Below are 144,179 nucleotides of genomic sequence, written 5' to 3' on the forward strand. Positions count from 1 at the left end.
CAGCGTGTCCGGTTGTTTGGTGAAATAGGAGGTTACGTGCTTGATTCTTGTTTTGTTGTTTAGGTTTGGTTTTGTTTGTGTGTTTTATTATTATTTTAATCTGCCAGCTACTAGCTGTGTGCTTATCTTGTGAACACAGTCTGTTTGCTTTACTTTCTGCTTGTGGATTGTACAGAAGTCTGGTCTCGAGTTTGTAATCAGAAGGTCGTGTTATTTCTGTGAGCCACCACTAAATTGGTGGCTTATGTATAAGAAGCCCTACACTTTAACAATGTGTATGCCCATAAAACGGCATACTTTCCTAATCCCCTAATGGTGACGGAGTCAACAAAGTTGTGTGTGTCGTGCACTGCAATTACTTTAACCCCAGCTGCCCCTTCCAAAATAACAACACCAATCGTTCCTAGCAAAATCCAAAAGCCGTTTCAATGGAGGGGGTGTACTATAAATGATGCGGTTAAAACTGCTTCCTTCTTTACACGCCGTGGCGTAGGAAGCGGCATTGCCAAGTGTCCAGCAGCGTTAGCTGTATCATCAATGCCGCAATCACTGTCCGATGCTACGATACTACACCCTGGTGCGAATATGATTGGGGCACCCAGATGTGCAGGTCTGTCAGACAGTGTTGTGAGCTCCACACATCACAATCTGAATAGCTCAGTAATTGATAGCCTTGAAGCAGGCAACATATCACTGTACGCTAGCCAATGTGAATCGCCTATTACCATATGTAGTAATCATTCACCTGGGGCAGATTCACACGTTGCAGAGAGGTCTAGGTTAGGAGAATCTTCAATATATATTCAACCCACGCCGAGGCAACTTCCCAAGAATCCATTGTTCAATGGTGGCTCTCCACAAATAGGCATGCCACAATCGGTTATGCTAGAAGTAACTCTATCTGCAATAAACACCACAATAATAACTTTATTCAAGTTAATAGAGAAATTAGATCCGAAACGTACAGCTCAGGCTGATCAAATCAATGCTATCTATCTTTGGATGCAACATACCCAACAATAGACACAAATTGCATCGACAAGTGCCTCTAAAGGAGGATGCTTACCCTTGATTCAAGAGATTATTCACCTTGTCAAACCCCTGGTTGTTGCTGCACATACAGTTACAGCAGAGGCGTTGTGGGTGAGCATTGACAATCATGACAACCAGGAAGCTGGAATAGCCGATTTCCAATTTACTTCAGCGAAAGAAAAAAGAAAACCTAAATCTCAGCAAATAACAAAAAAAGCACCAAAACAGACTTTGATATGCCATCAATGAAAATGCCCAAAAACAAAATGACATCATTCTTCAACACACTGGCGGTGGCTACTAAAGGGAATAGGAAACAAGAGCGCCTTGAATTGAATATGGCAGGGAGGGTAGACTTGGAGTCGATACAAGATAAAACAAGCGCTATGAACCATCAGTTGCCCTCTAGTGGGCTCCTAAGTGATGCAACTCCAAAAGTAAGCAGCGCTCCTATGCAACACTCCCCCTTAAATGAACTAGTTCAGGCACTTGAAAATAGTAATTGGAGGGCCTTGGAAAGTGAAGGAGCAAAAAAGGTTTCAGATGCGACACCGGTGAATGTTGAAATTCCGCCACCCATCAATTCAATGGAAGTGATGAAAAAAATGATTGACTCATATCTAGCAGAGAAAGATAAAGCTTCAAAAACGCCCAACAGAGATGGAGAAACAACGTCAAGTGTTGGACCTCATCCACCTATGCTAGATAATGTGAGACAGGGCTCTCAAGGCACATATGGGGCACCAGGTAAAAAGGTGCTGCAGATACAAGATGCAGTAGCAGAGAGAGCCCGGTCAATTCAACTAACAAATGATGTGGTGACAAGCAATATTCCACAACAGGGGTATAACCACCATACTCAAAGTTTACATGAGGCTGTGAACTTGCAATATCCACCTCAACAGCAAGGTAGGGACCATGCTTATTCACATGCTCGACCTTCACCATACCCATATAAGCAAGCTCTGTTAACATCTACTGATCGCTTAAGATCTATGAATAACCGAATTCAATCACCCCAGCATCTTGTCAAACAGTCTAGTCAGCCTAAGATCAGTTTAAACTGTCACTCCTTAATAATGAAATGCAGTGGAGGACAATTTAATATGTTTGATTTAAATCGAGAAAGTGTATTTAATATTTTTGCTGATGTTGCAGAGTTGGAGTCGATTACAACTAGAGATATTTAATTAATTGAATTTATTGCTGGAAAGAACCTCACAGCAGTAAGACTTTGGATACCATCAGAACTGGTTTTCAATGTGTTATGGATGGCAAAAATGCAACTCTTTGAGATGGGTTTTTTGTTAGCACAAGATCTGGTGCAAATACATAATCAAAACACAAATGCCATATATTCATCCACCAAACCGAGCCACAGAGTAGGATAACAATCCAACTCCTCAGCTTTTTCTAGAACATAACTAAGTAATGTGCAGGAGACGCCATCAATTACTTTGGAATGTTGGAATACCAGAGGTCATACTCACCTTGAATCCTCCATAAAAATGTTTGTCATCAGTTTTGATGTATTAGCCTTTCAAGAAACTTGGTTACTTGTGAGACCTGAATGGGATAACTATGCTGTTTCTCTAGTCCCTGCAATTAGAGGACTTAAGGGCAGACCATTCTCGGGTCTACTTGTTGTGGTTCGTTTAACATATGGCCTTAGTTTAGAACCTTGGCTATATCACAGTAGCTTCTTACAACTAGTGAAATTGATTAGTCCAGCAGGAACAGTTGGACTGATAAATATATATCGGAATCGTATGGTATATCAGACGATATATTTTATCAGAAATTATCAAGCATGCTAGAAATGATTGCACTAGCAAATTATGTAATTTCCACTTTTGTAGTAGGTGACTCTAATATAGATTATAATAGCAAAGAAAAAGGCCAGCAACCCAAGGAGGCTTAAAGGTGGTTTGCGTTTATGTCAAAGAGATCCTTTACCTTGGTCAATGGTCCGGTTAAAGGTGATGTGCCAGCTCAACCGACATGGCATAGAAATAATAGTTTCAGCATAATTTATTCGTTGACACCAGGCATTTTTCAAGAATAACCTCTCTAAATATAACAACCTTGCATGTAAGTGACCACAATTTATTAACAACTTGATTTATGTGGGAAAGAACAACAGAAATACCTTCAACAATCCCTGGCAATTAATAATGCGAGAACAAGATAAATTTGGTTAATATCAAATGTGCAGGCGCTTAACAATTGCATACAGGTTCATGCAAATGGTCATACTTCACACCCATAACTCGAATTTTAGAGCGGTTTAAAGATAACATATTGATAAAAATAACCAAAAAGTGAAACACATTCATAGATATAATCCTGAAGTGCGAGAAAGGAAAGCTCCATATCGGAGAGAACGCAAGAACATCTTGAAAGCGGCTTCACCTTTGATGCTAGAGAGTCTAAGATCAGCAAAATGTAGATACACCAACTGGATTCGAGCTCATAAATCCAGTCTATTTAATCACGATAGTGAAGTTTTCTTTAAGTCCATAGCAACAAAAAACTCTGCTGCCACATGGATCCTATTGAATGAGTGCAGTTGATCCCACCAAATAGAAGCTCAAGCAAATGGTGTATCAGAGCAACAATGGTCTACATATTGCAGGGACCTATGCTCAGATCCAGCATTTGATAGCTTTCACTATAATAGGCAAATGATTAGGCAGTGGGAACTAGAGTGCTCCCCAGATACTATCTGTGAGTATATTAAGCAGGCAAGCAATTCTAGAGCAGCAGGCCCTGATTGGCTCCATAATAAAATGCTCAAAGATAATGCCCATATTTTACACTCTATGGGCCTCATTACAAGAATTGCGGAATGGGTTAACGGGTGCCGCTAATGGTGGCGGTGCCCGTTAACCCATTCCGCAATATTAGGAGGTTCCCTCGCGGGACCCGCTCTGGACGTCTGGTCTTACCAGACATCCAGAGCGGGTCCCGCGAGGGGACCTGGTAGCTAACAACGGGCAGGTCGTAATCGGCCCGTTGTTAGCTCCCTCACCCATTCCCATTGAGCCCTACGGGGGCTCAAATGGGAATAGGGAAGGTCCAGGCCTGGGTTCCCTGTAGGAGGAATTACCGGGCCCTCCAAACTTGGAATGGCCCGGTAATTCCCCATTCAGGGAACTCGGACTCGGACCCGATTTTGGAGGCAGCCATGCCCTTATTATTAAGGGCATGGCTACCTCCAAAGTCATAATGAGGCCCTATGTTTCAACAAATCCTTAAGCATAGATCGCTACCAAGCTCTTGGAAGTCTTCTATCATCGTTCCGGTATTCAAGAAGGGCGACTACTCCAAACCTATGCACTATAGGCCTTTAGCCCTTCTTGATATACCGAGAATTTTTTACGCAAAGTGTGTATTGAGAGATTTCAATTCTTGGACGCTAACATGTCAACTACGTGATCCCCAACTAACAGGATTTGTAAAAGGCCTAGGTACAGGTATTAATTTATTATGCATCAACGTGTTAAAATATCAATGTCATTAAATAAAGCAACAAGTATTTTTTGCATTCGTGGTACTGCGGGCCACATTTGATTCGGTCTCTAGAGTTCTGCTAATGTCTAAGTTACCACGTGATCAATGTCCATCTTCTTTGTGTGATATGATACATGAATTTCATACCAACGCATCCATTCGTAATAGGTTGAATTTTCAAGGCTTATTCTCAGCAGAAATACTGACATCCGCTTCCGCGATCTTTAATTATTTCATACAGGATGTGAAACATGTGTTTGAGACAATAAACTCTGATTCGCCAAAAATGAAGGGGTATTCGATCAAAGCACTCATGTATGCAGACGATTTGGTGGTCATAGCAAAGATGCCAGTGGGATTACAAAAGTTATTGACAGCCTTCAAACAACACATTAGCCACAATGAATTGAGTATTAACAGAGCGAAAACTGAAATAGCTGTGTATAAACCAACGATCTGTGGAGGCAGACTGACCAGATGATCTATTAATAATATGCAACTAGAAATTGCACCTAATTACATGTACCTTGGAATGTGTTTTGAGGGGTTGGAAAAAGCAAACACCCAACATAGATCAATTGAACACAAAATTCTGACTGCGGTGTCTCAGACAAAAATTATGTTACACCGTTATGGTAAATTTACTGTGCTCCCGGCCCTAACATACTGGATTGCATAAGTAGTACAATCATTCTTTATGGTCTTGAAACAGATATCATCTAACACTTGTGACAAATGGGAAAAACTTTTTTTGGCAACAAATACTGCAATTACCACACTATATTCCCATTTCCTGGATACGGTATGAATTGGATCTTGTCTCGTTATATGCAAACTACTGTTGGAAAACATGTGCATTATTTCGGAAATGTATAATATCAACATCTAGGCCAAGCATATTGAAAACACTGTCGGAGTATATTGTTTCCAGCTCTCATCGATTTGTACAAAGGTGGTTGTTAGCAATATAACAGGTCCTGATGCATGCGGATATCTCTATTGAGTTGTTAATAGCCAACCCAGACAAAGCAAAAAGGCAACTTTATAGAATGGATTGGATTGATAATCATGCAATATGTTTGCGTTATCATACTATCTCCCCGGAAATATTTTCGCCGAAACACATGCGTATACACGAAAAATATCTTGATCAAATATTAACTGTGTTTTATAGACATGCAATCCTTCGGTTTCGTTTCAATTTATAGCCTACAAGAGCTTTACTTTACAAAGGCAAACTCATAACAAAACAAGAGAATATCTGTAGATTCTGTCAAAGGGGTGGTATAGGAGAAACTGTTGAACATCTGATTGTGAATTGTCCTAAATTAACATTGTTGAGAGTAATACACTTTAAGAATTTTCATAGACATTTGGGACTGCTGGAAGAGCAAACATTGCAGGCTCCTATTACAGAATGTTACAGATAGCAGCAATCAATTTTCTGACGTCTTTAAAACTCGAATCAAAGTGAGTGTTGTTGGTTTTGATTATGTATAGAAGAAAAAAATGTCATTTTAGGCTCTTCTTCTTTTCTTGTTTTGATGTTTCTCTTTTTCGTTTGTTTTATGATACTTGCTTTCTAACCTTTATATGCTAGGTTTGTATATAGATGAAAGAAAACTTTTAAACTTTTAATGTAATCTTTTTTTATTAATGATAATGGAAAATGAATGAATTGACATATTTTGTAATGTAAAAGTGAATTGAAAAGTTGATTCATTTCAGCTATATCAATAAAAAAATTAAAAAAAATACCCCAGCCTCCTCAGGAAATAGAGGCAATCGCTCATTCCCAAGTTTTTCTTACCAGGTCCAATTCCATCCAGCATTTTCGCTATGCACTAGAACAAAAATTGCATTTTTTCTCTATGGGAAAATGAATGGTGACTAGGCCGAAACAGTGTTTTCTTTACTTTCTTAATAATTTGATTCTTTTTTAACAGATTTTTCCCAAAATGCCTGTTCTGCGGAATTGCAGCCAAATCCGTCTTTTGAGTCAAAAGTTTGAGCAGTTAATTTTTCGCATTTCCTATGGAACTTGATGCACAACTTAACTATAGTGCATATATAGTTCTAAGTTTGGGTCTTAATTTCTGCCTTGCATCCAAATATGATTATCCCCAAACCAGGATTGATTTTGACCAATATATACGAAAAATCAGACTACGGAAATTCTTTGTGAATAATCCCATCAAAGATAAGAAAATAATCGCCCAAGACGGGCGGACTGAATTAACCAAATCAGATTTGGATACTCTATCGACTCTCATGTTTCTCCAGGAAGGTGGTGATCCAGCTTCTGAACCCACTGAATTAGATCTTGGCGAATTGAACATCAATACGGATTGGTACAAAACCAGTAAATTGAAAACCAAATCGAAGTTTGTACCACCAGTTACAATGGGTGGCACCACAGAGACATTCCAAAATCTGGTGATTGAAGATCTGAAAAAAATGAGACATAAGGAGACTAAGAATCATAAACCGAATATAGGGTATGAATACAGCAAAGCCCTGAAAGAATTGAACCTCTAACCCAATTGCATCATTAAGGCGTCAGATAAGGGTCGTAATATCGTACTCATGACCAGAGACCAATATGTGCATGAGGCCAACAGGCAACTTAATGATAAAACTTTCCATGAACAACTAAGTGAAAGTCCTATGAAGGATTTGAATATCGAGGTACAGAACTTTCTCAGCAAGTGGTCTGAAGAAGGAATGCTGGAATATAATGATATCAAATTTCTCTATAAACCCCACTCTACAATACCAACGATATACTTTCTTCCCAAAATACATAAAAGCATCTCTAAGCCCCCAGGGAGACCTATTGTTACACTTACAGTGTCACCGCTAGAAAACATGTCAAAGTACATTGATGAGTCGCTGTTTCCTTTTGTTTTAACATTACCCTCTTATTTGAGGGATATGAAGGACTTTTTGTCTAAGATCAATGAAGTACCCTGTGAATCATATTTTGTGCTGGCCAGGATGGACGTGGTTTCCCTATACACGTCCATCACACATGAACAAGGAATGAAGGCCTGCACCTACTATCTGAACACCAGATCTTTGAATTATTCCAAACATTCAGAAATGATCATGGCCATGATTCATCTTTGCCTGACCAATAATGTTTTCTTATTCAACCAGAGGTACTTTAAACAAAAACAAGGTACCGCGATGGGCACGACCTTCGCTCCCCCATACGCAAACCTCACAATGGGGTACTGTGAGAAATATGAGGCCTGGAAGGAAAGTAATGAGAGGTTCACCAACAAGGTGATCATGTGGCAACGCTACATTGATGATTTGTTCATCATATGGAAGGGCACCCCTAAAGACTGGACAGATTTTGTGGGACATCTCAACATCAATGAATTTAATTTGAAATTTACTGAAACCCACAGCCACAAGGAAGTAGTGTTCTTGGATGTCAGGGTTCAACTAGAAGATGGGAGAATCAAAACGAAACTATTTCGTAAACCCACAGGAGCTAATGTTCCACTGCATGCCAAAAGTTCCCACTGCCAAAATTGGATTTGGAGTATTCCTTATGGCTAGTTTATTCGACTTCAAAGAAATTGTTCGGAACTCAGTTCCTGTGATGAAGAAAGTAAAATTACAGCATGGGTTTTTAAGCAACAATGCTACCCCGAACAAATCATTCAGAGAGCCTATCTCAAGGCATGTCAATTTGTGAGATCTGCTTTATTATTGGATCATACGAATAGGAATCTGAACACGGACCATAAAGCCGCTACTCGTCTGGTTCTGACATATGGACAATCTGCCAAATACATCAAAGGCGTAATACATAAACACTGGAACACCTTGGTAGTGGATACAGATCTCAAACAGTCACTGGGTGAGCATCCAAACTTCACCTTCCTCAAATGTCAATCTATAAAAGATAAACTAGTGAGTAGCTTTATGCCGCCGGACGCCATCTCCCATCAGCAAACCTGGTTAAGCAGTAGAAAAGATGGTTTCTACAAATGCAGAAAATGCAAGATATGCCAATATGCGGAGGAGTGCAGCATGTTCTTACATCCGGTACTCAAGAGAACTGTCTCCATCATGGACAGAATAACCTGTGACTCAGAGTACATTGTTTATGCACTCAAATGCACTTGCAACAAATGGTACATAGGAAGTACCAAGTGCAAACTAAAGACACGCATACAGCAACATATCAGAGCAATCAAAAATCAGGACTACACATACCCAATAGCAAAACATTTCTGGGAGAAACATGAAGGGAAAGTTGGTGACCTCACGTTTATAGGGTTACAACAAGTCAGGATCAGACCCAGGGGAGGAGACAGAGAAAAGCTGTTAAGACAAAGAGAAATGAGATACATCATTGACTTCGAGATCAAGTTTCCATTGGGGCACAATATTGATGAGGAACCTTATACTTTCCTAGGTGATTAACATATTGGGTTATCCCACAGCCTCTAAAAATCATTGTTCAAAGCAGAATACTGACTATTCACTGAAAATGTGTTTACTTTTTTCCTTAGAACTCTCTTACTTTGAGAGGTTTTCTCCCATCCATGGATCCTGGTTGGGAGATTGTTTTTAATGTTATTTTTAGACACAGGTTATCTAACCCATAACAGAATTATCTGTTCCCAACAAAATCTTTTTAGGGCTAGCCCATCTGAAATGAATGGAGTGATAGAAATTTGTGCACAGTACCACTCTGGTTTTGACTTTACAAAATCGTGCGTAGTTCCTTAAGTTGTAATGCACTGTGCATCGAAAGAAAGGTCCATTAAATAAACATACAGGTCCCTGTATTGGGTTACCAGTGAGACAAGATACTCTAACCCGGGCTCTTTGCCTCAGGTTGTCTACAAGCACTAGTCATTGCAAGACATTTTGGTAAATATTGTGGGTTATGTGAATTGAAAGACCCTTTTCATTCATGGGGAGAATCAGCACTAGTCACGTTATGGCAATTCACAACTACCATAGCTGCAACGTACTTGATTGTAGCGATATCGGTAACAATCATGCATTTTATACTGCAAACTCAATGCAACATCCATGTATGCTAAAGTTTCGCACTATGCAAACTGGGGCATTGTATATTAAATGCACTATGCACTTTACATCGTGGACCGAAAACATATACTATTCATATCTGTCGAAATATTGAAATAAGGCCAGCTTATCATAGAAAAATAATGCAATATCCATGTATGCCAAAGTTTTGCACTATGCAAATTTAAAACATACAATTATCTCCTATGCAACTAAATGCAATGGGCCTCATTACGACCCAGGCATTAAGGGTTAACGCCGTCGTTAACCCTTAACGCCTATTCTGATTTTAACGGCTGCTTTTAGCAGCCGTTAAAATCCATGGCGCTAACCTGCCATGATGCTAATTACGCCACCGTAATTTACTGTGGCGTAATTAACGCCGTCCCCACTCCCATTATGCCCTATGGGGCAAAAATGGGAATGGGGAAGGGAAAATGGGAAATGGGGATTTACCGCCCCACTCACCTTGGAATGTGGCGTTAAATCCGCCATCCACCATGGTGTAAACGCAGTTTACACCATGGTGGTAATGTTGGCGCAATAAGCGCCTGGGTCGTAATGACCCCCAATGACATGGGGTATTGTATATTAAATGCACTATGCACTTTATATTGTGGACCTAATACATATACCATCCATATGTGCTGAAGTATTGGAATTAAGTCAGTCTATATCATCTCAGAAAAATAACTGATAAGACTGGGACAAATAGTATCTTTCAAACCTAAACATCAATGATATGCACACTCACTCTAATTGGAGAAAATTAAATTTTGTCATTGCACAACTTAATACAACGTTTTATAACAAAATCACTCCAAGATGGCGGGCGGGCTGTACAGGCATTGTGTATTGCACATATGGTCGTAGTCCTATGTTGGTTTTAACTGCCTCTCAGTGCGAAAAGATTCAAAAGCTGTGTCTAATCGAGCAGAATTCATGTGATCAAGCTACAAGCCGTAGCGAAACGTGTCATCGCCGGGGTTTTCCTTTGTGCTGCTGGGTGAGGGCTGGAGGTTTCCACATGGAATTTTAACTTTTTGTAACTAATAAAGAAAAAAAATGTTAATCGCAAGATGTTGCAGCCAGTTTTGTGAGAACACGAACATTTACTCGAATTTTGGCACACAACTCCAGGAGTGCGGCTCAGGACTGCACCGTGCACATGGTGCCAAGAACGGGGATATATAAATATATATATAAATACATATATATATATATTCAGTAAAAAAACGTTGTTAAAGGGACGTTATCGTTAAGTTACGCTACTAAAAACCTATGATATTCAGTAAAAAAACTTGGTTAAAAGGACGTTATGGTTCCAAGTAAAACCGGAAAACCCCTGAAACTCACCAGTTATGGTAAGCTAAGCAACCATAACTAGCGCCACCACCGTGAATTGCTAAGACTAACACCCAGGACATCAAATATGACATCACAAATGTCATTGATGACATCACTGATGATATCACATGTCTGGCTCCCTCTTTTTTCCTTTAGTGATATATCTTAGCCAGTAGACGTATACTTCAAATATGTTCTTACAGCAATTCATTTGGGGTTCACTCACAGCATATGAAACATATAAATAGGGAGAATACACACTTGAAAGACAGCAATGCTTTCTGTGTATGAAGACAAGGTTATCAACACTTTCTTATTGTTCTGCTGTTTTTTTATTACTGTACCTTCTCTGGATATGCTCATATTTGTATTTACATTACTTTCTTTAGGGTGCAGTCACATCATGTGATAGTTATACATAGAGAAGTAGTAGGTTTAAACAGAACAATAATTTCTGTGCATAAAGTTAGGTTATGAACACTTTCTGGTTCTACTGCTTCTTTTTTTGTGTACTTCACTTTCCCTGTATATACTCATATTTGTATGTGTTGTTGTGTGTTTGTGTTTTGTATGTAATAATGAAATTATATAGTAAGTGGGTTTCATTAGCTACTTATTACATGTTGCACAGTAAACAAAACTCTAATATGAAAGCATTTATCATTTCACTATTCAACATGGGAAGATTATGAATAGTGCACCTCCTTAATGTATGCTGCGCACAATGCTTATGTTTACACATGAGTAGCTTATTATACTGTAAAGAACTTCATAATATGCTTAATGCAATACATAGCTCATGACATCTATTCCAATGATATTTGACAGTTTTTTGTCAACATTATAATAAGAATCCCTTGTACAGACTTTTCATGAAAAGTAAATGCACATGTGATGTCATCATTGATGTCATCAATGACATTTGTGACGTCATCTTTGATGTCCTGGGTGTTAGTCTTAGCAAGGCACGATTTATGGTTGCTTAGCTTACCATAACTGGCGAATTTCAGTTTTTTTTTCGGTTTTACTTGGAACCATAATGTCCCTTTAACAATGTTTTTTTACTGAATTTCGTAAGTTTTTAGTAGCGCAACTTAACCATAACGTCGCTTTAGCAAAGTTTTTTTACTGCATTTCATGGGTTTTAGTAGCGCAACTTAACCATAGCGTCCCTTTAAAAAAGTTTTTTTACTGAATTTCATAGGTTTTTAATAGCGCAACTTAACCATAACCTCCCTTTATCAAAGTTTTATTTTTACTGAATGTACATATACATAGTGTGAATTTGATAGATGTTTACTAGGATTCCCTTACTTTATATACATGTAACATAGAGTATACTGAACCCCCTGCTAGTGATTTTGATGTACGCGGACTGTGCGTATGTCCGCGGACGGACACGGACAACATCAACACTACCCAAAAACTCAGGGGGTATCTTAGATTGTTCTATCATGCCATATAAACACCAACAAGTTCAAAAAGCAGTACATGAACACATTATATGTAATAATAAATAAGAAGTGGAACCTATATATGTAACACATCAACCGTCCATTTAAATAGCATATGTAATAAAATGGAATAGACCAAAACAAAAAAGATATGCCTCCAACCTAATTACCTCACAGAAACTGCACAGCAAGAAGCAACAGCAGACCTACACAACAGTAACAACAAAAATTACCAGAAACTAGTAAGTAAACTTCATTTTTCTTATATATTGCTAAACTTTCTGTATTAGGTACACTGAAAGTAATATATTTTTTTTTACACAGAAATGTCCAGTACTTTGGAATGGCTTGGAGAAAATTTCCCACGTGATGAAATGAGTGAAGACAGTGATATTAATGGTAGATACTTTATGTGTACTTAACACATTTTTTTCATAACAGACAATAAAAACTGTGAAAATAATATAGCAAAAGAGAAATTAGAAAATGCTCTGCAGTGCATGGAACAAAAAATGGATATGCTTATGGAAAATGTCAATCTTTTAAAACATTATGTGGAGGACCACATAAAAGAAACAATTAAATACCATTGTCCCACATGCACCTGTTCCCCCTCTCAATGTCCCAGTCAACTATCCCCAAACCCGCAGTTCCATAAAAACGTTATAATGAGACTTCCATCCCTTCATCCCCTCCCATCCATCCTCTCCAAACCCCTAATTCCCCTGTATTTGCATCAGTTTCTGCTTCCCCCTCTCTTTCATAAATTTTATATTTGTATATAATTAAAAAAATTATTATGTTTGTTGTGTCTTATTTTTTTTTAAAAGGCAGTTGGGGTGTCCGCCGACAGCGCGGGTGTCCGCAATGTCTGCAATTAACCAAAATGGGGGTGTCCTAAGGACACTATACCTGTCCCTACTGTCCGCAATAAAAATGGAACTGTTCTTAGAACACACCCGGTGTCTGTGATGTCCGCAAGTAACCAAAATGGCGGTGTCCTAAGGACACTATACCTGTTCGTACTGTCCGCAATCAAGATGAAACTGTTCTTAGAACACAATCAGTGTCCGGAATGTCTACAATTAACCAAAATGGAGGTGTCCTATGGACACTATACCTGTCCGTACTGTCTGCAAGCAAAATGGAATTGTTCTTAGAACACACTTGGTGTCTGGAATGTACGCAATTAACCAAAATGGAGGTGTCCTAAGGACACTATACCTGTCCGTACTGTCCGCAATCAAGATGGAACTGTTCTTAGAACACACTCGAAGTCCGGGAGGTCCGTAATTAACCAAAATGGAGGTGTCCTACGGACTCAATACCTGTTTGTACTGTTCGTAATTAAAATGGGAGTGTCTGTGCTGTCTGTGGAACATCTACGCACATGTGCACCACACCCATAGGCCCTACGAATATCACGCCGGTCTGTAACTGTCCGTCGCATGTGTGTCGCACTTTTAATTAGTTTGATGACCCGAACACTGTCTGTAGAACACCCGTGCGCATGCGCACAACCATTCCTGCACATTTGGTGTCCTGCGGACAGTCGTCCCATTCACGAACATGTCCGCGATGTCATCATGTGACCGCACCCACGCTGATCGTGTGTCCTGATTTGCGGACACTGTCCGGGTCCCCGAACATTTTAAAAGTACTTTTTTGGACAATCCAAAGTATTTTACAGTAAATGTTCATGATTGCACATGTCCCAGACAATGTACCTGGCGATCTACATACTTCTTTGATCTTTTTGAGCCTTTTTTGGATGTTTGTTGTGTCCGCGGACATCCTGGCTGTCAGCGAAGCGCGCACCAGCACCCCTATAAAAGGCCACACCCCAGAGTTGATCCTTATTCTGTCCTTCTACTATTGAAGATTGACCTGCTTTTGCTGCCTTTGCTGCTCTTGCTGCGATTGCTTCATCAAACCTGATGGCATCCATGGCTGCTGCTGCTCTTGTTGGTGCTACTTCTGCCTCAGCACCACCCCCAAAATCCCCCCAGCACCACTTCCCCAAGGGCCTGCAGAGGGGAACAGGCGTGAGGATCTAGAGGAGACGGATGAAGAGGATGAGGTAGTGGAATTCCCTACTACAAGCACTTGCCGTGAGTCTCGGGTGTGGCGGTTGTTTACCACTATTGGTGGAGTGCCAAATGCACGTGCAAATAAGGGCACCTGCAATCGGTGCCATATGATGCTGAGTCGTGGGAGGCCTGGTTCGTACAGCTTTGGTACGACATCAATGAAGCGACACCTAAAGTCGTTCCACTTTGGGGCTATTCACAAGGTTGTACCTTGTGATAAACATAGTAGGTTGAGTTCCTCTATAACATCCTCCATTTCCACTCCTGTCAACACAAGAGAAACTCCTGTGGGACAGCGCATTCCTCCAGCTGCCTCACAGGCCATTCATGATGCTTTGGACCCTTATCTTTCGAGGGTCACAATATTACAGCCACAGTCACAGTTTAAAAATACAAGTGGCAAATAAATGGAGCAGGGCCCTGTGAATTTTTAGAAGTCTGCGGACAGTTCACGGACATATAACATTTTGGGGTGCTGCCCTATAAAAACCATTTAACTTTTCTCTGGGAGGAAGTGGTGGCTCTGAAAATAACCTTTTGGTGGTGTTTTTTGTGTTTGAAAAACCTCAAATGGTCAACACCTACTGCAAAATGGATTGCTGTAATTCCAAAAAAGGTTGCAATGCATTTTGTACATTTCTCAGAAAAATCTGATTGCCAGCATAAGTAAGATGGACTCCATCTCTGCGAAAAATGTATGTGCTACGAAACATAATATTTTCATTGTTTAAAGAGGCCATGCCAACATCTCTTAAAAAGGCACAAACAGCCTTATTGACATTGCGCCTCGCTTTCTCCATTTGTGGACCAAATGAAGAAGAACGCAGCCACATTTGTCTCTCTGCATTACAAGAAAAAATTACTTGGCAATTTGGAAACATGTCCATGACCTTCCCAAGTCCTTCTTTCATTGCAAATTGCAAAGAAATTCCAGACACATGTCCTAAACTGTTCCCTCCATAATGAATTATAATTATGTCTGGATGATGCTTTGTCTCCAAAGTAGCACAGAGAGGTACCAAGTCCAGCCACTTTATTCCAAACACTCCATGCCAGAGCACTTCCGCATGAGGGAATCCACGATGTGCAGCTACTCCACAGCGTTCTGCATGCACCTCCAACCAATGTATCCATTAGTCACCCAAAATCCAGATAATCTGTTTTCTGGAACACACAGCCATACCTATCTGTTCTTCTCTCAGGAAAAAGAGTTTCTGACAAACTCTTTCCTTACACAACATACCCAGTAAACTTTATTGACCAATCCCTTGCTCTACTCATTCTCATTTGCATGCCTCTCCACCCCAAAATCCCTGTATGTAATATGCGGTTGTCTGCGGACAACCGCCATGTCCACGGACATATCAATAATCTGAGTGTGATGAATTTAAATTTAAATAATGTACCACATAATGTACCACCTTTGAGGTTGGCTCTGAAAAGAACCTTTTTTTCTGTTTTTTTCTTACTTTACTACTAAAATCTTCACATATGCTTCTCCAAAGCAACCCTTATGTTCCAAAACGGCATGGCATTTCCCATAAAAGATAAAGAAATGTCATCTTCTTTAAAATAAACAGCAGTACTGGAATCAATATTCTCATTATTACAGAACACACCAGCTCTAAGCATGAAAGCAAACATGCCGCGGTTGATTGCACACCTAGCAATGTTTTGCTGAGGACAAAAAACAGAACTATTGTCCCATATTGCCCTAGGTACTAAACCAGAAAAAATAACTTTGGCATTTGGAAGGACATTCATTACTGCTTGAACCAAGTGTTCCAAATCTGCTAACTAAGTAGGGGCACTGACATAGCCCAAATGCAAAGCACCACAGTGCAAAACTACCACATGGGGACTGTTCATCCTACCCATATCTTCACAAACCTGCACAATTCCCTGTACATTGCAATCAGGCACAGTGCTCCACACCACCTCCACTCCTTTAACATCAAAATTGTTTGCCACATTCCTGCATTGAGCATACTGCTGTAAACCATGCACAAACATGTCTCCAACCACCAACACCCTGACTTTCTCCACCTCTGCCATCTTCACTACACACAGCCTCTTTCAACACAAATCCACAACCTCAACACCTGATTGGCTAATCCCTAAAGTCCCCTTTCCATGCTGGATTTGCTGGAAAACCCCGGATGTGGCACGCCCTGTCCATCGACAGCCGTGGTATCCGCGGAGTGCGTAACTCTTAGACAGCCCTTCTACCATTTCCACTTCACTCTCTATGCCATTCCCACATTGGATACAGCTAAGCAGTCATACAACCATCTACCAATCACAGACACGACCTCTACATCTAACTCCATCATCATAGTTCAGCACTTCAAATGTACTGTTGATCACTCTGAGTACAAGTCTCATATCATTGGAAAGCACCTACTACAAAAACTACTGTACAAGTCTCCAAGATTTCTACTTGCAACTGCATGCATATCCACATGCATGAATACAAACTACAGGTATGCATATTTTATGCACAGTTCATGTAAAACTCTTATAAATGCATATAAACAGAGTAACTGCCACTTAACCTGTATAACCTATAAAATGAACGTACTGTTATTTTTCCCATCTGCTATAATCAACTGTCACTTCCAAACCTGTCTCCTATCTAAATTCTTTTTTTAAACACAAAACTATATAAAAAAGTTTAATTTAATATTAAAAGATTGGAGAAATAACTGTATAATTGTAGAACAACAATTAGTAGTGTATTATAAAATTACACACAGCCAGGATAAGTTCATGCATCTTTATACACTCATACAGATAGACACTATCATTGAAAAGCTCCCAGCTGAAATAACACCACTGCCTGTACATCACATCCTTCTGATTTATTACCCACACCTTCACAAATGCATACATTCCATGCTTTTCTATACAGTTTCTGCCATTTACCCTATAAAAATAGCAAAACATCCAATAACAGAGCCTTAAGAAACCAAGTGAGTTTCATACGCATAGTATTATACTCATTTGCAAAGCATGTTGACCTAAAAGATTGTAATAAAATATAAAGGCTGCACATAGTCAAAGGAAACTGCATGCACACACTATGTTCAATACTACTACAAAAACATAAAAATCAACGTCTAAATTCACAACAGTGCTATAAACACACAACATTACTAACTTCTTTCTTTTACAATTGCAGTGAAGACCACTCTCCCGAAAAGCAGCATCCTCTGAAGTACAAACAACAACTCAGAAGAAACAAAAAAAAGTAAGTACAATGCTACCATATGTTCTAACTGTTACTCAAACACACTGTGGGGTTGATTCATGGAATGTGTGCGCCAAAAACGGGGATTTATGCATCATTCTGCCCACAAATCCCCATATGTTAAACAGGGATTTGCGGGCATAATGGCACACAAATCCCTGTTTTCCGGCACACAAATTCCATAAATCAGCCACTAGAATGTTAGTAATTACTTTGTACTGTCATCTGAACCCCAGTATACTAACCCACAAATACAAGATTAGCCTTCCCAACTAGTTGTAGCTGCCCATTACACAATCACACACCCCCACATACATCCTTACCATCATACTCAGACACCCATGCACCCAGCACATATACATTGCAGAACAGCCCAACCCATACCTTCTTTTTTTTTCAACAGACCCCAAAGAATGCCTACCAAAAAGCAAGTCTGTAGAAAGCAATGCAGAAGTAGAGCAAATGAAAATACAAGTGTCAAAATTAAGCATCCACCTCTAGCAGAATTTGTACAAAAAGTTAAAACAAAAGATCTAATAGATTCATTAAGCAAAACAAAACAAGCTTCCAGTACAAAAACGTTGCCTCCTCTTTCAAAATGTAAAACGAAACAGAAAGTGATTAACAAGAATTCAGCTACCACTGCAGCTAAAACTGCTCCTATAAATCTTGATGTAGTGGCAAGTAACCATACCAAAAAAAGTATTTCACAAAAAATGTTCTGCCACGGAGTCCTTCAGAATCTTATAAAAACAGAAGAAAAATCATGCACAACCCTTAAAACCTACCGTAGAAAATTAATCTTAGAAGCTCTCATAGACAGTGCAATCTTCTGTCATGACCCTTGCCCCTGGCCCTCACTGGCAAGTCAGCCTTCCAGTTAGGGCCAGGTCAAAGGCCTTAAAACCTCATCCAAGACTGTCTTGGAGTCAGGCTCATAACCATCATGAAGACCAACATTGGAATGGGACTATTTACTTGGCTATTTAACTTGGGGGGGTTCAGCCAACATGGAGGCACACACATAGCTCAGTTACAAGGAACTGAACTATGCGGTCTAGTCTTTTGGGTGTGGCAGGCCTTGGACTACTTTACCTGGACTACTTTCGGTGTGGCAGGCCTGGGACTATTTTACCTGGACTACTTTACCTGAGACTATTTAAACTGCACCCAAACATCAGAAAATGCTTTGTGTTATTCTGCTGTAGGCAGCTTAAAGCTCACCATGTCCAGTTCTTTGATGCCAGTTTACCTGAAACCAAGGACCTGCAGATAGAGAAAGAACACTACAAAACGTACCTGGAACAGTATCCTGTCTTCAATCCATCGCTGACTTCAGTTCCACTCACCTGAATGTACGAACTCCATCATCAGGCACCACATGCATCCTGGAATACCATAACCTGGAAAGAGGAGAAAGAAAGATAGCATTAGTAAGCGTTTACTCACGTTTCCTCCCAAATGAAGAAAGCCACACAATTCTCACCTGGGTAGTCATCTCCTGGTCAGTATCATTGCTGGAACATTACGGCGCTCGGGGAGGAACATCGCAACATGCAAGGAGAGAAAAGACACAGGTTAGCAATATAAAAGGCGAAAAAGCGCTGCGCATCGTGCATTACTCATTGGACAGCATCACGCACACCGCGCTTTCGCCTACCAGCCCATGCTCAGCCCATGCTCATCTTCAAACTACATGACAACACCAAAATACCTTTCCATACCTAAAAGGAAAGAAGCAAGACATTATTATTCGAACTAAGAGGAACATAAGAACTGCATTTAAAGACTGTAAAGCAGAAAAACTAACGAGTCACAGCAGGCCTGGATTCCCACAGGGGGGCTTGCACCAGTGAAGTAACTTAATTGCTGCTCACCCCCCATATCTACGCACCCCTGCCACGAGGAGCAGGACAGAGAATCCACCTTTTACAATATTAAGGTGAGGAGAAGGCCCAAGGGTGAGGAAGGAGTTGAGGTCAAGGGAGGTGGGAAAACATAAAGACAATCTGGTATTGAATCCAGCTCTCCTCTATTGCAGACCCATCTTTAACTAGAGGCCTTACCAAGGGACCGGGAGAGGGTATGAGAGTGCAAATCATCCAACCAGGGCTGGGTGGCGTCCCCGTGGATACCAGGTGAGTGTAACACCTTCTCAAAATGAAGTTATTTATTTTAGTGTTAAACAGAATGAAACCACTAACAAAACGAACTACTAAACTACAAAAAAGACTTCTCAATAAACGGAATGTCAACAAAAATAACTTCTTAAATATCTGTAGTGGTGAATGGAGTCACACCTCGAGCACAGAACCATGTTTCAATGAAGAAGCATACAAACAAAAGCAAACAAACACAATTGCCATATATAGCAGTGGACAAGGGTTTGAAAAACGTATTAATAGCATAATGGAACAAGAAATGCTGCTTACAAAAATGTCCCCAGAAACCTCAGCATCACCTCTCCATCCGACTGAACCAAAAAGTCCAGTGTACAAATGCCCATGCACGTCAATGTGTAACATTGATACAAAATCGTTCAAATCTTTACGACAGTTCCTCAATCAGTATGTGAAAGGCAAAGACAAATTCAAAATGAAACTACTACAAAATATGGATACCTGTTCAGTGCGAAAATACACAGGACTACAAGGACATTCACTAGCCTGCATTTCAGGACCTATTTGCAAAAGCACATTCCATCATATCAAAATGATATCAACAAATCATTCAACTGTAAGAAATCTAGTCCAAAAACTGTACTATGCTAAATGTCCAGCTTTAGCATTAGGCAATTTAAATAACAATCTTCTACATGGTACAGCCAAAGACCTACTCAAAGAAATAGAGCATATCCAGAGAAAATATTTTGTAACTGAAAGCCACTTACAAAATGCAATAGCTTTACAACAGACTGGGAACAATTCTACAAATGGCAACCTTCCACTACACACATACAAAAAAGAAATGCTAAAATGTAAACATACATCCGCTGAAGTACCAAACCATGTTGAAAAAAGAAATGCAACCAATAATTAAAATTTGCTCCACAGACAAACTGGATGTACATGGTATGACACTACCCATGTGTCAACAAGCCACAACAAGACTAACAGGCCGATTCATGGAATAATTAGTGCGGCGCGAGTGGAAAAAAACGTGTGATTCGCAGTGGAATAGCGAAAATCGCAGTGCAAGTGCGAAAATCGCACGAAAAGCAGCGCACATTGATTCATGGAAGGCCGTGCGCGAGAAAACCATCGGATGTGCGCTAAAAAAGTGTGCGGCGCACGTTAGCCAGGTCACCGCGAAAATCGCACAGGCCACAGCGAAAATCGCACATAGAGCGGCGCACACAACAAAAGTAGGCGGAACAAGGGGCGTAACACTCGGAATGGGGAACAACTTGCCAAAATGTGGGCGTCACACGGGAAGTACAGGGTGCAAGTGCGCGGAACGCCCACACGCTCGCCTACAACACATATTCATGGAATCGAATAGGGCAAAAAAGCGCACGGTCAAACCAGCGCACAGGCACAAACACGACTGCCACAAGAAAGCAGGCAGTAGCGTCTCTGCGCCTGTAATAAATGTGCGCCAAAAGGTGTGCCAACAAATAGCACCTATATACAGCCATGATGAATGTCCTATACTGTGGCCCTGCAGGACAAATGACGTGCAAAGGGGTACCCACAAACACGGACACCCGCTGACTGAAAAATAACGTGTGCGTGTATTCCGGGGTGCACGGGAACTTTCACACGCGATTTGGCAGGGTACGTGGATTTCAGGGGTGTGTGGGAAGTTCCACACGCGATTTGGCTGGGTACATGCGCGGGAATTTCCACACGCGACTTTGCTGGGTACGTGGATCTAAGGGGTGCGCGGGAAGTCTCACACGCGATTTGGCAGGGTACGTGAATTTCAGGGGTGCGCGGGAAGTTCCACATGCGATTTGGCCGGGTACGTGCGCGGGAATTTCCACACACGATTTGGCTGGGTACGTTGATCTCAGGGGTGCGCGGGAAGTTCCACACGCAATTTGGCCAGGTACGTGCGCGGGAATTTCCACACGCGACTTGGCTGGGTACGTGGATCTCAGGGGTGCGCGGGAAGTCCCACACGCGATTTGGCAGGGTACGTGGATTTCAGGGGTGCACGGGAAGTTCCACACGCGATTTGGCAGGGTACGTGCGCGGGAATTTCCACACGCGACTTGGCTGGGTACGTGGATCTCAGGGGTGCGCGGAAAGTCCCACACGCGATTTGGCAGGGTACATGGACTTCAGGGGTGCGCGGGAAGTTCCACACGCGATTTGGCCGGGTACGTGCTTGTGAATTTCGACACGCGATTTGGCTGGGTACGTGTATTTCAGGGGTACGCGGGAAATTCTACACGCGATTTGGCTGTGTGCTCCCAGGTATTTCCTGTACACCCTCCACGGCCCCTGCAGGCAGCCGACAGCACAGGGGACTACCCTGCACACCTGCTCATGTCACCCAGCACCCACACCCCCCAGCATCCAGGGGCACCCTCCACCAGGCCCCCACTCATGTCCAACTCATGTCCCCCTGCACCCCCACCCCCCAGCATCCAAAGGCACCCTCCACCAGGCCCCCACTCATGGCCCCTATCACCCCCACCCCCCAGCAGTGCAGGGGCAGCACCACCAGGCCCCCACTCATGTCCAACTCATGTCTCCCACCACCCCCACCCCCCAGCAGTGCAGGGGCACCCTCCACCAGGCCTCCACTCATGTCCCGATGCACCCCCACTCCCCAGCATCCAGGGGCACCCTCCACCAGGCCCCCACTCATGGCCCCTATCACCCCCACCCCCAGCAGTGCAGGGGCAGCACCACCAGGCCCCCACTCATGTCCAACTCATGTCTCCCACCACCCCCACCCCCCAGCAGTGCAGGGGCACCCTCCACCATGCCCCCACTCATGGCCCCCTGCACCCCCACCCCCCAGCATCCAGGGGCACCCTCCACCATGCCCCCACTCATGGCCCCTATCACCCCCACCCCCCAGCAGTGCAGGGGCAGCACCACCAGGCCCCCACTCATGTCCAACTCATTTCTCCCACCACCCCCACCCCCCAGCAGTGCTGGGGCACCCTCCACCAGGCTCCCACTCATGTCCCCCTGCACCCCCACCCCCAGCATCCAGGGGCACCCTCCACCAGGCCCCCACTCATGGCCCCTATCACCTCCACCCCGCAGCAGTGCAGGGGCAGCACCACCAGGCCCCCACTCATGTCCAACTCATGTCTCCCACCACCCCCACCCCCCAGCAGTGCAGGGGCACCCTCCACCAGGTCCCCACTCATGTCCCCCTGCGCCCCCACCCCCCAGCATCCAGGGGCACCCTCCACCAGGCCCCCACTCATGGCCCCTATCACCCCCACCCCCCAGCAGTGCAGGGGCAGCAGCACCAGGCCCCTACTCATGTCCAACTCATGTCTCCCACCACCCCCACCCCCCAGCAGTGCAGGGGCACCCTCCACCAGGCCCCCACTCATGTCTCCCACTCATGTCCCCCTGCACCCCCACCCCCCAGCATCCAGGGGCACCCTCCACCTGGCCCCCACTTATGGCCCCTATCACCCCCACCCCCCAGCAGTGCAGGGGCAGCACCACCAGGCCCCCACTCATGTCCAACTCATGTCTCCCACCACCCCCACCCCCCAGCAGTGCAGGGGCACCCTCCACCAGGCCTCCACTCATGTCCCCCTGCACCCCCACCCCCCAGCATCCAAAGGCACCCTCCACCAGGCCCCCACTCATGGCCCCTATCACCCCCACCCCCCAGCAGTGCAGGGGCAGCACCACCAGGCCCCCACTCATGTCCAACTCATGTCTTCCACCACCCCCACCCCCCAGCAGTGCAGGGGCACCCTCCACCAGGCCTCCACTCATGTCCCGATGCACCCCCACTCCCCAGCATCCAGGGGCACCCTCCACCAGGCCCCCACTCATGGCCCCTATCACCCCCACCCCCAGCAGTGCAGGGGCAGCACCACCAGGCCCCCACTCATGTCCAACTCATGTCTCCCACCACCCCCACCCCCCAGCAGTGCAGGGGCACCCTCCACCATGCCCCCACTCATGGCCCCCTGCACCCCCACCCCCCAGCATCCAGGGGCACCCTCCACCATGCCCCCACTCATGGCCCCTATCACCCCCACCCCCCAGCAGTGCAGGGGCAGCACCACCAGGCCCCCACTCATGTCCAACTCATTTCTCCCACCACCCCCACCCCCCAGCAGTGCTGGGGCACCCTCCACCAGGCTCCCACTCATGTCCCCCTGCACCCCCACCCCCAGCATCCAGGGGCACCCTCCACCAGGCCCCCACTCATGGCCCCTATCACCCCCACCCCCCAGCAGTGCAGGGGCAGCACCACCAGGCCCCCGCTCATGTCCAACTCATGTCTCCCACCACCCCCACCCCCAGCCACCATGGGAAGCCCCACCAGGCCCCCACTCATGTCTCCCACCCACCCCCACCCCCCAGCCACCATGGGCAGCCCCCACCAGGCCCCCACTCATGTCTCCCCCCCAGCCACCATGGGCAGCCCCCACCAGGCTCCCACCCATGTCTACCACCCCCCAGCCACCATGGGCAGCCCCCACCAGGCCCCCACTCATGTCGCCCACCACCCCCACTCCCCTAGCAGTGTGGGGCACCCTCCACCAGGCCCCCACCCATGTCTCCCACCACCCCCACCCCCAGACACCATGGGCAGCCCCCACCAGGCCCCCACTCATGTCTCCCACCCCCCCCACCCCCCAGCCACCATGGGCAGCCCCCACCAGGCCCCCACTCATGTCTCCCACCACCCCCACCCCCCAGCCACCATGAGCAGCCTCCACCAGGCCCCCACTCATGTCTCCCACCACCCCCACCCCCCCAGCAGTGTGGGGCACCCTCCACCAGGCCCCCTTCCATGTCTCCCACCACCCCCACCCCCCAGCCACCATGGGCAGCCCCCACCAGGCCCCCACTCATGTCTCCCACCCACCCTCCAGCCACCATGGCCAGCCCCCACCAGGCCCCCACTCATGTCTCCCACCACCCCCACCCCCCCGCCACCATGGGCAGCCTCCGCCAGGCCCCCACTCATGTCTCCCACCACCCCCACCCCCCCAGCAGTGTGGGGCACCCTCCACCAGGCCCCCACCCATGTCTCCCACCACCCACACCCCCCAGCCACCATGGGCAGCCCCCACCAGGCCCCCACTCATGTCTCCCACCCACCCCACCCCCCAGCCACCATGGGCAGCCTCCACCAGGCCCCCACTCATGTCTCCCACAACCCCCACCCCCCAGCAGTGCAGGGGCACCCTCCACCAGGCCCCCACTCATGTCCCCCTGCACCCCCACCCCCCAGCATCCAGGGGCACCCTCCACCAGGCGCCCACTCATGGCCCCTATCACCCCCACCCCCCAGCAGTGCAGGGGCAGCACCACCAGGCCCCCACTCATGTCCGAATCATGTCTCCCACCACCCCCACCCCCCAGCAGTGCAGGGGCACCCTCCACCAGGCCCCCACTCATGTCCCCCTGCACCCCCACCCCCCAGCATCCAGAGGCACCCTCCACCAGGCCCCCACTCATGGCCCCTATCACCCCCACCCCCCAGCAGTGCAGGGGCAGCACCACCAGGCCCCCACTCATGTCCAACTCATGTCTCCCACCACCCCCACCCCCCAGCAGTGCAGGGGCACCCTCCACCAGGCCCCCACTCATGTCCCCCTGCACCCTCACCCACCAGCATCCAGGGGCACCCTCCACCAGGCCCCCACTCAAGGCCCCTATCACCCCCACCCCCCAGCAGTGCAGGGGCAGCACCACCAGGCCCCCACTCATGTCCAACTCATGTCTCCCACCACCCCCACCCCCCAGCAGTGCAGGGGCACCCTCCACCAGGCCCCCACTCATGGCCCCCTGCACCCCCACCCCCCAGCATCCAGGGGCACCCTCCACCAAGCCCCCACTCATATCCCCCTGCACCCCCACCCCCCAGCAGTGCAGGGGAACCCTCCACCAGGCCCCCACTCATGTCCCCCTGCACCCAGGTCCTCACAATCCCCAATCATGTGCATTATGGTCAGCCTCCACAGCCAAAAGGCCCTACCAAGTAACCCATTCACCCACATGGAAATGGAAATTACATGTTACACCCCCAATGTTCATAAAGCAAATGAACCCATGTCCGTCACACACAATGGTTGCAATTGAATGGGAAAACACCCAACATGACATGCATGAAACCAATGAGATGATACCACACAGTGAAGTATGAAAACAAAATTGTATTAAAAAAAATTGAATGCAAATGAAATGAAACAAACTACAATAGCAATGAAAAAAAGATAAGCTGCATGTCTGTCCAAAAAAATCAAAACTACAAATCCAAATCCAAAAAAATGTTGTCCAAAGTCACATTAAAAATAAAATCAATCCGAGAGAGAAAAATAAATGCAAAGACCATTGCTCCATGGTGAATAAATAAAAAAAAAATAATTAAAACAATTCAATGAAGAACTATGTACAAAACATCCAAGGGTCCATGAGCCCAACTGAACAAAGGAAACCTCCAAAAAACCCTAACTTAAATGCAACTATATACATAAAGTGGAGCAGTGTCTGTCGACTCCAAATCATAAGAAGAAACAAAGGAAACCTAAAACTAAAGAACTATATACAAAGGCGGCGGGCAAGTCCAGCGGCTCACTCCGTGGTGTTCCGGGCCAGGGCATCATCAAACTCTTTGTCTATGTCCCGGAGGCGGTCCTGCTCCATGGCCCGAGGGTCCGCAGGGACGACGCCATCTGCTCCTCCAACCCCCTGCGGATTGCCTCGAGGCACTCGGCCCGCCTCAGGGCCCTCCGCATGGAGTTCTCCGCCCTGACCATCGTGAGCCGCGCCTCTTCCGCCCGCCGCCGCTCCGCACCTATCTGCTGGCCCAACCGCAGCCACACGGAAGACACTTCCTGTCCTGGGTCCTCCTGCCCTCCGGCCGATGCCTGCCCCTCCGATGTTGATGGCCCCGAGCCATGATGCCTCCCACGTTGACTCTGCTGCTGCCTCCGACGCAACTGCCTCTGCCAGCACGATGGCATCCAGGCTGATGGAATCCACCGACGCCGTTGTGCACGTGCCCTGCCTGATGATGCCGGCACATCCTCCATCTGCTGGGGTACAGTTGCTGTGGTGTCCACCCCTGCTGGACCTCCGACACCCGACTGTGGCAGGGATGGGATCCCCACCGAGCTGGCTGCATTGGTCAGGGCAGGTCCACAGGGGGCCCTGGTGGCATCTGGGCCGGAAGACGGCAAGGAGAACGACCGGCGTATAGCCTCCACAGAGGAGGAGAGGGCCGCCAGATTGGCCGACACATGCAGGAAACTCCCGAACATGGAAGATCCCAATTGGGCCACGTCGGCACGGTGCTCTTCGTGATGACGTGCGTGCTCCTCCCGGGAAGCACGCACGTCATCACGAATTGCACCCGCGCTCATGGCGACCCCAATCAGGACCTTCTCCATACGGCCACGGGTCCCCTCGTCCGCAGGTGGAGGGGAGTCAGGTGACATGGACATCCCCTCTACCTGCGGACGGGCCTGGGACGGGGCATCCCTGCTGGTGCATGGTGGTGCGCTCACAGGGTCAGGGACAGCGACATGCACAGGCCCCTCCACGGTGACCTGTGCTGCCTCCTGCCCCTGGACTGCACCACTTGCACCAGCAGGGATGCCCTAACCAGGCCCCATGTGTGCCTCAGTGGCGGCCTCCTCCTCCTCTGTGGAAACCACCAACCTGGATGGCTCCTCACCGTCTTCCGCCGTAGCAGGCCCCTGTGGGGGCTCACCCACCCCTTCCGCTGCAGCCGTGGGGGCATCCCTGCCGCCTTGCTCCACAGCGCCGTCTCCGCCCTCTTCTTCACTAGCCGCTGCGTAGAGGGAGACATAGAACACAAGCATCAGGGTACTGTTCAATGGTCCCCTAGACAGGAAGCAATAGCAGATGAGTACCACTGTCAAAGTACACTTCCATCATGTCCCTCCACAACACATGGGTCAGTCCAGGCAAAACACACACAGTAACAGGCATGGTGCATGCCATGGACATTTCCATACATGTCCAATGGACTCTTGAAACATACAATGATATGGAACTCACATGCATCATGGGTCATGCCTATCACATGCACACACTTCACCTCAGTCACATCCATCTGGCCTCATACACCCCAAACACAGCGGATACAAGGATAACTAGGCTGCATCAGTGAATCTGTGCATTGTCACACACATGTGTCATGCATCCAGGGCATTCACAAGTCACAGACAAGCAGGTCAGGCACACAGACATGGCTACCATATATGTACCTGGCATCAGCACCCATCCCTCACCCCCACCCATGTCCAGGAACAGAGACTGGCATGCTCTCATGTGTAAAATCTGCATAGGGCTTCCCATGTCGCATTTAAACACATGCAACAACCATGTGGTTCACATATCACTGGTCGCAAATGCATTACCATGATGTCCCTGCACACATACATGCATACATGGCCTATGTCACACATACAGGCAAGTATCAGACAACCAGCACACCGCAACATGCCCTGTCTCACACAGCAATGCTTGGCCACTTACCGCTCAACTCCAGATGGGTCTCCCTCTCAAGGATCTGGGCGTGGAGCGCTGGGCGTACGCGTTCCAGGACCCTCATCTGGATGGAACTCATGCGGCCCCGCCCCCCCTCCACGAGGCGCCGGGCCTTCACGAGGGTCCTGGACCTCAAGTCCTCCCTGCGCTTCTTGATCTTCTGGACGTCGCGGGTTGCTACCCCCTCCGCGTTGATGGCAACCACACAGTCGGCCCAGATCCTCTCCTGTCCTTCCTTGCTGGCGCGGGACGATCCAAAGAGGGCATCATACTGCCCCAGGACATGCTCCACCAGGACACCAACTTCGGTGGCAGTGAAGCTGGTGCCCCTCTGCCCCTCTGGCCTGGGGTTGCCACTGGTGCCAGATGTGGAAGTGCCCGACATGGCAACCCCAGAGGCAGGAATGGGTGGGCAACTGGGTCCTGGGGCTGGGCTGTGGAGCGATGTTATCCCAGTCGGGAGTCTTCTGTTCCAGCAGGGGTGGACACAGCAACTGGACCCCTGCAGATGGCTGATGTGCAGGCACCAAATGGCAGGGCACGGTGGCAGCAGGCAGGCAGGCAGCAGCAGCAGATGGCACGTGGGAGGCTGCTCGGGGCACTGGGGGGCAGTAATTCGGCCTTCTGGGCAGGAGCATGGTCTTCCGTGTGTTTTCGCATGGCCAGCTTGATACAGAGTGATTTGGCACGTGAAAATCCTGCACGTCAGCGTGAAATTCGAGGAAAGGCCCTTAGCGTGTAAGCGCATCAGCACGCATATACGATTCTACTGGACCAAAGGCCCTCAGCGCGTAAGCGCGTCTGTGATGTGACCTGCACGGGTGTTTCCCTCATAGCACGTGATGACGGAGCACACGTGGAAAGACTGCACGTCAGAGTGTCATCGCGTGTAATTGGACAAAAGTGTGCGTACACGCGATTGGCCTATGTACGTGTATTTCAGGGGTGCGCGGGCACTTACACACGCGAGTACATCAGCGCACGTGTATTCCGGGGTGCGCGGGAAATTCCACACGCTATTGGCCTGGGTACTGGATTTCAGGGGTGCGCGGGAAGTTTCACACGCGAGTACATCAGCGCACGTGTATTCCGGGGTGCGCGTGAATTTCCACACGCTATTGGCCTGGGTACTGGATTTCAGGGGTGCGCGGGAAGTTTCACACGCGAGTACATCAGCGCACGTGTATTCCGGGGTGCGCAGGAATTTCCACACGCTATTGGCCTGGGTACTGGATTTCAGGGGTGCGCGGGAAGTTTCACACGCTCGCCTACAACATGCGCAAAGAAACACGTACGCCAGTAGGAAGCATGCATACGTCGACCCGCGACGCATAAATTTGCGCGCAAAAAACTAACAATCTCAGAGGCCAGGATGAATATACCGTTCCTAGCAGCACTGGCCGTGGGCTACCAAAGGAGGAGGAGGAGGATAGTCAGGGCCAGAATATTCACACCCAGAACCAGCCTTTTCGGGATGCCTGATGACCAGGTGTATGGGAGGTACAGGTTTCCACCACACATAATACTGGACCTGGTGAGTGAGTGGGAGGATGACCTCACATCACCCACCCTGTGCTCCCAAGCACTCAGCCCCCTGGAGAAGGTCCTCAATGTACTGCACTTCTTAGCCACTGGATCATTTCAGCAGACAAGTGCCATAGTGGGTGGGGTGTCACAGGCCACGCAGTCACGCTGTCTACACCAGGTCTTGAACATCATCACTGCACGCCCATCAGTCCGCAGGCACATATACCTGCCCAGAACACCTGCTGAAAGGCATGCTGCCGCCCTGGATTTTTACAGTGTGGCACGATTCCCCAAAGTGCTAGGTGCCATCGACTGCACCCATGTGGCTCTACGTCCCCCCAGGGCATCTGAGCACATCTATAGGTACCGCAAGCACTGGCATTCCATCAACGTGCAGGTAGTATGTAATGCCAAGGGAATCATCACCTCAGTATATGCCAACTATCCCGGGTCCACCCACGACAGCTTCATTTACTGAATGTCCACCCTAAGCCGGGACCTAGAAGCTGGGCGGCATGGCGATACATGGCTGCTTGGTGAGTATGAATGCCACTGCACATTCATGCATGTCAGATACTGAGCAAGGTCACAACCCCACCAATGATACCAATCACCACCTCCACAGGGGACAGTGCCTACCCTCTCAGCCCCCAAATGATGACGTCAATTCGGAACCCCACCACGCCACCCGAGGTAAGATATACCACAGCCCACATTGCAACCCGGGGCATAGTGGAGCGCACATTCGGAGTGCTTAAGTCACGCTTTCGCTCCCTTGACCGTTCTGGCGGGCAGCTGTTATACACTCCCCCAGTAGTGTGCAGGATCATAGTGGCAGCATGTGTCCTGCACAACGTTGCAACACGCCGGGGCCTGGCCGTGGACATGGTGGTGCCCCCACATCCCCAACCACATGCACGCCCGCTGCGCATGGGAGGGGAAAGGGCACGGGGGGAGGCAGCCCGTACACAGCTAGTGGCTAATTACTTCACATAGAAATCACACCCCTGTGGAGTGCACACTGCCCTGGCACATACCATCTGACAATCAATGATGACTCAACCTGACACTGATCCTGAATGTCTGGAGAATCAACCGTCAAAACCATATCAGCCTGAGATTGTTCACCTGGAAGTGTTACAATGTGTGCATCCCTACCTACACAGACACCACCAATGCAGTTTAGTGAAAAAACACATTCATGCAGCTAAAATGAATACCCACTTGCAAAATGCAACATGAGGACAGTGCCATATCACCCAACCCATCCCCATCACCGCCACACGACACACCGTGCCATGTCATGCTATGTGCAGGTAAACAAAGTAATCCCCACAACATGACACAAGTGTCACAATGTACAGAGTCCCTAATTGAAACTCGCGACACCTGAAATGCTCACAGTAATGCAGGACCAACAACACACTTGAGCAGGTATTTAGCAATAACACTTATCAGCTACTGACCCTCAAAACTACCATTAACATGACATTACGAATGTAAGGAATTAGTAGTCTCACCACCTGGAAATGCCTGCACTCCCACCACTTCCAACTGTACAGTGTTGCTGCCATGTACAGTTGTAGGTGCACTGCTGCCAACATGGACCCCATCTCCAAAGTAGAGGGCCTTGTGTAGACATGAGGAAAGGACCTGCAAATTAGGAGGTAGAGACGGATAATGAGTTACACATCAATGCAACATGCAGTGTACAACACAACAGCAATATGCACTAGGAATGTATACACAGTATTGACTAGACTACCCACACATGTAGTGGGAGTCAAATGTCACCATGTACGTCAATGTCACTTGGGCACACCCTCTGCAAGCTCATGGAAACGGGAAGCAGGAGGGGTGTGTGTGACAAAAACCCAAGCATCTGAACCAAATACATGATAAGCCTGCATGTGCCCTGCCACAATGAAGCGTATGCCCACGGGAGCCACACAAGGCAACACATTGTCCCAAAAAAAAAAAAATTTTAAAAAAAAAAAAAATGGCCATTAATGGGCCCGGGGGCGTTGGGGAGGCCACCTGTGTGGATCTTGCGAAAAAAAAACACCTCCATGGGCTCATGGCCCACACGGCTACCCTATTGTGGGAGTATCACTGCTGTAGCTATTATCACCCTGTGCAGCTGCATCCGGAGGTGGTGGCACTATGGGAGGCAGCCCACGCAAGGCCCTAGTCTGTTCCTCCATGGCTGCAAGCATGCGGGTGTGGTAGGTCTCGTTCTGGAGGATGAGTGTGCGGAGGTCCCTATGCAACAACTCACGGGATGCCGGAACCTCCGCCCTAGTTGCCTGCATCTCAGCTGAAAGCGTACGGGTGAGACGCTCCAGCTGCTGTTCTGTCCTTCGGTTTGTTGAAGCCTCAAGCTCAACAAGAGTCGTCCTGAGATGAAGGAGTTCCAGCCTCAGGGCTTCCCTGTGGCCCTGGGACTCTATGGAGATGGCTTCCTGCAGAGTCGCAAGTGCCGCCCGCCTGTCCCTGTTGGACGCCAACATGTCCTCCCTGTGTGACTGGCAGATGGAGTCGGTTGCCTGCTGTAGTCGCTCCATCAGCCTTTCGGGGGGGACAATGGAAGTGGCCACCCTATCCATGGCCTGAGCCATCATCTCTGATGATGCTGCCTGTTGGGTTGCCATACCGTAAATGGATTGCTCCCATGCGGTATTGCCAGGTGGTGTACGGCCACCACGTCGGCGGGCACCACACCTGTCTGGGGCAAGGTGAACTGCGCCTTGCTGTGCCGGCACTGCCTGAGGCTGCAGGACTGCATTCCCCCTCTGATCTGCTGGCCCAGGAACAGGATCAGATGTCGCAGAGTGTGACCCTGCATCCGTAACCACCAAAGGCATAGCTGCCAACACTGACATCCCCATTGAGGGTTCTGACCCTGGTGCAGGTGGGTGGGACAGAACAGAATCCCTCCCAGGAACACTCACCTGCGACGGCATGTAGGTCTCATCATCCGAATCAACACCTGAGTACAGCTCAGGGGAGGTGCAGCCAGAGACACCCCTTGAGAGCACGACCTGCAGCAGTTGTGGGTTCCTACCCACCACCACACCACGTCCCTCACTGGTGGTCGGTCGGCCCTCGGAGACCTCCTGGGTCTGCACCATCTCCACAACCCCAGCAGTATTAGGTGCATCTTCCCCTGCAAAGACATAAAAGCAAACAAATGGAAACAGGCATTAGCACCATGGCACACAATGAGGGCTGAGAAGCAACAGAACCAGTACTTGATTGACACATGTCCCACATGACTAAAACCCTCCCATGCATGCACCCTCACTACGTATGAAGGGTAGGCAAATGGCACACACTGATGACACCAAGATGGAAGATGAACACATTTTCTGCATGCTGCCTGGCAGTGGCATCACACATTGGCCTGTGATTGCCAGGTGAAATACACATGTCATCACACAGATGGCATGTACCATTGCTATTGAGTGAAGATGGAGAGGAGGGCAGCACTTATTCATTCAGTCCAGTTCCCTCATGAAATAGCTTTTCTAATTCAAACAGGTCTGATTTTTCACCTGGAGCTGCCAGTCCAAAATGGTCCGATTGCACAGGGACATGTCTAAACAAATGATATCCAGGTAACAAAGTCACTACACTTTACCATAGCCATGTCAGACATGTGACTAGAGGACTGAGAAATGCCTAGTAAAAGTGGTGGAATGCAAACAATCTGCCTGAATGAACAGAGAAAAATAAGCAACAATGTTGTGGCAAGGTGACACTTCAAGGGCAACTGGCGTGCTGTTGAGCTAGATGTCTACTGTTGGCAGAAGGGATACTGCTATGGCCAAATGCTGCTGCGCAGAATGTATTGCATGAAGCACATGGGTGACCCAAACGACTCAGGTGCACACACCCTCACCTGGCACACACACAGAAGCCCTCACACACACACCATGCACATGGATGACACACACATGCATGTGCACTCACCGGACAATGCCTCATAATCAGGCAGATCTCCCACGCCTTGGATCTGTTCCTCCGTGACGTAGGTCCCAGCGACTGACTCATGTGGAGTGAGTTCCATGTCTTCTACTGGAGACCCACCTCCAGTCACTAGAGTTGCGGCATGACTTGAGGCCAGCTTATTCTTTGCCCTGCGCTTTAGGTCATTCCAGCGCTTATAGCAATCATTGGCTGTGCGCCTCACGATTCCAAGGGCACTTACGATGTCCGCAACGGTCTGCCAGTGTGCCTGGCGTTGTGCAGGTGTGGTCTTGGATCCTGCAACAATGACCATCTCGTTATCATGTGCGGACACATACTCGACAAGTGCATTCAGTTCGGCATCCGTGAAGCTGGGCTTCCTCGACGGGCCGGAATGAGTAGCCGTGTCTGGGGCATCAGCCTGTGCCGGACGAGCACTCTTCCTCTTCCGCTTGGAAGGTGGTGGTGATCCTGAGTGTCCTATGCCGCTCTGGACACTAGGGGCAGGAGCCCTGGTGGACTCTGTATCAGGAGTGTGGGATTGCACACTCAGCATGGGAGTTGGAGCAGGCATTGGCTCAAGTGTAATGGTGTCAGGGGGAATGTCAGCAGGATGGACTAGGACCGATACTGTCCTGGCTGGGTGTGTGAGAGCTGGGGTGGATGGAGCCGCAGCTGCCCCTGCAGCCTCTCCACCCTGCCTACTTGGGGCAGCAGATGACCTTGCTGCCCCTGATCCACGTGGCCTGATGACATCAACGTGCACCAGCGCACGTGTCATAGGCCTGCTGACCTGGAAGTCAGCCATGGAGTCAGCCAGGTCTGGTGCCACAATGGACTGGTCCAACAAGGGCTGAGCATGGATGGTGTCAGCCACATCAGCCTCAACCAGGGGGGGTGGGGGGGATTATGGGTGCCCTTGACTGGTCCTCCACACATGGGGGGACAGGGTCACCCTGCAAGTAACGACCACGTCCCCTAACGGATCCACCACGGCCACCACTTGTGGCTCGTCCACCTTTGCCACCCTTACGGATTCCTCGCCTCCCAACCATGGCACTGATGTTAATGTGTGTATGGGAGTGGCTGTAAACTATTGTCCTGGGCAATTGGGGGTGAAAGGGGTTGGGTACCAGATGGTAATTGTACCCTAGTGCTCTAGCAAGGCTGAATGTGACCCCTGGGGAAAGATGACGGGTCACGCAACGCACAGGAAGCCCAAAAAAGGGAGATGACGTGCACGCAACCCCTCCTAGACCACGTGTGCGGAAAACAAAACCTGCACTACGCTGTGCACCCAGTAACACAAGAATGAACGTATGTGTGTCACACGCAGCCTAGAATGACCTCTGAAGGGGTAGGCTACACACGGGGCAAGCACAGATGTTAGATACGTGCGTGACTCACCGTCTGCCAGGAAAAAGACTGTGAAACAGAAGCACGTTTGCGCGTTGGCAACACCCCCGCCAAAAGAAGAATTGTACGCTGTCTGAGGAGACAGGACAACAGTAGAAGGGAAAGCTGTTTGAGGGAACAGGCCCAGGAAAACCAGAAAAAGAGAAAAAGCTGTCAGAGGTAACAGGGAGTACGAACTTGAAACGCCGTGAAGTAAATCGCGTGTGAAACGACAAGAAGTACAGATTTCACCCACTCGCTCTCCACGAAAAGCACATACAAGGAAATGGTGTTCTACACGTACCTTTTATGCAGGCACACACGTCCAGCGTCACTTCCGCGTGTACGCGCTAGGGCCATTTCCACCAATTACACGCTTTGTCACTTCCGCGTGTAGGGCCATTTCCACCAATTACACGCTTTGTCACTTCCGCGTGTATGCGCTAAGGCCATTTCCACCAATTACACGCTTTGACACTCGGACGTATCTTTCATTTTTTTAACATGCAACATTTCAAACATGTGCCATATTCAACGTGCACGTGACTTCATAGACGCGCATACGCTGGTGGCCTTTGGGCCAATGAATGTACAGACGTGTGCTGACACGCTTACGCGCTAAGGGCCTTTCCTCGAATTACACGCAGACGTGCTGGATTTTCACGTGCAAAATCACTCCGTATGAAGCTGGCCACGCGTTCACACACGGAAGACCACGCTCCTGCTCAGAAGGCCAAATTACTGCCCCCCCAGAGCCCTGAGCACGCTCCCACCTGCCATCTGCTGCTGCCTGACTGCCTGCTGCCCACGTGCCCTGCCATTTGCTGCCTGCACATCAGCCAGGGGTGCTGTTGCTGTGACCACCCCTGCTGGAACCGAAGACTCCCGACTGCTTTTCCATCGCCCCACAGCCCAGCCCCAGGACCCAGTTGCCCACCCACTCCTGCCTCTGGGGTTGCCATGTCGGGCACTGCAACATCTGGCACCAGTGGCAACCCCCGGCCAAGGAGGCAGAGGGGCACCAGCTTCACTGCCACCGAAGTTGGTGTCTTGATGGAGCATGTCCTGGGGCAGTATGATGCCCTCTTCGGAAGGTTGCGCGCCGACAAGGAAGGACGGACTCGGATCTGGATGGACATCGTGACTGCCATCAACGCGGAGGAGGTGGCAGTCTGCGACTACGAACGTGTCAGGAAGCGCTGGGAGGACTTCAGGTCCAGGACCCTCAACAAGGCCCGGCGCCTCCTGAAGGCAGCAGATGCTAAGGGGCGCCGGGGCCACTTGTCGGAAGATCAGATAAGGGTCCTGGAACGCATATCCCCAGCGCTCCACGTCCAGGTCCTTGAGAGGCAGACCTGTCTGGAGTCGAGCGGTAAGTGTACATGCATACTGATTGTAAGCTGTGCGTGTGGTGTTCCAGGAGTGTGCAGGTTGAACATGTATTTTTATGTGGGCAAGTAGGGGGGGTGTACAGGGCCGTGAGGGTGACACATGCGAGGGGTCTCATGTGTGACACATGGATGGTGCTTGTGTGTGTGGGCTTGCATGGCACAGGATGTGGAGGGATGATTGTCAGGTGTGACATGGATGTCGATCGGAACACTGCGACAGTTGGCGGAGGTGTACACATGCATGCAAGTTTGGTGGTGTGTGTGCATGTGTAGTGTACTCCCTATGTTGCATGTGATGTGTGGATGACCTTTGGCTGCTCATGCTGTTGTATGTGAATGGATGGTGCTGGCTGTTGCAATATGCCTGTGGTATGGCTCATGTGTGCAAGTTGAAATGACATGTGTGTTGGGGATTGTGATGCCATGCCTGAGGTTTACCAATGCCACTCATGTATGACTGTCATGTGTGTATGAGTCCATTGGACAGTGCCCTGATGCCTGTGTTTTCTTTCTCCCTGTCTGCAGCGTCAACTGATGAAGAGGGCGGAGAAGGTGCTGTGGAGCACAGCGGCAGGGGTCGCACCACCAGCCGGAGACGCAAGGCCCGGATCCCCTCCCAGGTTCTGATCTCGTCGGGGAGTGAGGAGTCCGGTGCCCTGTCCCAGGCCGCAGCTGCCGAGGGGAGGTCCAAGAGGTGGAGGTTGGAGTTGGACTCCTCGGCAGCAGAAGGGGCAGCTGGGACCCCACAGGGCCCAACGGAGGAAGATGGCACAGAGTCATCCAGGTTGGTGGGGGGTTTGGAGGAGGAGGAGGCCGTGCAAGCGACAGAGGCAGGGTCTGGAGGTGGGGATTCCACTGGTGCTAGTGGTGCAGTGCAGGATCTGGGACAGGAGGCAGCACAGGCCGCCGCGGAGGTGCCTGTGTGCAATCCTGTCCCTGCTCCTGTCACTGCATCATCTTGCACCAGCGGGGATGCCTACCTCTAGACCCGTTCTCAGGGAGGGGATTGGCTTACAACACCTGGCCTTCCTCTCCCTGCGTATGTGGCTATCCTGCACCAGGTTGAGCCTGTCCAGGGTGGGGTGGCGTTGCGTCAACGGGCCATGCAAGCTGACCTGCAGTCTTTTCATGATGAGTCTGCACGTCTTCTTGCATGGCTCGTTGACTGTGTTGACCCACTGGGACAGCTCACCAGGGCTGGATTCCTCCGTTTCCTGGACCTTGTTCCGACCCCCTCCTCCACAGAACCCCCTATTCCCCAGTCGTCCTCCATGCCATCTTCCCACCCATGTGTCACCTGGGTGCCCTGTGGAGCTGCCTCCGACCGTGCGGCCAGGCTGGTGGACAACAGATCCCTGCCACAGTCGGGAGTCGGACGAACAGCAGGGGTGGCCACATCAACGACTGCACCCCAGAAGGAGGAGGATGTGCAGGCACCATCGGACAGGGCACATGGACAGCAGCAGCTGCAGCAGCAGGAGGCTGTAGGTGGGAGCCACGATAGCTCGGGGCCTTCAACATCGGAGGGGCAGGCATCGGCCGGAGGGCAGGAGGACCCTGGACGGGAAGTGTCTTCCGTGTGGCAGCGGTTGGGCCATGCCATAGATGCGGAGCGGCGGCGGGCGGAAGAGGCGCGGCTCACGATGGTCAGGGCGGAGAACTCCATGCGGAGGGCCCTGAGGCGGGCCGAGTGCCTCGAGACAATCCGCAGGGAGTTGGAGGTGAACATGTCGGCATCCCTGCAGACCCTCGGGGCCATGGAACAGGACCGCCACCGGGACATAGACGAGGAGTTCGATGATGCCCGGGCCCGGAACACCTCTAAGTGAGCCGCTGGACTGGCCCGCCGCCATTGTATATAGTTATTTAGTGATAGGTTTCCTTTATAGTTTATTTTTATTTGGAATCGACGGACACTGCTCCACCTTTTGTATATAGTTCCATTTTAGATAGGTTTTTTGGTAGGTTTCATTTCTTCTGTTGGGATGATGGACCCTGAATACTTTGTATTGGGGGCCTGGTGGAGGGTGCCCCACACTGCTGGGGGGGGTGGGGGTGGTGGGAGACATGAGTGGGGACCTGGTGGAGGCTGCCCATGGTGGCTGAGGGGTGGGGGTGGTGGGAGACATGAGTGGGGGCCTGCTGGAGGCTGCCCCTGGTGGCTGGGGGGTGGGTGTGGTGGGAGACATGGGTGGGAGCCTGGTGGGGGCTGCCCATGGTGGCTGGGGGGTGTTGGTGGGTGGGAGACATGAGTGGGGGCCTGGTGGGGGCTGCCCATGGTGGCTGGGGGGTGGGGGTGGGTGGCAGACATGAGTGGGGGCCTGGTGGGGGCTGCCCATGGTGGCTGGGGGGTGGGGGTGGGTGGGAGACATGAGTGGGGGCCTGGTGGGGGCTGCCCATGGTGGCTGGGGGGTGGGGGTGGTGGGAGACATGGGTGGGGGCCTGGTGGAGGGTGCCCCACACTGCTGGGGGGTGGGGGTGGTGGGAGACATGAGTGGGGGCCTGGTGGAGGCTGCCCATGGTGGCTGGGGGTGGGTGGGAGACATGAGTGGGGGCCTGGTGGGGGCTGCCCATGGTGGCTGAGGGGTGGGGGTGGTGGGAGACATGGGTGGGGGCCTGGTGGAGGCTGCCCATGGTGGCTGGGGGGTGGGGGTGGTGGTAGACATGGGTGGGGGCCTGGTGGAGGGTGCCCCACACTGCTGGGGGGGTGGGGGTGGTGGGAGCCATGAGTGGGGGCCTGGTGGGGGATGCCCATGGTGGCTGGGTGGTGGGGGTGGTGGGAGACATGGGTGGGGGCCTGGTGGAGGGTGCCCCACACTGTTGGGGGGGGTGGGGGTGGTGGGAGACATGAGTGGGGGCCTGGTGGAGGCTGCCCATGGTGGCTGGGGGGTGGGGGTGGGTGGGAGACATGAGTGGGGGCCTGGTGGGGGCTGCCCATGGTGGCTGGGGGGTGGGGGTGGTGGGAGACATGGGTGGGGGCCTGGTGGAGGGTGCCCCACACTGCTGGGGGGTGGGGGTGGTGGGAGACATGAGTGGGGGCCTGGTGGAGGCTGCCCATGGTGGCTGGGGGGTGGGGGTGGTGGGAGACATGAGTGGGGGCCTGGTGGAGGGTGTCCCACACTGCTGGGGGGTGGGGGGGTGGGAGACATGAGTGGGGGCCTGGTGGAGGCTGCCCCTGGTGGCTGGGGGGTGGGGGTGGTGGGAGACATGGGTGGGAGCTTGGTAGGGGCTGCCCATGGTGGCTGGGGGGTGGGTGGAAGACATGAGTGGGGGACTGGTGGGGGCTGCCCATGGTGGCTGGGGGGTGGGGGTGGTGGGAGATATGGGTGGGGGCCTGGTGGAGGGTGCCCCACAATGCTGGGGGGGGGTGGGGGTGGTGGGAGACATGAGTGGGGGCCTGGTGGGGGATGCCCATGGTGGCTGGGGCGTGGGGGTGGTGGGAGACATGGGTGGGGGCCTGGTGGAGGGTGCCCCACACTGCTGGGGGGGTGGGGGTGGTGGGAGACATGAGTGGGGGCCTGGTGGGGGATGCCCATGGTGGCTGGGGGGTGGGGGTGGTGGGAGACATGGGTGGGGGCCTGGTGGAGGGTGCCCCACACTGCTGGGGGAGTGGGGGTGGTGGGAGACATGAGTGGGGGCCTGGTGGGGGCTGCCCATGGTGGCTGGGGGGTGGGGGTGGTGGGAGATATGGGTGGGGGCCTGGTGGAGGGTGCCCCACAATGCTGGGGGGGTGGGGGTGGTGGGAGACATGAGTGGGGTCCTGGTGGGGGATGCCCATGGTGGCTGGGGGGTGGGGGTGGTGGGAGACATGGGTGGGGGCCTGGTGGAGGGTGCCCCACACTGCTGGGGGGGGTGGGGGTGGTGGGAGACATGAGTGGGGGCCGGGTGGGGGATGCCCATGGTAGCTGGGGGGTGGGGGTGGTGGGAGACATGGGTGGGGGCCTGTTGGAGGGTGCCCCACACTGCTGGGGGGGTGGGGGTGGTGGGAGACATGAGTGGGGGCCTGGTGGGGGATGCCCATGGTGGCTGGGGGGTGGGGGTGGTGTGAGACATGGGTGGGGGCCTGGTGTAGGGTGCCCCACACTGCTGGGGGGGTGGGGGTGGTGGGAGACATGAGTGGGGGCCTGGTGGGGGATGCCCATGGTGGCTGGGGGGTGGAGGTGGTGGGAGACATGGGTGGGGGACTGGTGGAGGGTGCCCCACACTGCTGGGGGGGTGGGGGTGGTGGGAGACATGGGTGGGGGCCTGGTGGAGGCTGCCCATGGTGGCTGGGGGGTGGGGGTGGTGGGAGACATGAGTGGGGGCCTGGTGGAGGGTGCCCCACACTTCTGGGGGGGTGGGTAGTGGGAGACATGAGTGGGGGCCTGGTAGAGGCTGCCCATGGTGGCTGGGGGGTGGGGGTGGTGGGAGACATGGGTGGGGGCCTGGTGGAGGGTGCCCCACACTGCTGGGGGGGTGGGGGTGGTGGGAGACATGAGTGGGGGCCTGGCGGGGGCTGCCCATGGTGGCTGGGGGGTGGTAGACATGGGTGGGAGCCTGGTGGGGGCTGCCCATGGTGGCTGGGGGGTGGGGGTGGTGGGAGACATGGGTGGGGGCCTGGTGGAGGGTGCCCCACACTGCTGGGGGGGTGGTCGGAGACATGAGTGGGGGCCTGGTGGGGGCTGCCCACGGTGGCTGGTGGGTGGTAGACATGGGTGCAAGCCTGGTGGGGGCTGCCCATGGTGGCTGCGGGGTGGGGGTGGTGGGAGACATGGGTGGGGGCCTGGTGGAGGGTGCCTCACACTGCTGGGGGGGTGGGGGGTGGGAGACATGAGCAGGTGTGCAGCGTAGTCCCCTGTTTTGTGGGCTGCCTGCAGGGGCCATGGAGGGTGTACAGGGTACACCTGTGAGGACCCACCCAGCCTAATCGCGTGTGATTATTCCCGCGCACCCCTGTAATACACGTACCCAGCCAAATCGCGTGTGATTATTCCCGCGCACCTCTGTAATACACGTACCCTGGCTAATCACTTGTAAAACTTCACGCGTACCCCTGTCATACACGTACCCAGCCAAATCGCGTGTGAAAATTCCCGCGTACCCCTGTAATACACGTACCCTGGCTAATCGCGTGTTTAACTTCACGCGTACCCCTGTCATACACGTACCCTGGCTAATCGCATGTAAAACTTCCCCCGTACCCCTGATATGAACGTTACCCGCTTTGCGTTCCTTGTTTGGCAGCCCTGTAAACTGGTCCAGGGTTAGCGCAGCCCTTTGCGATGATTTAGCGATTTTGATGGCTTTTCCTTGCGCGAGGGCGTTCTTGGGGGCATTACTGGCGCTGCGGCAGGGTCGCTGCGATACTCTGCGCCATGGCTGGTTTGGGAGCCTAAAATCCATGAATACGCTGTGCGCGGAAATCGGTTTTGGTGCACGCGCCTGCCGCAGACAATCGCACGCGGACACTCTGCGCCAGCCGCTTGCGACACTTTTCTGTGAAATTCTATGAATTACCCTGTTAATAACTGAGAAAACTCTATCTCCAACACAGCTGGTTTGGAGGAAATATTAAAATTATCTTTAAACTGTAGAGTAATGCTTAAACGTAACCTTGACGTGGAGCAAGGAGTAGTTAATGGAGAACTTGGTACAGTTGTTGGCGTTCAAACATACCCACGTGACAACAACATTCAGTTTGTCAATATTCTCTTTGACAAACTAACAGAAGTTAAAAGGATAGGACGCTCAACAGCCCGATTCCTTCTTTTCAAAGACATGTATGTACGCAGAGAACAATTTTCTCTAACTCTAGTATACACAGTCACCATTCACAAATCACAAGGTCTTTCCCTAGATAAAGCATTGATAGATATTGGCAACACAGTCTTTAAATTTGCATGAGCTACGTATCACTATCACGCTTACGGACACTTGACAGTCTATTGCTAATCAACTTTGATGCAAGTAAAGTAAATGCTGATATTCATTGCATTTTAGAATATAATAGACTATGTTCACTGTACACCCCCATCTAAAAACCTATCCTGTTCCACAAAAAATAAAACGTGGTAAAAGAAAAATACTTCAAACAGAAATGCAACAGGATCTCACTGCAAGTTCTCCAAAGAGAGTAAAAGAAGCTAATACTTCATCAATTACTACAACCAATGAAGAATCTACTACTCAAAGTAACTCAGGTACTTAGTTCTTCCCCTATCTGATGGTTTTTTTTTATATCTTCTATAGTCTGTGTTGAAATTTCTTGTTTATCAAAGATAATAATTTGGGAATCTGAATGTTCTTAAATTTGATTTTTAACGTTATTTTTATCGTGTTGTATGTTTGTAAAAAGTGTTTAAAGTCAATTGTTGGCTATGGCACGATAAATAAAAAAATAAAAAAAGTAACTCAGGTACTTCTTCAAAGAAGCAGCACACACTCCAAAGAAATGACTTGGACACAGAACTATCAGGTTCATCCAAATTTTCAAATATAACTGGTTTAAATTGCTACGCAAATGTAGCCATAAATATTCTATTCCAATTGCCACCAATTATTGACACTTACTTACACAATACAGACCAATTGTGTTTGCAAATGTTAGTCCTTCATAGAAATGCAACCAACAATCCTGACAACACATACAGTGTTCATGGAATAAGACAAGAATTGGACTACTCTGCTGAAATGGTAAAATTCACTATAAAGTCACAAGAATATCCACAAGAATTTCTAATGTACTTACTACAAGTACTGGAAAACTAAAACATACCTATAAATGAAATCTTCCAGATTTCATACATGTGGAAACATACATGCACTCTCTGCAACCATGTGGCACAGGAATAAATCCCTAGTGAACGCTTTGTGTATGTATCAATACCTAGTTTTGAATCCATTCCATTCCAGCAACTTGTACAAAATGCAAACCATGGCAGATTATGTACTACCTACAATTCAGATAATCGCTCCACCTTACAAATACAAACACATAGTAAATACGTAATACTAATATTTTTATGTTACAATGCAGATGGTACCAAAAACAACTGCAAGCTGACTGGATTCACACATGGTCAAGTATCACTTGGTAAGAAAACCTTCACAACAATAGGTATAATCTACCATGGAGGAGCCACAACCAATGCAGGTAACTACACTGCATATATAAAAAAGTATTGTGGATGGTTCAAATGTAATGATAGTACCATTGCTCTAAAGCAGAGATTACCAGCAAATCTTATAAATGCTTATTTAATAGTGCATAAACATTAACAAAACTTCAATTAGAAAACTATAAACAGTTAGAATACGCCAACAGGCCCCAAGATTCTGCCCCAAGATTCTGCAACAACCAAACAGATAAATCAATAACACTAAAATATAAGAAGAAATAAACAGTTAGAATACGCCAACAGGTATCTAACTGCCCCAAAAATCTGCAACAACCCAACAGATAGATGAGTAACTTGAAAATATAAATAGAAAACTATAACCAGTTAGAATACGCCAACAGGTAACTGCCCCAAGATTCTGCAACAACCAAACAGATATATCAATACCACTAAAATATAAGAAGAAATAAGCAGTTAGAATACGCCAACAGGTATCTAACTGCCCCAAAAGTCTGCAACAACCCAACAGATAGATGAATAACTTGAAAGTATGAATGAAAAACTATAACCAGTTAGAATATGCCAACAGGTATCTAACTGCCCCAAAAAATCAGCAACAAGCCAACAGATAGAAGATTAGCATAACATTATAAGTAAACAATTAGAATACACCAACAAGAATCAAGGTGCCCCAAAAATCTGCAACAAGCCAACAGATAGAAGATTAGCCAGAAACAACAAATAAGCACTTAAAACAATGAAAGAAATATATTGTACCATAACAAAAAGTGTTTTTTTTTTTAATTTAAGCATGGATTTTTTTTCCCACAGACCCAATGATTTAATAAACAAACACAGAAACTGAGCAAACTGCACAGTACACTGGTTTGAAATATAGTACTTCTAAAGGACGAAATATGAGGGTCAAAATAATGCAGAAATGTCTATTATGCAATGCAATAACTCATTATGAACTACCTACACTAACATGATCTTTTCTTTTATCACAGAAATTGAAAAAGAATATCTGCTCCAGTTACCCAAGTCATGAAAAAATATATGCAATCACAAAAAAAATCAAACAGTAAGTATATAATAATTCAACTCACAAATACTGCTCCATAACACAACCATTGAAGCAAACATCTAACCATACACCACAATCCAAAATGTTTACTTCCATGGATATGTTATACTGCAGTGCTTGTTACCAAACTCTACAATCTTAATTGCATGACGTAGCCAAAACTTCACATACAAAGTATACAAATCAAACAGTACACAAACTGTAGATTTGTGGATATGGGATGGATGTTTGATTCTATGGGTGTGTTATACTGCGGTGGTTGTGGCCAGGGCCTAGTGCCATCTACCCAAGACTCTAGGCACCAAACCTCACTAAACTTTGCAAAAATATACAGTGGGCCATTTACTTTTTTTTGTGCAAACCTTGGTGAGGCCAAACGGCTGGATGGATTTTAACGACATTTGCATCAGGAGCGGGACCTTGCTTCTGAAAGCATGCTTTTGTGTTTTTGGTGGAAATCCGAGCAGCACTTTTGTTGCAGAGAACTGAAATATACATCTAAATCAATGTGTGATATCTGGCTTCCCTCCGCAGACCCATTTCCCTGTTCGCTCCGCGGACAAAAGTCTCATTGGCTTGCAGTATGGCGTGATGGCGTCGAACATTGGACACACCCGGTTGTTGGCTGGAGAGAAGCGTGCTTGCGTCAAACTTTTTGGGAACCGCTGCCATGGTGTATCGGAGGACAGTGCGGCTGCGAAAAGGCCTGGCAAACAGACTTCATGCCATGTGGTGGTGGGAAGAAGGCATGGAAAAGGTGGGGGTGGGAGAAGTGGTTAATGTGAGATATGTAATTATTAGGTGGAAGGAGACAGTGGTGTGCCTGCAGTATCCATGCATACTGTGCCAATTGGCAGGTCCCGCCACAGGCGACTACTATTTGTGGTGAATGCAGACAGCCTTCGGTACGGCACGATAGCTTGTGCCGCCACCTCTTACTGTGTTGACTGGTGGCAGCTCAATGGCAGAAGGGGAGTGCATAGCACATGACATGAACATTGTAATATAGTGTGCACTATGGTGTGTTGCATGTGGTAAGTCCGTAGCCCATTTGATGCATGGGTAGAGGCCTTGCACTGACAACTATGTGCCGCGATTGCAAGTAGCTTTGACATTGTTGCCTTCTGTGTGTGGTTCGTCAACATTGCATACATTGTTGGTTCAATGGGTGTAGTGATTGTTAGCACATCCTACATTGTTCACTCCAGGCCTGCAGGTAATGGAGTGAACAGTCGTGCAGTGTGTGCACTGGGTGCAGTGTTGGAATACTGTCAGTATAGAAGAGGGTAGGGTTGAAATAGTTCTTCTATGTGCTTGGATACTGCAGTGCGTCAAATGGGTGCAATGTTCAAATCGTGTGTGCATACAAGTGGATAGGGTTCAACTGCAAATTTCATAGGCTTGGGTAGTGTCCATTGCGCAGAGTGCTGACTACTGTACTGCACTATGAAGTATTGGTTTTGTGCAGTGAGTAGAGTGCTGGGAGCAGGGCCACTGTTTCTAACTATTTTTTGGTTCAGTTGGCAGCAACACCATAGTATGTGAATGAAAGTGGGTAGGGGTGCTGGAGGTTGTGTTATGTTTGTAAATTCTGCTAACTGTTGCATGTTTCCATACATAGCTGTATTACGGTGCAGAGGTTGGGTAAGAGTGCCGGTGACTGAGGTACATGTGTGGATTGTGGTACTTGGTCACATGTTGCCATGCATGGCTGCAGTACATTGCAGTGAGTGTGGTCAGGGCATAGACTATTGGGTGCATGGCCAAAGGCCTTAGGCCGTAGGCCATGCTCCCAAGAGCCAAGGCCTTCACCTCACCCACTGCAGCAATGCAGTTTTCACTCTGCATATCTCAGAGGGTGGTCACCTTTACAGAATAGTTGTGGAGCACATTTTAGACTTCATAGAGCACCATGATACTGCAGTGTGTCAACTGGGTGCAATGTTCAAATACTATGTGCATAGAAGTGGATAGGGTTGAACTGGGAAAGCTGGGAAAGCGCATGTGCCACACCCTGCTATTCTGAGCATAGTGGGCATGGAACTGGAACTGTGGGGATTATCCAATCAGGTGTTCAGGGTGTGGTTCACAGGATGGGGCGGTACTATTTTTTTTCAAATACTTTGTGTAATGAAGTTGGTAGAATGGAGAGACTCACAGTGCTGATCGTGGGTGATACCTTTGTGCAAGATCTCCACAGGTATGCCGTGCAAAGAGGCATTGCTCCTAACTGTGGGTTGGAAGGAGTGGACGCTTTGTGGGGCAGTCTGTATCAGTGCAGTTTCGGCGGGATGGTTTGCCTATGCAGATATGTGGCTTCTGTCGCTACTGTTGAAGTTGTCCTGGTGCTTTATGGAGTTCTACATTTGGCATACATGTCATGTGGACGTTTGCTCCGTCACCTGAAGAAGTTGATGAATGCAGTGATGCAGGTTTTTCCCACTGCCAAGGTAGTTTTCTCATGCATTCCACCACGAGGAGTATGGAACTGTGCCGGTGTAATTTGTCCCCAACCAGAGCTTGGATGGTGTCTTCTAAACAAAGGCATGTGTGCAGTTATGTACACTGATGGGATGTTCTCCACCCACTATCAAACCATGAAGTCGAAAAATATGCACTGCTTCCATGGAAATGGCATTTCTTTGAACGCCATTGGCAATCCTATTTTCTTTTACACTGTGCAAGAAGCGTTGACCAGAATTCGGTAAAAATGTAAGGAGGAGAAGCAAACAGAAACTGATATAAAGAGAAAAAACAAACAATGCTGTTTGAAAGCAGGTAAAAACTCATTCCCCTACCCTGTTTCACATTCCCCACTCACGTTCCTAGCACAAGAACTGTGTTTGGATCCTGCAGTACTTTCAGGATTACATGTGCCACATCTGGCCCTTTGCAGAATAGCAGGCATGAAAATGGGAATGTGTGTGCAAAAACTGTGGCAGAAGGTTTATCTGTACAGATAAATGCAGCAGGCTATGGTTTCAGTGTGCAAGGTGAGGGGCAGGCATCCTCTTTGTATGCATGCACTGTATGTACTTGCGTTAAGTTGCTAAGATATATTCAGTGCTGCTTTTGTGCAATATTTGTGTGGATTTTGTAGGAAATGGGTTACTGCGTAAATACATTCTGTAAAGTGTGCAAGGTAAGTGGCAGGCATCCTGTTGTTATGCTTGCAATGTGTATATGATATGATATGATATGGTATGATATTGCATTTATAATGCACCTATAAACAAGTGTTTCAAGGCGCAATGAGGCAAGGGAGGGGGAACAGAGGGGAGACAGAGACAGCGATCCTACTAGGCTAGGTGTCACTCAGATCGCGCACGTGCATGGGTAGTGGGAGGAGAAAGTGCAGTACATGGGAAGAATAATATATAACAATAAGTAAAAATACGGCCCACTGGTGGCAAGTGAAAGGATAAGTGCAGACATCAGGTGGTGGTGGGCATGTTAGGGATACAGAAAACAGTCCCCAAGTGCAGGGGTTGACAGAAAGGCAGTGCAGGAGTGTGACTGGCACGGTGAGGTGGCCTCGGCCCGACATTAGAGGATGGCCAGGTAACCAGTGCAGAATCAGTTTCAGCCATGAAGTCAGCAGGGGAGAGGAGGAGACAAAACAGAAGCACAGAGAAAGGTTTTGAGGTGCTTCCGGAACCAGAGATGGCAGGGAGGCTGTTCCAGAGGGAGGCCCCAGCAGAAGAAGAGATCTATCACCAGCTGGTTGGTTGGAGAAGCGACTGACCCTGAAGGAGTTGGAGGCGGTCGAGTGAAGAGCTACAGCACGGACATCTTTAGGAAGTGAGTTGAAGGTATTGAGGTCCCAGTGCAGACATTTCAGTCCCAGAGAGATACGATCCCTGGCCTTGCGGCCAAGAACAAGTCAAGCAGTCCTGTTCTGGATGAGTTGCAGAGGGCGGAGAGTACAAGCAGGCAGATTTACAAAGAGGCTGTGGCAATAGTCCAGCCTAGAGAGAACCACAGCTGTGGAGACAGTGAGCTTCTGGGAACTTGGTTTACGTTTACATTGGTAAGATACATGCAGTGCTGATTTTGGTATGAGAATTTTACAATTTATGTAGCAGATGGGTTAGTGCAGAAAACAATTCGTAGTATAAGCGGAAGGAAAGAACAGAGTTCCTGTTTGGATATTACAATGGGTGATATCCATAAATGAAAACGTTGAAAGCATATACCATTGAAGTGTCACTTGATGGTAAGTGATGGGAGAAGAAACATGATGTTTTTTTACGTACGTAATGGATGTTCAGTGGCAGATACCGTGCTCAGAGACACTTATAACAGAGTTGCAAACATACTGCAGAAAAAGTAGTCATACCTCTTCTTTGTGGTGATGGGTGCTCATGTGGATTAATATGGATGCACAAACCTTGCATAGTTTTACTGAACTTTCAACTGGACGTGCTTTCGAATTGCAGAACACTTGCAGTCTGAATGTGTAACGGTACATATGAAGTGCTGTACAGACCTGACAGTGTTAGATGCTGACGTCTTGAATGGGATTGGTGGATGCATATGTGATTATTTAACAGTACCCAATGAGGTAGTGCTGGACACAAAATAGTGGAAAGGGAAGAAGGACTGTTCATGTTTTACTGGGGCGGGGCCCTCACAGTACTTGGGGAAGCGCATGTGCCACATTCTGCTATTCTCACCAGGCTGGCCAATGGAAATGGGACTGTGGGGATTATCCAATCAGGTACTGAGGGTGTGGTTCACAGGAAGGGTAATACTGTTTTTCATTATTCTGCCTAGTGAGGTGGGCTGACATGGAGAAACGCATTGTCTTGACTTTGGGTGATGCCTTTGTTATAGATCTGCACAAGTATGCCCAGGAAAGACACTTTGATGGCGATTTTGGTTTGGAAAGAGTGGACGCGTTGTGGTGCGCTGTCCATGACCAAAGTTTTGCCGTTATGCATGCACTGTGCAGACAAGTGGCCAGTTTTGCTACAGTTCATATTGTCGTCATGCACTATGATGGCATGCATTTGGGTTACAAGGCTTGTTTAGGTTTATTCCATCGACTGAAATGGTTGCTGAATGCAGTGTAGAGGCTTTTGCCCACTGCCCATGTGCTTTTCTCATCCATAACACCAAGAAGAGTATGGGACAATCCTCATGTATGCTAGTCCCAGCCAGAGGCTGGAAGGCATATCATCAACAGAAACATGTCTGATTTTGTGTGCACTCGTGGGATGTTTTTCTGCAACAATGAATCATTAGTTGTCGAAATACAAGATTTTTTCATTAAAAATTGAATTTCGTTGTCACCCATTGGTCATGCTGTTTTGTATGCCCATCTACAGGATGCGTTGAAGAGTTTACTGTAAGCGTGTGAGGAGAAGAAAACACACAATCCTATAAAAACCTAAAAAAGGTGTTTTTCTGGAAGCACCAAAAAAGGCTCTTTTCAGAGCCAACACTAAAGACGAAATTCCCTACCATGATTGCAATGTATTCCCCAATGCCCACACACATCACAAAAGCCACATCCGCGGCTTTTGAGGATGGTGGCCATGGAAATGGGACTGTGGGTGTTAAGGGATTGTGTAATAACGTTTATGGATGTGGTGTGTACGCAGCGGAGTGTTGTATGAAACTGCTAGGGTTACATGGAGAGCTTTTTAATGTGATTGGTGGATGCGAGTGTGACTGTTTAACAGTACCTAATGAGGGCGTGCTGGGAAGGAAAGGGAAAAAGGACTGTTTGTGCTTTACTGTGGCGTTGCCTTCGCGGTACTTGGGGAAGCGCACGTGCCACATACTACCATTTTCAATATGCTGCCCATGGGAATGGGACAGTGTAGATTAGCAGTACTGAGCCTGTGCTTCACAGGAAGGATTGTTAATACTTTTCTCCACAGGAAGGAGTGTTAATACTTTTCTCCATTGCTGTGCGTAGTGAGCCTGGCTGCCATGGTTGCCATTACTTGGAAAGGTAATGTAGCATAGAACAAATTGTTCCAAATTCAATTACACCTCAAAGCTATGCGGGCCAATATTCTGTTCTGAAAAAATACACACAGATTGCACAGCAGTTCTGGGGTGTGGCCTTTTGTAGGGCTGCTGCGGAGACCTTGCAACGAGCAAAGAGGCCTACATCGTTGCACCAAATACATATATGTGCAATGGCACATTCTGGGGCATTTGTCAGCGTGTACTTTCCCAATAACATTCCGTAGATTGCAGAACATTCCACTTTTCCAATGTCCAAGGGTCCAGATGGTGTCCACGATAGAAGGGCCCACACGCAGCATTGGTGTAGTCGCATGGTGATGTCGCGAATGCTCTCGATTGGGACTGCTGTCCGTAGGATGCATTTTGGACGGAATACGTTGTGCGCATATGTATAGGTGTCCAATGCACACCGTTGGGATATGTGCACTGATTAATAGTGTGACACACGTGCGCCCACCATTTTTGGAACAAGCTGGGTGTTTGTAGAGTATAGTTGGTGGGCTGTTTATGTGTACAGCTACCTGTAGGACGTGGGTGGGTGCCTCAAACTACTTAAAGTTCATCACAAGTTTCTTCGCATATGCTGGACAGCGGCGGTGTTACCAGGAGACAGAGGAAGAGATACGCATGCGCGTACTTGTGCAATGGACAGTTGTTTGCTCCCACAACTACTTATAAGTGGTTTATAAGATGCGGTTCTTGGTGATGGCCTAGGGGCGCAGGGAAGGATCCTTGGGTTTCACAGTTTTTCCTGATAACCACGGCTATAATGACTACAGATAACCAAGGCTATCTGTAGTTCTGTATCCGCGGCTATAGAAAAAAAAGATTTTTTAAAGAGCTACATTGATGTCAGGGGTGAAAGAAAAGGCCATGGCCAGTGGCACGATAGGCATCCGAGATGTCCATTAATGCAGTAATCAGGACCGACCCTGCTTAGCTTCAAAGCTAGGAAGGGCTCATCACCCTCAGGGCATGTTGCCTAATAAATGAGCACAAGTTACAAGACCACTTAGAGAAACAAGGCCTGAGGGGCCCGGCCCCTTATCTCTTTGAATCTAAGCAGTGTTGGTTCTGCTTACTGCATGGATGGAATACAGTCCACAGTCCTGGATGCTGTGTGTTTTTTTTGTTTTACATATTTCACAACACACTAAAAAAACAAACAGCATCAGCATTGATTTTTTGTTTACCATGATACTTTCAGTCATTGAAAGTATTGCACTCAGAGACACTGCTTAACCAAAGTGTGTGATCCTTGGCAAAACATGTATCTCACAGCACACGCCTAAAAACATTTTGAGTTCCCAGAGCCTGCCGTCTTTTATACATAACAATATCACTGTTAAAACAGGTCAAAATCAGTCTGTCATTGATGAAGGTCTTTGTGTGAATGGTTGCCGGTGCTTTAAAATATAGAGTGGGCATGGCCAAAGGCCATGACTAGTGTTCTGGTAGTGTTCTAAAATGGACAAAGGACAGGGCCTTTTGACTATGGCCGAAGGCCATGGCTAGTGGTTTGGAAGTGTTCTAAAATAAACAGTGGCTACATCCTTCAGCTGTGCCCACTGGCCAAGGCAGAAGGCATTGTCGATTGATCTGGTAGTGTTTTAAAATGGACAGTGGGCAGGTACGAAGGCCATGGCATGGACACAAATCTATGGAATAACAAAACCCTTGACATTCTGGGAATAAACTTTAGTTGCAGGGATGTTCAGGTGAGAACTTAACACAACAAAACAACAGAAATTCAGTTAAAGCCACCTTAACTTCGGCCCCCTGTTTTACAGCATATGACTGCAATGATGACATCACAGATGGCATCACTGATGGTATCACTGGTGACATCACTAATTACATCATCTATTACATCACTGGTGGAATCACTGGTGACATCAGTGTTTACATGATACATAACACCACTGATTACATCTGTGATGGCATTAGATATAATATCATTCATGACTTAGCTAATAAAAGTTTTGATTGACTAAATAACAATTTAGACCGTGGCCTTTGCCATGGCCAAAACTGTGGACACAGTGCATGGCCGAAGGCAATGGCTAGTAGCTGGTTAGTGTTGTAAAATAAAAAGTGGACACGGCCAAAGGCCGTAGCCAATGCCATGGACGATGGCAATAGATAGTGGCCCCTTAATGTTTTACAATATACAGTGGGCATGGCCAAAGGCTGGGACCACTGCCTATGACCGAAGGGCATGGCTAGTGGCCCATAAGCTCTGTCAAATATACAGTGGGCATGGATGAAGGCTGTGGACAATAACCATGAAGGAAGGCCATGGCTAGTGCCCCTTAATGTCTGTTAATATGCAGGGGGATGGCCAAAGACCATGGCTAGTGGCCCCTTAATGTGTTAAAACATACAATGGGCACGTCTGAAGGCTGTGGCCACTGACCATGGCCAAAGGCCACGGATATTGACTCCTTAATGTGGTAAATTACATAATGGACACATCGAATTGCTGTGGGCATTGGACATAGCCGGTTAGTGTTGTAATGTTATCAGAGATTCCATCAGTGATGCCATGGATGATGTAATTAGTGATGATGACATCAGTGATGTCATCAGTGATTTCATCAGGGATGTCTCTATGAATTTGCACATATTTAGACCACCGTTACCTTTCTTCATGTGTGATTTTAGCATTTTAGAATAGTTCATAACAATAAGTACATTGTGAGAAATAGCAGCTACACAGAAATCATATCACTACTTGTGAAGTTTTAATTTGTAGTTTGGTAAAAGATGATATCTGAATTATAAATATGAATGAGTGAGAGGTAGAGTAGACCCACTGCCCCAGGGGTCGTATCCCACCACCCCTAGTGTGCAGGAGTTCTACTCTGGCCAGTGGAGAGCTGATGTCACCAGTGATGTCAACAGGGATTTCATCTGAGATGCATCATTGTGGTCATGGGCTGCACAACAGGGGCACAAAGTTAAGGTGGCTTAGCTGAATTTCAGGGATATTGTTGCGTTAAGTTCCACCCTTAACGTCCCTGCAACTGAAGTGTTTTCCTTGGATTTCAAATGTGTATTTACAATGTATTGCTCACCTTCACGTCCCTGCAACTAAAGATTTTTCCTTGAATGTGCAAGGTTTTGTTTTACTTTCAGGTGCACCATCTGACAAGCTGGCCTGCTGCCTTCTTCAAAGGCAATATAGACTCTGCATTTGCTTCAAGAAAGGAGTCTACATTCAAGCCGACATCTCAGCAGCATCTAACAACAAGGCTGAATTCTTCAAATTCTGTAAGGAACTGGCCAATTCTACTGCACACCTGAGGAGGTCTCTAGACAAGTCCGGTCCATGAAAGCCTCCTCTAAACAGGTTGATCCTTGCCCTCCTAAAACCAACAAGGACAACATTGATTCTCTTGCTCTAGCTTCGGATGACCTTCGCAACCTCTCCTTCGCCACTGGAGTTTTCCCCACTTCTCTCAAGCACACTCTTGTGCACCTTCTGCTTAAAAAACCCTCCGCTGACCCCTCTATCCCGGCAAACTATTGCCCAATCTCTATCACTCCTTCCCTGGGCAAACTCATGAAGATATTAGCTATCTCTCAGCTTACCCTTCACATTAAATCTGCTAGTTGTCTCCATGACCATCAGTCTGGCTTTAGAGCATCCAGAGGCATGGAAACTGCTCTTCTGAACACTCGTGAAGACCTGCTCTCAAATCTTGACTCTAACTCACCTTCTGTCTTCATTCGATCTCTCTTCTGCCTTGGACAATGTAAACCACAACATCCTAATCTCCCGTCTCTGTGATACCCTGGGCATCACAGTTCGGGCCCTGGTGCGGCTTGCCTCCTTACTCTCTGACCGTCCTTTGCAGGTGGAAGTTGTGACCTTTCTTTCCTCTATCACTCTCTCTACTTGTGGTGTCCCCAGGGATATAACCAATCCCTTTCGTTCTTCAATATCTACATGGCCCCTCTGGCCCACAGGATCTCTACCTTCACCTCTAACTTTCAGTGTTATGCAGATGACACATAGCTCTCTTTCAGGCTACCCTCAGCCTCTTCCTCCTCCTTGCTCATTCCTGGCTGTCTTTCCACAATTCAGTCTTGGTGTGCTGCTAATGTTCTCTGCCTCAATGCCAGTAAGACAGAGATCATCCTCCTAGGGACTCCTGCTCCCTCTTACCCAATTTCTGACTGCCAGGCGTCCCTTGGCCATGCGCCTCCACCTTCTAGTGAAGCAAAACATCTGGGGGTCATCTTTAACCCCACTCTCTCCTCTTCTCACATCTTGGACATCTCCAAAAAGTCCCACAACCAGCTGAACCTCCTCAGAGGTATTCTCCCTTTTCTCACTTTCCCCAAAAAGCTCATCTCAAGAGCCCTGGTTCTCTCTAGGCTAGTCTACTGCAGCAGCCTCTTTCTCAATCTTCCTACTTCTTCTCTCCGTCCGCTACAACAGAACCGTGAGACTTATCCTTGTCCTCAAGCCCGGGGACCCCATTTCTATGGCACTGAAATCTCTTCACTGGCTCCCCTTGGCAGCTAAGATCAAGTTCAAGACCGTCTTCATAGTCCACAAGGCTTTCTGGGGCTGGGGCCTGTACTATCTACAACGCTCTCTTCCCAAATACTCTCCTTCTATAGCTAATTAATGGAATAAAACACAAGATGACTTAGAACTTAAAGCTATCCAGATACGCCCACTTTCACCATCTGAATATGTCCCCCCACTGAATCGATCTTATCTTCTGTGTCTTTTTCACTCGGTGGTTGCCCTCAGGATAATAAGAACAAACAATATCAAAATAACGGATCCATTGTTTGATAAGCCTGTATCTGTATCTAATATATGGTTTACTAATGATGCTACACTAGAGTATATTGTGAAGTACAAAGCTGCAATTAATAGTACGGCTACAGTTATAGTATTGTAACCATCCCTCCAAATAAAATCAGGCCCGCTAATTTGCCAACCTCTACTGCTATTGCTGATCCCTTGTCGGCTCTAAAAGGTAATTTGAAAAGACAACGAATGGTGGGAACTACAGAAAATAACCATGATATACGTGAATATACAAACCCACAAAGTAGAAGTGAGCCCGAGATTAGCGGTGATGGTTACTGGCAGCGGTTGCCAGCGGTTGCCAACAGTGTATAAGTCCCACTTTGCAACACATTCTCATTGACCTGAATGTATATGCTCCAGGGCTATTAAACTATATGAACCTATTTTGGATAATAGCCCTACAGGAAACATGGATGCTAGAGTGTCGCAAATTTGACGGGCGTAGTACTGTCCAACAAATTGCCACTAAAGGACACATTGGTAGACCTAAAGGGGGACTCTTAGCCACAGTGCGCCATCCTTGGGCCCTTAAAGAGAACCAAAGATCCCCTGCCATGGTTGAAGCAGTCACTGCATCTCCTAATTGTAAATTGATGTGTATCATAAATATTTATGACCCCCCCTCCCCCCGCCCCAGGTACAGTTGCAACCAAACGGAATGTGAAGACCACGAAAAAGATACTAGACGGATGTGACCCTAATGTCCCCCTTGTTCTGATGGGAGACTTTAATGTGAAAATACATAATGGTGATATTGAAAGTGATAGACCCCCGGCTTTAACCCCTGTGAAGATGCAGGGGCTATGGCGTCAAGTCAAGGCCTGGGTGACATTATTATATTCATATTCGCTAATGAGACTGAATGGCAATTGCATTGGTGACTCCCCAAAAGCATTTACACGTATTAGTGGTAAGAGTGATGTTTTTGTAAACTCTGCTGCAATGCGCTTGCTTGTCCAGATGGCAATAGTAATACGCTAAGAAAGTGACCACTTAACACTATGTGTAGCGTTTGATACTGTGTCAGTCAAGAAGCATTACTCTGAATACGATGAGATTGGAGACATTTATATAAATAATAGTAATAATTGCATCCAATGGACTCCTAAGAACTTAGTAGAAGCCAAAGCAGTAGTAATAGAACAATTACCCAAATGTATGGCAAATCACACAAAAGATGGGACAAGTGTGTGCCCAACTATTATAGCTGATTGTGTAGTACTCAAGGAGGAAATCAAAGTAACTAGACACAAACATCGAGAGATTAGAAATCCCCATGAGCATTGGAACTCATCTGAGAATAAAAGTAAACGATTTGACAGCAAAATACATGCGGACGAAAAACATCTTAGGCCCAAAGTGTCCGATAGCCTGAAATCTCTAGGAAATCCTAACTCCAATTGGGAAGTAAGTACATCAATATCTAAAGCAAAAAGTGCCTATCGTAGATTGTTAAAAACGCATCTAATAGCACGTGAAAACATGCTCTGGTACCAATTAGCTGATAATACTCGTAGTGGTAACACTAACAGATTTTGGGCAGTAATTAGAGGAGCTGCCAAACGTGCCCTTCCTGTACAAAATGTTCCAAAAAATGCGTGGTCGGAACATATTGCAACAACACTGAACAGTCAAGTAACGATTGATAAGTATATATTAATACTGAAGCAAAATAAGAGACTTATTAGTGATTATTAGGAAATTAAATTAATCTCGTGCCCTTATGGTACATGTAATAGCTTTTTAAAAATATCGCCATACCTCTGTGCACGGGCACTTCATCTACTGTTTACAGAAATAGGGAAGACGGGCACTCTCCCCACCTCGTGGAAAGTAAGCCACATCCTACCAGTGCATAAGAAAGGATGTTGGACAAACCCTGCACATTATAGGGTGTTGGCGATGCTAGATATTCCGGCCAAATTGTTTACAAAAGTTATGCTAATTGAGCTCACTCAATGGATCAATGAACATAATATTCTTTCCCGACTCAGATCCGCTTTAGATTAAATTCCATCACAATTCATAACTTGATAATATTAGTGTCAGCAGTAGAATATGTGATTATAATTAAAAAATCCACGCTTTATGCTGCCTATATAGATTTTAGCGCAGCATTTGACACAGTTATGTGCAATAGGCTGTGGACAAAGTTGCTAGCTTGGAATATTCTGATAGGCCTGCTAAATATAATTATGCTGTTGTACAGTGACAGAAGCATAAGAATACGCCTTGACTTCAAAGGCAAATTGTCTACGTTTTTTCTGAATGGAAGATGAGTGAAGCAGAGCTGTATTTTGGCAGCCACCCTGTTTAACCTTTATTTGGCTGAACTGCCATGGGCATTCGCAAAATCGAGATCCAATCCAGTCAAGATTGCACACCCAAAAATAAATTGGCTTGGGTATGCAGATAAACTATTACTATTAGACCAAACTCGAAATGGTCTCTAAAACGTGTTGAACTGTCTGCAAACGTATGCAAAAGAAAATGGCTTAATACTGACCATTAGTACGTCTAAAATCATGATGTTTAAAGGAAGAACATCCAAATTAGGACTTAGTTTTGTGTGGAACTATAATGCATTACCTGTTGAACATGTGAAGCATTATAAACATCTAGGTATAATTGTGGATGGCAATCTATCATGGACGATGCATTGAAACGAGACCAAAAATAAATGTATGCGTATTATATATGCATTAAGCTCCTTTATTGGTCGCCAACGAGGGATCTCTGTCCAAACGATATTACTGTTGTACTCAGCAAAGATTATCCTGATACTCATGTATGGTGTGGAAGTGTTAGGGCATAATCTAATAACTGAAATAACCAGCTTTGAAAGTAAAATGCTCAAAATCCTGTTTAGAATGCCCAAGAGACTGCCTGTGGAATATCTGCAACTCGAATTTAATATAAAGAGTTTAACAGCAACATACATATCTATAGTTACCCGATGGCTTGAAAACGTTGTGTACCTTGACAATGGAACAATTGTAGTGAGTTATTTAACAGGCTACAAATCTATTGAGACCTATGAAGGACTGGGTACTATAGCCAAAATAGTAAAAATACATAAAAGATGGTTAGTAGGCTTCAAGCGAGAGAATAGCAGTATTAATATGTTCTTATGCAGGAGATGGCTAAAGGACAAATTGGTGTCTTATAGCTATGAAGTTGATTTAGTAAAACTTGCAACACATGTGAATAGTGGCCGTTTCATAGCTTACATTATGCAGCCGGCCCAAATACAGAACTTTGTCATGGCTTACCCTAGCAGTATAACAAATCAACAATATTTGTTGATACAAATCAATAGTTGCCCTGTGTTGGAAATCACAGGAGCACGCCTCCACTTAAACAGATCATACCATTTGTGCTGCCTGTGTGGGAACAACACTATTGAAACAACTGAGTATATATTCATATATTCATCGATTGTGAAAGCCTGACCACAATCAGAACTAAATGAATTATATCCTATGAGAACAAATGTGATATTCTTAGTACATCAAGCATGTGGCAGAAACGAATGGAAGGTTAGGTGAACGGACCAGTGACAACAATGGGACAACATAAGCCTTCCCATTAACTTGAAAAGGTACACTGAGTGCTGGTAGCAGAACATTGTCCCAGGCCTGGGAGGACCCCCTTTAGACAATCCAGATGCTCTGATCATGGGGTGGTGTAGAATGTTGCACAGGCCAATGGTCTTCATGCAACCCTGCAAACAATGTAAAAGATAGTTTTTGGGGAAGTCTCAGGCAAAGAGAGAGAACGAGGATCCAAACTGGAACCCTCCCGTCCCCTGCACACCGTGATTGTGTGTCACACGGACGGCTTAGTATTCATTCATAAACATAATAATTGCAATTCACATTAAATAATTCCGAATGCAAAGGCAGTTTGAACTGAAGTGGGAATGATGCAGACAGATATCAACATGTAAAAGTACATGAATTATTTATTTCCAAACGCAGCGGCCAGAGAAGGTTCAACTCATTGTGTACGACTGACGCGTTTCGAGAAATTATATTCTCTTCTTCATGAGCCAAAAAATTATGCACAGGAACTGGATACAAGCAATGTAGAAAAAGGAGAAAAAAAGAAATTACAATCCAGGTAATGTAATCTAAAGTCAATACTATATTATAGATATAGAACCTCATCATCAAGGTTACAGAATTAGTGGTTACAGATGTCATAGATAGAATTAAGAACTTTCCAAAATGTCAAGTTTGAGGGTCAAAATGTACATGACAGAGTTCAATTACATCCAAAGCCACGATCTACTAAATTAGAGGAAGGCCAGTAAAGAGTGAATGATTAGTGTAATTTAACTAGAAAAAGTGCATAGTAATGAGTAAGCTCACCACAAATCGAGGTCCTGTGTGCTAATGTGAGCAGATGGGTCACTTTGCAAAGGCGGTGGAAATTTCGAATCAATAGTTGATTCTGAAAAGAATAGGAACGAAATCTAGAGTAAGCCACAGAACTCGAAGGAAAAGCTACCAGAGTAAATCGTCTAAATGACTAGCACTCACCACCCTTCAAGCGGGTATCTTTAAACTGATAGTCGAGATTAGGTCCAGAAGGAGCCACTGACGGTATCCAGCCGTGAGGCGGAGATTCATGGAGAGCAGGCGTCTGGATCTAGAAATAATCCAAGCGCGCGTAGTGTTAGCTACAGAAAATGCGGCTCAAACAGAGCACGGATAAAAGGTGACAGAGTACAGGAATGGCAAGATTAGAGCAAACCGACTTACAGTCAAGTGGCATGCACAGTCCAGCCACTGAAACACGAGCTGGAGGGATGAGTAGAGTGTGGGTCGCGACAATCCGCTGTCGGAGCGCGTGTGGTCCTGCGTGGAGACAGTTGCTAGGCGATGGACGCTTCTCGTCAAGGGAGAGACCCCGAGTGAATCGTCAGCAGTGTATCAAGTCCGTCATGCGTAGTCAGCGACGACGGACTAATGGAAGATCAGGAAGTGGGGAGATGACTGAAAGAGATATGTGTAAGGTGGCGGCCATCTTAGAATAGGTATTGTACAGATGTACAATGAGTCACGAACGATGCAATAACTAGAGAGATGCACGGTTCGAATCAAATAAGCAAAAAGAAAGCGAAACTTGGCCATCAGGAAACTCTACTGGTGACTATAAGAATACATATTGTCAATGACAAAAATAAACATCAAGTTTGTAAACTAGGAAATGTTGATTTCCACAGAAAATTGTGATTCAACATCGGCCTTCTGGATTCTAGTATGGTGGCTTTGAATTTACATAAAGTAAAAAACAGAGATGTATGCCAGATATGTAAATGCGGATATGTTAATTTCTATAGGATATGGTGATTCATAGACAATTGAGATGTAATCAAGTGGTGGCATAGTATGGTATGTCCTCCATGTACAAATGAGGGCAGACAAGAAAATTACACAGAAAAAACGATTGATTGGAGAGGTAAGGTGAACGATGTTATTACCATGTCAGAGAAAACATTTCAGAGAAAATTCATCATTAAGAGCCCTGGGAATTAATGTGCTCAGTGTATGTATCCAGTACTTCTCTCTTCGCGAGAGTATTGATAAGTAATCACCACCCCTGTAGGGTTTTTTCACAACCTCAAGCACTTGAAATTTCAACTGAGCTACAGTGTGGTTGTTTTCCATGAAGTGTCTAGAGAGGGGTGATCTGGTATTCTTACACCTAATGTTGGATTTATGTTCTGTGAGGCGCTCTTTAACAGATCTTGTAGTTTGCCCAACATACAGTTTGCCACAAGGGCATTTAATCGCATATATTACACCTGTGGACATACAGGTAGCGAAGTGCCGTAATTTAATCTTTTTGACTGTGCAAGGGTGAACGATGTTGTCACCTTTCGTTACATTATTACAATGTTGGCAACAGAGGCAGGGGAAAGTACCCATTTTCTTGGTTTGTAAAACCAGCTGTTTGTCCTTGGGTGGTGTTTCTGCTCTCACTAATCTGTCCCTGAGATTCCTCCCCCGCTTGAAGGCAATCATAGGTGCTTTGGGGAACAGTTCTTTGAGTGTCAAATCATTATGTAGAATGTTCCAGTGTTTCCTGATTGTTTTGCCTATTTGAAAATTTTGTCTGGAAAATTTGGTAATGTGGAGCAATGGTATCTCCTTGGATTTTGTCTTGGGTACGAGAAGCTGTTCTTTGGTAATAAGTTCAGAACTTTCTTTGGCTGCCTCTAAGATGGAGTCTGGATAGCCACGGGCTTCAAATTTCTCAGAGTTTACAGCTTTCTGTGTCCAAGCCAGCCGTATCTGAAACTATCCGTTTTAATCTAAGGATTTGGCTATATGGCAGGCTGTTCAACATTGATTTTGGATGATGGCTTGTAAAATGTAACAAATTGTTTGCATCTGTAGGTTTGTGGTAAACAGTTGTGCAGATCCGGTTTTCTTTAATTTCTACATCAACGTCAAGGAAGTGCAGATGTGGTGTACCTGTTTCCATGGTGAACTTGATGCTATTATGAATGGTATTCATGTAGTTGAAAAAAGAATCCAATTCTTCCCGTGTCCCGCACCAGATCCCGAAAATGTCGTCGATGTACCATTTCCATATCAATATCTTAAATGACCACTCAGGGAGTTCCAGGACATGCTGGTGTTCAAATCTATACATGAATGTATTGGCGTAAACTGGGGCCATGAGTCCATGGAAGTACCGGTAGTTTGTAGAAAGAATTTGCCTTGGAACCTAAACTAACTGTTGTAAAGTATAATCTCCAAAAATTTCAAAATCAAAGTGTTGTTCCCTGTGCTGTTAGAACTGTTGGAAATTAGCTATTGGACCGCACGTATACCTTCATCATGGGGAATGGATGTGTATAAGCTACACACATCCATGGTGAAGATAATACAGTCAGCACTCAGAGTGATCAGAGTAATATCATTGATACAATTAAGCAAATCAGTAGTGTCTCTTAGGTAAGTAGGAGTGTCTTGGACACTTGTTTGGAGAGATTTATCGACATAGATGGCAAGTGGGTCGAAGATACTGTCTGATCCAGCTACAATGGGCCTCAGAGGCGGATTGGTAGGGTTTTTGTGAATCTTAGGGAGCCCGTAAAACACGGGAGTGATGGGATGTTGATTAAGTAGAAATTCTCCAGTTTTGACGTCAATCCATTGGTGATCTAATGCTTCTTCGATGGTCTTGGTGATCAGTGTTTTGATTTTGTGGATGGGGTCTCCATCTAGTTTTGAGTAGGTGTCCGCATCATTGAGAAGGGTGAGGCATTTGTCTGTGTAGTCCCTCGTGTCCATTATAACAATAGCTCCCCCTTTATCCTCCGGTTTAATGGTTATTTCTTCACCTCTAGATAGAGCTTAAATGTGATCAAGTTGGCATTTTTTCACGTTGCTAGGGGTCGTCTTTTGATAGTTAATCCTTCCAAGGTCTTTAATCACCCTATTCTCGAATAGGTTGAGCATGGAGTTCTGAGTATAAGGGTCGAAGTTACTCTTTGGCAGAAACTCAAGGTTGCTGGTTTCTGGAAGGGGACAATCCTCATCAGTGTCTGTGTTGAAAAGAATTTTTAGTCTTAGCTTTCTCAATAGTCTATGTAGACACACTTTCTCCTTGAATAAGGTGGTATTACTAGTTGGTATAAATGACAATACACGGTTAAGCATGTCGAGTTGACCACTAGTAAGATTTTTGTTGGATAGATTCACTACTAAGTTCTCTATCATTTGTTTTTCTTTTTGTTTTGAGCCTTTCCCTCTCCTCGTTTTTCTCTTGGTCTGTCTCTTATTCCTAAAAAAACACCCGCTGATGCTCCAGGCTGGATGGTATCGCAGGGATGGTTGTATTGTCGGAAGGTTGATCCATAGAATCGATATCAATGTTCACAGTTTCCTTCCCGGTAGGACGTCGTCTGTCCTCAGGTTGGATTGGGTCCCCCACACTGTTACTACTGCTGTCACTGCCAGAGTTAGAGTTTTTCTGGAAACATGATTTTCGTTGTTGATCACAATGGTGGTAGAAATCTTGCCATGTGTAGACAATATCGTTAAGGTAGTCGAAAGTGTCGCGTTTAAATGTCCTGAGTTTGCGTTGTTCAATGTCCTGTTTATGTCCCGTAAGTTTTTGGTTAATGTCAGCTAGAAGGGTGGTAAGTTCTTCAGCTGATTTGAATTCCCTCAGTTGGGTTTTAAGTGTATTGATTTCTGTGTCAATAGAAGTCAGAGATTTTGATAATTCTTCGATTGTTAAGAGAATGAGGTCTAGCGAACACTTATTTAGAATTTGATCCCATTTTTCAATAAATGATTTGCTTTCACTACACAGTGTTGGACGCAAGTATACCCTCAGTCCACGAGGTATTTTCTGCGATTTATAGTACTCAACTAGAGTTGTCGCATGTAATTTCTGAGATCTCACGACGAATGAGTTTCTCTAACTGGAAAACTAGCCTCTCAGGGTTAGATCTACATTGCAATGATTTCTTTGTGTCCTTTTTAAGGGACAAAATGCGTTTGGCTTCTGAAGCATCAAAGGCCAAAGTAGTGGCACGTTTGTCTGTTATGTCATTAATTCGTGAGAAAGATATAATATTTTGGATGTCTAACAGATGGGGTGCTTCTTTCTCAATGTGCCACACTACAATTTAGTGAAAGAACAAAACGAAGGGGGATGGAAAGAGCACACTCGCCGGTTTACGGGGAAGCCAATTTTTTTGAAAGTAAAAAGAGAGATTACATTATCTATTGGGTGCGGGGGAGGACAAGTGGCCCTGGCACAGGGCTACCAAAATACACAAAAAGAGAGAACGAGGATCCAAACTGGAACCCTCCCGTCCCCTGCACACCGTGATTGTGCATCACACTGACGCCTTAGTATTCATTCATAAACATAATAATTGCAATTCACATTAAATCATTTCAAATGCAAAGGCAGTTTGAACTGAAGTGGGAATGATGCAGACAGATATCAACATGTATAAGTACATGAATTATTTATTTACAAACGCAGCGGCCAGAGAAGGTTCAATTCGTTGTGTACGGCTGACGCGTTTCGAGAAATTATATTCTATTCTTCATGAGCCAAAAAATTATGCACAGGAACTGGATACAAGCAATGTAGAAAAAGGAGAAAAAAAGAAATTACAATCCAGGTAATGTAATCTAAAGTCAATACCATATTAGAGATATAGAACCTCATCATCAAGGTTACAGTATTAGTGGTCACAGATGTCATAGATGGAATTAAGAACTTTCCAAAATGTCAAGTTTGAGTATCAAAATGTACATGACAGAGTTCAATTACATCCAAAGCCATGATCTACTAAAATAGAGCAAGGCCAGTAAAGAGTGAATGATTAGTGTAATTTAACTCGAAAAAGTGCATAGTAATGAGTAAGCTCACCAGAAATCGAGGTCCTGTGTGCTAATGTGAGCAGATGGGTCACTTTGCTTAAGCGGTGGAAATTTTGAATCAATAGTTGATTCTGAAAAGAATAGGAACAAAATCTAGAGTAAGCCGCAGAACTCGAAGGAAAAGCTACCAGAGTAAATCGTCTAAATGACTAGCACTCACCACCCTTCAAGCGGGTATCTTGAAACTGATAGTCGAGATTAGGTCCAGAAGGAGCCACTGACGGTATCCAGCCGTGAGGTGGAGATTCATGGAGAGCAGGCGTCTGGATCTAAAAATAATCCAAGCGCGCGTAGTGTTAGCTACAGAAAATGCAGCTCAAACAGAGCACGGATAAAAGGTGACAGAGTACAGGAATGGCAAGATTAGAGCAAACCGATTTACAGTCAAGTGGCATGCACAGTCCAGCCACTGAAACATGAGCTGGAGGGATGAGTAGAGTGTGGGTCGCGACAATCCGCTGTCGGAGCACATGTGGTCCTGCGTGGAGACAGTTGCTAGGCGATGGACGCTGTAACGCTCACCTGGCTCCCACGGAGGCGCTGCTCTAGTCTGGGTTGCTGTGGCCTCTTCAAGCGTGATGCACAGAACTCGGAACACCGATTGAACAGGACCCCCAAATCTTGCTTGTCTGGCCCGTAGGAATATCCTTCTGCAGATGAGAAAGGGGATTAACTGTCTGCAGAATAGTGTGCTTGCTCCCCCCTTTGCCCCTTCGTTCTTCTCTGACTTCCTCCAAAACCCCCGGTTTAAGCTCACCTTATGGTTTGGAAGGATGAACTCTCCATCCTGCTTCTGGTGCAGGGGCGCGCGTTCGTCCAGTTACTTCACTGGTTTTCAGAATGGCGCTGGCAAAATCCACTTGACTTTTCGGAGCGATACGCCATAAGTATGAAGATTCAAAAGTTCAAGTGTGAGCCTCTTTTTATGTTGTCTTCCTAACCTGTGATCTGTCCTTTATTTCAGGTGCAGAACGAAGGCGATGCGTTGAGGGGTTAAATTGCCAATGGTAAAATCAGGTGAGTTAGTGATGAGGGCGACCCCTCTAAATGTCGTAATAATTCCCCAGTAATGTCTTTTGTCCTTTCCCCATAGGAGCCGGGGTGCGGTACCTGCGAACGAAGCCGCGCCGACCCGAAATGTGGAATGGTTCACCAAGAAAAGCCGGTAAGTATTATGGCTGAAAATTCGGCTTTCCTCCTGTGTTCCCTCTGCTCACCTTTTGTCTCTTCTTCTCTTCCCTAGGTGCAGAGATGTGGCGACCGGTGCTGACAGCCGCGATGGAGCCGGGAGATGTCTCGAGGACAGGTGAGTGAAGCGCAGCGCTGCAGCGAGCAACGCAATGCTTTTAAATGGAAGTCTTACTTCAAGAATGCTGGCGTGAAGATTCCGGACGCAGGTAAGAAGTTTGAATAAGTTCTTGGTTTTCACCTTTCTCTTCTCTTCTTTCCTTACAGGTGTTCCAGGTTCGAGGCAGGCGTGGCTGGAGTCCAGGTGCAGGAGCAGACACGGTGAGCATTCAGCTGCTGGGATGCAGAACAACGCGAAGCACGTGTGGCTGTTCGGGCGTGGCTTAAATAGCCTTGGAAGAAGTCCCAGGTAAGTATTCTTCCACAGCCCCACCCAAGTAACAAAATAGTCCCTTCAGTAAAATAGTCCCTCCTAAGCCTCATTTGGCTTGGGTCTTCATGCAGCATGGTCTGCATCAGGTGAGTATGTAGCATGGTCTGCATCAAGTAAGTGCACCAAACACTTTCCTTTATGAGCCTGGCGCCAAAGGCGCCAGGACAGATCCAAAGAGCCCCTATAAGGGGCCGCTGGGCTTTTACACGGGGGCATGATGCCTGCTCCCGGGGGTGCTGGGCCTGGCCTGGTGCGCCGGGGGTAGGCATCATGACAGACGCTTCTCGTCAAGGGAGAGACCCCCGAGTGAATCGTCAGCAGTGTATCAAGTCCGTCGTGCGTAGTCAGCGATGACGGACTAATGGAAGATCAGGAAGTGGGGAGATGATTGAAAGAGATATGTGTAAGGTGGCGGCCATCTTAGAATAGGTAGTGTACGGATGTACAATGAGTCACGAACGATGCAATAACTAGAGAGATGCACGGTTCGAATCAAATAAGCAAAAAGGAAAGCGAAACTTGGCCATCAGGAAACTCTACTGGTGACTATAAGAATACATATTGTCAATGACAAAAATAAACATCAAGTTTGTAAATGAGGAAATGTTGATTTCCACAGAAAATTGTGATTCAACATCGGCCTTCTGGATTCTAGTATGGTGGCTTTGAATTTACATAAAGTAAAAAACAGTTATGTATGCCAGATATATAAATGCAGATATGTTAATTTCTATAGGATATGGTGATTCATAGACAATTGACATGTAATCAAGTGGTGGCATAGTATGGTATGTCCTCCATGTACAAATGAGGGCAGACAAGTAAATTACACAGAAAACCGATTGATTGGAGAGGTAAGGTGAACAATGTTATTACCATGTCAGAGAAAACATTTCAGAGAAAATTCATCATTAAGACCTTTGGGAATTAATGTGCTCAGTGTATGTATCCAGTACTTCTCTCTTCGCGAGAGTATTGATAAGTAAACACCACCCCTGTAGGGTTTTTTCACAAACTCAAGCACTTGAAATTTCAACTGGGCTACAGTGTGGTTGTTTTCCATGAAGTGTCTAGAGAGGGGTGTCTGGTATTCTTACATCTAATGTTGGATTTATGTTCTGTGAGGCACTCTTTAACAGACCCAATCCAACCTGAGGACAGACGACGTCCTACCGGGAAGGAAACTATGAACATTGACAACGATTCTACGGATCAACCTTCCGACAATACAACCATCCCTGCAATACCATCCAGCCCTGCAGCATCAGCGGGTGTTTTTTTTAGGAATAAGAGACAGATCAAGAGAAAAACGAGGAGAGGGAAAGGCTCAAAAACAAAAGGAAAAACAAATGATAGAGAACTTAGTAGTGAATCTATTCAACAAAAATCTAACTAGTGGTCAACTCAACATGCTTAACCGTGGATTGTCATTTATACCAACTAGTAATACCACCTTATTCAAGGAGAAAGTGTGTCTACATAGACTATTGAGAAAGCTAAGACTAAAAATTCTTTTCAACACAGACACTGATGAGGATTGTCCCCTTCCAGAAACCAGCAACCTTGAGTTTCGGCCAAAGAGTAACTTCGACCCTTATACTGAGAACTCCATGCTCAACCTATTCGAGAATAGGGCGATTAAAGACCTTGAAAGGATTAACTATCAAAAGACGACCCCTAGCAATGTGAAAAAATGCCAACTTGATCACATTGAAGCTCTAGCTAGAGATGAAGAAATAACCATTAAACCGGCTGATAAAGGGGGAGCTATTGTTATAATGGACACGAGGGACTACACAGACAAATGCCTCACCCTCCTCAATGATGCGGACACCTACTCAAAACTAGATGGAGACCCCATCCACAAGATCAAAACACTGATCACCAAGACCATCGAAGAAGCATTAGATCACCAATGGATTGACGTCAAAACTGGAGAATTTCTACTTAATCAACATCCCATTACTCCCGTGTTTTACGGGCTCCCTAAGATTCACAAAAACCCTACCAATCCGCCTCTGAGGCCCATTGTAGCTGGATCAGACAGTATCTTCGACCCACTTGCCATCTATGTCGATAAATCTCTCCAAACAATTGTCCAAAACACTCCTACTTACCTAAGAGACAGTACTGATTTCTTTTATTGTATCAATGATATTACAGCTCTGAGTGCTAACTGTTTTATCTTCACCATGGATGTGTGTAGCTTATACACATCCATTCCCCATGATGAAGGTATACGTGTGGTCCAATGGCTAATTTCCAACAGTTCTAACAGCACAGGGAAGAACACTTTGATTTTGAAATTTTTGAAGATCATAATTTACAACAGTTATTTTAGGTTCCAAGGCAAATTCTTTCTACAAACTACCGGTACTTCCATGGGCTCCTCCGTGGCCTCAGTTTACGCCAATACATTCATGTATAGATTTGAACACCAGCATGTCCTGTACCACCCTGAGTGGTCATTTAAGATCTTGATGTGGAAACGGTACATCGACGACATTTTCGGGATCTGGTGCGGGACACGAGAAGAATTGGATTCTTTTTTCAACTACATGAATACCATTCATAATAGCATCAAGTTCACAATGGACACAGGTATACCACATCTGCACTTCCTTGACGTTGATATGAAAATTAAAGAAAAACCGGATCTGCACAACTGTTTACCACAAACCCACAGATGCAAACAATTTGTTACATTTTACAAGCCATCATCCGAAATCAATGTTGAACAGCCTGCCATATAGCCAAATCCTCAGATTAAAATGGATAGTTTCAGATCCGGCTGGCTTGGACACAGAAAGCTGTAAACTCTTTGAGAAATTTGAAGCCCGTGGCTATCCAGACTCCATCTTAGAGGCAGCCAAAGAAAGATCTGAACTTATAACCAATAGGCAAAACAATCAGAAAACACTGGAACATTCTACATAATGATTTGACACTCAAAGAACTGTTCCCCAAAGCACCTATGATTGCCTTCAAGCGGGGGAGGAATCTCAGGGACAGATTAGTGAGAGCAGAAACACCACCCAAGGATAAGCAGCTGGTTTTACAAACCAAGAAAATGGGTACTTTCCCCTGCCTCTGTTGCCAACATTGTAATAATGTAACGAAAGGTGACAACATCGTTCACCCTTGCACAGTCAAAAAGATTAAATTACGGCACTTCGCTACCTGTATGTCCACAGGTGTAATATATGCGATTAAATGCCCTTGTGGCAAACTGTATGTTGGGCAAACTACAAGATCTGTTAAAGAGCGCCTCACAGAACATAAATCCAACATTAGGTGTAAGAATACCAGATCACTCCTCTCTAGACACTTCATGGAAAACAACCACACTGTAGCTCAGTTGAAATTTCAAGTGCTTGAGGTTGTGAAAAAACCCTACAGGGGTGGTGATTACTTATCAATACTCTCGCGAAGAGAGAAGTACTGGATACATAACCTGAGCACATTAATTCCCAATGGTCTTAATGATGAATTTTCTCTGAAATGTTTTCTCTGACATGGTAATAACATTGTTCACCTTACCTCTCCAATCAATTGGTTTTCTGTGTAATTTATTTGTCTGCCCTCATTTGTACATGTAGGACATACCATACTATGCCACCACTTGATTACATCTCAATTGTCTATGAATCACCATATCCTATAGAAATTAACATATCCGCATTTATATATCTGGCAAACATCTCTGTTTTTTACTTTATGTAAATTCAAAGCCACCATACTAGAATCCAGAAGGCCGATGTTGAATCACAATTTTCTGTGGAAATCAACATTTCCTCATTTACAAACTTGATGTTTATTTTTGTCATTGACAATATGTATTCTTATAGTCACCAATAGAGTTTCCTGATGGCCAAGTTTCGCTTTTCTTTTTGCTTATTTGATTCGAACCGTGCATCTCTCTAGTTATTGCATCGTTCGTGACTCATTGTACATCCGTACAATACCTATTCTAAAATGGCCGCCACCTTACACATATCTCTTTCAGTCATCTCCCCACTTCCTGATCTTGCATTAGTCCGTCGTCGCTGACTACGCACGACGGACTTGATACACTGCTGACGATTCACTCGAGGGTCTCTGCCTTGACGAGAAGTGTCCATCGCCTAGCAACTGTCTCCACGCAGGACCACACGCGCTCCGACAGCGGATTGTCGCGACCCACACTCTACTCATCCCTCCAGCTCGTGTTTCAGTGGCTGGCCTGTGCATGCCACTTGACTGTAAGTCGGTTTGCTCTAATCTTGCCATTCCTGTACTCTGTCACCTTTTATCCGTGCTCTGTTTGAGCCGCATTTTCTGTAGCTAACACTACGCGCGCTTGGATTATTTTTAGATCCAGATGCCTGCTCTCCATGAATCTCCGCCTCTCGGCTGGATACCGTCAGTGGCTCCTTCTGGACCTAATCTCGACTATCAGTTTCAAGATACCCGCTTGAAGGGTGGTGAGTGCTAGTCATTTAGATGATTTACTCTGGTAGCTTTTCATTCAAATTCTGCGGCTTACTCTAGATTTTGTTCCTATTCTTTTCAGAATCAACTATTGATTCAAAATTTCCACCGCCTAAGCAAAGTGACCCATCTGCTCACATTAGCACACAGGACCTCGATTTGTGGTGAGCTTACTCATTACTATGCACTTTTTCGAGTTAAATTACACTAATCATTCACTCTTTACTGGCCTTCCTCTATTTTAGTAGATCGTGGCTTTGGATGTAATTGAACTCTGTCATGTACATTTTGACACTCAAACTTGACATTTTGGAAAGTTCTTAATTCCATCTATGACATCTGTGACCACTAATTCTGTAACCTTGATGATGAGGTCCTATATCTATAATATGGTATTGACTTTAGATTACATTACCTGGATTGTAATTTCTTTTTTTCTCCTTTTTCTACATTGCTTGTATCCAGTTCCTGTGCATAATTTTTTGGCTCATGAAGAAGAGAATATCATTTCTCGAAACGCGTCAGCCGTACACAACGAATTGAACCTTCTCTGGCCACTGCATTTGGAAATAAATAATTCATGTACTTTTACATGTTGATATCTGTCTGCATCATTCCCACTTCAGTTCAAACTGCCTTTGCATTTGAAGTTATTTAATGTGAATTGCAATTATTATGTTTATGAATGAATACTAAGGCGTCAGTGTGACGCACAATCACGGTGTGCAGGGGACGGTAGGGTTCCAGTTTGGAACCTCGGTCTCTCTTTTTGTGTATTTTGTTAGCCCTGTGCCAGGGCCACTTGTCCTCCCCCGCACCCAATAGATAATGTAATCTCTCTTTTTACTTTAAAATAAAATGGCTTCCCCGTAAACCGGCGAGTGTGCTCTTTCTATCCCCATTCGTTTAAGTCTCAGGCAAAGGCCTCCTGAAATGCTAGACTAATGACGATTCAAATGTATATTGGCTCTATTGGTAATAGACTTGAGCTAACCAATTCGGAAACCCCTTAGGTTTATTGGGATGGAGTTGATGTTTGTGACGTCACTGGGGTATAAAACCAGGTGACACCAGCTCAGGCACTGTGATTGCTGAAGATTTGTGATTTCCTATATGATCTATGTCTATTGGAGAATAAAGACAGTTAAACATTACCCCATGCCAGAGTCTTCCGTTATTGCCAGGGGAGGTTTTGATGGGCCTTAGATAATCTGATGACTTGTGATATCATTAATGCAAGCCACCCAGTCCTCTGGCCTATTACCAAACATTGAACTTTATAATTATCAAACATTCAGTTCTGTGCATTATAGCCATAGTATTTTTCCAGCAACAATACATTTGCAAACTGTTCCTAGAATTTTGGAAATTGGCTTTTGTACCTGACCTAGCTGCCAGCACGGAAGCCCGCTCTGCTTTCTCCTCGAGACCTCCATCAGTGAGTGTGCCTGCCATCAGACCCTCCTGGGCCACTAATTTGACCACATTTGTGTTAAAATACCTCTGGGACCTGCATGTGCTGCGTAGACTTTTTAGCGCTTCTCCCACTTCCCGATTGCATCCTGCCTCCCTGCCCTCCTACCTTCCCTGATAGGCCCTAATATTGTTTGTGCCTGGTCTAGCTGCCGGCATGGAAGCCCGCTCTGCCTTCTCTTCGAGACCTCCTTCGGTGAGTGTTCCTGTCATCATACCCTCCTGGGCCACTAATTTGACCACATTTGTATTCAAATACCTCTGGGTCCCCTGCCCCTACTGCCCTTCTCCCACTTCCTGATTGCAGCCTACCTCCCTGCCCTCCCACCTTCCCTGATTGGCCACATAGGTGCCTTTATACCACCTACCCAGGGCAGCCCTCTGCCCGGCTGCCCCTGCGTCTAAGCTCTCCAAGGCAAAGGGCGGAATGGAGGTGGCTCCATACCATGTCTGCAGGTGTCAACAGGGTAAGCCAGTGGCCAGCCGTCAACCAGCAGCGACTATTAAGGTAGGAGTGGCAAGGGTGAGGGGTAGAGCAATCATGCTACCCTGGAAGCCCCACCACATTACTAACTATCCAAACACTGTAAATATTATCCTACGTCACAACTTAGCGAACTGTATAGGCTGTCTTCTATTCAATCCGCTCTCTCTCTATTGAATCACATCATTGATATTATTGTGTTTTATTCTGTTTCGGTTTCATTCCGCCAGTCCCACACACTTAGAAATTGTTCTTAGAGGGGGTGATACTACTGTGATTTATTTGTTCCACACACTTAGAAATGTACTCCTGCTGCATTGACTCTCATCTAAAAAGTGCCCTCTCTGACTTAGATGTGTGCCAAGTAGCCTGATTTGCATCTAGAAGTGCCCCCTGATCTATTACGGTGTTTCACTCTGCCTGTCCCCCAGACTTTGTTCCTGTAAGCCTCATTCACATCTAGAAGTGCCCTCCGAGATATTTCTGTGATCCAATCCTATCTAGAATCACACAACATCCTGGGTAAAAGGCCATCTGGTTTCTGCCCACGTCACGGCACATAGTCCACCTTGCTAGACTTGAAGAATCAGCTACTCGATACCATGGACAAAGGCAAGCCAGTGCTTCTCTTGCTCCTTGACCTTCTCTTGCTCCATGACCTATCGGCCGCTTTCGACCTAGTCGACCACAAGATCTTATACAGACACCTCACCAAAGCTGACCACTTCTCCCAAGAAGCCTCAGCTTGGATTACATCCTTCTTAGAAGGGAAAGCCATGAGGGTCTTCTCTGACCAGGCCTCCGCCACCCCACCCCACTCCCCATAAACTGTCGGGTCCCACAAGGTTCTTGCACTTCTCCTACCTCCTATAATCTCTTCACGCTTCCTCTCTTCAATGATCTCGATGGCATCTAATGGACTATGTCTCAAAGGGGACAAAACGGAAATCCTAATTGTAGGCCCAAAAGAAATTCTGAACAAACTAGACAACCAGTACAACACCTTCAGCATTGAGAACACCGTAATCCCAGCCTCTGCTGCCGTCAAAACGTTAGGTGTGTACCTTGATTCCACTCTATCAATGAAAAGTCAAGTCAGCTTCATCTCCTCTTCTGCAGCCTTCACAACCAAAACCATTAACTCAGTAAAACCATACCTCTCCACCTAAACCTGTCTCAACATTGCCAGAGCCACCATTGGTGCCAAATTGGATTACTGTTTGATGTCCTCCTCCTAGGCACCTCACCCAAAAACATTAACAGACTGCAAATCACACAAAACAAGGCGCTTAGAGATGCTCTAAGTATCCCTGGGAGAGTGCATATCTCTCAGGTCAGGCGGGACGCCCACTGGCTCCCAGTCAGGGAGGGCATATTGTTCAAAACTCTCACGATCACCCACAAATGCCTCTTGCACTCGGAACCCCAGTATTTGTCAGAACCTATGCACCAGGCACCCGCCAGCAGACCCAAAATGGCACAATACTTACACCAGCTCCCAACCTTCCAAACAGTCAAAGCCAGAGGTACCAGTTTCCCTGTGCCAAAAAACTGAAATGCACTCCCACTTAAGGTCAGGAATAAAGCCTCCTTTCATATGTTCAGAAAAGCCTTGAAGACAAAGCTCTTCAATTAATTGTACTGGAGGGAGTTCCACTGTAACCTCGGAACAGACCCATTGTATTTCCTCTGTCATGCTATCCCAATGCGTTCATTGATCCAAGTGAATTTTCTGTAACAGTGCCATGATTGCTGAGGGCCGCTGTGTGCTTAATAAGTGCAAATAAAAAATAAAAAAATAAAAATAATTTAGTTTGTTCCACACACTTAGAGATCTGCTCTTGCTGCATTGATTCTCATCTAGATGATTCCCTCTAGAATTGTTCCTGTTGGCCTGATTCGCATCTAGGAAGTGCCCGCTGAGTTATTACTATGTCTTATTCTGCCTGAATCATTACTATATTCAACTCTGCCGCTCCCCAAACTTAAATTGCCTCCGTTAGCTCGATTTACATCTAGAAGTGCTTTCCGAAATACTACTGTGATTTGTCTGTTCCGCACACTTAGAGATTTGCTCTTGCTGCATTGACTCTCATCTAGAAAGTGCCCTCTGTGACTAAGAATTGCCCCTGTTAACCTGTTTCACATCTAGAAAGTGCCCCCATAGCTACTACTGTGTCTTATTCTACCTGAATCACTACTGTGTTCAATTCTGCCTGTTCCCCACACTTAAAATTGTTCCTGTTAGTCTGATTTGCATCTACAAAGTGCCCCCTGTGATATTACTGTGTTTGACTCTGCCTGTCTCTCAAGCTCCCACTCCGATGAGCACCACAAAACCCACATCCCCTCATGAAGTCACTTGCATCCTCTTTAAAGCCCGATCGATAGTAAGAAACAGACAGAGCACTTTTGACCTCCTATCCTCTGACAAGCCTGACCTAATTTTTATCACCGAAACCTGGTTCTCCAATGACTTTGCCTCCCCCCTGGCTACTCGCCCAAAATAGACCCTCCAGAGGTGGCAGTGTGGCAGTCCTCTTCGACCATCATTTCTCCGTCTCACTCGTTGAATACAAGACATGCACCGCCTCCTTTGAATCCATCCTGGTAAAACTATCTCTACCACCGACCTTCACCCACAGCTTCCTCCTCATCTACAGACCCCCTGGATACGACAGACATTTCCCAACAACCTCTGTGATTCAAAAGCTACCATTCAAGTACAGCACCCATCTCTTATACTCCTAGGAGACTTCAATATCTGGTTTGAGATCCCCTCTAGACCCATGACTCACCCGCTAGTTGATAGTCTTGATGTGCTCAACCTCTCCTACCATACAACTAGTCCAACCCACTCTGGTGGGCACACCCTTGATGCAATTTTCAGCTCCCATGACCTGGTTTATTTATCCCGTCCCAAACCACTCATCTGGGCTGACTACTTTGCCATCCCTTTCTCTATCCTCACCCCTGCCCCTCCCCTTACAGCTCCCCTGGCCCCCCTGCAATGCTCCCTTCGATAGAGCCTTAACTATCGACTCCTTCGACTCCTGGCTTAATGACTCACTAACACCTATCGCCCCCTTGCGCCTGCTTTCTCACGCAATGGACCATCCCCAAAATGGCTCACGTTCCTCCTGAGGAATACCAAAAAACATAAGAACTCTCTTGAACGCGAATAGCAAGCCTCAAAAACCGATCTCAGCAGATCCATGTTTGCCCTGCATCACCGGAACCACAAAGAAGAAATACAAAAGGCAAAAAAGCCTATTACTATGTACAAATTCTCAACTGTGGCAATCGCAGCAAAGAACACCACATGATCATATCAGAATTTGTCAATCCCACTTGCTCCTCTCCCAATCCACCCACTCACAATCACTCTGCGACTCCAACTACCTGCACTTCTACACCACTGCTCTAGACAAAACACCATCAATTACCATCAAACTGTCCTTCCTCCCATCATTAATGCCTCATGATCCCATCATTTCCCTACCTTCGACTCCTTCAACCCATCTCCAGAGACAAGTTCCTGGACCTGCTATCAGCCAGCAAACCCTCCGGTCACCCCTCAACCCCTGCCCAGCCTCTGTCCTGAAAGAAATATTCTTGTCTACCTGCGCAGGAGAACATGCAAGAGCCATTCTAAATGAATCCCTCACCTCAGGTATCTTCCCTGATGCCTTCAAAATAGCGCATGTCAAGCCTCTTCTAAAAAAGGCATCCCTTGACCCACTTGACCCCAAGAATTACAGACCGATCTCCAACACCATATTTCTTGCAAAACTCCTTGCCCAGACTGCATACTCCCAGCTCACCTCCTTTGTACAATCCAACTGCCTCCTCGACCCCGCACAATCAGGCTTCAGACCGTGACATGGAACTGAAACCACTCTGATATCAATCTGGGAAGTTCTCAAGGTCACTGCAGACTCTGAAGGCTGTGCAGCATTAATTCTCCTCGATCTCTCTGCAGCCAGCACACAGTTAACCACTCAATCCTCCTTGACCGCCTTCACTCTCTAGGAATCTGTGGCACTGCTCTCAAATGGATCGCCTCCTTCATAAGCAGCAGGAACAAATAACCCTCCTCTCACCTTATGTCTCAACTGCTCGCTCGGTGAACACTGGAGTACCCCAAGGCGCATGCCTGTCTGCTCTACTGTTTAACTTCTATATGAACACTCTACCAAGAATCATCCCCATGCACAAAATCTCTTGTTACAACTACGCTGACAATACCCAAATGATCCTAAGAATTCCCAAGTCAGGCACCAACCCCCTTCCCGACCTTGAAGCATGTCTCTGCGATATTGATCGATGGATGACTATAAACTATCGCCTTTTGAACCCTGCTAAAACTGAAATCATGCTGTGTGGGAACACTGCCCTGCTACCACATCCACTGCCATGACCCCCATCCCTCGTCGCCCCCAGCCCCTCTCCGATACAGTTAAAAACCTAGGCTGCACTATGGACTCAGGCATGACCCTCTCCCATCAGATCAACGTGTCAAAATGCTGTCACTACCACCTCAAACTTCTCAGATGCGTTTTTTCCTACCTATCCTACCCAAACAGTAGCAGTTAAGTCTATTGTGATGTCGAGACTGGACTATGTCAACTCCTTATATCTAGGAGCCCCGGCATACCAACTTAACAAACTCCAAAGAGCCCAAAACTCTGCTGCAAAACTGCTCCTTGCCCTGGGTCAACAAGACCACATCTCTCCAGCTCTCCAAACTCTCCACTGGCTCCCAGTCAGATGAAGGGCAACCTTCAAGACCCTGTGCATCACTCACCATGCAGTGCACAAGACCGTATTATACCTGCAAGAAAAAATAAAACAATACCTTCCATTCCGCACCCTAAGTTCAGCTTTGCCCTCCTTCTAGTGATTCCAAGCTCTAACTCTGTCAGGATCAGAAGATACGCCTTATCAACCTTGGCCCCAATTCTGTGGAACTCGCTTCGCCCTCATATTGGACACACCTAAGACTATATGATTCTCTGCAAAGCTCTAAAAATGTGTCGCTTTCTGTAATACCAACCACGACCTTCTGAAGGGATTGAACCCTAGCAACCCGATGACTAATGCTCAATGAGATCCCCAACAATGTCATCACTGAATAGGCTCATTAATTTTCTATTAAGCAACCACATGCCTGAAATGCAGAATATCGATCTTCTTAGATCATAACTCCATGCAAACACTCTCCTTACTGGTATTCACATCTCCTTGCCAGTATCCTTGCTGCTGGCCTGCTCTCCCTCCCATTGGCTGCTCCTGGCTTGTTTAAACCAATCATCACAACCGGGAGGCGAGAGACTTCCCATCCAAACAAGACCCGCAACAAGGACCTCTGTCGGCTCCCTGTCCGCTTCAGGTATGCTTCCCAGCCCTGTGATGTCGCTATGTACCCCCAGCTCCTCTGGTCCCCCATTTTGTCACTGTGTGCCCCCAGCCCCCTCTGGTCCCCTGTGATGTTGTTGTGTGCCCCCAGCCCCTCTGGTCCCCTGTGTTGACGCTGAGTGCCCCCAGACCGGTTTGGTCCCCCGTGATGTCAATATGTGCCCCTGTGATGCTGGAAATGCATTGGAGGGACAGGGCCCCCCTGTCCTTGTCCTGTAGTCCTTTTTCATTGTGTTCTGTATTATTTTCTGCCCAGGAGTCCATGTGGGACTCCTGGCAGTGCAGCTCTTCCTGTTTTTGGTTTGGTGTACAGACCCATGGGATACCCTTATGGCACCCGTGGGTGGGGGTACAACCCTGTGCCCCTAGTGTATGTTTGAGCAGGGTATGGGCTGGTGGCAGCTCCATGCTGAATTTTACAGGTGCTCTGAGTATCCTTCATTTTGGGATACCCAGGCCCTGCCATTGGAATCAGTTGATTCCTGATAGGAAACAAGATGGCCCCTGTGGCCTCTTGCTTTCTATTGCCTGTTACCTTGTTTTCCCAAAGTCCTGGGAAGCCCTGACTCTGTCCCTTCCCCCTGAATGGCTGTTGGGTGGAAGTTCCATATATGGTGTTGTTGTGAAGTCCAGTCCAGACTGGCTGGAGCCTTCCCAGTGACTGTATGTTGTGGGTCCACCTGTGGGTGGGACCTTGGTGAATGGAGTGTGTGACCAATATGCACTTCTTGTTGTGGCTGTCTGGTTTCTGGTATGAGAGACAAAGACTGAGACAGCCCTGCCCGAAACTGGCCTGAATGCAGTGTGTAGTGTTGAATGGCTGGGTATTTGTCCCAATCCACATTCCTTGTTGTGAGTGTCTTAGAGGCAGCAAGATTGCCTGACAGCACTGTGTGCCTGATTGGCTGACTGACTGCATGAATGCCCTTCTGTATAATTGGCTGCTGAGCGTGACCCAGCAGTGTGGATGAGAGACAGGATAGTATATCTGGGGACCTCTCACCACTGGAAATTGTTCAGAAGCTGTGTCTACACTTGAAGAGTAACTGGAACTGCTGATCCTCGACGCCCAGCTGGAAGAAGAAGACTTGCTGTTGCAGTTGCTTCGACCTGATCTGAAAGCTGCCAAATTCGTCAAAGACTGATCCGAGAGAGGACCTGGTAAGGCACCCTCTTCCCGTGCTCCGAGGAACCATCGAGCACCGCTAACCTTCGCCGAAGCTCCCTGGAAGTCAGACCCTCGAAAGGCTGCCGACCGGAGACAGGGACGGCTGATGAGAGCGAAGTGAAGCACCCGGACTTCGCCGCTGTTGAAGTCCATTGCCGTCGACCAGGGTTCGCAGGTTTGTGTAACTGCTGGAGGCCAGTCGAAGTTGTGTTGCCCCAAAAGAGGGGGCCCTTGACGCCGTGCCACCGACGACCGGAGCTGCCCGCTCCTTTGCCAAGAACATTTGAATCGAAGGACTCCCTTGCCCGCACCGATGACTGCTTTATCCTGCCGGAGAGAGTCGAGGCCGCCGACGCGCCGAGGAGAATCCGCCGGTGGGTTTCCCGCCACCTAAAGGCCACAAAGACTTCGAAGACTCAACGCCCTTGCTGGGCCACAGTTCTTCTGAAACTCTTTGCGGTCCAGAACTATCAAACACTGAGGTGCCCCGCACAGCTCATGCTCGCAGGACATCGCCGATGAGCACCGCCTGGATTGACGCCGTGGTCTCGGCACCCTCGAACTTCTCATCGACGCCGTTGACGCCAAGTTCTCCTTCTTCTACGCCTCTCGACGATCCGTGACTCCTGCTTGAAATGGGGTCACTCAAGAAGGATCCATAGATTCTTCTTCAAAGAACTCTGCTCCACCAGGTACATTGGGGGGGGGTAAAAAAACATTATAGGAGGAAATAAGACTATTGATCAATATATGAACTGGGCTTGTGCTATATCTTTATTTTACAGGTTGTCCAGGTGGGGGGATCTCCACACAGAACTGTGTTTAGGTAACTGACTCAGTATTCTGCCTATTGTTTCAACCATCTTGCTTTCCCTCCTCTCTCTATTGCTGGTTACCTTTTTATTGATCTGTGTGACATTTTAACAGTATAGATGATGCACTTTAATGAGGCCTGATAATATTGGTGGGACCACTTTAGAACTGTATATATTTGGCATTGTTGATTTCTGAGTACAAAGTGAGTTATTGTGATAGTGTACATACCTTTGAATATTAATTATATAAAGACTCTGTTTTAAGAAATACAGTGTGTGGACATTCCTTTGTGGGGGCTTGGGGACTACACTGTACTTAAGAACCAGCCTGCATCACCTCCTGAGAAGCTAGGCCTTGATTGCTCGTCCATTGCTACCTTATAGAGAATCTTGGCTGGGTCCCCTATGGTCCCCCTTGATGTCGGTGTGTGCCCCCCAGCTCCTTTGGTCCCCATGTTGTCGCTGTGTGCCCCCAGCCCACTCTGATCCCCTGTGATGGCGCTGGGTGCCCCCAGCCCACTCTGTTCCCTCGTGATGGTTGCTGTGTGCCCCCCAGCCCTGCTGGTCTCCTGTGATATTGCTGTGTGCCCCCAATTCCCCTGGTCCCCCATGCTGATGCTGTTTTCCCCCAGCCCTCCTGGTCACCTGTGACGTTGCTGTGTCGCCCCAGCACCCTGGTCCCCTGTGATGTCTCTGTGTGCCCCTCAGCCTCCTCTGGTCCCCTGTGATGTCGCTGTGTGCCCCAGTCCCCCTGGTCCCCCCTGCTGATGCTGTGTGCCCCAGCACCACTGGTCCCCCGTGATGTTGATGTGTCCCCCCTAGCACCCTGGTCCTCTGTGATATTGCTGTGTCCTACCAGCCCCCTCTGATCCCCGTGATGTTGGTGTGTGCCACACAGACCCTCTGGTCCCCTGTGATGTCACTGTTTTCCCCACAGACCCCTCTGGTCTCCCGTGATGTTGCTGTGTTCCCCCAGCCCCTCTGGTCCCTGTGATGTTGCTGTGTCCCCCCCAGCACCCTGGGCCCCTGTGATATTGCTGTGTCCTTCCAGCCCCCTCTGGTCCCCGTGATGTTGCTGTGTGCCCCACAGACTCTCTGGTCCCCTGTGATGTCGCAGTGTGCCCCCCAGACCTCTCTGGTCTCCCGTGATGTCACTGTGTGCCCCCAGTCCCACTGGTCCCCCGTGCTGACGCTGTGTGCCACCAGCTTCCCTGGTCCCCCGTAATGTTGCTTTGTCCCCCCCAGCACCCTGGTCCCATGTGATATTGATGTGTCCTTCCAGCCCCCTCTGGTCCCCGTGATGTTGCTTTGTGCCCCACAGACCCTCTGGTCCCCTGTGATGTCGCTGTGTGCCCCCCAGATCACTCTTGTCTCCTGTGATGTCGCTGTGTGCCCCTGTTCCCCTGAGCCCCAGTGTTGTTGCTGTGTGCCCCAGCCCATCTGGTCCCACATTTTGTTGCTGTGTGCCCCAGCCCCACCCCCGGTCCCGTGTGATGTTGCTGTGTGCCCCCAGCCCCCTGTCGTCCCCCGGGATGTCACTGTGTGCCCCAGCCCCCTGTCGTCCCCCCGTGTTGTTGCGGTGTACCCCCATGCCCCTCCAGTCCCCGGCAATGTCGCTTTGTGCCCACAGACCCCCCTGGTCCCTGTGTTGTTGCTGTGTGCGTCCCAGCCCCTCTGGTCCCCCGTGTTTTTGCTGTTTGCCCCAGCTCCCTCTGGTCCCCCATGATGTTGCTGTGTGCCACCCAGTCCACCTGGTCCCCCGTGCCGACGCTGTGTGCCCCAGCTCCCCAGGTCCCCCGTGATGTTGCTGTGTCCCCCCCAGCACCCTGGTCCCCTGTGATATTGCTGTGTCCTTCCAGCCCCCTCTGATCCCTGTGATGTTGGTGTGTGCCCCACGGACCCTTTGGTCCCCTGGGATGTTGCTGTGTTCCCCACAGACCCCTCTGATTTCCCGTGATGTCACTATGTGCCCCCAGCCCCTCTGGTCCCTGTGATGTTGCTGTGTCCCCCCAGCACGCTGGTCCCCTGTGATATTGCTGTGTCCTTCCAGCCCCCTCTGGTCCCTGTGATGTCGCTGTGTGCCCCCCAGACCTCTCTGGTCTCCCGTGATGACACTGTGTGCCCCCAGTCCCACTGGTCCCCCGTGCTGACGCTGTGTGCCCCCAGCACCCCTGGTCCCCTGTGATGTTGCTGTGTCCCCACCAGCACCCTGGTCCCCTGTGATATTGATGTGTCCTTCCAGCCCCCTCTGGTCCCCGTGATGTTGCTGTGTGCCCCCCAGACCCCTCTGGTCCCCTGTGATGTCACTGTGTGCCCCTGTGCCCCTGAGCCCCAGTGTTGCTGCTATGTGCCCCAGCCCCCTCGGGTCCCCCTGTGATGTTGCTGTGTGTCCCCCAGTCCATCTGGTCCCACATTTTGTTGCTGTGTGCCCCAGCCCCCCCAGGTCCCCTGTGATGTTGCTGCGTGCCCCCAGCCCCCTCTCGTCCCCCGTGTTGTCACGGTGTACCCCCAGCCCCCTCTGGTCCCCTGCAATGTCGCTTTGTGCCCACAGACCCCTCTGATCCCTGTGTTGTTGATGTGTGCATCCCAGCCTCTCTGGTCCCCTGTGTTGTCGCTGTGTGCCCCAGCCCCCTTTGGTCCCCCGTGATGTCTGTGTGTTCTCCCAGCCCCCTCTGGTCCTCCGTGATGTCGCTGTGTGCCCCCCAGACGCCTCTGGTCCCCCGTGATGTTGCTGTGTGCCCACAGACCACTCTGATCCCGTGTTGTTGCTGTGTGCGCCTCAGCCCCTCTGACCCCGTGTAGTCGCTGTGTGCTCCACCCTCCTCTGGTCCCCCATGATGTCACTGTGTGCCCCCAAGGCCCCTCTGGACCCCTGTGATGTTGCGGTGTGCCCCCTAGCCACCTCTGGTCCGCTGTGATGTCGCTGTATACCCTCCAGCCCCTCTGGCTCCCCATGTTGTTGCTGTGTGCCCCCAGCCCCCTCTAGTACCCTGTGATGTCACTGTGTGCCACCAGCCCCTTTAGTCCCCCTTGTTGTCGCTGTGTGCCCCAGACCCCTCTGGTCCCCTGTGATGTCGATGTGTACCCCCCAGCCCCTCTGGTCCCCTGTGATGTCACTGTATGCCTCCCAGCCACCTCAGGTCCCCTGTGATGTCGCTGTGTGCCCCCACCCTTCTGGTCCCCCGTGATATTGCTGTGTGTCCCCACTCCCTCTGGTCCTCTGTGATGTCGCTGTGTGCTCCCACCCCTCTGGTCCCCCTTGATATTGCTGCCTGGCCCCAGCCCCTCTGGTCCCCTGCGATGTTGCTGTGTGCCCCCCTGGTTCCTGTGATATTGTTGTGTGCCCCCTGCCCCCTCTGGTCACCCGTGATGTTGCTGTGTGCCCCCAGTCCCCACTGGTTCCTGTGACATCGCTATGTGCCCCCCATTACTCTGGTTCCCTGTGGTGTCTCTTTGTACCCCCCTAGTCCCGATGAAATCGCTGTGTGCCCTCAGCCCCCTCTGTTACCGTGATCTCACTGTGTGCCACCCAGCCCCCTCTGGTTCCCATGATATCATGGTGTGCCCCAGCCCCCACTGATCTCCCGTGATGTCGCTGTGTGCCCCCTGCCCCCCTGGTCCCCCATGCTGACAATGTGTACCCCCAGTCTCCTGTGTTTTCGCTGTGTGTCCCCTCTCTCCTCTTGTTCCCTGTGATGTTGATGTGTGCTCCCCAGCACCTCTGGTCCTCGTGATATCTCTGTGTGCCCCCCAGCCTCCTCTGGTCCCCTGAGATGTAGCTGTGTATCCCCAGTCCCCGTGGTTGGTCCCCTGTGCTGACGCTGTGTTCCCCCAGTCCCACCTGGTCCCCTGTGATGTCTCTGTGTGCCCCAGCCCCTCTGTTCCCCCGTGTTGTTGCTGTGTGCCCCAGACCCCTCTGGTCCCCCGTGATGTCGCTGTGTGACCCCAGCCCTCTGGTCCCCCATGATATTGCTGTGTGGCCCCACTCCCTCTGGTCCCCTGTGATGTCGCTGTGTGCCCCCACCCCTCTGGTACCCGTGCCTCCCTGGTCCCCGTGATATTGTTGTGTGCCCCCTGCCCACTCTGGTCACCCGTGATGTTGCTGTGTGCCCTCAGCCCCCTCTGGTTCCTGTGATATCGCTATGTGCCCTCCACCCCTCTGGTTCCCGTGATGTTGCTGTGTACCCCCTAGTCCCAATGAAATCGCTGTGTGCCCTCAGCCCCCTCTGGTCACCAGTGATGTTGCTGTGTGCCACCCAGCCCCCACTTGTCCCCATGATGTCATGGTGTGCCCCAGACCCCCCTGTTCTCCCATGATGTCGCTCTGTGCCCCAGTCCCCCTGATCCCACATGCTGACACTGTGTGCCCCAGCCCCCCTGGTCCCCCGTGATGTTGCTGGGTCCCCCCCAGCACCCTGGTCCCCTGTGATGTCACTATGTACCCCCAGCCCCTCGGGTCCCCTGTGGTGTCGCTGTGTGCCCCCTGTCTCCTCTGGTTCCCTGTGATGTTGCTGTGTGCCCCCCAGCGCCTCTGGTACCTGTGATGTCTCTGTGTACGCCCCAGCCTCCTCTGGTCACCTGTGATGTTGCTGTGTGCCCCCAGTCCCGCTGCCCCCCGTGCTGATGCTGTGTGCCCCCAGTCCCCCTTGTCCCCTGTGATGTTGCTGTGTGTCCCCCAGCACCCTGGTTGCCTGTGATGTTGCTGTGTCCCCGCATGCCCCTCTGCAGCCCATGACATTTCTGTGTGCCCCCCAGCCCCTTCTGGTCCCCTGTGATGTCGCTGTGTGCCCCAGCCCCTCTGTTCACACGTGTTGTCACTGTTTACCCCAGCCCCCTATAGTCCCCCGTGATGTTGCTGTGTGCCCCCCCGCCCCCTTAGCCCCAGTGTTGTTGCTGTGTGCTCCCAGCCCCCCCGGTCCGTTGTGATGTTGCTGTGTGCCCCCAGCAGCTGGACTGGGGTCGTAAAACCCGAGCTACTTTGCTCACTGCAAACTGAATGCAGCAGCGCTGGAACATGCACTCTATCAACATCGGAAGCAGCTTTTAAACTACTGCAAACACTCTGGCTATGGTTAATCTGTGCAAACAGCAAAACCGTCCAGCAGAACCATGGTTCACCCAAGGCCTAAAAGAAAGCAAGCTTCGCTGTAGGCAAGCCAAAAGGAAATGGCGCCAAAGTTACTCTTCTGAATGCAAGCTGCTCTACCGCAATATGCGTGTTGCATATCATGTTGATATAGTAAATGCAAAACGAACCTACTTTGGTCAGTCAGAAGAGAAAGCCCTATTTGACTTTGTCCAATGTTTGTCCACCCCTAAAGCTGGGCATATTGCAGCTCCCCCTTCTCAGGAGCTATGCGACTCGATTTCTATTTTCTTTGTGGAAAAAATTGCAACTATCCGTGACAATATAAAAGCTGACTCTCAGCTAATCATGAAGGCTCTTGTCGCTACTACACATCCTCCTATGACAGGATTGTGGACTACTTTTCCCTATTTCTCCAACGCTGATGTTTTGTCCGCTATTTTAAAACTAAAATCTGCCTCCCTTGATGATGCCATACCACTGGCTCTTCTGCAGGAGTCGTCGCCAGATATAATCAATTTCATCACTTCTGCTGTCAACACCTCTTTCACGACAGGAACTATAATAGGCCCCCTCAAACACGCTTTAGTTATTCCTTTGTTGAAAAAGCCTTCACTCCATCCCGAGGTATTGGCCAACTACCGCCCGATTTCTCTTCTTCCATTCTTGATGAAAGTTTTAGAGGCGCTGGTGTCTCTCCTTCTTTCGCCATTCCTGGAATCCTCTCACTTTCTTGATGCCTTCCAATCATGTTTTCGGCCTGGCAGAGGCACTCAGTCAGTTTTAAACTCAGTTATCGATGACCTGATGTGTCTGGCTAACCAGGGTAGTGTGGGGGCAGTCCTGTTATTAGATCTCCTGTCTGCCTTCGACACCGTCGATCACGCTCTCCTTATCTCCAGGCTCTCTGAGGCTGGGATTGATGGCCAAGTGCTGAAATGTTTTATCAAGTTCCTGGTGGATCCCTCACAGTCAGTGTCTCCTCCCCCTTTCCATTCTGCCCTGTTTCACCTATCCTGTGGTGTTCCTCAGGGATCAGCTCTATCCCCCATTCTTTTTGATATGTATATAAGATACCTTCTGTTCCTCATTTCCTCACCTGGGTTCTGCTTTTATTCCTACGCGGATGACACCCAGATTTTGGTCGGTCTTGACCTAACTAAAACCGAAACAGCATCTCGTCTTTGGCACTGTCTCGAGGAATTAGGCATATGGATGTCACAAAATTGGCTGAAACTTAACGGTAGCAAAACTGAGGTTCTTGTTGTAGGCACCTCCAATCCTCAATCCTTCTAGACTACAGAGTTCTGGTCTCCGTCCCTCGGTCCTCTTCCATCACCGGTATCATTGGTACATAACCTTGGCGTGCAGATCTCAGCCACACTGACTATGGATGAACAAGTCAGTGCGGTATGTAAATACGGCCATTTTAAACTTAGGATCCTCCAAACAGTTCTTCCTTTTATTCCGACCGCCAACCAGGCTCCCGTGGTTGCGGCTTTGGTGTTGAGTGTGCTAGATTACTGCAATTCGCTTTATCTGGTGCAACCTGCCCATCTGATAGGATGGCTACAGCTTTTGCAGAACGTTGCGGCCAGAACCATTCTCCATCCCCATTTTGGTGCCCACATAACACTGCCGTTGCGCCAGCTGCATTGGCTTCCAGTCGCCCAGCGAATTATGTTTAAATCCATGTGTATGGTACACAGGGGGCCTCATTAGGGGTCGGGCGATCCGGAATTAACAGCGGCGTTACACCCGCCGCCACTGTTAATTCCAGTCCGCCCGATCCTGAGTCCTGCAGGCGGGAGGTGATCTTCCCGCCAGGTCTGGCCTGGCGAGTTGAACACCTCCCGCCTGCAGGCGGACGTGGAAGCACCAGCACCATCACGAGATGCTGCCGGTGTTTCCACTTCCCCATTCCCATTGAGTCCTATGGGATACAATGGGAATGGGGATTAACACCATTCCACCTCCGTGACTCCCGGGACACCGGGGCTGTAATGCCCTGGTAATCCCAGGAGTCACAGAGGCGGAATGGTAATACGAGTCCGGCGGTAACCAGGCGGTTTTACCACCGTGGTTACCGCCGGACTCGTAATGAGGCCCAGGGCCTTTTATGGTATTGGAGCCGAGTACCTGCAGGCTAAATTCCTTCAATAACAAACCTACTCGTGTACTCCACTCTCAAGGGACCTGTCAATTGATGGTGCCCTGCTTCAGATTAGCTCGTAATGGTGGCTGCGCATTCTCGGTACCGGCCGCAAAGGGATGGAAGAATCTGCCTCTCCCCCTGCGTGCGACCATTGACCATCTCACCTTCCGATGCAATCTGAAAACTTTGCTGTTTAAATAGCTCTCTGCTCTCTGCTTTTTCCATCTTCCTCCCTCTCTCTTAGCACCATGATACCTCTGGGTGTATGTGCACTTGATAAATAGCAATAACATACCATTACATAACATAACAGCCCCCTCTTGTCTCCCATGATGTCGATGTGTGCTGTCATGGCCACTGGTCAAGGGCCATTACCTTTGTGTCCTACAGGGTGCCAATGGACACAGTCCTGGTGCCTTTGGCGCCACGCTCATTTGAATGTGTGCTCTGCGCACAGTGTGCCTAAGGCACGTGCATCCAGGCCGGGCGCGGCCATACAAAAGCATTAGAAGCACGTGCAGAAGTCTGAGGGAGTGGTAAGGTGGGGCCACAAGGTGGGGCTTAAGGGGAGTGGCTGGGCTAGGCTACATAAGCCAACCCCACCCGCATGCTGGTGCTTCGCGTTAGTCTGCTGGGAGAGGCATAACGCTTACCGCTATCTACAGCTCCTTATCTGTTACCAGTCCTGCATGCTTCTCTTCAGTCTCTGGAACTCCATCTTCAGCGCGCACCCAACTGATCTTCATTCTGCAGGTACCGCGCGCAACTTTCCATGAGACAGCCACACCATTGCTCGAAGCTCCGCTTACCTGATTCCAACTCTGCAGCCTCCATGCGCAAATTACCTGTCTCTGGAAATTCAACGCCTGCAGAGCCTCTCATCCTTACCTGTCCTGCATGCCCAGCAACACGGAGACATCTTCCGGCCCAGCATCCTCACGGATCCATCCATCTGGCAGCCGGCAGGTGCTCGGATAACCGCTCACCATCAAACGCTGTCAGGCCGAACCTGCAAGGGAGACAGAACGCACAAGGTTAGCAACTGCATAAACTTTTAACGCTTGGCCGCGCAAATCGCAAACCTTGCGCACCATCCGGAAGCCCAACTTACCTTCTATTGGGGTCTTCTAAAATCCCCTCTGGCTCCGTTTGAACTTGCTTCCATCACCGCGACTCCGCAGGCCAGCTTCATACCTATAGGGGAAAGAAAGGACATTCCAAAATCAACGGACAATAATCATTGGGGCAAAAGCCAACACAAAAGGACACTGATAATAATCACTGCTACAAAACCTTACATTCAAGGTGGATTGATCGCAGCCGGTCTGGGCCACCACGCACATAGACCAGTGACGTAACTTGGTCATTTAACGGCGCCCCTGCTGAGAGACAGAAGGATGGAGAGCTCATCTTTAAAAAACAACATGTGAGGTCATATGGGGAAATGCATGCTCATCTCATTCTGGAATGAAGGGTTCTAGGGGGATCGCAATTCCAACGCAGCATTCTCATTGCCTCTTACCTTCTCCCAAGGGTTTTACCAGCAACCAGAGCAGTCCACGCTACCGCAGCTAAGAGTAGAGCCTGAACCAGAGGAGTCCAGTCCAGAGGGCTCCAACCGCGCCCCAAAGCCCCCGCAGAGACCAGGTGAGCGTAACATGTGCCCCCCAGGCACCTCTGGTCCCTCCTTGTTGTCACTGTGTGCCCCCAATCCTCTCTGGTCCCCTGCGATGTAGCTGTGTGCCCCCAGCCCCTTCTGGACCCTTGTGTTGTTGCTGTGTGCGTACCAGCCCCTCTGGTCCCCAGTGATGTTGATGTGTGCCCCCAGCCACTCTAGTCCGCTGTGCTGCCGTTCTGTGCCACCAGCCCCCTCAGGTCCCCTGTGATGTTGCAGGGTGCCCCCAGCCCCCTCTGGTCGCACGTGATGTTGCAGTGTGTCCCCCAGCCCCCTCTGGTCCCCTGTGATGTCGCAGTGTGCCACACAGCCGCCTCTGGTCCCCTGTGTTGTTGCTGTGTACCCCCAGCCCCTCTAGTCCCCCTTGTTGTCGTTGTGTGACCCAGCCCCCTCTGGTCCCCTGTGATGTCGATGTGTACCCCCCAGCCCCTCTAGTCCCCCGTGATGTTGCTGCCTGCCTCCCAGCCCCATCAGGTCCCCCGTGATGTCTCTGTGTGCCCCCAACCCTCTGGTCCCTGTGGTGTTGCTGTGTGCCCCCACCCCTCTGGTCTCCTGTGATATTACTGTGCGGCCCCAGCCCTTCTGGTCCTCCTGATGTCGCTGTGTGCCTCCTTGGTCCCCGTGATATTGCTGTGTAACCCCTAGCACCTCTGGTCGCCCGTGATGTCGCTGTATGCCCCCAGCCACCTCTGGTTCCCGTGTTCTCGCTATGTGCCCCCCACCCCTCTGGTTCCCTGTGATGTCGCTGTGTACCCCCTGGTCCCGATGATATCGCTGTGTGCCCTCAGCCCTCTCTGGTCCCCGTAATGTCACTGTGTGTCCCAGCCCCCTCTGTTCCCCTGTGATGTCGCTGTGTACCCCCAGTCCCCTGTGATGTTGCTGTCTCCCCCCAAACACCCTGGTTCCCTCTGATGTTGCTGTGTCCCCCCAGCCCCCACTGGTGCCCATGATATCACGGTGTGCCCCACAGACCCTCTGGTCCCCCGTGATGTCACAGTGTGCCTGCCAACCCCTTCTGGTCCACCGTGATGTCGCTGTGTGCCCCAGCCCCTCTGTTCCCCTGTGTTGTCACTGTGTGACCCACGCCCCCCTGGTCCCACATGATGTCGCTGTGTGCCCCCCGCCCCCTTACCCCCAGTGTTGTTGCTGTGTGCCACCAGCCCCCTTGACTCCCCCTGTGATGTTGCTGTGTGCCCCCCAGCCCCTATCGTCCCACATGTCGCTGTGTGCCCCCAGCCCCCCTGGTCCCCAGTGATGATGCTGTGTGCCCCCAGCTCCTCTTGTCCCCCCAGCCCCCTCTGGTCCCCTGCAATGTCGCTGTGTGCCCCCTGTTAGGGAGAATTCTCCAGAATGGCTAATTTCCCTTACCTACCGAGTCCCTCAGCAGTTTTGCTGGATTTCTAGGATTTATTTTTTTTCACCTGGTAAGAGTGTGAGCCTTATTTTCCCACTCCTACATGTGTTTTGCTTTGTGTTTTACTGTTTGTGTTCATAGACTGTGGAGCCTCACCTACTCCATAGGCATCATCTTTTTACTGTGTGTCACACAGCACCTTTAGTGCAGTGACACAGGGTTGTCTTTTTCAGACTTCCCAATGAAAACTCCATTTTCTAGGACTGACTACTGTCTCCCAGAACATGTAAAGTTGCCATTGACTTTATTAGTCTTTTTAAATCCACAGACCCAGAACAAACTATCTTTCATAGAGTACTAGAGGACTTGGAAGGCAGAGTCGCCAATGGAATCGAGAGAACCGAAGAAAAGCTGAAGGAAAAGGACTACTGCCACAACTGAACCTCCCGGTGAAGACCTGCTGCGGGTCCAAATCTCCTACACTTCGACAACAGAGAAGATGTGCAAGAAATCTTCTTCCCCTGAGCTGGTGGGACCAACCAGTTCACCGAACACCAATGAAGTCCTCCCTCCCCTGGTCGAATTTGCTGTGCATTGCTGCAGTGAAACGATAGCCAGGAGGACCGGAACCTGTTTGGGTTTTAAGGAGCGCATCTTTTATTTGTCGCTTTGCTCTGCTACTGGTTTCTTCCCTGAGAAGTGCAGAACCCTCCAGTCTTCCTCCTTCGTGTCAGTCCGACAGTCGATTCAGGAACTGTGAGCATGCAGGATCTGACAAGAACTTCTGCCTCAGCTACAGCATTCTTCTTCTATTAAGGTACTGTTTGAATCCGGTTGTTCGTTCCGTCCGACCGCAGTGAAAGTGTGTGAAATCTTACGCTAATCCGAGGGCTTGTCTTTCTCCACTCTTTTAAGTAACTTTTGTTCCGACCAACTTCATTTCGAACTCTTGGCAAAGACTTAACCGCAAACTACTCTGAACTGTGTGATCCTCTGCAAAGACTGTTAGGCGGAAACCTGTGCAGTTCCCTCTGGGACCACTGCAAAAGATTTAGGACTACTGGTGTTTGGCAGTTAACCCACTTGGTAGCAGTCTGTACCACACAGATTCACTTGGTAGCTGTGGCTGAGCAGTCAGACTTCCCTCAAGAAGAGTTAGGCAGTATGTGGAGTATACAAAATAGGGCAATTTACACAGTAGAAAAAGCAAACACGGAACAGAGCTTCGGTGTAAAGATTTATAGTTATTTATTTATAAAAACACATCTATGAGAAACCCACTGGCACTAATACGGCAAACAACTTCAATCACAATTACTATAAGTAAATCAATCACCCTAACAATATTTCGACAAGTCTAGGTTCAATGGCACCACTTATTTGCAGACAGAGGTGAATGCTTTAACCTAGATGGCACTCTAGTATTCGTTAGGATGGGAGAGAAAAGGCAGGGTATGAAATCAACTTGGTACCAACACTTTTACGAACAAATGCAAGGCAAGTAAGGCAGGGTCTACTGTAGATCGCAAAGTTCAGAGGCCAGGCCCACTCGGAGAGAGGCAAGGCGATATGTCCCAAAAAGTATCACAGTGGAAATGCACTTCAAGTCTTTGTCGCAAATTGTCACAGAAAGATTGGACCAGTTCAGAACAGAAAGTTAAAGAAGGCTTGGAGGCGACCCAATGGAGAGGCGAGGATTAAGACAAGACACCTCACGGGAACCGTCAAAAGGGAAGCCAGGCGGACACGGTACCTTGTATGTGGAGAGACAGCTCCGGCGGGGGCAGTTGTTCCTGGTGGTGGATGCAAGTCGGGGCTTTGCCAAGAGAAGAGATGATCTCGTCATCAAAGGAAAGTTGAAGATCGTTGCACCACCAGGGAAGAGACCAGCCGCGGAGTGCTCCGTCACAAGGCACCACCTTTAAGTCGCGGTACGGGTTAGTGGCTATCCGGTTGTCGGGGTGCTCAGCACGGGCAATTCGACCACTATGCCCTGGAAGCGAAGAAAAAGCAAAGGGGACTGGTTGTGTCCACCAGTCAGGGGAAGAAGACTCTCCGGCGGGGAGATCTCCTCTGTCGTCGGGAAGTGGTGAGTCGGTTCAGCAGGGCTCCACCGGAGGTGTCGTCGTTGCAGGTCGGCTCAGCTTCACCCTCGTCGGATTCTTAGGTCCTGTGGTAACTTATGAAGATCCATTCCCAAAAGCTCTGCTTTTATGCAGAAAACACCCATTCATTCAGCCTAGCTGTCAATCAAAAACACGCTAAGTAGTGAACGGGCTGGCTCACCACTTGGGCCAATCACACCAGAGTGCGACTTGGGTTGGCAAGGCAACTCAGTCCAGGGTGCCTAAACCCCCTCCCACACCCCCTGTGGTACCCAGACAGAATGGCACCACTTTGGAGGGCCTCTGTGCAGAAGCCCGCCAAAAGTGGAACAAAGGGCTCAACCTTTGGTTTAGGAGTCACAGAGACGAACACAGACGCCATTTTAAAAACAGAGTTCTGGCAGAAAATACCAACCGATAGATTTATTTAAGATAAATAAACTGGTGGTATGTTAGAAATTAACGAGAAAAAGTATTAACCTCCAACAATGGGAAGAATTCCATAGAGTTATATTCGGGGTCAAATATAACAAGTAGTTTCCACTGCCACCAGCCAAAACTCAAAAGTTCTGTTAGTAAATTTAGGTCTAGTAAAGCCAATGGTGACTTTACATGCCCTGGGAGACAGTAGTCAGTCCCAGGGGAGGGAGTCTATGGTGGGGGTCCTCTAGGACGCCCCAGTGTTACGGCATGGAGGGTGTGGTGTAACACACATAGCAAAACATATGAGACCGTTTGGAGTAAAAGACTCCATAGCCCATAGAACACATTGACATTCAAAGGAATTAACCACATTCATGTCCAAGAGTGGGAGGAAAAAGTCTCACTCTTGGCAGGATGGAAAAAACAAACTCCAGAAATCCAGCAAAGCTGCTGGGGGACTCACTAGGTTAGGAAATTCAGCCTAAACAGAGAATTCTCCCTAACACTTGCACCCCCCCCCCCCAGACTAAGGGACAGGAGGATTTAATCCACTCCTGGATGAATCTCATACCTCTAGTCGATGACATACATCCTAGAGAGACCATCAGCATTTTGGTGATGACACCCTGACCTGTGCTCAATGGTGAAATCAAACCCTTGCAGGCAGATCGACCATCTCAGTAGTTTTGGGTTTTCCCCTTTCATTTGCATTAACCATCTCAAGGGTTGGTGGTCAGTCTGAATGACAAAAAGTAGAACCATACAAGTATGGCCTAAACTTCTTCAGAGCCCACACGATAGCAAAGCATTCTCTTTCGATTGTTGCCCACCTTGTTTCAGGATCCTTCAGCTTGCGGCTGATGAAGCAAACGGGGTGCTCCCTACCTTTCCCATCCAGTTGGCTGAGTACGGCACCTATTCCTACATTTGAAGCATCTGTCTGCACAATGAAAGTTTGGTGGTAATCAGGAGCTCTGAGTACTGGGGCTTGGCAAAGAGCCTTTTTCAGGTTTTCAAAAGCCTGATTGCACTCCTCATTCCATCTAACCTTTTTAGGGAATTTTGGAGAGGAGATGGCATTCAGTGGAGAAGCTATGGTCCCATAGTTCTCAATGAAATTCCTGTAATACCCAGTGAGGCTCTCACTTGGGTCTGAGTAGTAGGTGTTGTCCAATTTTGCACAGCTTCAATCTTACTGAGCAAAGGCCTTATTTCGCCACCTCCTACTTCATGTCCAAGATAGACTACCTTACTCTTTCCAATTTGGCATTTACTCGCCTTTATGGTCAGATTGGCTCGTCCAAGAGCCTGCAAAACATCTCTTAGGTGGGTTACATGTTCTTCCCAGGAATTGCTGAACACTGCTATGTCATCCAAGTATGCCATGCAGAAGTCCTCCATCCCATTCAGAACCTGGTTTACCATCCGTTGAAATGTAGCAGGTGCATTCTTCAAACCGAAAGGCATTACCTTAAACTGGTATAAGCCAACGGGGGTAGAAAATGCAGTTTTCTCCTTGGCATGATCTGTCACGGCTATTTGCCAATAGCCTGACATCAAGTCAAATGTGCTAAGGAACTTGGCGGCGCCAAGTTAATCCACCAACTCATCTGTTCTTGGCAAAGGGTGGGCATCAGTCTTGGTGACTGCATTAAGAGCTCTATAATCCACGCAGAATCTAAGTTCTTTAGATCCGGCCTTTGGTACTAACACTACTGGGCTAGACCATGGACTAGTAGAGGGCTCTATTACCCCGAGATCAAGCATCTTACTGACCTCACCTTTGATGTGGGTTTGTACGTTTTATGACATTCGGTATCCTCTGCTTTTGACTGGCAGACGGTCACCAGTGAGTATGTCATGCTGGCCCCAAGGGGTCAAGCCTGGTGAAAGCGAGAACAGAGAGGCAAACTGATTCAACATAGATTTGCACTCTTCTTGTTGCTTGGGTGTCAGATTTGAAGAGAGATTTACTCCTTCAATTTTTCCATCTAAAGGTAAGCCTCTGAGGAGATCCGGAAGAGCTTCACTCTCTTCTTCTTCCTCGGATGATGCTAGAAGCAACGCTCCTACATCAGGTCTTGAGACATACGCTTTGAGTCGGTTGGTGTGGAAGACTGTCGGAGCCTCCTTGGGATTACCCAAGTCCACCAGATAGTTGACCTCTCCGAGTTTGCCCACAACTCTGAAGGGTCCCATCCATTTGTCTTGCAAGGCCCTCTGCCTTGTGGGGATCATAATGAGAACGAGTTGGTCTTGAGCAAACTCAACCATGTTAGCCTTTTGATCATGCCAGTGCTTGACCAATGCTTGTCCAGCTTTCAAGTTATCGCTTGCTTCTGTCATCATGTGCGACATTCTCCTCCGGAGACCTATCACGTAGTCCGTCACTCTGACTGGCTTGGGGGAAGGAGCACTCTCCAACCCCTACTTAATCAGGGCCAATGGACCTCAGACGGGATGACCATAGAGAAGCTCAAAGGGAGAATAACCTACTCCCTCTTGATGGACTTCTCTATAAGCAAAGAGAAGGCATGGGAGTAGAAGGTCCCACTTACGCTTAAGGGGTTCTTCTAAAGCAACTATCATGCTCTTCATGGTTCGTTTGAACCGTTCTACCAGCCCATTGGTTTGTGGGTGGTAAGCCGTTGAGAACTTGTAAGTAACTCCACAGGTTTTCCACATGGCTTTCATGTAGTGGGACATAAAGTTTGACCCCCTGTCAGAGATTACTTCCTTAGGAAACCCGACCCTAGTAAAAATACCAAGGAGGGCCTTAGCAACAGCCGGAGCTGTAACAGTCCTCATAGGAATTGCCTCAGGATACCTAGTAGCATGGTCTACTACAACAAGTATAACCTCCCCCAACTCCATTACCACATAAGTCGCAACAGGGGGAAGCCTAGAGAACAACCAGGGAAGTAAATCATTCCCGGTGATGTCCTGGAGCCCATGATTGTACTCAAACAGTTTTAACCAATCCAAAACATCCAATCTCGGTTCATACATACCCACTAATTCCTTCGGCATCCGGGGTCTTTTGGGATTGGAGCTTCTAGAGGAACCAGAGGAGAGAGAAGCATTTTCCACAGACAACTTTTTCATCTCTAACTTGTGATTAAGTTATATTTCTCTGAGCCTTAACTCAGCTTGCTTCTGCTCAGCCTGGGCATTCATCCGTCTGAACTCTAGCTCTTGGTTTCTTTCAGATTGAGCCAAAAACCGTTTGTATTCTAATTCGAGCTTCATTTTTTTAAGTTCAAAATTAGCAGGGTTACATGTGGGACCTGGTATGGGCCCCGTAGGTACAGTAGGTAAGGCAGACAGAGGCTCAGAGTGGCTAACTTCATTAGGTTCACTTTCCTCTTCTGACTCATTATCAAGACTTTGATTCAGATCAATACCATTACTGTTTTCTACATTCGCTGGGGAAGATGGTTCCTCTGAACCAGTACCCAGACTTTGGTTTTCCAGCAATCTCGCTATCAGTTCTACTTTCTTGCCTCTTACAGAAAGAGTCTCTTGTCTACAGAGAGCTCTCAAACTCTCAGTATTTTCACCTGACAAGGATTCTTGACTGTAAACTTCCATAGTAGACATGTTTTTGAAAGTTGCTTTGTAGTGCTAAGCTTTGTGGTTAGTTTTCCACATGGCTTTCATGTAGTGGGACATAAAGTTTGACCCCCTGTCAGAGATTACTTCCTTAGGAAACCCGACCCTAGTAAATATACCAAGGAGGGCCTTAGCCACAGCCGGAGCTGTAACAGTCCTCATAGGAATTGCCTCAGGATACCTAGTAGCATGGTCTACTACAACAAGTATAAACCTGTTGCCTGAGGAGGTTGGAGGATCAAGGGGACCAACAATGTCAATCCCTACTCTCTCAAATGGGACTCCCACAACTGGGAGAGGCACTAAAGGTGTCACATTCTTGGAGCCAACCTTGCCAGAGGTCTGGCAGGTGTGGCAGCTCCTGCAGTGTTTTTCTACTTCGGCCCCCATCTTCGGCCATAAAAGTAGAGAGAGAGCCTTTCCTTAGTCTTCTTGAAACTCAAGTGACCAGCCAAAGGAATCTCGTGGGCTAACTGCAAGAACTGTGGTCTGTTCTCTTGGGGTACTACAAGTCGTTTGTAGTCTCCAGGTGCAGACTCGGTCGGTTCACTGTAGAAGAGGCCATCTTCCCAGTGCATCCTGTATTTCCCAGGCTCTTGCCCTTCAGCCTGAGCTTCTGCCTGGTGGCGAAGACCTTTCAGAGTTGGACATTCTCTCTGTCCCTTACTGAAGTCTGCCCTGCTGGGTCCACCTTCTGCCAGTAAAGAATGCAGCTCAGGATGGTCAACAGGATCCAGATCTCCAATGAGTTCCTGGCCTTCCATTAGCTCTTCTTCAGAGTCTAATTCTACCACACAGGGTTGTACCTCCCTCTCAGCCGCAGCTGGAGGTGGGGTTATGGGTGTAACTTTGGACAACCGCGGGGAAGTCCTTGTTGGCTGCACTGAAATGCTGGCTGCTGGTTTTGGTACAGACATCTTAGGTTTCCCTTTCACTTCTGATTTCTTTGAGACAGCAGCTGACAATTCCAGTGGAGCAGGAGTGATTTCTTTCTTCATCATCTCCTGGAGAGTACCTCGCATGGTTCTCTCCCTTGCAGGTCTGGTTAGCTCCTGTAACCGTTTACTAGGAGGTCTGGGGGTATGCGACACAACTCCGAGAGTTTTCAAATCGTTACCCAATAGAACGCGTCCTGGTACCTCACTCTGTATGCTGACAGGTATCTTCACAGTCATGTTGTTACACTGGATGAGAACTGGTAATTGGGGAAGCATCTGCACAGGCCCTCCAGCTAACTTGGTGAAGCGTTTGGGTGCCTTAGCAACATCCTCAGCCTGAAAAAACGATTTATCCACCACAGTTATGCTTGCCCCAGTGTCCCTAATGGCAGGAGTCTCCTGACCATTCACCTGGACACTGTCCTTATAATACTCTTTAGTATTATCGGGGATGGAATTATAGACATCTAAATTCTGTTATTCCCACAACCCCAAAGATACTAAAGAAACACTGGCTGAGACTCCAATGGGTTCATCAGCCAGCAGTAGAAAGTTTCCACTTGCCATTTGGACTTCCTCCTCTGGAGCGAAGGCTAAGGAAACAAGCTGGACCCCTGAAGGTTTATCCTTACATCTGGGATCTCCTTTCACTTGGTCAGTCGAGCCACAAACAAAGCATTTACCGAATGCTTTCTGGAATGGTGGCTTGTTCTGGCCTCCTTCCGGTTTGGCACCAGAAGGCACACTATTCTGCTGCAGTTTTCCTTGTGGCTTACTCTTCTGGTTTTGTTTGGGGCCCTCTTTGGAATTTGAGTTATTCGAATTCTCTTCTGAGTCTTTTTTAGGCTGTTTTCCCTCATCCTTTTTCTGAGTTGCCCCAGAATCCTTATGAGTAGCCCTGTTGGCAACCCACAAGTCAGCAGCCTTAGCTAGCTCCCTGGAATACAATTCCTTCGAACCAGCCAAGTGCTGTCTGATCTCAGGAGAACAGGCATCATAAATAGACTCCAACATAAAAAGATTCTTCATACCCTCATAAGTGTTCACTTTGTAACCCTTAATCCATCCCTCTAAGTTTTTCAACCCTTCACTCACCCAGGTAGCCCAAGGGGTACCATCATGCTTTTTGAGGGTTCTAACCCTCTTAAGATACTGGGAAGGGGTCTTCCGAATCTAGCTATCAAAGCTAGTTTCACACTTTCGTAATCCTTCTTATCCACCTCCCCCAACTCCATTACCACATCAGTCGCAACAGGGGGAAGCCTAGAGAACAACCAGGGAAGTAAATTATTCCCGGTGATCTCCTGGATCCCATGATTGTACTCAAACAGTTTTAACCAATCCAAAACATCCAATCTCGGTTCATACATACCCACTAATTCCTTCGGCATCCGGGGTCTTTTGGGACTGGAGCTTCTAGAGGAACCAGAGGAGAGAGAAGCATTTTCCACAGACAACTTTTTCATCTCTAACTCGTGATTAAGTTATATTTCTCTGAGCCTTAACTCAGCTTGCTTCTGCTCAGCCTGGGCATTCATCCGTCTGAACTCTAGCTCTTGGTTTCTTTCAGATTGAGCCAAAAACCGTTTGTATTCTAATTCGAGCTTCATTTTTTCAAGTTCAAAATTAGCAGGGTTACATGTGGGACCTGGTATGGGCCCCGTAGGTACAGTAGGTAAGGCAGACAGAGGCTCAGAGTGGCTAACTTCATTAGGTTCACTTTCCTCTTCTGACTCATTATCAAGACTTTGATTCAGATCAATACCATTACTGTTTTCTACATTCGCTGGGGAAGTTGGTTCCTCTGAACCAGTACCCAGACTTTGGTTTTCCAGCAATCTCGCTATCAGTTCTACTTTCTTGCCTCTTACAGAAAGATTCTCTTGTCTACAGAGAGCTCTCAAACTCTCAGTATTTTCACCTGACAAGGATTCTTGACTGTAAACTTCCATAGTAGACATGTTTTTGAAAGTTGCTTTGTAGTCCTAAGCTTTGTGGTTAGTTATCCTAAAGTGTTGAAAAGCACTCTAAACTGTATACTCGATACAAATCCCACCGCTGTACACCAGTGTTAGCCGGAAACCTGTGCAGTTCCCTCTGGGACCACTGCAAAAGATTTAGGACTACAGGTGTTTGGCAGTAAACCCACTTGGTAGCAGTCTGTACCACACAGATTCACTTGGTAGCTGTGGCTGAGCAGTCAGACTTCCCTCAAGAAGAGTTAGGCAGTATGTGGAGTATCAAAATAGGGCAATTTACACAGTAGAACAAGCAAACACGGAACAGAGCTTTGGTGTAAAGATATAGAGTTATTTATTTATAAAAACACATCTATGAAAAACACACTGGCACTAATACGGCAAACAACTTCAATCACAATTACTATAAGTAAATCAATCCCCCTAACAATAGTTCGACAAGTCTAGGTTCAACGGCACCACTTATTTGCAGACAGAGGTGAATGCTTTAACCTAGATGGCACTCTAGTATTCGTTAGGACGGGATAGAAAAGGCAGGGTATGAAATCAACTCGGTACCAACACTTTTACGAACAAATGCAAGGCAAGTAAGGCAGGATCTACTGTAGATCGCAAAGTTCAGAGGCCAGGCCCACTCGGAGAGAGGCAAGACGATATGTCCCAAAAAGTATCACAGTGGAAATGCACTTCAAGTCCTTGTCACAAATTGTCACAGAAAGATAGGACCAGTTCAGAACAGAAAGTTAAAGAAGGTTTGGAGGCGACCCAATGGAGAGGCGAAGATTAAGACACCTCACGCTAACCGTCAAAAGGGAAGCCAGGAAGACACAGTACCTTGTATGTGGAGAGATAGCTCCGGCGGGGGCAGTTGTTCCTGGTGGTGGATGCAAGTCGGGGCTTTGCCAAGAGAAGAGATGATCTCGTCGTCGAAGGAAAGTTGAAGATCGTTGCACCACCAGGGAAGAGACTAATCGCGGAGTGCTCCGTCACAAGGCACCACCTTTTGGTCGCGGTACAGGTTAGTGGCTATCCGGTTGCCGTGGTGCTCAGCACGGGCAATTCGACCACTATGCCCTGGAAGCGAAGAAAAAGCAAAGGGGACTGGTTGTGCCCACCAGTCAGGGGAAGAAGACTCTCCGGCGGAGAGATCTCCTCTGTCGTCGGGAAGTGGTGAGTCGGTTCAGCAGGGCTCCACCGGAGGTGTCGTGGTTGCAGGTCGGCTCAGCTTTACCCTTGTCGGATTCTTAGCTCCTGATGCGACTTCTGAAGATCCAGTCCCAAAAGCCCTGCTTTTATGCTGAAAACCCCCATTCATTCAGCCTAGCTGTCAATCAAAAACATGCTAAGTGGTGAGCCGGGTGGCTCACCACTTGGGCCAATCACACCAGAGTGCGACTGGCAAGGCAACTCAGTCCAGGGTGCCTAAACCCCCTCCCACACCCCCTGTGGTACCCAGACAGAATGGCACCACTTTGGAGGGCCTCTGTGCAGAAACCCGCCAAAAGTGGAACAATGGGCTCAACCTTTGGTTTAGGAGTCACAGAGACGAACACAGACGCCATTTTAAAAACTGAGTTCTGGCAGAAAATATCAACCAATAGATTGATTTAAGATAAATAAACCGGTGGTATGTTAGAGATTAACGAGAAAAAGTATTAACCTCCAACAATGGGAAGAATCCCATAGAGTTATATTCGGGGTCGAATATAACAAGTAGTTTCCACTGCCACAAGCCAAAACTCGACGAGGGGGGACGGGACAGTGCCCCCTCGAATAACAGACCCAGGGGTAATCATATTACCCCAAGTACGTCCACAATAGGATGGTTTGTACTAGTTCTGTTAGTAAATTTAGGTCTAGTAAAGCCAATGGTGACTTTACATGCCCTGGGAGACAGTAGTCAGTCCCAGGGTAGGGAGTCTATGGTGGGGATCCTCTAGGACGCCCAGGTTTTACGGCACGGAGTGTGCGGTGTAACACACATAGCAAAACATATGAGACCCTATGGAGTAAAAGACTCCATAGCCCATAGAACACATTGACATTCAAAGGAATTAACGACATTCATGTCTAAGAGTGGGAGGAAAAAGTCTCACTCTTGGCAGAATGGAAAAAACAAACTCCAGAAATCCAGCACAGCTGCTGGGGGACTCACTAGGTTAGGAAATTCAGCCTAAACAGAGAATTCTCCCTAACAAAGACTCTGAACCATTAACATTGGCCCAGGCCTATTGACTTGAATCCTCATTGTAGTAAGCCTTTTCTAGATTGCCCTGCCTACTTACTTGTTGGTGCTGCTTGATCTTGAATAACCTTGTCTTTCCCTCCCTTTTTAAATTGCTGGAGTGCCATTTTGCTCACACTTCATTTTGAGCTTAACTTGTCCAGAATTAGAGGCTGATTCATGGAATTAATGTGCGCTGACAATTCCCGCGTAAGTGTGCGAAACCGTGCGAATCGCAGTGCAAGTGCGAAATTTGCAGCAAAACCCACGCACATTGATTCATGGAAGTCCATGCGCGAGTAAAATCTGGGATGTGCGCTGAAAATCTGTGTGGCGCACGCCGGCACACAGGTCATCTAACGGCGTGCGCTACGGCCACAACGAAAGTGCACATAGCGCAGCGCACATAACAAAAGTAGGCGTAACACGGTGCGTGACACGCGGAATGGGGAACAACACGTGAAAACGTGGGTGTCACGGGGAAGTACAGGAGGCAAGTGCGCGGAACGCCCACACGCTCGTCTACAACACGTATTCATGGAATTGAATAGGGCAAACCAGCGCACGGGCGAAGACGCACACGGGCCTAAACACATCCGCCACATGAAGGCAGGAGGTAGCATCCCTTAGCATGAAAAAAATGTACGCCAAAATGTGCGCTAACAAAAAGCACGTATGTACAGCTCTGATGATTGTCCCATACTGTGGCCCTCTAGGACAAATGACCTGGAAAGGATTACGCGACAAACACGAACACCCACTGTGTCAAAAATAGCATGTGCGTGTATTTTGGGGGTGCGTGGGAAGTTTCACATGCGATTGGCCTTGGGCGAGCAGGGTGCGTGTAAATCTGGGGTTCGTGGGAAGTTTCACACGTGATAGGCCCTGTGCGAGTGGGGTGCGTGTATTCCTGGGCATCGCATGAAGTTTCACACGTGATTGGCCTGGGTAGGTGTAAATCTGGGGTGCGCGGGAAGTTTCTCACACGATTGGCCTTGGGCGAGCGGGGTACGTGTGTTTCGGGGGTGCGCGGGAAGTTTCACACGCGACAGGCCCTGTGCGAGTGGGGTACGTGTATATCAGGGGTGCAGGGGAGGCCTACACGTGAATTGGCAGTGTGGGTCCTCCCAGGTGTTCCCTCTACACCCTCCACGGCCCCTGCAGGCAGACCACACCACAGGGGACTACCCCGCACCCCTGATCATGTCCCGCAGGCAGCCCATCCACCATGGGCATGCCCCCCAGGCAAGCCACATGTCATCTTGCGCTACTGATCACCAACGCATGACCCCTCCACCCCCACCCCCCAGCAGTGCAGGACACCTGCCTGCAGGCCCCCACTCATGTCCCACTCATGTCCCCTTGCACCCCCACCCCCCAGCAGTGCAGGGCACCTGCCAGCAGGCCCCCACTCATGTCCCCTAGCACCCCCACCCCCCCACACTGAGGGGCACCTGCCAGCAGGCCCTCACTCATGCCCTCTTGCACACCCACCCCCCAGCACTGAGGGGCACCTGCCAGCAGGCCCCCATTCATGTCCCTTTGCACACCCACCCCCCAGCACTGAGGGGCACCTGCCAGCAGGCCCCCACTCATGTCCCACTCATGTCCCCTTGCACCCCCACCCCCCAGCAGTGCAGGGCACCTGCCTGCAGGCCCCCACTTGTGTCCTCTTGCACACCCACCCCCCAGCACTGAGGGGCACCTGCCAACATGCCCCCACTCATGTCCTCTAGCACACCCACCCCCCAGCACTGAGGGGCACCTGCCAGCAGGCCCCCACTCATGCCCCCCTGCACCCCCACCCCCCAGCAGTCAGGGGCACCTGCCAGCAGGCCCCCACTCATGTCCCACTCATGTCCGCTTGCACCCCCACCCCCCAGCAGTGCAGGGCACCAGCCAGCAGGCCCCCCCTCATGTCCCCTTGCACCCTCAGCGGTGCAGGGCACCTGCCAGCAGGCCCCCAACCATGTCCCCCAGCACCCACACACCCCAGCACTGAGGGGCACTTGCCAGCAGGCCCCAATCATGTCCCTTGCACACCCACCCCCCAGCACTGAGGGGCACCTGCCAGCAGGCCCCCACTCATGTCCCACTCATGTCCCCTTGCATCCCCACTCCCCAGCAGTGCAGGGCACCTGCCAGCAGGCCCCCACTCATGTCCCCTTGCACCCCCACAACCCAGCAGTGCAGGCCACCTGTCAGCAGGCCACCACTCATGTCCCCTTGCACCCCCACCCCCCAGCAGTGCAGGGCACCTGCCAGCAGGCCCCCACTCATGTCCCACTCATGTCCCCTTGCACACCCACCCCCCAGCAGTGCAGGGCACCTGCCAGCAGGCCCCCACTCATGTCCCCTTGCACACCAACCCCCCAGCACTGAGGGGCACCTGCCAGCAGGCCCCCACTCATGTCCCCTTGCACACCCACCCCCCAGCACTGCGGGGCACCTGCCAGCAGGCCCCCACTCATGTCCCCTTGCACACACACCCCCCAGCACTGAGGGGCACCTGCCAGCAGGCCCCCACTCATGTCCCCTTGCACACCCACCCCCAGCACTGAGGCGTCCCTGCCAGCAGGCCCCCACTCATGTCCCACTCATGTCCCCTTGCACCCCCACCCCCCAGCAGTGCAGGGCACCTGCCAGCAGGCCCCCACTCATGTCCTCCAGCACCCCCACCCTCCAGCACTGAGGGGCACCTGCCAGCAGGCCCCCACTCATGTCCCCTTGCACACCCACCCCCAGCACTGAGGGGCACCTGCCAGCAGGCCCTCACTCATGTTGCCTTGCACACCCACCCCCCAGCACTGAGGGGCACCTGCCAGCAGGCCCCCACTCATGTCCCCTTGCACCCCCACCCCCCCAGCAGTGCAGGGCACCTGCCATCAGGCCCCCACTCATGTCCTACTCATGTCCCCTTGCACCCCCACCCCTCAGCAGTGCAGGGCACCTGCCAGCAGTCCCCCACTCGTGTCCCCTTGCACCCCCACCCCCCAGCAGTGAAATGGTGATCTCATGACACAAACCAAAAGTCAACTATGTACATCAACACCTGTCCGCCACACGAAAGCAGGCGGTATCGTCCCTGCGCATTAAAAAAATGTGCGCTAACAAAAAGCCCGTATATACAGCTCTGATGAATGTCCCGTACTGTGGCCCTCTAGGACAAATGACGTGCAAAGGGGTACACGACAAACACGGACACCCGCTGTGTCAAAAATAGCATGTATTTCGGGGGTGTGCAGGAAGTTTCACACGCGATTGTGCCTGGGCGAGCGGGGTACGTGTATTTAAGGGGCTCGCGGGAAGTTTTACACGCGATTTTGCCTGGGCGAGCGGGGTACGTGTATTACTGGGGTGGGCGGGGAAGTACAGGAGGCAAATGCGCGGAACGCCCACACGCACGCGCCAAAAAAGACGCACTAATCCAGAAACACGTATGCCAGCAGGAAGCAGGCGTACGTGAACCCGCACAGCATAAAAGTGCGCACAAACAACAAGCAGGCTCAGACGCCAGGATGAACATACCGTTCCTAGCAGCAGTGGCCGTGGGATACCACAGGAGGAGGAAGAGGATAGTCAGGCCAAGAATTTTAACACCCAGAACCAGCCTTTTTGGCATGCCTGATGACCAGGTGTATGGGAGGTACAGGTTTCCACCTCACATAATACTCGACCTGGTCAGTGAGTGGGAGGATGACCTCACATCACCCACCCTCTGCTCCCAAGCACTCAGCCCCCTGGAAAAGGTCCTCACGGTACTGTACTTTTTGGCCACCAAATCATTTCAGCGGACAAGTACCATAGTGGTGGGGGTGTCACACGCCACGCAGTCACGCTGCCTACACCAGGTCTTGGCCATCATGACTGCACGCTCATCAGTCCGCATGCACATATACCTGCCCAGAACACCTTCAGAAAGCAGGCTGCCCTCCAGGATTTCTACGGGTTGGCACAATTCCCCAAAGTCCTAGGTGCCATTGATTGCATCCATGTGGCTCTACGTCCCCCCAGGGCATCAGAGCACATCTATAGAAACCGCAAGCACTGGCATTCCATCAACAACTAGGTAGTATGTGATGCCAAGGAAATCTTCACCTCAGTATATGCCAACTATCCAGGGTCCACCCACGACAATTTCATTTACAGAATGTCAACCCTAAACCGGGATCTAGAAGCTGGGCGGCATGGCGATACATGGCTGCTTGGTGAGTATAAATGCCACAGCACATGCACGCTTGCCAGATACTGAGTAATGTCACAACCCTACTAATGATACCCATCGCCACCCCCCCAGGGGACAGTGCCTACCCTCTGAGCACCCACATGATGACGCCAATTCAGAACCCCACCACGCCACCTAAGGTAAGATACAACACAGCCCATATTGCAACCCGGGGCATAGTGGAGCACACATTCGGAGTGTTCAAGTCACGCTTTCACTCCCTTGACCGTTCTGGCGGGCAGCTGTTATACACTCCCCCAGAAGTGTGCAGGATCATAGTGGCAGCATGTGTCCTGCACAACGTTGCAACACGTCGGAGCCTGCCGGAGGACATGGTGGTGCCCCCACATCCGCAACCATATGCACGCCTGCTGCGCATGGGAGGGGAAAGGGCACGGGGTGAGGCAGCCCGAACGCAGCTGGTGGCTATTTATTTCACTCAGAATCACACCCCTCTGGAGTGCACACAGCCCTGCGACATACCAGCTGACAATCGATGATGACACAAGGGACAGTCAACTGTCACAACCATACCAGCCTGAGATTGGTCAGCTGGAAGTGTCACAATGTGTGCAACCCTACTTACAGAAACACCACCAATGCTGTGTCATCAAAAGACACATGCTGCTAAATGCATTACTCCCTTGCAAAATACAACATGAGAACAGTGCCATGTCACCCAACCCCTCCCCAGCACCACCACCCAACACACCATGGCATGTCATGCTATGTGAGAGCAAACAAAGCAATCCCGAAAACCTGACACAAGTGTAACAAAGTCCAGTGTCCCTAATGGAAACTGGCCACACACAATATGCTCCCAGTAATGTTGAACTAACAACACACAGCTCCTGGGAGCCCAACATCACTGTGTACATCACTGTCACTTGGTCACACCCTTTGCAAGCCCATGGAAACGGGAAGCAGGAGGGGTGTGTGTCTCACGAACCCAAGCATCGAACCCAAACTCAGGACAAGCCTGCATGTGCCCAGCCGGAATACAGTGGATGCCCACGGGAGCCACACAAGGCAACACACTGTTAAAAAAATCAAAAAATCAAATATCAAAAATGGCCATGTGGGGGCGGGGGGGCACCCAGGAGGTCCGAGGACAGGGTGCGCACCAACAGCCGCCTGTGTGGATGTTGGTGAAAAAAATATCTCCATGGGCTCAGGGCCTGCATGGCTATGCCAATGTGGGAGAACTGCTGCTGTCACTCTCATTACCCTCTGCTGCTGCCACTGGAGGTGGTGGTGCTATGGGAGGCAGCCCACGCAAAGCCCTGGTATGGTCCTCCATGGCAGCAAGCATGCGGGTGTGGAAGGTCTTGTTCTGGAGGATTATAGTGCGGAGATCCCCATGCAGCACCTGACGTGATGCCCGGATCTCCTCCCAAGTTGCCTGCATCTCAGCTGAGAGCGAACGTGTGAGCCGCTCCAGCTGCTGTTCTGTCCTCAAGTTAGTGGAAGTCTCAAGGTCAACAAGAGTCTCCCTGAGGTGATGGAGTTCTACCCTCACAGCTTCCCGGTGGCCCTGGGACTCTATTGATATCAATTGGCGTAGTGTCTCCAGTGCCGCCCGTCTGCCTGCTGTAGTTGCTCCATCTGCCTTTCAGGGGGGACAATGGAAGTGGCCACCCTCTCCATTGCTTGAGCCATCATCTCAACTGATGCTGCCTTTTGGGTTGCCATACCGTACATGGATTTTTCCCATGCGGTATTGCCTGGGGCGTACGGCCACCACATCGGTGGGCACCACACCTGTTTGGGGCAAGGAGATCTGCGCCTTGCTGTGCCGGCACTGCCTGTGGCTGCAGGACTGTATTCCCCCTCTGATCTGCTGGCCCAGGAACAGGATCAGATGTTGTGGAGTGTGACCCTGCACCCGTAACCGCCAAAGGCTGACTAACCAACACTGACATCCCATAGAGGGTTCTACCCCTGGTGCAGGTGGGTTGGACAGAACAGAACCCGTTCCAGAAACACTTACCTGCGACGCCACATAGGTCTCATCATCCGAATCAACACCTGAATAGAGGTCTGGGGAGGTGCACCCAGAGACACCCCTGGACAGAATCGTCTGCAGCAAGAGTGGGTTCTCACCCACAACCACACCACGTCCCCCACTGGTGGCCGGTTGCGCCTCAGGTTCCTCCCGGGTCTGCAACATCTCCTCAACTTCAACCGCATCAAGTGTGTCATCCCCTGCAAAAACATGAAAGACAAAACATGGAAACAGGCATTGGCACCATAGCACACAAATAGGCCTGACAAGCTACAGAACCAGTACATGATTTACACATGTCCCACATGACTATAACCCTCCCATGCATGCACTGTCACAGAGTTGGAAGGGGAGGCAAAAGTCAGACACTGATGACACCAAGATGGAAGAGCAACACATTTGCTGCATGCTGGGTAGCACTGCCATCACACATTGGCCTGTGAGTGGCATGTCCTATACACATAAATGACACATGCCATCACACAGATGGCATGTACCATAGCCATTGTACATTCCACAAGTACATCCATATGTCAGTGAATGAGTACTGTCACCCATCCATGTGAGATGGACATGATGACATGTCACAATAGGGCTGAGGAATGTGTTGCAAAAGTGGGAGAATTGAAACAATAAGCCTGAAAGAACACTGAAAAATACAAACAATGATGCCACCTCAAGGGCAACTGCCGTAATGTTGCGCTAAATTACTACTGTGGGCAGACGGGATAGTGTCACACCTAAATTCAAGGCCGCAGAATGTTTTGGATGAAGCACATGGGTGACCCATACTACTCAGTCACACACACCCTCACCTGCCACTCAATCAGAACCCGTCACCCAAACAACATGCACATGCATTACACACACACACATGGGCACTCACCGGACAATGTGTCATAATCGGGTAGTTCTCCCACACCTCGGATCTGTTCCTCTGTGACGAAGGTCCCAACAACAGACTCATGTTCACTGAGTTCGTTGTCCTCTTGTGGAGACCCACCGCCAGTCACCAGAGTAGTGGCATGACTTGAGGCCAGCTTGTTCTTTGCTCTGCGTTTCAGGTCGTTCTACCACTTGCAGCAATCATCAGCTGAGTGCCTCACAAATCGAAGGGCACTTATGTGGTTGGCGATGGTCTGCCAGTATGCCTTACATTGACCAGGTGTGGTCTTGGACCCTGCAGTCACCACCATTTCGTGGCTATGTTGCAACACATAGCTCACAAGTGCATCAAGTTCCGAATCATTGAAGCAAGGCTTCCTTGAGGTACTGGAGTGTGTAGCCGTGCCTGGGGTCTCAGCCTGTCGTGCCAGAGCACCCTTCTTCCTCTTTTTAGAAGGTGGAGTGGAGCCAGAGTGGCTAACGCGGCTCTGGTCAGTAGGGGCAGAATCACCGGTGGACTGGGTTCTTGGAGTGTGCGAATGCACATTGACCATAGGACTTGGTGCAGGCATTGTCTGAATTGTGATGTTGGCAGGGGGAACATCAGTATGATGGACCAGGTCCAACACTGTCCTGGCTGGGAGAGTCAGAGCTGGGGCAGATGGAGCTGCAGCTGTCCCTGCAGCCTCACCACCCTGCATACTTGGGGCAGCAGATGACATAGCTGCCCCAGATCCACGTGGCTTGGTGACAACTTGCACCGCCACACGTGGCTTAGACTTGCTGACCTGGAAGTCAGCCAGGGAGTCATCCTATGCCAGGTCAGGTGCCACAATGGGCGGGTCCAACAAGGGCTGAGCTGGGATGGTCTCAGCCACGTTTCCCTCAACCATGGGGGGGGTCATGGGTGTCCCTGATTGGTCCTTCACACATGGGGGTAAAGGGGCACCCTGCAAATCCCGGGCACGTCCCCTACCACACCCACCACGTCCACCTTTTGAAGGTCAGCCACCTTTGCCTCCCTTACCGCTTGGTCGCCTCCCAACCATGGCACTGATGTTGTTGTTCATATGGGAGGAGCAGTAAACTATTGTCCTGGGCAATTGGGGGTGAAAGGGGTTGGGTACTAGATGGAATTCGTACCCTAGTGCTCTAACAAGGCTGTCTGTGACCCCTGGGGGAAGATGACGGGTCACGCAACGCACAGGCAGCCCAAAAACAAAAATAAACGTGCACACAACCCCTCGTAGAACACGTGCGTGGAAAAATGAACCCGCACTAGGCTGTGGCACCCAGAAACACAAAAATAAGCGTACGCATGATACACGCAGCCTACAATGACTTCTGAAGGGGTACGCGACACACAGGGCAAGCACAGTTGCTAAGTACGTGTGGAACTCACCGTCTGCCTGGAAAAAGAACGTGAAAAATACGCGCGTGTCCGCATCCCCCGCCAAACGAAGAATTGTACGCTGTCTGAGGAGACAGGACAAAAGGAGAAGTGAACACTGTTTGAGGAAACAGGCCCAAAAAAAGTAGAAAAATAAAAGCTGTCAGAGGTACGAACTTGAAATGCTGTGAAGTAATCGCGTGTGAAGCGACAAGAAGTAAAGAATCCACCCACTCGCTCTCCACAAAAAGCACATACAAGGAAATGGCATCCTACACGTACATTTTAAAGCGGCCCACACGTACAAGTCACTTACGCGTGTACGTGCCCTTTCCTCCAATTACACGCGCTGACACTCGGACGTGCAGCTTTTCCACATGTGCTCTGTCATCACGTGCTATGGGGGAAACACCTGCACGCCTTACGTCACAGATGCGCTTACGCACTAAGGGACTTTGGTCCAATGAAATCGCGTATGTGCGCAGACGCGCTTACGCGCTAAGGGCCTTTCCTCGAATTACACGCTGATGTGCAAGATTTTCACGTGTAAAATCACTCCGTATCAAGCTGGCCACGCGTTCACACATGGAAGACCACGCTCCTGACCAGAAGGCTGAATTACTGCCCCCCAGAGCCCCGAAACACACTCCCACCTGCCATCTGCTGCTGCCTGATTGCCTGCTGCCCACGTGCCCTGCCATTTGCTGCCTGACTGTCAGCCAGGGGTGCTGTTGCTGTGACCACCCCTGCTGGAACTGAAGACTCCCGACTGGGATTCCATCGCTCCAGGACCCAGTTGCCCACCTACTCCTGCCTCTGGGGTTGCCATGTCCAGCACTACACCATCTGGCGGCACTGGCAACCCCAGCCAGAGAGGCAGGGGGCCACCAGCTTCACTGCCACCGAAGTTGGTGTCCTGGTGGAGCAAGTCCTGGGGCAGTATGATGCCCTCTTTGGAAGGTCGCGCGCCGACAAGGAAGGACGGACCAGGATCTGGATGGACATCGTGACTGCCATTAACGCGGAGGGGGTCGCAGTCTGCGAATTCCATCATGTCAAGAAGCGCTGGGAGGACTTCAGGTCCAGGACCCTCAACAAGGCCCGGCGCTTCTTGAAGGCAGCGGATTCTAAGGGGCGCCGGGGACACCTTTCAGAAGACCAAATGAGGGTCCTGGAATGCATATGCCCAGCGCTCCACGTCCAGGTCCTTGAGAGGCACACCCGTCTGGAGTCGAGCGGTAAGTGTACATGCATACTGATTGGAAGCTGTGCATGTGGTTGTGTGCCAGTAGTGTGCAGGTTGCACATGTGGTTTTGTAGGGCCATGTATGGATGTGTATGTACAGGGCCGTGAGGCTGACACATGCGAGTCCTTTCATGTGTGAGACGTGAGACGTGATGCCATGTCTGAAGTTTGACAATGACACTCGTGTGCAACTGTCATGTGTGTATGAGTCCATTGTACAGTGCCCTGATGTCTGTGTCCTATCTCTCCCTGTCTGCAGCGTTGACTGATGAAGAGGGCGGAGAGGGTGCTGTGGAGCACAGCGGCAGGGATCGCACCGCCAGCTGGAGACGCAAGGCTGGCTCCCCTCGCAGGTTGTCATCTCGTCAGGGAGTGAGGAGTCCGGTGCCGCATCCCAGGTCGCAGCTGCCGAGGGGAGGTCCAAGAGGCGGAGGTCGGAGTTGGACTCCTCGGCAGCAGAAGGGGCAGCTGAGACCCCACAGGGCCCGAGAGAGGAAGATGGCACGGAGTCATCCAGGTTGGTGGGGGGTTTGGTGGAGGTGGAGGCCGTGCAAGGGACAGAGATGGGGTCTGGAGGTGGGGATTCCACTGGTGCTAGTGGTGTAGTGCAGGGGCAGGGACAAGAGGCAGCACAGGCCGCTGTGGAGGTGCCTGTGTGTAATCCTGTCCCCGATCCTGTGACTGCATCATCCTGCACCAGCAGGGATACCTACGTCCAGACCTGTTTTCAGGCAGGGGATGAGCTTATGACAACTGGCCTTCCTCTGCCTGCGGACGTGGCTATCCGGCACCAGGTTGAGTCTGTCCTGGGTGGTGTGGCATTGCGTCAACGGGCCATGCGAGGCGAAATGCATTCTTTTCATGGGGAGACTGCATGCCATCTCGAATGGCTCGTTGACCACGTCGACCTACTGGGACTGGTCACCAGGGCCGGATTCCTCCGTTTGCTGGGCCTTGTTCCGACCCCCTCCTCAACTGAACCTCCTATGCGCCAGTCGTACTCCGTGCCATCTTCCCACCCATGTGTCACCTGGGTGCCCTGTGGAGCTTCCTCTGACCCTGCGGCCAAGCTGGTGGAGGACCCATCCCTGCCACATCGGGAGTCGGACATCCATCAGGGGTGGCCACCTCAACAACTTCACCCCAACCGGAGGAGGATGTGAAGGCAGCAAGAGCCAGGGCATGGGCAGAGGCACAGCAGCAGCAGCAACAAGGTGGGAGCCAGTTTGGCTCGGGGCCTTCGTCATCGGAGGGGCAGGCATTGGCCAGAGGGCAGGAGGAACCAGGACGGGAAGTGTCTTCCGTGTGGCAGCGGTAAGGCCATGCCATAGATGCGGAGTGGCAGCGGGTAGAAGAGGCATGGCTCACGATGGTCAGGGCGGAGAACTCCATGCGGAGGGCCCTGAAGCGGGCCGAGTGTCTCAAGGCAATTCGCAGGGAGTTGGAGGAGAACATGTCGTCGTCCCTGCGAACCCTCGGGGCCATGGAAGAGGACCGCCTCCGGGACATTGAGCAGGAGTTCGATGATGCCCTGGCCCGGGACATCCAAAAGTGAGCCGTCGGCCTAGCCAGTTGCCCTTGTAAATAGTTAGATAGTGTTAGGTTTCCTTTGGTTTTTTCTTTATTTTGTTTGCGCTTGGACAATGCACCACGTTTCTGTATATAGTTTTTCATTAGGTAGTATTTTTGATAAGTTTCATTTCTTCAGTTGGGATCATGGACCCTGGATTGTTCATCTGTATATAGTTCACTATTAGATTCATCTCTTTTTTTTTTATTTCCCCATGGAGCAATGGTTTTCACTTTTGTTTTTCCCTTGGATTTGCTTTCTTGGACGGTGACTTTGGACACCTTTCCTTTGGATTATGATTTCTTGTTTTTCATTATTTTACGGACATGCAGATTTTCTTTTTTTATTCCCATTGTTGTTTGTTTGATTTTAATTCCATTCATGTTGCTTTTAATACATTCTTTTCTTCATACTTCGATGTGTGGTATTATCTCATTGACTTCATGCATGTCATGATATGGGTTTTCACATTCACTTGCAACCATTGTGTGTGTGTGACGGACATGTGTTCATTTACATACTTGCATTGGGGTTGTATCATGTAATTGCCTTTTCTATGTGGGTGGATGCAATACTTGGTTGGGTCTTTGGGCTGTGGAGGCTGGCCAAAAGGGCCATGATTGAGGATCGTCATGACCTGGGGGCAGGGGGACATGAGTGGGGGCCTGCTGGCAGGTGCCCTGTACTGCTGGGGGGTGGGGGTGCAAGGGGACATGAGTGGGACATGAGTGGGGGCCTGCTGGCAGGTGCCCTGCATTGCTGGGGGGTGGGGGTGCAAGGGGACATGAGTGGGGGACTGCTGGCAGGTGCCCTGCACTGCTGGGGGGTAGGGGTGCAAGGGGACATGAGTGGGGGCCTGCTGGCAGGTGTCCTGAACTGCTGGGGTGTGGGGGTGCAAAGGGACATGAGTGGGACATGAGTGGGGGCCTGCTGGCAGGTGCCCCCAGTGCTGGGAGGTGGGGGTGATGGGGACATGAGTGCGGGCCTGCTGGCAGGTGCCTTGCACTGCTGGGGGGTGGGGGTGCAAGGGGACATGAGTGGGACATGAGTGGGGGCCTGCTGGCAGGTGCCCTGCACTGCTGGGGGGTGGGGGTGCAAGGGGACATGAGTGGGGGCCTGCTGGCAGGTGCCCTGCACTGCTGGGGGGTGTGGAATCAAGGGGACATTAGTGGGACATGTGTGAGGGCCTGCTGGCAGGTGCCCTGCACTGCTGGGGGGTGGGGGTGCAAGGGGACATGAGTGGGACATGAGTGGGGGCCTGCTGGCAGGTGCCCTGCACTGCTGGGGGGTGGAGGTGCAAGGGGACATGAGTGGGACATGAGTGGGGGCCTGCTGGCAGGTGCCCCTCAGTGCTGGGGGTTGGGGGTGCTGGGGGACATGAGAAGGGGCATGCTGGCAGGTGCCCCTGACTACTGGGGGGTGGGGGTGCAAGGGGACATGAGTGGGGGCCTGCTGGCAGGTGCCCTGCACTGCTGGGGCGTGGGGGTGCAAGGGGACATGAGCGGGACATGAGTGGGGGCCTGCTGGCAGGTGTCCTGCACTGCTGGGGGGTGGGGGTATAAGGGGACATGAGTGGGACATGTGTGGGGGCCTGCTGGCAGGTGCCCCTGACTGCTGGGGGGGTGGGGGTCCTGGGGGACATGTGTGGGCGCCTGCTGGCTGGTGCCCCTGACTGCTGGGGGGTGGGGGTGCTGGGGGACATGTGTGGGGACCTGCTGGCAGGTGCCCCTGCACTGCTGGGGGGTAAGGGTGCTGGGGGACATGTGTGGGGGCCTGCTGGCAGGTGCTCCTGTCTGCTGGGGTGTGGGGGTACAGGGGGACATGGTTGGGAACCTGCTGGCAGGTGCCCCTTACTGCTGGGGGTGGGGGTGCTGGGGGACATGAGTGGGGGCCTGCTGGTAGGTGCCCTGCACTGCTGGGGGTAGGGGTGCTGGGGGACATGTGTGGGGGCCTGCTGGCAGGTGCCCTTCAGTGCTTGGGGGTGGGGGTGCTGGGGGACATGGTTGGGGGCCTGCTGGCAGGTGCCCCTCAGTGCTGGGGGGTGGGGGTGCTGGGGACATGAGTGGGGGCCTGCTGGCAGGTGCCCCTGACTGCTGGGGGGTGGGGGTGCTGGGAGACATGAGTTGGTGATCATATTGCAACATGACATGTGGCTTGGCGTGGGGGCATGCCCATGGTGGATGTGCTGCCTGCGGGACATGACCAGGGGTGCGGGGTAGTCCCCTGTGGTGTGGGCTGCCTGCAGGGGCCGTGGAGGGGGTAGAGGGGAAACCTGGGAGGACCCTCACTGCCAATTCATGTGTAGGACTCCACGCACCCCCCCGAAATACGCGTTCCCCGCTCTGACAGCAAAATCGCATGTGAAACTTCATGCGCAGCCCGGTAATACACATACCCTACTCCAATTGCGTGAGAAACTTCCCGCGCACCCCTGAAATACACGTACCCAGGCCAATCGCATGTGAAACTTCTCGTGCACCCCTGAAATACACGTACCCAGGCCAATCGCGTGTGAAACTTCCCGCGCACCCCTGAAATACACGTACCCAGGCCAATCGCGTGTGAAACTTCCCGCGCACCCCTGAAATACACGTACCCAGCCCAATCGCGTGTGAAACTTCCCGTGCACCCCCAAAATACACGTACCCAGGCCAATCGCGTGTGAAACTTCCCACGCACCCCTGAAATACACATACCAAGCCCAATCGCGTGTGAAACGTCCCGCGCACCCCTGAAATACATGTACCCAGGCCCAATCGCGTGTGAAACTTCCCACGCACCCCCAAAATACATGTACCCAGGCCAATCGTGTGTGAAACTTCCCGCGCACCCCTCAAATACACGTACACAGGCCAATCGCGTGTGAAACTTCCCACGCACCCCTGAAATACACGTACCCAGGCCATTCACGTGTGAAACTTCCCGCGCACCCCTGAAATACACGTACCCAGCCCAATCGCGTGTGAAACTTCCCACGCACCCCGTAATACACCTACCCCACTCGCACAGGCCCTTTCGCGTGTGAAAGTTCCAGCGAACCCCGTAATACACGTACCCTGCTGAAATCGCGTGTGAAACTTCCTGCAAACCCCAGTAATACACGTACCTCACTCGCACAGGCCCTTTCACGTGTGAAACTTCACTCGCACCCCAGTAAAACACGTTCCCCGCTTGGCGTTTGCTGTTTGGCAGCCCTGTAAACTGGTCCAGGGTTAGCGCAGCCCTTTGTGCTGAATTAGGAATTTTGATGGCTTTTCCTTGCGCAAGGGCGTTCTTGGGGGCGTAACTGGCACTGCTGCAGGGTCACTGCGCCACTCTGTGCCACGGCTGGTTTTGGAGGCTAAAATCCATGAATACGCTGTTGTTAGGCGGAAACCTGTGCAGTTCCCTCCGGGACCACTGCAAAAGATTTAGGACTACAGGTGTTTGGCAGTAAACCCACTTGGTAGCAGTTTGTACCACACAGATTCACTTGGTAGCTGTGGCTGAGCAGTCAGACTTCCCTCAAGAACAGTTAGGCAGTATGTGGAGTATACAGAATAGGGCAATTTACACAGCAGAACAAGCAAACACGGAACAAGGCTTCGGTGTAAAGATATATAGTTAATTATTTGCAAAAACACATCTATGAAAACACACTGGCACTAATACGGTAAACACTTTAAGCACAATTACTATATGAAAAATCAATCCCCCTAACAATAGTTCGACAAGTCTAGGTTCAACGGCACCACTTATTTGCAGACAGAGGTGAATGCTTTAACCTAGATGGCACTCTAGTATTCGTTAGGGGGATTGATTTTTCTTATAGTAATTGTAAATTTAAGGAGCACACCTTTTATTTGTTGCTTTGCTCTGCTGCTAGTTTCTTCCCTGGGCAGTGCAGGACCCTCCAGTCTTCCTCCTTCATGTCAGTCCAACAGTCGCTTCAGGAACCGTGAGCATGCAGGTTCTGCCAGGAACTTCTGCCTCAGCTACAGCAATCTTCTTCTATTAAGGTACTGTTCGAATCCGGTCGTTCATTCTGTCCGACTGCAGTGAAAGTGTTTGAAATCTTTCGCTAATCGGAGGGCTAGTCCTTCTCTACTCTTGTAAGTAACTTTTCTTCCGACCAACTTCGTTTCGAACTCTTGGCAAAGATTTAACTGCAAACTACTCTGAACTGTGTGATGGTCTGCAAAGACTATGAACCATTAACATTGGCCCAGGCCTACTGACTTGTATCCCCACTGTAGTAAGCCTTTTCTAGATTTCCCTGCGTACTTACTTGTTAGGGCTGCTTGATTTTGAATAACCTTGTGTTTCCCTCCCTTTTTAAATTGCTGGAGTGCCATTTTGCTCACTCTTCATTTTGAGCTTAACTTGTCCAGAATTCATCGGGTGGTGTGTAGTGTATTAAGACTTTGATTTTCTGCTGCTTTACTTTAGTTAACTGTTTTACAAATGAATGTGTACATAAATGTATATTCTTTTACTCAGAAACCTTGAGTCAGTGTTTGATTGAACAATAGCAATTGCTGTCCTTTCTGTAACTTCTGATACTGCTCACTTTACTCTTTAGAGAAGTCTGCCTGCTCAGCCATCTTTACCACTTTACTGTGTAGTACAGGCTTGTACCAAAGGTGAAGTTGTACTGTCACTTGTAGTCTTAATTGTGTGTGGTGTCCCCAAATGGTACTGCATATCATTCTGCCTAGCACGCCAGCCCCCGCTGGACCGTTGTGTTGTTGCTGTGTGTGTCCCAGTCCCTCTGCCCCCCCATGTTGTCGATGTGTGTCGCAGGCTCCTCTGGTCCCCCGTGATGTTGCTGCATGCCCACAGCCACCCCTGATCCCCTGTAATGTCACTGTGTATCACCCAGCTGCCTCTGTTTCCCTGTGATGTCGCTGTGTGCCCCCAGCCCCTCTGGTCACCGTGGTGTCTCTGTGTGCCCCACAGCCCCCTCTGGTCCCCTGTAATGTCACTTTGTGCCCCCAGACCTCTGGTCCCCTGTGCTGACGCTGTGTGCCCCCAGTTCCCTTGGTCCTCCATAATGTTGCTGTGTCCCCCCAAGCACCCTTGTCCCCTGTGATATTGCTGTGTCCCCTCAGCCCCATCTGGTACCCGTGATATCCATGTGTGACCCACAGACCCACTGGTCCCCCGTAATGTCACTGTGTGCCCCCGCCCCCCCGAGCCCCAGTGTTGTCGCTGTGTTCCCACAGCCCAATCGGGTCCCCCTGTGATGTCGCTGTTTGCCCCCACCCCTTCTGGTCCCACATGTTGTCGCTGTGTGCCCCAGCACACCTTGGTCCCCTGTGATGTTTTACTGACCTCTGCAACTGTATTCACTCTCCCCTCTGCTTCTCTGCTCTTTTTACTGTTTTATTCTCTGTTCTCCTCTCCTCTCCCTTCCATCCCCCTTTCTCTCTCTCTCTCCTCCCCACTCCCTTACTTTTCTCTGCACTTGCTCTATCGGAGATGTCCCTGGACCTAGTATGGTGGTTAAAATTGTTTGTCTCCCCCCAGCCCCCTTAATTGTTATTCATCTCCCCATCCCGTACTGCCTGAGGTATCGTAGGGCCTAGTGCGATGGTCACTTGTTTTGTTCCTCTCCCTCCATTCTCCTCCTTTAATCCTCACCTCGTGTCTGTCGTCAGGCCTAGTGCGGCAATCGCCTGTCTGTTCCCGTTTCCTCCTGTCTGTGTCTTGGCACTTGCATTGTCCTGGATGTCGCTAGGCTGAGTGCGATGGTTATTCTTCGCATTCTTGCTGTTCTTGGCCTGTAGGAAAGTTTTTGTGTTTTCCCTTGTTCCCTCCCTTGTCATGAGGCGCTTTGAAATGCATTGTGTGTTAGCGCCGTATAATACACTATCATATCATATCACTATGCTTACACTAATCTTCACCATCACACAATAAGAGTGCAGATACACCCCTCGATCAATTTGGCCTAGCTGCTCAAATACGAATACTATCCCATGAACACCTCATCATTATAATAAAACGCAGCTATTTCCCATGACAAACCGGCCTAGCTGCACACATAAGCATCCCACAGGCCTAACGCAGCCAGAACCCACTCTTGGGGTCCACCCGCCAGACTGCACACATTGAACCAATATCAATACCACCTCACCTAATACTAGGATGCAGCTACCATCAGGCAATTACATCAGCTGCACACTTAACTGGTGCACCCAAGCACCTTTCGGCACTCTACTCTCTCAACTGACCTGTACTACGGTCCCCGAGGGCGTTTTACCGACCAGCACTTTGAGGTCATACCAAAGATACATAGAGCGCTATATAAATGCCAATTAACATAGCATAATAACATTATGTGCAAGTATCATGTACTTTGTGACATCTTGGGCACAATGAGCCAAACGTGCAAGTGAAATCTCTTGATCTTACACAAATCTATTAGAAACATGCCTTTAAAAATGTTCATGCACTCGGGCCGGTGTTTTAGGATGCATAAGGTGAGCTCTTTCTAACAAAGCTGGTGGTTCTACATTGAGATTGACGTGTGTTTTGCCCACTTCGCCTTGTCCAGGAGGTTGATTTTCTATGAGAGATAATCATCTTTGTGTTACTATTTGTTGAATGCCTCATTACATTGAAGCACTAAAAGGCAGAACGAAGACATTTTTGTTCTCAACGTCATTTGGCAATAAGTGTATGAAGTGTATGAAAAGAAGTAGTGTAACTATGTTCCCGCTGTTCTGCCCCGCTCCCCACAAACCCCAAAACAAATACACCTGTTGTTTAAAGTAACTTTCAGTGCAGTGCTTCCTACTTCAATTGCTTCCTACTCTTTTATTTTAAAACAAAACCATTTCTTTTTTTTAAAATAGAAGTATAGGAAAAGTAAAACATCATTTTAAAAAGTATAGGACAACTGCTCTCGTCCAATTCGACCACTGTTTAGAGCCCTATGTATTTTTTCTTTTCCTTTCATTAAGTTAAGTCCACATAATGCTTGCCTCAGGGCTGGGTTGCAACTTGACTTCAGAGCTGGCAAATATTTAGAAGTTAATTACAGGCGATCCCGGATTAACAATTATGAAATATCTGTGATCATCACATGGGGAATATTTTGAAGCCATACCTGGTGGCTGATGTAAAAGCTGGAAGACCTCTGACCCTACTTTGACTCATAGCTTTGCATGGCATTTAAACTTTTAGGTTGAACAGCCGGGCCCATTAGATTGAAGCCCCTCTTCTGGGAGCCTGAGATGCAGACTCTAAAGGCACCATTTATTCAAAAATGTTTAGTGTTCAGTGCCCCATAAGATAATTAACCCTATTATTCGCTGCCCACTTTCTGTGCTCTTCAAATTAATATTTTTTAGGCCTTCTTATTGTTAGGGAGAATTCTCAAGAATGTGTTAATTTCCCTTACCTTTTGAGATCCCCAGCAACTGGATTTCTAGGATTTGTTTTTTTTACCTGGGAAGAGTGTGAGCCTTTTTTCCCACTCTTCCATGTATTTTGATGTGTGTTTTACTTGTGTGTTCTTTGTCTATAGAGTTTTAAGACAACTCCATAGGCATCCTCTTTTTCTGTGTGTCACACAGCACCTTCAGTGCAGTGGCACAGGGATGTCTTTCAGACTCACTACTGACTACTGTCTCCCAGAGCATGTAAAGTTAAATTGACTTTACTAGTCTCTTTAAATTTACAGACCCAGCACACACTATCTTCCTGTAGAGTGCTGGATGGGTTGCCTAGCATCCCCTGAGTCAAAGCACTCATGTAACAGTCAAATGTTACCGATTCCTACTTTAAATGGCTGGTGGCAGTGGTTTAGATCAAACTACCATTATTCTTCCCTACTGCGAACAACGGTAGCTAAAAATCGAGTCAGTCATGTTTTTCAATATGGTGCCCAAGACCTATCTGTAAAAACAGACTTCGGTCAAGCTTTTTCACCATTTCTGTTAGGAAAGGTCCTTCTTGTGTTTGTCTCTGCGCGCCACACCAGGTTTGGTCCCTTTGTTTGTTGGCCTTTGGCAGGCTTCAGTGCTGAAGCCCTCCTCTGGCACCTGAGTGTCTGGGGTGGACAGGATGTGAGGGAGGTGCCCAAAACTCTCTGTGCTTAGTCTCCTAGGAGACCTGAATGCACACTGGCGTGATTGGCTAGCTGGCTGTTCGGCAAGGACAGCCACCTGCAAGCTGAAGGAAGATGACTGCTGCAACTCCTGGACAACCGGTGTAGCCTTGCTGCAGGTCCGAAGTTCCTGAAACTCCATTCACAGAGAAGCCTGTAAAGGTTAACTTCTTCCCTTGAGTTTGGTGGGAACAACCAACTCGCAAGCCACCTGGACACCGTCCCCATCCTGGTCGCATTTTCTTCAGAGTGCTGTTGAAAACCAGATAGCCAGGGGGAAGGAAACCAGCTCGTGGACTTTAAGGCACTCACACCTTAAACCAACGTTTTGCCAAGCATGTGGCCTCATTCCTGGGCAGTGCAGAAACCTCCCAACGCCCTCCTTCTTGTCCTCGTGACTGAAGCTCAGGAACAGCGAGATGTGCTCGAACTGCCTGGAACAATGGCCTCAGCTACAGCTCTTCTTCACTTTAAAGGTACTCTGCAAACGCGGTCACAAAATCTTTTCGGCCATGGTGAAAGTTTGTGAAACTTTCCCGACTTTTAAAGGCTTGTCCTTCCCTAAACATTTGTCTAACTTTTCGCCTTGCCAAATTCTTCGAAAATCTGTGGCAAAGACTTAACCGATTACTACCAGAACTGTGCTATCCTATACAAAGACTCTGACTTTGGCCCAGGCCTATGAACTGAATTGCTGGTTGTAGTTTACTGAAACCCTTCGCCCTGCCTATGAAAGTATTTGTGCTGTTGATTCTTATAACCTTGGGGGTCATTACGAGGCTATTAGCGGCATGGCTACCCCCTTACCGGGTGCGGGTTCCTTGAATGAGGAATTACTGGGCCATTCCGACCTTGGATGGTGCAGTAATTCCTCATTCAAGGAACCCATCCCCATTCAAGCCCCCATAGGGCTCAATGGGAATGGGGAGGGTGCTAACAACAGGCCCGTTAATAACAGGCCCATTGTTACCACCCTGGTCTGCTTGCAGGACCCGCTAAGGAAGCCTGGTAAAACCAGGCGTCCTTAGCGGGTTCCCGCGAGCAGACTCGTAATGAGGCGGTAAGAGGTTGACGGCTCCGGCACCTTCACCAGGGCCGTTAACCCCTTACCGCCTCACTCATAATGACCCCCGTGTCAATGCTGTCTGAAGGCATCACAGGCAGGCTGTTAGGAGGAACCAGTGTTTAAACTGGCTGAACCGCCACTGAGTTAGGCTGTTTTGTTGGTCAAGGTAGGGCAGCAGTCCAGGCGGGTACGGTACCCCCCACGCACAGTGTTGGTCAAGGGGCAGCATGAAAGGGCCTCGCATTCTGGTGCAGTACTTTAAGGCCCCAGAGAAGAATGGGAGAGGGGATACAGGGAAAGAGAAAACACTTAAGCTAATAAAAGTGGGCAAATGATTAGCCACAGTCTGGCTGCCAGACATTTCCTAACCAATGCTGAACTATCACTAAGCAGTTGATCTGGTGTTAGCATGAACATGGTTGTAAATTATTGCAAATTGTTTATTCACTGTAAAACATTGTTTTACTGTGATCTAACAAGCCACTGAGTCATTTGTAATTAGGAATGGTGCCACAAAATGAAAGGGGAAGAATGATGTTTGGTTGTTTTCAGGCTAGAAATGGTAAGGGGTATTCTGTTTATGGGCAAATGCACAAGATTAAGTTTTGATTTCTTAGACGGCTGCACTGCACTTGAGACGCTTAACAAGTGGCATTCACTAAAGTGGTTTTTGCTCTCCTTTTCCACACCAGCACCCTTCCATTTTCTATTTCTTTCAATGATTTCTCTTTCTCTTTGCAGGGTATTAAAAAAAAAATAACTTTGTGCTCTAATTTAACCCTTTTAACGTCCCACTATTATTCATTTCTCTATCCTCTCATCCTCTATCAACTCCATTCATGTTAGAGCAGGGGTCTGCAGCCTGTGGCACTGCAGATGTTTTGTCCTATGGCTCTCAAGCTCCCTCACCATTGAATATTCTGACTAGGGATGATGGTAGTTGTAGTTCAAGGCATCTGGAGTGTCAAAGGTTGTAGACCCATAAATTAGACCCTCTGTATAATCTACCTGAACCTCCTCTCTTTATCCACCTTACTGTTTCTTGAAATTGAAGCATAGTAAATGAAACCAACTGAAAACAAGTAAACACAATATTTTATTTTATTTTTTTATTTTTTATTGCTTTGGTTTATTTACAAACCTTTACAATATCACAAAATACAGTGAACAGTATCACAAAATTTATTAAACAATGATTATACAAAACGTTTAAAAGAAATGCATAAAAGTACCAAACATAGAGTACAGGTTAATCCTTTTGCATCAAAATTTCCATATCAAATTAAACTTACATTACATTCACAAAGTAAGAAAAAAAGCACAAGTGAGAGAATTATCCTCAGATCCTGATTCACGTAAATCAAAAACAAGTAAAATCTTTACCCAAGTTAACTCATATCTGCATAGATCAAAACAAGTAAAATCTTTACCCAGGTTAACTCAAGTCACAAACATTTCTCAAAAAGGTTGTCACAGATATTTTTAAACTTATGCAATTATCATGCAGTATTCTATACCGTATGAAGTCTCTATGCACTTCATATATAGAGGCTACAAATTTTGAGAAGTACTTTATCCTCTGAGTCTTTAAACAAGGGCAAACCAATAAAATATGCTGTAGAGTTTCAACAACATCAACAGTCTTGCAGTACCTGCACCATGGATCACCTTCAATTGTACGATTTCTAATACATTGTATTTGTTTAGTAGATAAGACGTTAAAGCAAAAGCGCATGAAGTCACTGTGCAGCCTCTTGCTCGGGTATTTAATCAGATAACCTTCCATATCAGCTTGCCATTTCCAAGTAGAACAGGCAGATTTGTACAATTTTGAGTCTAGAATTGTAGCTTTCGTTGTTTGCCAATCAAAGCCCATTAAGCTGAACTTGACTTTGCCCGGTTTGTTGCACAGTGAGATCATGGATAGACCCAGCTCTTTCAAACAGGTCTCACTTTCAACTTTTAGTGCATTCATCAAAGGATTCAAAGATTCACAATAAGCATGTTTGTACAATGTATCATCCTTGCTAGTTTTACATTTTTTCCAAAGGCAAAGTCTCTTCCAAACCGCATAAGAAGCTAGTGAGTGCAGACCTAGTTCATCTCTTATTAAAGCTAGTGGTACGCATTTAGGCAGAAACCATAACACAGCTCTCCAGATTTTTCCTTCAATAGCAGTCAGATATGCATGCAGTTCATTAGTAAATAGTGCAATCCCATAGGTTAAGCGTGGTATGACCTTTTTGGTATAAAATTCCCTCAGCGGGACCATCGTAAATTTTCCAGATTTGTTGTCAATAGCCCTCAGCTGTCTTATGGCTATGTCTGCTTTCAGACTTAGCTGACTTTTTATCAGGCTGGAGGAGTCCTGACCAGAAAAGTAAAAACCCAAGTACTTAAATGAGGGTTGTGCCTTAATCCTCTTACCTTCACAAGACCATGTGTAAGCATTCTCCCTTTTGTTATTTTTACCAAACCGAACAATAACTGTTTTTGCAGGGTTTATTTTCAGCTTGAGATCATCTATAAATATTTCAAATGCTTGTAGTAGCCTTTGCAGACCAATTTTGGTTTTGTCCAGAAGAAGAAAATCATCAGCATAAGCCATCCAGTCAATACACATGTTATTCAATTTAGGACTTACCAGACCTTTACTACCCAGAACTTTTTAGGCACCGCTTACATACAGATTAAAGACCGTAGGGGCCAGCATACAACCCTGCCTTAAGCCGTTCGGGATACTGATGACCTTAGAGAGTAAGCCCTCAGATGTCAAGCGAACCTTCAAACTAGTGTTGGTATATAAAGCGATGATAATCTGCAGTAAATGGACAGGTAATTCAAGTTCTTGTAGCTTGAGCCAAAGGAGTTGCCTATCAACAAGATCAAAGGCTGAACTAAGGTCCATTGACGCCATAAACAGGGGTCTCATCCCCTTTTTCATGGAGTTAGCTATTAAAGTTTTCAGCACTAGACCTCCACAGTCTGTTCCAATATGTTTTTTAAAACCAATTTGTTTTACATCAAGAATGGATTTTTCTGTAATCCATTCTTGCAGTTCTTTTAAGACCAAAGAGCAGAATATTTTAGACTCAGGGTCTGCAATCGCTATTGGCCTGTAGCTGGTAGGGCACATACATGCACCCTTCTTGAAAACCGGAATAACTATGGAGACCTTCCAAGAAAAGGGTATAACCTTGGTCTCTATAATATTGATATACAGCTTGGTCAGGATTTTTCCCCAAATTACCGGGTCCATTTTTAACAATTTATTAGATAAATTTTTCGGTCCCGTTGCTCCCGAATTTTTAGATTTCTTGATCATTTCTGTCACGTCATAGGTAGAGAAATTCAAAGACCAAGACTGGCTTTCAGCAATTATCAATTTATGTTTCACCTTATTAGCAGTATATAACTTCGAAAAATGTCCCTGCCATACATCCGCATTAATCACATTCACCGCCATATCCTGTTGAGGTTTTTCAATTCATTTATCAGATGCCAAAAGTTAGTACAGCCATGCCCATGAAGAGCTTTTAGCATAAGCTCACCATAATGCTGCATACGTGACACTCTGTATTGGCTATGCCAGTTTTTATAGGATTGCTTGATTTTGTTTTTTCTCGTATTGTATTCAATAGGTCGTAGAGTTTCCTTGTTTAATTTTCTAAGTTCTCTTCTGTATAAAGTTTTACGTGCATGGACAACTAGGTCCATGGGGTGTCTATTTTTTATTTTAGCTTTAGTACCCATAGTGGACCGAGGTGCCAGATTAGCAGTGGTATCTTTAATATAGTTGGAAAAATTTAAGGATGAGTAGCAGTCATCACGATGAAGCTCAGTCATAGAAAAATAGTCGTTAATCATTGTCGACGTAAACTTCACATTTTTTTTGTGAGACCACTTTATTCTATTACCTTGCTGATTTATCAACACCCCATGAGTATACATTTCATTAGTTGGAGTAAGTAAATTAAAGACCATTTTACAGGTGAGAAAATAGTGGTCACTCGTACTGGAGTCAACAACCTCAAAGTCATACACACCCCTAAAAATACCGGAAGAGACAAAAATGTAGTCTAAAGTAGATTCAAGGCCTCTGGCTTTCCAAGTATGGTGGCTCCCTCTGAGAAGATCTAGCCCCAATGATTCAGCAAAATGCATCCACAGTCTTCCACGTAGAATGCCAGAGCCGCCAACCCGCACAATTTGATCTGCGTTAGCCATCATTTCATCACCCACTAACCGTTCACACAGACAGTTAGCATTCATATCACCAGCCAAAACAATTTGTCCTCCCTGATTTGCCTCACGCCAGGATTCGATTATTGCTCCCAGTTTGGTAAGTTCATTACCGAGTTGTAGGTCAGTCAATTCACTGGGATTCCAGTAAACGTTAATAAAAAGAACGGAGAGAGACTCTTTGTTTATTTCTAGTTTGAATGCAGCAGCAAAAAGTGATGATTTTAGCACCATCCCCCCGTTTTGGAGAGCAAATTTGTTTGTTTGACGGCTATTAGTAGTCCGCCTTTAGGGCGACCCTTGTAGGAGCCCTGAGCACAGGTGTTAACTACAGTAAAACCTTCCCAACACAACTGCTCCCTTGGCCACGTTTCCTGAAGAAGAACAAAATCAAATTGTGACAAAAAGCTCATACATTTTTCATTGTTCAAAAGGTTAAAACACAAGTAAACACAATATCACCGCGTGCTACCATTGAGCCGTTATGCCATGCCCTATGTTTGAGCTATTTTTATGGCGCTGTGCTACTTGGGATTTTACACATGCTGTTCTTTCTTTTGCCAAGTAGCAAATGCATAGCACACCGTGTCCTTGGCAGCCGTGCAAGATAAACGAACTAACGATTGTGTGTGCTAAACTGAGGTGCCTCTATTAAACGTTTCCTTCTTGGAAGTGGCTGGTAGGCATTGCACAGTATACCATTTTTTATAATTTGCCTGGCACGTTGAAAACAGACGTTGCATTATACTATTGTAAGGCCTCTCTGTTTCCTTTGTGGAAAAATAAAAGCGTGTGATGTGTGCTCATTTTCACATGACTAATTTTGATAAATGTCACAGGATCGGACAAACGACAGCAAACGGTCGTATATTTTTAAAAAGATTTTGGTTTAAAAGTTACATTTTGGCTAAGTTGTTCTCTTTTTTGGTGTAAAGAATCAAAATGTATGCAGGTGCACTGCTTTCCATGATGATTGACATGGTATGTAGAGCTGAAATATCTGTTTCCAGTGGTAAAGATCCTAAGATTTTAAATACGTTCAGCTGCAGGTGCTGTATGTATTCAATCCTTACAGTGGACACTGTGAAGAATTGACATTGACTTCTGCCCTGCAGAACACGGATGAGTTGAGGAAAAAGCGCCCACACAGCCCTCACACTTCTACAATCCAAGAGCCAATACAATCATAGAGGTAAAACAGGACCAGTCAAGAGATATGCCTCCTTTGCCTGTGGTAGCTTTGGCCGAGGGAGGAATATCTCTTTACTGTGACTGTTTTACCTTTTTGATAATGTTGGCTTGCCCTTTCAGAGATGGAATTACCTTCATCATGGCAATTTATCAGAGACAAATGCTTGGACATAGGAGGCGGCACACACATTTAAAAATTTTCACCCATTAAGTGACTACGTGCTTTATGGAGTTTTTAGCATAAATGACCAGGCCACACAGGGTGAATTTTCCCACAACAGGCAAATCAATGCTGGCCGATACTGCACAAAGCCCTGTTCCCGCAGTATTGGCCCAATGAGACGACTTCTATAGGTCAAATATTTAGGGCAAAAAAAAAAAAGGCTAGATCCTCATACGGGGCATCACATAGCAGGCCGGAACTAACTGCCCACATCCCCCACCCCGCGGTCCAAGCCGCCACAACAGCCCTCAGGTGGATACAGTTGAACCTAGCCTGTGTCAGAAGTACACAGTCAATTGGTGATTCAGCCCAGAGCATAAAGAATGTTCCTGAGTAGGTATAGAGCCTGATTTACAACAAGTATTGGCAATGCCAATAGTTTTGGCATTTACTGCAGTTCTTTGCATTTTGCATTTACAGGCACCGGCGTGCACGGAGGAGATTGCAAAGATTAAACTGGGGATTGATAAGGGGTGCAGGTGTGCATTAGAATGAGAAGGGGAGTAGAGCAAGTGAAGAAGCTATTGATAGAGGGTGCATTAATGATGAGCAAGAGGAAATATGACAAAGGGTGAGGGTGAGAGGGTAAGAAATAAAGTGAGAGAGGAAGGATGAGAGGTGTTAGCGAGAGGGTGTATGGTGGGTGGGGAATAGAGGGAGTAGGGTGAATGAGGCGAGAGAGAGGAGGATAGGGTGCATGGTGAGGTAAAGAGAGAGGGTAGGGTTCAGTAGAGAAAGATAGGGTAGAATTAGTGTGGTAGAGAGGGAGGGGGTAGGGTGGGTCGATGGGGCAGAGATAGTGGGTGGGTTTGCGGGGGTAGAAAGAGTGGAGATAGAGAGAGTGGGGGTTGAGTGGGTGGAATAGAAGGGTGAGGTAGAAAGAGTGGGGGTTTGGTGCATGGGGTAGAAATAGTGGCGGAAGTGTGAGGGCAGGGTGGGTTGGGGTAGAGAGAGTGGGGCTTGGGTAGGTTGGGGTAGATAGGGTGGTTGTGGATATAGAGAGTTGGTAGGGTGGAGGTAGAGACCTGGGTAGAGCTGGTGGGATAGAGAGAGTTGTGTTTTTGAGAGTGTTGGGTGGTGTAGGGTGGTGGTAGAGAGAGTAGGGAGGGTGGAGTAGAGAGTGGGGGTTGGGCGGGGGTTAGCGAGTGGGGGTTTGGTGGTTGTGGTAGTGAGTGGAGAAAGAGAGATTGTGGGATCAGTGGGGTAGAGAGAGTGGAGTTAGGGTGGGAAGGTGGGGATAGATATAATGGGGGTGGGTGGATTTAGAGAGAATGAGGGAAAGGTGGGTGGGGGTAGAGAGAATGGAGTAGGGTGCGGGTAGTGAGACTGGGGGTTGGGTGGGTGGTTGCAGCAAGAGTGTGGGTAGGGTGGCAGTAGAGAGGGTGGGGGTAGGGTGGTTTGGGGTAGAGCTTGTGGGAGTAGGGTGGATAGGGGTAGGCTTATTGCGCAAGCCTTATATATTCCTCTCTAATGCCCAATGGAGAAATATGTGGAAACACGGAAGGAGAGAGGGTATTGAGCGATTTCTTATCAACTGTAGCCTAGGTTTCGGTCCCTACAAAAAGACTCTAACCGTCCTTAAGTGTGGATGTCGCACACTAGTAACCGCTGATGAGCCGCCTATCTGGGTGAGGGATAGATGGAGAGTTATGACCCTATTTCAATACTTTGTCACTATCTTGTGTGTATCTCATGCTGTACTATCACAGTAAAAGGACTTAAAAACTAAAAAGTAGAGAAGTAGTATAACTGGACTAGTATGTTTATACAGTTTTATTTGTTACTGTCCAGTCTACTTCTATAAGGACTCCTTCCACTTGGATACGTGGAGGATATCCTGCTGGCACACAAACAGACTTGGGGGAAAGGAGGTCTTCACTTTCAATGGATGTCAGTCTTCAGTTTCTGAGGGGGTGTGACATTATCATTATGCACATCCACACTTGTCAGTCGACCGGTTTCAGCAGCACTTATCTGATTTAGCCACCTTCTTCAGGACATTTGGTGCGGATTCACATCCGGACCACCTTATTGCGCCTTCTGTTGCCAGAAAATCGTACCACAGCATGTCACTGCTTACTGTGTTCTCCCCACAATCTGTAAGGACATAAGAGAGACTTACGCGTGCTCCTAATATAATTCTCTTTGTGAGGACAACTAAGATCTAGAGATATCTTATAAGTACAAAGTGCTGTAAGATTATGTCCAAAAGGAAAGAAAAAGAAACAAAAATGCTATCTGACAACTCACTAGTTGAGACAAACGTCTCCTGTGTTTATACTGGTCAGCTTATTGTGGTTTCTCATCTAAGTGTCCGATAAATTGTGCGTGTAATTCTCCCATCCCACTTCAGTGTTCGAATCTGGTAAAGGAACAGATAGGCCGCTTATCATCCTGTTCTCAAGGTGGGTTAGATATCCCTTTCCTTGCCTCGTGGAGGGAGAAAACCAGGGCCGATCCCTACCCATCTCTTGTCTATCTGTCAGTCAGACTACATGTCTTGAATGTTGAACATCTTGCAGATGCATTGGACTGTAGGAGCTATTGCATCCTATGTTGTAGCCCCACCATCAAACAATGTCAGTGTGGCAGCAGTTTGCTCTCCATCTTAACCTCCCTATGAAGGTGAGCCCACACTAGCAGCTCTATGCAGTGCAATTATAACGCAGCAAAGATCTAACACGTATGGCCGTTATGCGATTGTTTTGCGTCAGTAAATGATGGTGGCTAATTTTGTATTCTTGCAGGGTTATTGCCTTTCTAATGGAATGGATGAGTATCCACGTTAATTTCAAAATTGTAATGCCGCTCATGCAAACAGTGTGGCTAGGTTGAGAGAAGGGCTACATTGGGTGGGTGATTAAGAGTGGGGGTGGGTGAGAGTGGAGAGATTGGGGCAGAGTGGATGGGGTGGGTAGAGAGTGGGGGTATGGTGGGTGGGGTAGATAGATTGAGGGTAGGGTGGGTAGAGGCTGAGGTTGAGAGAGTGAGGTAGCCTGGACAAAGAGAGAGAGTGGGGTTAGGGCGAGTGGGGTGGGGTGGGTGAGAGTGGATAGATTGGGGTAGGGTGGGTGGGAGTAGAGATAGTGAAGTAGGGTGGTGGGCTAGAGAGAATGGGGTAGGGTTGGTGGCAGTAGAGCAAGTGGGGTAGGGAGAGCAGGTTAGAGAGAGTGGCAGTTGATGGGTTGGGGATAGAAACGATTGGGAAGAAAGAGTGGGGTTGGGTGGGTGGGGTAGAGATGGGGAAGGTTGGGTGGGGGAAGAGAGTGGGGAGAGAGTGGGGTATGGTTTTGGAGTTAGAGAGAGAGGGGTCTGTTGGTTATGGGTAGAGGGAGTGGCAGAAGGATGAGGGAAGGAAGAGTGGAAGTAGAGATAAAATGGGGGTTGTGTGGGGTAGAGAAAGTGAAGGTAGGGTGGGTGGGTGTCGGTAGAGAGAGTGGGTGGGTGGATCTTGAGAGAAGGGGGTAGAGAGTTGTAGGGGGAGGTGATAGAATGGTGGTAGGGTGGGGGTAGGGAGAGTGGGGGTAGAGAGAGTGAGGGGTGAAGTTGACAGTGTGGTATAGAGTGGGGCTACAGTGGGTGGGTGAAAGTAGAGAGTGGGGGTAGGGAGGGTGAGGGTGGTGTGGGTGAGTGGGTGGGAGCAGAGAGATTGAGGTAGAGTAGATGGGGTAGGTAGAGAGTGGAGGTAGGGTAGGTGGATTAGAGAGAGTGAGGTAGGGTGGGTAGAGGGTGACGTTGAGCGAGCTGGGTAGGCTGGGCAAAGAGAGAGAGTGTAGTTAGGGAGAGTGGAGGTGGTGTTAGGGAGAATTCTCTTATAAGGCTAATTTCCCAAACCTAGTGAGTCCCCCAGCAGCTTTGCTGGATTTTTGGGGTTTGTTTTTTTCTCCTGCTAAGAGTGAGACTCTTTTACTCCCACTCTTAGACATCATTTGAGGTATGTCTCTGACTATTTGTGTGATCTTGGGCTATGGGGTCTTTTACCCCATAGGGTATCATCTGTTTTTTGTGTATGTGTTACACAGCACCCTCAGTGCAGTAACACAGGAGTGTCATAGTGACCCCCAAACATAGGCTCCATACCCTGGGACTGACTACTGTCTCCCAGGGCATGTAGCATCACCATCGACTTTAATATTCCTAAATTGTGAACAGAACCATTACACACCATCATATTGTGGAAGTACTGGAAGGGGTTAATTATATTGCCCCTGGGTATGTTTTCAAGGGGGCACTGTCCAGTCCCCCCTTGTTGAGTTTCTGGCTGGTGGCAGTGTTTACTACGCAAAATATTCCACCGGAATATTCTCTGGGATTTTCCCATTGATTTTAAACGCACCACTTTTTGGTGCAATGTTAAAGATACCACCGGTTTATTTATTTAATATTAAATTCACGGTTGGGTCTTTTTGCCAGAACTCTTTTCTAAAATGGCATTTGTGTCCGTCTCTGTAACTCTGACCAAGGTCGAGCCCTTTGTTCCACTTTTTGGCGGGCTTCTCCACAGAAGCCCTCCAAATGGTGCTACTCTGCCTGGGTTCCACAGGATGGGTGGGGAGGGGAATTGGCACCCCTGGACTGCGTTGCCTTAGCAACTCATGTCGCACTCTGTTCTGATCGGGCCAGTGGTGAGCCGCCCGGCTCACCACTTAGCATGTTTGAGTGACAGCTAGGCTGTTGAATGGGGGTTTTTCTGTATAAAAGCAGGGCCTTTGGGACTGGAACTTCAGAAATCGCCACAGGACCTAAGAATCCGAAGAGGGAAGAAGCTGAGCCATCTGCAACGACGACACCAGCGGTGAAGCCCTGCTGCAACTACCTCACCACTTTCCCGACGACAAGAGAAAATCTTCTGCTGTACGAGTATTCTTCCTCTGAGCTGTTGGGACCAACCAGTTCGTCCTTTTCGCCTTCCAAAGACATCTCTTGGTCGAATCACCCGTGCCAAGCACCCCAGCAGCCGGATAGCCAAGCTTCACCACTTTGACCGCAAATAAAAGGAACGCACCTTTTATTGATGAACTCCGCGGCTGGTTTCATCCCTGTGCAGTGCAATGACTTCACGTTTCCTCCTCGATGAAAACCTCTCTTCCCCTGGTCTAAACAATGACCTGCAATCACTGCCAGGAACAACTGCCACAGCTGGAGCCTCCTCTCTGTTTAAGGTACTGTGTCCTGCCTGGCCTCCCTTTCTTCGGCTTGCCCAAGGTGACCCTTAAATCCTTGGCTTGCCAACTGGTTGGCCCCAGACCTTCTAACTTTACCTTCTTGAATCACCCCAACCTCTTTTGAACATTCTGCAAAGACTTTTAGTGCATTTTAAACAATGTGATCCTGGGCACATTTCGCTTTGCTCCCTGTAAAGTGGGCCTGGCCTATGAACTTTGGCTCTACAGTCTATACTGCCTTTATTCCCTTGCGGAGAACTCCTAAAATTGTTGGGACCTGTTTTATTTCTATGCTCTGTCTTTTTCTCTCCCTTTAACTGAACTATTGGAGTGCCATCAGGTTATGCGCTCACATCTGTTTAACAAATCATGGTGTTTTCATTCTGAATTGTCTAATAGTTATTAAGGGCGGTGTGTATACTTTACCTGACTGTGTTTCAACTTGCTTTTGATTAAGAGTGCTAGTATATTGCCTAAAGTGTGTTTTAAATAAATAATTAGATACTTTTTATACAAAGTTCTGGTCAGTATTTGTTTGCTCTACTGTGTTTTTAGCCCTATTGTGTATCCTCTATATACTGCCCTACTCTTCTTGAGAGAAGTCTGACTGCTCAGCCACAGCTACCAGGTAAATCTGGGTGGTGGAGACTGCTACCAACTAGGTTTACTGCTTACTCCTGTAGTCTTAATCTTTTTGCAGTGTTCCCCAAGGGAACTGCACAGGATTCTGCCTAACAAGTGGTTGGGTGGTAGAGGAGAGATTAGGGTAGGGTGGGAGGGGTAGAGAAAGTGGAGTAGGGTGGGTGGGCTAGAAAGAATGGGGTAGGGTTGGTGGTGGTAGAGAGAGTGGGGGTAGGGTGAGAGGGTTAGAGAGAGTGGCAGTTCAGTGGATGGGGATAAAAAGGATAGGAAGAAAGAGCAGGGTTGGCTGGAGAGGGTAGAGAGGGGGTAGGGTGGGTAGGTGTGGGAGATAGAGTGAATGGGAATTCGGTGCAGGAAGAGAGAGTGGAGGTAGGGTGGGGGTAAAGAGTTGGGCAGAGAGTGGGGAGCCTGTTTAACTAACAGAGGCTCCATGGATTCACCCTGCTCTTTTGTTGGGCCCTGCAGCTGGTGGCAGTGATTAGCATACCAATTACCGGGTACTTCAAGCAGTCCCAAATGGGGCCTGGCTGCAGAGGTTAACAAAGGAGACATGAAAACCCAACAACCTTTCATATGTAACTGTGTCAATCTGAAGTCAGCTCCTGTCACACTCACCTGTGTCTCTGCAGGAATAATGGACGAGCCTCTCTTGACCCTGAGTCTTCACTTCCCGTTTCACCCGGAGGAATACCTGTCAAATACAAGGTGTACACTCAGACCTGAATTCACCCGATTCCCCTGGGCCCTTCCCTTCTCTTCACTGTGTGCTGTGATGTCCCTCTATAGGCTTACCTTGATCTTCAGTAGGGTGTGTACTCCATCCTGCATTTGCAGGGGTGCAATTCACTCATGTGATTGGTGCCAATGTCTGTAGGCTGAGTTCAGATGCCAAACGTTGTTTTATGCCTTCACAGCGAGGCTGAGTGTTCAAGGCGCCAGTTTCTTCATTGGCTAGAAAGTCCTTCCCACTGCGTCGAGAATGTTGAGTGCCCAAAATTGTCTGTATTGTCTTTGTTTGCCGGTATTTTTGTGGGTGAGTAGTGCTGCGTGTAGAAGCCAGCTGCTGGTAGGTTTGCGCAGCGCCTTCAATTCGAGTGCGCCTGGTAATGTCTCTCCCTTTCCCTTACAGGAGAAATTATGTGGTATTAGCGCCTCGCGTCCGGGTTCAGCGCTACTGGAGACTTGGTGGTTAGGTAAGTTTGCACGGAGGCTTATGGTAAGTATGCACCACATAGAGAGCGAGAGCGCAGTGAAATTAGTGTCCGCGTTATTGGGGGCGAGCGCAATGAATAATGTCTCTTCTTTCTTTTACAGGGGTTTTTGCGCTCGTACAACTGACCTGAATTCCCACATCGCAGTAAGATTCAGTGAGTTTGCGCAGCGTTACTGATGTGCGCCTATTAACACAGTTCTTCTTAGTTCTTACAGGTGCAGGTGTAGAAGTCCCCTCTTGACTGGAGATAGCTGCTGCGTGGAGTAATAACAGAGGTTCTTCGGGAGCAAGTAAACTGAAGCAGAATAATCTGGAGCGGGTAAGCAGAAGCAGGATTTTCCGGAGCAGGTAAGCAGAAGCAGGATGATCCGGAGCAGGTAAGCAGAAGCAGGATGATCCTGAGCATGTAAGCTGATGCTGGCTGATCCAGAGCATGGCAAGTGTGTTGCTGATACAGCTCACAGTTAGTAACGCAAATCACTGGAAGAATCTTGGGTGTGGCTTATATAGCCAGCCACACCCAAACACTAGAGAGCTCATGAATTATCATGCACTTCCTGTTTGGCAACAGGAAGTGGTAACCAGGAAGTTACTACAAACACTAGGAAGGAATGAAAGGAGGGATTTGTTGTGGGTTCTTTGTGTGCATATGCCAGGCCTGCCAAGCTCCACCCAGCTTGCCCCAACTACCTGCCTGATACCCATGACAGCTCCTGCCCTCAGTATCAATGACTGTGAGCTGTCATGTCTAGAACTGCCTGTTTACAGTGGGCCACTCCACAGGGGGAACCCATTCATAAGGTACAAGATTGTGGTTTGCGGAAGCCAGAGAATCTGGTCTCACGGCAGATTCAAGGGGGTCCTGCCACCTTAATTATGAACCACAGAGAGATCCATTAACCAGAGAGACTCTTTGATCAACAACACACAGGAGGATGGGTGGGACAAGTTTGCACCCCTTTACCCTTCTGTTGCAAAGCACTCTGGTAATTACTTCATGCATACAGGAGATTGTTGGTAGGGACCCCAGGATTGGTGCATTAAGGTACGCTTAGCCGAAACCAATCACGGTGGCCCACTTGGCTTTGAAATATGTCTGAGCCCCTCTTTTGGCAGATCATCTGAAGACTTTGCAAGGAGTAGCAAGCTAATCAATGGACCCTGGATGAAGGTACAGTCTGCCTTACATCTTCTACCAGTAAGGGAAGGTCAGGACTTCCAAAGAGGGAAGCAAGATCGCTCCCCTAAACATCTCCTAGGGAAGCGAGGGAGATACAGAATCCAGAGGACCCTCTAGCCACTCCATAACCGGTACCCAGCCAGCACACAGCATGCGCTGCTAGGCTCTGAAGCAAACTTCCTAGGTAGAAATTGTCAGAAGGTCTCTGACCCCGACACCAAGGACAAGGCAGCTGCCTGCAACACACTCCTCAGCTTTGGGCCATCTGCCTTAAAGCACAACACAAGCCGACTGAAGAAGCTGGAAATGTCTCGACGTCTGCCTTAAAGGACATTATTTTTAGATAGTCGAATTCCCCAAGCTGCAATCAACTGCAATGCTGACTGTTGTCCACCGGCAGCCGCTTAAAGAAATCTGTCCAGTGCTTCAGAACCACTGATCAGCACTTAGACAATGATTTCTGACCATGAACCGCTTTGTAGGGCAGCCTTCAGTTGTTAGACCAGCATCGCTCACCGAACCAGCTTGCTGCCTAATGTCTGCAGCTGACTCCCATCTTGAACCCTGTCACAGAAGCCTGCAAAGTGCCCTGAAGCTGACTCGACCTTTGCAAGCACCAACAACACCTACACCACAAGGTACACTGTGGTTCTATCCATCTGTTCCGTCCCAGAAGGCCCCTAGAGACATTTTAAGACCCATTCCACCCTTGGTACTGAAGCCAAGTAACCGTAAGCTGTTGTGGTTATTGACCATACTGATTACCCTCCTGTCAGTATCTGGAGTGCACCCCTTTACCTTAATTGAAACTGTATGTCATCTGCATTTCTTTACAGGGGCGGTTGTATTTTGTAGTGTTGCTACAACTGTCTGTTGTGATATAAATAAAGCAGATATTTTTTATACAACCTTTACTGGACAGTCGCTTTTATCATTAAGTTATAATTGTATTTTCACTGTGTTGAAACTAACCAACGATTCACGACCCTTCGGAGATAAGCCTGCTGTTCAGTCCACATTACAAAAACTGGACAAGCAGATTTATAATTTGGTTGTTATTCAAATCTGTTCAGATCCCTTCTGGTGTACTAGGGGTGTGGGTTGTTTTTAACCCTGGACCAATGGATCTCTGGAAGTTGAGTTGTCACATTGGAGGCAGATGGTCAGATCTAGTTGGAGCTTTGAGCACAGCTTTGTCACCCAACGATAATAGTTCTGTTGCAGGCAACATTTAGATCACAGTATTTGTAATAATCATGGATATGGACATAGATATTGTGAAAGGCATGAGCAAGGATGTCCTGCATGTACTATGCCAAGAGAGGAGACTTCCCCACAGCACCAGTGTTAATAAACCTGAGTTGCTGATCAGCCTCCAAACTTGGGTAGAATTGCGGGCTGTTGGTAAGAAGACCCCAGGTGAATGGATAGGCCCTGTGTACCCGAATGAAGAAAGGCCTTCCGGGAGGGGTAGTGGATGATGACAAGGAAGACAGCATGAGCAGTGTTTCTCACCAACCATACCTCAGGGGTCGGGGGGCAAGCATGGTTTCTCAACACTCTAGAGTGTCAATGAGGACAGGGGCTAGTGCGGGATTAAGGAGATTCCAAGCCTTGGCACAGCCTCTAGGTGGCCCTGTCATTGTTTCATCTGTTAATGAGGTAGTGGCTAGAAAGCTCCTGCTGGAGGAGAGGAGACTAACGCTGGTGGAACAAAAACACAGAGACAAGGTCACTGTGGAGCTGTGCAAGGACAGAGCCACTTCTAGCTAAAGCAGTGGTTGTGGCTCAAACCAGGGTGCCTGGGATAAGCGCAAACGCCACAACTCAAAAGACTTAGTGCAGGCTTATGAAGTGGGGAAGGACATTTTTGACTGGATTGAAGCACTCAAGCTTGTTTTTCAGCTTTATGAGGTGGACGAGGTTCAGTGGAGCGCAACCCTGGTGAGTCACTTACCGACACCAGGGACTGATGCCATTCTTTACTTAGCTCCAGAGGGAAGGTCAGTTTTTGAGAGCATAAAGGTGGCCCTCCTCAGGTAGCTCTGTAAAACCCCTGAGCAGTATCTCAAGAGATTCTGAGAGCTTGGAAAGAAAAGTGGGCAGACATTTGAAACGTTTGCACACATCTCATTGAAATATCCAAGCAGGTCGTGTCTGGTAACAAAGTTGACACATTTAAAGGGATGTATAACTTGATTGCGTGTGAGCATGTATTGAGGAATTGTGAGGTTGACCTTCACCATGATCTTGAGAACAAGGCTATTACAGACCCTAGGGAGCTTGCAAAGTGCTGCCTGACAGGTTTGTAAGTACTCAAACCCAGAAAAAGGCTCAGGAAAGAACACCCACACCAGAAATATTTGGACAAACATGTTAACAAGGATGGAAACGACAAAGGACCAACCCCCTCCTCTTCGAAGTCAGGTCCCCAAAAGAATAAAGGGAAATCCAAAAACTTTAGTTCAGCTGTACACAACAAAAGAAGAGCAAGAGCACCCCTAACCCAGAGACACCCAGGTTCTCATCACCCAAAGGTTGTTTTGTGTAAGGAACTGGGCCATAGGACAGGGGTTCCTGCTTGTAAGGGCTTACCCAGGCAGGCCATAATGAATGTTGGACTCATGGAGGACTTACTGCTAGGCCAAGGAGTGTCTGAATGTGGATTGGTTACAATGAGTGGGAATGGTACCGGGTCTCCAGAAGAGATTCAACTTCCGAATAATACTCAAATGATCTAAGAATATGTGTATATCAATGGACATAAAATTCCTGTGGACAGAAACACCGTGGCTAGCCTCACTGCTGTCACACAGCAGTGGGTGCACCCAGGACAGTATATCACTGTACGGTCCAGGGGTTTGACGGACAGAGTAAGTGCCCCTTGGCAATAATATTATAAAGTTGGTGAGGTGAAATGACCCAGCACTGTGTAGCAGTGAAAGCCTCAATCCCTGTCCTATGTCTGTTGGATAATGATCTTCCTGACCCTGAGATAGTCACGGCAACTACCAGATCCAAGGCCAGAGAGGCCGCCAGATTGAAGAATCTAAGAGCCTTAGGGCTTGAAGTACTTCCAGAGGGCTTGTGTGAGAAACCGGCATGGCTGGTAGCACCTGGTCCAGTTACACAGACTGCTGAGTCGCCTACTCCTGTGGGAGAGGGGCCAGTCACCACTGAGGACCCTACTTTGGTATCAGGGGACTCAGTGACTTCAGAACTGCCTACTGCAGGACACGTAACTGAGGTGAAGGACCAGGTAAGTTCAGAGCTGAAGGGCCTCTCCAAGCTGGATGAGTGTACATCAGCTGGGGGCCCAGATCATACTGGCTTCTTTAAATTCCAGAGAGAGTGTCCCACTCTGTCGGGCCTGTGAAAGCAGGTGGAGAAGCAGTCCAAAGGCCAGCCCCCTGGATTGTTCAATGTGTTCTTGGAGGATGGACTCCTGCAGAGTGAGACAAAAGACCCTGATGGTGAGGGCACCAGAAGGTTGGTCATTCCCCAATGCCACAGAAAATTCCTTTTTAATTTGGTTCACCAAATTCCTCTAGCAGGTCACTTGGGAGTGACCAAGACATCAGACCAGTTGTCTGAGCACTTTTACTGATCACTGTTCAGCGTAAAATGTAAGGAATGTGTCCAGTCCTGCCAAACTTGTCTGGCTTTTGGAAAGTCAGGTGGTGCCACAAAGGTCCCCTTAATTCCACTACCCGTGGTTGGGCGGCACTGACATTGTGCGTCGTTTGAATCTGCAAATCAGCTCAGGGAACAGATACATTTTGCTGGTGGTTGACCATGACACTAGGTACCTTGAAGATGTCGCTCTGAGGTGCATCAAAGCATCCACGGTTGCAAAAGCTCTGATTGGAATATTCTTCTGTGTTGGTTTCCCAAAGGAAGTCATTTCTGACAGGGGAAACAACTTCATATCAGCGTATATGAAGGTTATGTGGGAAGAGTGTGGAGTCACCACTTCTCTACATCCTTCCATCCACAAATGAATGAGCTTGTTGAGGAGTTAATCAAGAGTCTGAAAGGCATCATACATGGCTTGGAAGAACATCTGAGGAGAAAATTGGCTATTCTCCTGCCATGCCTTCTATTCAAATACAGAGAGGTGCCACAGAACAGAGATGGGGGTTGCCCCTTTGAACTTCTGTTTGGACACCTTGTATGAGGTCCTCTCAGTCTAGAGGAAGAGGGATGGGCGGGCAGCCCCTCATCCCCTACGCAACGTGCGATGTACTATGTACTTGACCTTCATTCTAGAATGACAAAGTACATGGAACAATCAATGAAACAAATAAAGGCCAGTCAGGAGCTTATGAAGCACTGACACAACCAGAAGGCAACAGTTACAGTTTATTCTCCAGGCCAGTGGGTGTAGATTATAGAGCCTGTCAATCCCAGTGCCCTTCAGGACAACTAGTTCGGGGCTTACTGCAATTTGGAAAAAGTCAGTTAGGTAAATGATCTCATTGATCTGAAATGAGCTAAACAGATATGAAGGGTCTTTCACGTCAACCAGCTAAAACCCCATTATAGCCGGGATGACTTGGTCATGGTATTAGTGCAGATGGAGAGACAGAGGAGGAGACCGATCCTCTCCCAGACCTCCTGCACACTGAAGCCACAGATTGGTCTGTTGAAGGTTTCAACCATGCAATGGACCTTTCAGAACAACAACTGATAGACTGTTGCCCTTTACTGGGACAGTTTGACATCTGTTTTCACTGACCCCAGGTCACACAGATTGGTGCACCCATGATGTGGATACTGTAGACAGTAACTGGTGAATAGCAGGATTCACCAGATGTCTGATAAGGTCAGGAACACCATCAAGGAGGATGTTTTCAAGATGCTGTCCATAGGAGAGATAGATTCTTCACACAGCCCTAGGGCTAGCTCAGTGGTACAGGTCCCTAAGAAGACCAAAATGCGACAAAGATGTCTCCAGAATTGTGAGACGTATTGAGGTCCTCGATCAGAAATGATCTTGGAAGGAAGTCCATGCAGACGGAATATGTGTTCCAGAAAGATTCCAGCAAGTTCGGAAGAGGATGGTAACTTACATAGTGGTGTAAAATGAGCCATATGAGTGAACAAGTCAATGGTAAACATGATGGTCGTGTATCCTCGGGAAGGTGGTAATTCCACAATGTAGTCTGTAGCAATGAATTCCCATGGCCTTGTTGGCAGTGTAGGTTGCAGTAGAAGACCCGCCGGTCTCTTGTTATCATGTTTATTTTGACTGCAGATAGCACAAACTTGGACGTACTGCTGTACGTCGGTCTTCATTCCAGGCCACCAAAACTGTCTTTGTATGAGGCGGAGGGTGTTGGTTATGCCACAATGTCCGGAGTGAAGGGTATCATGACAGAGGTTTATTATTCTTTGTTGTCATTTCTGTGTGGGAATGTGTGGGAATGACCAGTGCATTGTCCTTAAATAAATATCCTTCCTTGACTCTTAGATTCCATTGATTGTTCCTTGAAATATCCTTCCACAGATCAGAGGACTGGGTTTGCACTCAAATTTCTTCCAGGAGATTGACTGCTTGAGCTACAAAGATCGTATGGGGAAACATCTTAGCGTAGGCCCTATCTTCAATAGTTACATAGTCAGGATTTCGAGATAAGGCGTCAGCAATCAGGTTTTGTGATCCGGGAACATGAGTGATGTGAATCTGGTACTGGGCAAAGAAGTAGGCCCAACGCGCCTAACGACTGTTCCAACACTCCAATGACTGTAGAATTTGTGGATACCGATGGTCCGTGCGGACCTGAACTGGGTGTCTAGCACCCAGAAGTAGATGTCGCCATTCAGTGAAGGCTTGGCGAATGGCTAACAGTTCCTTTTCCAGGACGGAGTAGTGTGTCTCACTGGGAGCCAGGGTTCGTGAAAGGTAAGCAATGGGGTGTTCCAGTTTATCCTCAAATTCCTGCTTCAACACCGCCCCTATGGTGTAGTTAGAGGCATCCGTTTCCACTAGGAATGGTCGATTTATGTTGGGTTGGGTTGGGTTGGGTTGGGCTAAGATGGGGGCTTGCGTAAACTCTGCCTTTAAACGTTGGAATGCCTTATCTTGGGGTGTAGACCAGATAAAGGGGGTGTCTTTCTTCAATCAAGCAACGATCAGCTGCACGATCTCGGAAAAGGTGGATATGAACTTCCGGTAGAAATTGGCAAGCCCCAGGAAGAATTGAACTTCTTTCACAGACGTGGGAGTGGGCCATGCCAGTATGGCTTTGACCTTTGAAGGGTCCATACCAAATCCTTCTGGGCTAAGGATGAATCCTAGGTAGTGAACAGAAGTAACGTGAAACAAGCATTTTTCGGGTTTCGCTAAAAGTTTGTGTCCACGGAGTCGTTGCAATACTGCCTTTACTTATTGCAATGTTCTTCATGCTGTAGAAGGTCCTTAGAAAAGATCAATATGTCGTCCAGATAGACAATGACGAAGAGGAATAACATGTCTGAGAACACCCTATCCATGAAACGTTGAAAAACTGCGGGGGCATTAGCTAGTCCAAAGGGCATGACTAGATATTCATAGTGACCAAAGGGTGTTCTAAAGGCTGTTTTCCATTCGTCTCCTTCCCGGACACGGATCAAATGGTAGGCACCCCGGAGATCCAACTTCATGAATATCACGGCACCTCTCACAGCTTCCAGGATATGCGAGATCAAGGGCAATGGGTACCGGTCTTTGAGGGTGCATTGATTTAAGCCACGATAGTCGAGGCAAGGTCTGAGTTCCTTGGTGTCCTTCTTGGCAACAAAGAACAACGAAGCACCCGCTGGAGTTTTAGAACGTCTTATGGTGCCATTTTCGAGGTTGGTATCCAGGTATTCTCGGAGGGCCTTCTTTTCAGGTTCGGAAAGGATGAACATTCTCCCGAAGGGAATCACTGCTGAGGGACCTGTATCTATGGCGCAGTCTTCAGGTCTGTGAGGCGGTAAGGCCTGGACTATGTCAGTTGAAAATACATCAGCATATCCTTGATAGGCCTCAGGGACTTGTATGATATTGGAAACCATGATCGGTGTTTGCTGGTCTCTTGGTGGTTCTTTAGGGGGTGTCAAGGAGGGATCCAGGAATAGGCAGTGAGACATACAAAACTCTGAGCCTAGGAATAGTGATCCTGCTGTCCAGTTGATATAAGGATTGTGCTTCTGTAACCAGGGCATACCCAAAACCATGGGGTAATGAGCTGACTTAATGATGTCGAATCTGATCCGCTCTTGATGATAGTTTATGGAAAGCTGGATCACTTTAGTCTGCAAGCTTATGGGCCCTGAAGTGAGGGGTCTTCCGTCGATTGCTTCCACCGGCTGCATGGTGCTTTGTGTCTCGTATGGAATATGATGACTAACAACCCAATCTTGATCAATGAAAATTCCCATAGCTCCACAGTCTACCAAGGCCAAGATGGAATAGGTCTTATTCTTGGAGGGCGATAGGAAGGCCTGCAGTATCACCAAATTGTTTTGTCCAGGAGAGTTCAAGGATGGAATTGATGTGGAGCAAACATCTCTCTCCCGAAGCTCTGCTCCATCTAGGATCGGGAGCTGCCGTTTCCCGAATGCTGAGGAGGGGCTAGAGGACACTCCCTAACCAAGTGTTTATCTGAGGCACAATACATGCACAACCCCGTATGGATCCTTCTCATCCTTTCTTGTGGGGATATAGGTCCATGGAAGGCTC

The sequence above is a fragment of the Ambystoma mexicanum genome, chromosome 3p, assembly GCF_040938575.1.
Source record: "Ambystoma mexicanum isolate Mex_15411 chromosome 3p, UKY_AmexF1_1, whole genome shotgun sequence".
NCBI classification, from domain to species: Eukaryota; Metazoa; Chordata; class Amphibia; order Caudata; family Ambystomatidae; genus Ambystoma; species Ambystoma mexicanum.